This window comes from Mya arenaria, chromosome 10 (assembly GCF_026914265.1).
Source record: "Mya arenaria isolate MELC-2E11 chromosome 10, ASM2691426v1".
NCBI lineage: Eukaryota > Metazoa > Mollusca > Bivalvia > Myida > Myidae > Mya > Mya arenaria.
The window spans coordinates 44337959-44474269 of NC_069131.1; the positions used below are offsets into that span (position 1 = coordinate 44337959).

At 36.0% G+C, this 136311-nt stretch overlaps 5 protein-coding genes and 1 long non-coding RNA gene across 8 annotated transcripts; 3 read left to right on the plus strand and 3 right to left on the minus strand.

Annotated features, from left to right (window-relative positions):
* Window positions 1–361: 361 nt before the first annotated feature.
* On the plus strand, window positions 362–22394 carry LOC128204046 (androgen-induced gene 1 protein-like). Of its 2 annotated transcripts, none has more exons than XM_052905376.1 (6): window positions 362–520; window positions 2050–2193; window positions 11115–11216; window positions 12932–13047; window positions 16194–16345; window positions 19597–22394. In XM_052905376.1, exons 1-6 carry the CDS (start codon window positions 377–379, stop codon window positions 19662–19664), a joined length of 726 nt encoding a protein of 241 aa, XP_052761336.1. In that variant the 5' UTR covers window positions 362–376; the 3' UTR covers window positions 19665–22394. The 2 variants fall into 2 exon arrangements, with proteins under 2 accessions (XP_052761336.1, XP_052761334.1); XM_052905374.1 differs by lacking the exon at window positions 362–520 and adding an exon at window positions 792–959.
* A 1006-nt stretch (window positions 22395–23400) lies between these two features.
* Window positions 23401–68665, minus strand: LOC128204045 (uncharacterized). The gene is made up of 15 exons (XM_052905373.1): window positions 68458–68665; window positions 59660–59725; window positions 59017–59097; window positions 57601–57818; window positions 57196–57348; window positions 44974–45036; window positions 38753–44088; window positions 38222–38470; window positions 37483–37523; window positions 36283–36351; window positions 35445–35491; window positions 30836–30894; window positions 27492–28884; window positions 25943–26050; window positions 23401–25405 (listed from the first exon to the last, which is right to left on the minus strand). Exons 1-15 carry the CDS (start codon window positions 68495–68497, stop codon window positions 24593–24595), a joined length of 8736 nt encoding a protein of 2911 aa, XP_052761333.1. The 5' UTR covers window positions 68498–68665; the 3' UTR covers window positions 23401–24592.
* Window positions 49133–50920, plus strand: LOC128204047 (uncharacterized). Its single transcript, XR_008256078.1, has 4 exons — window positions 49133–49397; window positions 49666–49843; window positions 50151–50217; window positions 50439–50920. It is a non-coding gene; the product is annotated as an uncharacterized LOC128204047 (long non-coding RNA).
* A 5951-nt stretch (window positions 68666–74616) lies between the features above and the next one.
* LOC128206859 (uncharacterized) lies at window positions 74617–80502 on the minus strand. 2 transcript variants are annotated; one of them, XM_052909556.1, is made up of 6 exons: window positions 80389–80502; window positions 79944–79974; window positions 78784–78877; window positions 78117–78256; window positions 77625–77739; window positions 74617–76148 (listed from the first exon to the last, which is right to left on the minus strand). In XM_052909556.1, the coding sequence occupies exons 3-6, from the start codon at window positions 78867–78869 to the stop codon at window positions 75983–75985; spliced, it is 507 nt and encodes a 168-aa protein (XP_052765516.1). In that variant the 5' UTR covers window positions 78870–78877; window positions 79944–79974; window positions 80389–80502; the 3' UTR covers window positions 74617–75982. The 2 variants fall into 2 exon arrangements, with proteins under 2 accessions (XP_052765516.1, XP_052765515.1); XM_052909555.1 differs by lacking the exon at window positions 80389–80502 and adding an exon at window positions 80228–80380.
* Window positions 80503–89591: 9089 nt separating this feature from the next.
* Window positions 89592–105379, minus strand: LOC128206978 (NAD(P) transhydrogenase, mitochondrial-like). The gene is made up of 17 exons (XM_052909743.1): window positions 105278–105379; window positions 103835–104479; window positions 101558–101745; window positions 101121–101285; window positions 100253–100457; window positions 99290–99357; window positions 97058–97286; window positions 96648–96758; window positions 96274–96393; window positions 94714–94890; window positions 94369–94476; window positions 93308–93553; window positions 92807–92995; window positions 92145–92296; window positions 91480–91750; window positions 90771–90982; window positions 89592–90485 (listed from the first exon to the last, which is right to left on the minus strand). Exons 2-17 carry the CDS (start codon window positions 104451–104453, stop codon window positions 90336–90338), a joined length of 3210 nt encoding a protein of 1069 aa, XP_052765703.1. The 5' UTR covers window positions 104454–104479; window positions 105278–105379; the 3' UTR covers window positions 89592–90335.
* A 252-nt stretch (window positions 105380–105631) lies between these two features.
* Window positions 105632–136047, plus strand: LOC128206979 (isocitrate dehydrogenase [NADP], mitochondrial-like). The gene is made up of 10 exons (XM_052909745.1): window positions 105632–105790; window positions 113931–114025; window positions 114449–114614; window positions 114967–115127; window positions 122203–122346; window positions 122659–122792; window positions 124105–124259; window positions 124666–124778; window positions 133798–133988; window positions 135073–136047. Exons 1-10 carry the CDS (start codon window positions 105685–105687, stop codon window positions 135146–135148), a joined length of 1341 nt encoding a protein of 446 aa, XP_052765705.1. The 5' UTR covers window positions 105632–105684; the 3' UTR covers window positions 135149–136047.
* The last annotated feature ends 264 nt before the right edge of the window (window positions 136048–136311 follow it).

Sequence of the window (136311 nt, forward strand, 5' to 3'; positions counted from 1 at the left end):
TTATATCTTAAACGCTACAAGATTTTGAACACATTCTAGTTAGATACCGAACAGACATTTATAAGTTTCAATAGCGATGCATGCTTTGTCTTTGATTGTACTCAATTGAACCAAATTATCGTGTGTGTATGTTTTATTTGTAAATTTTAATATCAATTTAAATAACAATGCATCCGGATTCCCGAATTTAACAATCAGATGCCTAATATCGATAACTAATGTTATAAAAATGCGTTGACTTTGCCTCGTGTACATACGTCATTCATTTTTTTTCATACATAAATCTTGAGTTTCAGTGGTACGGAAAGAACGGCGAATAGAAAAACTATATCAATAACGGCCATGAAACTAAGGGAAACAACTCAATTTTAGAACAATGGGCGTGCAGGTCAAAACATTCGTTGTGCACATTGTTTTATTTTTAGTTTATTTGTATTCTTTAGTCATCGATGTGCGTGATATCGAAGTGGGATATCATGGCTATGGATGGAGGTTCAAATATCTGACGTTTATAAACCTGGTAAGAACAAATAGACCATTGAATGAAAACTTGGAAGTGATTTTTCTCTATCTTAAGTTATACTACTGAGAGAAAAAAATCACTTCCAAGTAGTATAAAGCATTATAAGGTTATGTATGACATAGACCACGGACCTTTAAAAAGCGTGGATAGACTAAAGTGAGTATGTTAAACTTCTTGGATCGATTTAAATGTTACCAAAACGTTTTGCTGGGTTCGAATGACTAGGGTACGGATTGTTTGGCTTCGTACCCGGAAGTTTCACACCAACATGGTTGACAACGTGAGAGTGATTGTACACATTGTTGCATTTATCACCTATATTTACTCGTTGTATTACAGTCTTAGATATATAGGCCAGGGTGATGAACATTATGTGTATTTGTTCACTTACAGAGGCTTTGGTGGGAAGTTTAAGTTTCTCACATTCCTAAATGTGGTAAGTGTATAATGCACCAGTCAATTGTAGTCCACCTAAATGGCCGTCAACGAGTCTTTTGACGATTTGTTTAACCACTGCCCCCCCAGGTCCGGGGGTATACCGGGGATAGCTGAGGAAATGGGCTGTGTTTTTACCTTTCAGGTGGCCCCGCAGTGCCGGGTAAATGCTGTGGTTTTGTCTTTGCTTTAAATATAGCGGGAAATGGGCCTTACCTATGGTCCCTGGGGTGCGGGGGAATTTGGCGGGGATTTTACTGTCTGTTCATCCCTTCAGGGCGGGGATTTTTGCTGGGGTTGGCTAGGCCGAAAGTCAAAGTTCCCGCTATTCCTAGGACCTGGGGGGGGGGGGGGGGGGGGGGCAAGGTTACAAATTACTGGCGCATTAGAAGATTAGGCTTAATACACTTACCAAAACATGTTAGTGTAACGATCCACTGGCGGCGCATGCCTTCATAGTATAACATTCCATTATAAACAGAAGTATGTTCATAGTACGTATGTTTACTTGGTTGGTAATATGCCAATTATCAAAACATGGGCTTTGTGTTGATTGAGAGTTTACTGTATATAAATACCAGTGTACCCTTCAGGGTCAAGCATGTTTTTCTCCGAAGGGATCTTTTGCGTCTTTGATGTCTCACGTTACATATAGTTTGTAACGCTTAGATCATTCTTAAATGTAGAATATATGACATGTGACATGAGTATCTTGATATAGCATTAAATGTGATTTAAAATATGTGAATATGAATCGCACAGGTGTGGGGGATTTGTATTGCTGTTGTCTGTTTGCTGTCCCCTCCCCTCTTACTAAATTTCTCAATTTATTATGCAAAAGTTCCATACAAAAGCTGTCCTTTCCCTCATGCAATATGTCCCTGCCCAAATACAGGCTGTCCCCTCCCTCATCCAAGCTGTTCAACCCCTCATACAAGCTGTCCCGCCTACATACAAGCTGTCCCGCCCACATACAAGCTGTTCTGCCCCTCATACGAGCAGTTCTGCCCCTCATACAATCTTTCCTTTTCCCTTATACAATGTGATACATGTACAAATCTGTAACCACCAGGTCTCTGAATATATTTCAGCTCATGCAGACAGTGTACTTTGGGCTAAGTATCATGAATGACTTGAAGGGTTCTCATGCGAAGCCCTCTGATGGTGGTCAGAAATCCAAACTGCAGTCCTTCCTGGATGTCTACCTAGCTGCTCTTGTATACCCAGTTGGAGTGGTATGGTTTTGTTAAATAAAAATTATGCTTTATGGAAATAGAGTTAAAGTATTCAATGTAATTTATGTTACAAGTTCAGAATACATTTATAAGGATGCTGCTAGTCCAGGGATCGAACCTTGGAACAGGATAACTCATATTCCAACTTTCTGATTTGTGCAAGGTACTACTGTGACATTCAGAACATTTTGTAGTGAATATTTTTTTTGGTTATGCTTTTAATCTGTCATCAAAGGCTGTATCCATCAATGGATATAACCTGCGACCAAGGGACATAATTTGCCATCAAGGGATATAATCTGCCATCATGAGTCAAAGACATAAAAATATATATAAATTGCTATCAAGGAATATAATCCATAAAGGGATATAACATGCGATCAAGTGATAAATTCTGCCATCATCAGATACAAAAAAGAGATCCATCAAGGCAAATAATCTATAACGGTATATTACCTGCAATCAAGGGATGTAACCTGCTACCAAGGGATAAAGTCTATAAAGGTATATTACCTGCAATCAAGGGATGTAACCTGCTACCAAGGGATAAAGTCTATGAAGGTATATTACCTGCAATCAAGGGATGTAACCTGCTACCAAGGGATAAAGTCTATAAAGGTATATTACCTGCAATCAAGGGATGTAACCTGCTACCAAGGGATAAAGTCTATAAAGGTATATTACCTGCAATCAAGGGATGTAACCTGCTACCAAGGGATAAAGTCTATGAAGGTATATTACCTGCAATCAAGGGATGTAACCTGCTACCAAGGGATATAATCTATAATGGTATATAACCTGCAATCAAGGGATGTAACCTGCTATCAAGGGCTGTAATCTGCTATCAAGAGATACAATCTATAAAGGTATATAACTTGCAGTCAAGGGATATAATCTATAAAGGTGTGTTACCAGCTATCAAGGGATATAATCTATAAAGGTATATTACCAGCTATCAAGGGATATAATCTATAAAGGTGTATTACCTGCTATCAAGGGACATAATCTATAAAGGTATATTACCAGCTATCAAGGGACATAATCTATAAAGGTATATTACCTGCTATCAAGGGATATAATCTATAAAGGTATATTACCAGCTATCAAGGGACATAATCTATAAAGGTATATTACCTGCTATCAATGGATATAATCTATAAAGGTGTATTACCTGCTATCAAGGGATACAATCTATAAAGGTGTATTACCTGCTTTCAATATATATAATCTATGAAGATGTATTACCTGCTATCAAGGGATACAATCTATAAAGGTGTATTACCTGCTATCAAGGGATACAATCTATAAAGGTGTATTACCTGCAATCAAGGGATATAATCTATAAAGGTGTATTACCTGCAATCAAGGGATATAATCTATAAAGGTGTATTACCTGCAATCAAGGGATATAATCTATAAAGGTGTGTTACCAGCTATCAAGGAATATAATCTATAAAGGTGTATTACCTGCTATCAAGGGATACAATCTATAAAGGTGTATTACCTGCTATCAAGGGATATAATCTATAAAGGTGTATTACCTGCTATCAAGGGATACAATCTATAAAGGTGTATTACCTGCTATCAAGGGATACAATCTATAAAGGTGTATTACCTGCTATCAAGGGATATAATCTATAAAGGTGTATTACCAGCTATCAAGGGATATAATCTATAAAGGTGTATTACCTGCAATCAAGGGATATAATCTATAAAGGTGTATTACCTGCAATCAAGGGATATAATCTATAAAGGTGTGTTACCAGCTATCAAGGGATATAATCTATAAAGTTGTGTTACCAGCTATCAAGGGATATAATCTATAAAGGTGTATTACCAGCTATCAAGGGATATAATCTATAAAGGTATAATACCTGCAATCAAGGGATATAATCTATAAAGGTGTATTACCAGCTATCAAGGGATATAATCTATAAAGGTATATTACCTGCAATCAAGGGATATAATCTATAAAGGTGTGTTACCAGCTATCAATGGATAGAATCTATAAAGGTATATTACCTGCAATCAAGGGATATAATCTAAAAAGGTGTGTTACCAGCTATCAAGGGATATAATCTATAAAGGTATATTACCAGCTATCAAGGGATATAATCTATAAAGGTGTGTTACCAGCTATCAAGGGATAGAATCTATAAAGGTATATTACCTGCCATCAAGGGATATAATCTGCCATCATGAGTCAAAGACATAAAAATATATATAAATTGCTATCAAGGAATATAATCCATAAAGGGATATAACATGCGATCAAGTGATAAATTCTGCCATCATCAGATACAAAAAAGAGATCCATCAAGGCAAATAATCTATAACGGTATATTACCTGCAATCAAGGGATGTAACCTGCTACCAAGGGATAAAGTCTATAAAGGTATATTACCTGCAATCAAGGGATGTAACCTGCTACCAAGGGATAAAGTCTATGAAGGTATATTACCTGCAATCAAGGGATGTAACCTGCTACCAAGGGATAAAGTCTATAAAGGTATATTACCTGCAATCAAGGGATGTAACCTGCTACCAAGGGATAAAGTCTATAAAGGTATATTACCTGCAATCAAGGGATGTAACCTGCTACCAAGGGATAAAGTCTATGAAGGTATATTACCTGCAATCAAGGGATGTAACCTGCTACCAAGGGATATAATCTATAATGGTATATAACCTGCAATCAAGGGATGTAACCTGCTATCAAGGGCTGTAATCTGCTATCAAGAGATACAATCTATAAAGGTATATAACTTGCAGTCAAGGGATATAATCTATAAAGGTGTGTTACCAGCTATCAAGGGATATAATCTATAAAGGTATATTACCTGCAATCAAGGGACATAATCTATAAAGGTGTATTACCTGCTATCAAGGGACATAATCTATAAAGGTATATTACCAGCTATCAAGGGACATAATCTATAAAGGTATATTACCTGCTATCAAGGGACATAATCTATAAAGGTATATTACCAGCTATCAAGGGACATAATCTATAAAGGTATATTACCTGCTATCAATGGATATAATCTATAAAGGTGTATTACCTGCTATCAAGGGATACAATCTATAAAGGTGTATTACCTGCTTTCAATATATATAATCTATGAAGATGTATTACCTGCTATCAAGGGATACAATCTATAAAGGTATATTACCTGCTATCAATGGATACAATCTATAAAGGTGTATTACCTGCAATCAAGGGATATAATCTATAAAGGTGTATTACCTGCAATCAAGGGATATAATCTATAAAGGTGTATTACCTGCAATCAAGGGATATAATCTATAAAGGTGTGTTACCAGCTATCAAGGGATATAATCTATAAAGGTATATTACCTGCTATCAAGGGATACAATCTATAAAGGTGTATTACCTGCTATCAAGGGATATAATCTATGAAGGTGTATTACCTGCTATCAAGGAATATAATCTATAAAGGTGTATTACCTGCTATCAAGGGATACAATCTATAAAGGTGTATTACCTGCTATCAAGGGATACAATCTATAAAGGTGTATTACCTGCAATCAAGGGATATAATCTATAAAGGTGTATTACCTGCTATCAAGGGATATAATCTATAAAGGTGTATTACCTGCAATCAAGGGATATAATCTATAAAGGTGTGTTACCAGCTATCAAGGGATATAATCTATAAAGTTGTGTTACCAGCTATCAAGGGATATAATCTATAAAGGTGTATTACCAGCTATCAAGGGATATAATCTATAAAGGTATAATACCTGCAATCAAGGGATATAATCTATAAAGGTGTATTACCAGCTATCAAGGGATATAATCTATAAAGGTATATTACCTGCAATCAAGGGATATAATCTATAAAGGTGTGTTACCAGCTATCAATGGATAGAATCTATAAAGGTATATTACCTGCTATCAATGGATATAATCTATAAAGGTGTATTACCTGCTATCAAGGGATACAATCTATAAAGGTGTATTACCTGCTTTCAATATATATAATCTATGAAGATGTATTACCTGCTATCAAGGGATACAATCTATAAAGGTATATTACCTGCTATCAATGGATACAATCTATAAAGGTGTATTACCTGCAATCAAGGGATATAATCTATAAAGGTATATTACCTGCAATCAAGGGATATAATCTATAAAGGTGTATTACCTGCAATCAAGGGATATAATCTATAAAGGTGTGTTACCAGCTATCAAGGGATATAATCTATAAAGGTGTATTACCTGCTATCAAGGGATACAATCTATAAAGGTGTATTACCTGCTATCAAGGGATATAATCTATGAAGGTGTATTACCTGCTATCAAGGAATATAATCTATAAAGGTGTATTACCTGCTATCAAGGGATACAATCTATAAAGGTGTATTACCTGCTATCAAGGGATACAATCTATAAAGGTGTATTACCTGCAATCAAGGGATATAATCTATAAAGGTGTATTACCTGCAATCAAGGGATATAATCTATAAAGGTGTATTACCTGCAATCAAGGGATATAATCTATAAAGGTGTGTTACCAGCTATCAAGGGATATAATCTATAAAGGTGTGTTACCAGCTATCAAGGGATATAATCTATAAAGGTGTATTACCAGCTATCAAGGGATATAATCTATAAAGGTATAATACCTGCAATCAAGGGATATAATCTATAAAGGTGTATTACCAGCTATCAAGGGATATAATCTATAAAGGTATATTACCTGCAATCAAGGGATATAATCTATAAAGGTGTGTTACCAGCTATCAATGGATAGAATCTATAAAGGTATATTACCTGCAATCAAGGGATATAATCTATAAAGGTGTGTTACCAGCTATCAAGGGATATAATCTATAAAGGTATATTACCAGCTATCAAGGGATATAATCTATAAAGGTGTGTTACCAGCTATCAAGGGATAGAATCTATAAAGGTATATTACCTGCAATCAAGGGATATAATCTAAAAAGGTGTGTTACCAGCTATCAAGGGATATAATCTATAAAGGTGTGTTACCAGCTATCAAGGGATATAATCTATAAAGGTGTATTACCAGCTATCAAGGGATATAATCTAAAAAGGTATAATACCTGCAATCAAGGGATATAATCTATAAAGGTGTGTTACCAGCTATCAAGGGATAGAATCTATAAAGGTGTATTACCAGCTATCAAGGGATATAATCTATAAAGGTGTATTACCAGCTATCAAGGGATATAATCTATAAAGGTATATTACCTGCAATCAAGGGATATAATCTATAAAGGTGTGTTACCAGCTATCAAGGGATATAATCTATAAAGGTATATTACCTGCAATCAAGGGATATAATCTATAAAGGTGTATTACCTGCAATCAAGGGATATAATCTATAAAGGTGTGTTACCAGCTATCAAGGGATATAATCTATAAAGTTGTGTTACCAGCTATCAAGGGATATAATCTATAAAGGTGTATTACCAGCTATCAAGGGATATAATCTATAAAGGTATAATACCTGCAATCAAGGGATATAATCTATAAAGGTGTATTACCAGCTATCAAGGGATATAATCTATAAAGGTATATTACCTGCAATCAAGGGATATAATCTATAAAGGTGTGTTACCAGCTATCAATGGATAGAATCTATAAAGGTATATTACCTGCAATCAAGGGATATAATCTAAAAAGGTGTGTTACCAGCTATCAAGGGATATAATCTATAAAGGTATATTACCAGCTATCAAGGGATATAATCTATAAAGGTGTGTTACCAGCTATCAAGGGATAGAATCTATAAAGGTATATTACCTGCAATCAAGGGATATAATCTATAAAGGTGTGTTACCAGCTATCAAGGGATATAATCTATAAAGGTGTGTTACCAGCTATCAAGGGATATAATCTATAAAGGTGTATTACCAGCTATCAAGGGATATAATCTAAAAAGGTATAATACCTGCAATCAAGGGATATAATCTATAAAGGTGTGTTACCAGCTATCAAGGGATAGAATCTATAAAGGTGTGTTACCAGCTATCAAGGGATATAATCTATAAAGGTGTATTACCAGCTATCAAGGGATATAATCTATAAAGGTATATTACCTGCAATCAAGGGATATAATCTATAAAGGTGTGTTACCAGCTATCAAGGGATAGAATCTATAAAGGTATATTACCTGCAATCAAGGGATATAATCTAAAAAGGTGTGTTACCAGCTATCAAGGGATATAATCTATAAAGGTGTATTACCTGCAATCAAGGGATATAATCTATAAAGGTATATTACCTGCTATCAAGGAATATAATCTATAAAGATATATAACCTGCTATCAAGGGATATAATCTATAAAGGTATATAACCTGCTATCAAGGGATATAATCTATAAAGGTATATAACCTGCTATCAAGGGACATAATCTATAAAGGTATATTACCAGCTATCAAGGGATATAATCTATAAAGGTATATTACCTGCTATCAAGGGATATAATCTATAAAGGTATATAACCTGCAATCAAGGGATATAATCTATAAAGGTATATTACCAGCTATCAAGGGATATAATCTATAAAGGTATATAACCTGCAATCAAGGGATATAATCTATAAAGGTATATTACCTGCTATCAAGGGATATAATCTATAAAGGTATATTACCAGCTATCAAGGGATATAATCTATAAAGGTGTATTACCTGCTATCAAGGGATATAATCTATAAAGGTATATAACCTGCTATCAAGGGACATAATCTATAAAGGTATATTACCAGCTATCAAGGGACATAATCTATAAAGGTGTATTACCTGCAATCAGGGTAATGTAACCTGCTATCAAGGGATATAATCTATAAAGGTGTATTACCAGCTATCAAGGGATATAATCTATAAAGGTGTATTACCTGCAATCAAGGGATATAATCTTTAAAGGTATATTACCTGCAATCAGGGGATGTAACCTGCTATCAAGGGATATAATCTATAAAGGTATATTACCAGCTATCAAGGGATATAATCTATAAAGGTATATTACCTGCTATCAATGGATATAATCTATAAAGGTGTTTTACCTGCTATCAAGGGATATAATCTATAAAGATATATAACCTGCTATCAAGGGATATAATCTATAAAGGTATATTACCAGCTATCAAGGGACATAATCTATAAAGGTGTATTACCTGCAATCAAGGGATATAATCTTTAAAGGTATATTACCTGCAATCAGGGGATGTAACCTGCTATCAAGGGATATTATCTATAAAGGTATATTACCTGCAATCAAGGTATGTAATCTGTATCAAGGGATACAATCTATAAAGGTATATTACCTGCAATCAAGGTATGCAATCTGTATCAAGGGATATTATCTATAAAAGTATTTTACCTGCAATAAAGGTATGCAATCTGTATCAAGGGATTCAATCTATAATGGTTTATTACCTGCAATCAAGGTATGCAATCTGTATCAAGGGATACAACCTATAAAGGTATATTACCTGCAATCAAGGTATGTAATCTGTATCAAGGGATGTGTCTCTATAAAGGTTTGTAACTTGCAAAGGATCAAGGGATGCACTCTGCTTTCAAGGGGTGCAATCTCCCATCAAGTAGGGTTTAAGCCAGTCTTTATTTAAAAAGGACAGAGTGCTGTAGAAGAGGGACAGGGTGCTGCAGAAGAGGGATGGTGCTGAGAAGAGGGACAGAGTGCTGCAGAAGAGGGACAGGGTGCTGCAGAAGAGGGATTGAGTGCTGCAGAAGAGGGACAGGGTGCTGCAGAAGAGGGACAGGGTGCTGCAGAAGAGGGATAGGGTGCTGCAGAAGAGGGACAGGGTGCTGCAGAAGAGGGATAAAGTGCTGCAGAAGAGGGACAGGGTGCTGCTGAGGAGGGACAGATTGCTGCAGAAGAGGGACAGGGTGCTGCAGAAGAGGGACAGGGTTCTGCAGAAGAGGGGTAGAGTGCTGCAGAAGAGGGATAGAGTGCTGCAGAAGAGGGATAGAGTGCTACAGAAGAGGGATAGAGTGCTGCAGAAGAGGGACAGGGTGCTGCAGAAGAGGGATAGAGTGCTGCAGAAGAGGGACAGGGTTCTGCAGAAGAGGGGTAGAGTGCTGCAGAAGAGGGATAGAGTGCTGCAGAAGAGGAATAGAGTGCTGCAGAAGAGGGACAGGGTGCTGCAGAAGAGGGATAGAGTGCTGCAGAAGAGGGACAGGGTGCTGCAGAAGAGAGATAGAATGCTGCAGAAGGGGGACAGGGTGCTTAGGGTTCTCAGGGCACCATGTATCGGGGTGTGAAGGACTTGAACATAATGAAGTTTACAAAAAATGTTAGGAATTGTGTTTTATTGTAAATTTTAGGTTTAAACCACATAATTAAAATTGTGAGACTAATATTTAGTCTTAAAAATTCAATTCTATGAAGGCAGAAGGGAGCCCATGCATAGTGGTGCTACCAAAAAGGACAGGGTGCAGCACCCTTCAATAACTCTTAAACCCTACATCAAGGATCATTGTATATAACCTGTGATAGAAGGGATATAATCTGCCGCCATGAGATGTAAAGTGGAAATATAATCTACCATCAAGGGATATAATCTGCCATCAATAGTTATAAAGTAGGGATTCACTCTGCCAGCAAGGAATATAATCTAAGATCAACAGATGTAATCTAAGATCAAGGGATATAACCTGCTATCAAGCTGAAGGGATATATTCGGCCATAAAGGGAAATAATCTGCCATCAAGGGACATAACCTGCCATCAAGGGATATAAAATGCTTTCAAGGGATATTACATGTCATCAAGGGATATAACCTGCCATCAAGGGATAAAACAGAATCCCTTAGTTCTACACAAATTTTTCATTCACATTCTAGGGTTATGCATGCTATTTTCCTATTTATTTATTGTTATTAATTTGTTTATATTTCAGTTTGTAGTGATGACATTCTGGGGTATCTATGCTGTGGACAGGGAGCTGGTTTATCCCAAGAAACTAGATGAACTTATACCTCAGTGGCTAAACCACACCATGGTAGGTTCATCTAGAAAACTATTCATACACTAACTATACACAGATTAAAAGATAATATGCCAAAGTTATAAAAAGTCTGTAATGGTAATTTTATAGCAATCTGATATTATAATAAGTGTGATGTGATATCTGTGAACTTTCAACATAAATTGAGCAAAAACTGGAGTTATGCTCCTTTTCAACAAAATTGTTCACCATCCCTGTATCCAGGTGGTGCGTGGGTGTAATTTTCACCCCTGTTACAGCTCTTGTTGAATGTAATAAAATTGACCATAACTGGGCTCATAATTTTTTTTCTCAATATCAGTGCTTTTTCATTATATACTAAAATCAAGCTATTAGCGTTACCTTCTGGTAGTGTTGTATTCATACATGTTTCAATATAGCGTACACTATATTGTGATAAAAAAGTTTTTAATGTACTGAGATTTGTTCCAACTCAACTTAAGCTGTTGTCTAATAAAACAAGAGGCCCACAATAGCCAACACTTTACTGGCAATCACATACAATGGGGAGAAATCAGTGAGCAATAGGTTTCACATAGGGCAAGAACCATACTTTAATGATACACAACTTTCTGTAAAAAGAAGTCTTATTTAGCAAATACTTATGCAAGGCAGCATTTCAAGCAAAGAGTAATAACTACTACAAGAATACACAACTCGCTGTACCGAAAGTTACTTTAAGTATAATCTAAATTTAGCGCACACAATGTCATAACCAAATTTTGCATATCATGTGACTTTCTGAATTACTAAAATTCTATGTTGCTTTTTATTCTAATGATATTTTGCATAAAAACTAAAAAACAACAAAAAGTTATAGTATGCAAAAAGTATGTTGGTTTTCGTGGTGTGCGAACCCACGCCGGTAAAGTCAAGAACAATAACCTTAGTTAATCAACACCTGAAACACTAGAACACCAGGACTTCCATAATAGAAGTAGAAATTTTAACATGTTAACCATACACAGATAACATCATGTGATAATGTCAATTAACCAATTACCGAACAACAGAGCTGTTTACGCTTATAAATATGAAAATTTTAGTCTTCAAAAACAATATTTGAGCAAATATCAACATTTGCTGAAGGGTTCAAGCTTTTGGTATCTTAGTTTTAACACTCCTAATGATTTGTCACTTTTAATTTTGTCATACAGCAAAAAAGTGCATCTGCCATTTCACCAATTCACTTTAATAACAACATTGATAATTTTTTATTCGAAAACACTTGCATCACATCTATTTAAGAAACAGGAGCTTAATTTCATTTGAAAAAGTTCAACATTTCTCTAGTTATTTCTCCTGTCTATAATGGCAACTGCTCAGGTACGTTTTGCAAAGCACAATGTTCCACCTGCTCACTAGCAAATAGTTAGTCAGTGATCCAGTTTGGAATTTCATTGGTATTTTCCAAACATTTCTTTTTACTTAAGCAGTGTGGACCTTGGGAATTATTCAGACACTTTTTTTCCCCTAATTATTAAATCCTAAGTGACACGGAGGCTTTAAAGAATACATGCAAGCAAAAAACTGTTAATTCAGTTGAAAAAATATCTATTATATTAAAGTAACATTTGTATTCATTCAAAATCCTATATTTATACATAAAATAATTATAATGTACCCTCTATACTTGTAATAAACATGGTGTTATTCTTTCATATTTCTTGAATAGAAATTGTGATGGTGAAATGTTATTTCTTTTTCAGCACTCAACAGTTTTACCTTTCCTATTGATAGAGAAAATTGTGGTTTACCACGAGTATCCTACTAGAAGGAGGGGGATGTCCATACTGTTGGCATTTGCTTTGCTTTACCTCTGCTGGTAGGTCTTGTGTTACCTTTGCTGGTATATCTTGTATAACCTATGCTGGTATATCTTGTATTACCTGTGCTGGTAGGCCTTGTGTTACCTATGCTGGTAGATCTTTGTATTACCTATGCTGGTAGGTATTGTATTACCTATGCTGGTAGGTCTTGTATTCCCTCTGCTGGTAGGTCTTGTATTACCTCTGCTGGTAGGTATTGTATTACATATGCTGGTAGATATTGTATTACCTCTGCTGGTAGGTATTGTATTACCTATGCTGGAAGGTCTTGTATTGCCTATACTTTTAGGTCTTGTATTGCCTATGTTGTTAGGTCTTGTATTACCTCTGCTGTTAGGTCTTGATTAACCTCTGCTGGTAGGTCTTATATTACCTTTGCTGGTAGGTCTTGCATTACCTTTGCTGGAAGATCTTGTATTACCTATGCTGATAGATCTTGTATAACCTATGATGGTAGGTCTTGTATTACCTATGCTGGTAGTATTACCAATGCTGGTATATCTTGTATCACCTATGCTTGTAGGTTTTGTATTACCTATGGTGGTATGTCTTGTATTACCTATGCTGGTAGTATTACCAATGCTGGTATGTCTTGTATCACCTATGCTGGTAGGTCTTGTGTTACCTATTACCTATGCTGGTAGTATTACCTATGCTGGTAGGCCTTGTATAACCTATGCTGGTATATATTGTATTACCTTTGCTGATAGGTCTTGTATTACCTTTGCTGGTATATATTGTATCACCTATGCTGGTAGGTCTTGTGTTACCTATTACCTATGCTGGTATATCTTGTATCACCTATGCTGGTAGGTCTTGTGTTACCAATGCTGGTATATATTGTATCACCTTTGCTGATAGGTCTTGTATTACCAATGCTGGTATATATTGTATCACCTATGCTGGTAGGTCTTGTGTTACCAATGCTGGTATATATTGTATCACCTATGCTGGTAGGTCTTGTGTTACCTATTACCTATGCTGGTATATCTTGTATCACCTATGCTGGTAGGTCTTGTGTTACCAATGCTGGTATATCTTGTATCACCTTTGCTGATAGGTCTTGTATTACCTATGCTGGTATATATTGTATCACCTATGCTGGTAGGTCTTGTGTTACCTATTACCTATGCTGGTATATCTTGTATCACCTTTGCTGATAGGTTTTGTATTACCTATGCTGGTAGGTCTTGTATTACCTATGCTGGTAGTATTACCAATGCTGGTATATCTTGTATCACCTATGCTGGTAGGTCTTGTGTTACCTATTACCTATGCTGGTAGTATTACCTATGCTGGTAGGCCTTGTAAAACCTATGCTGGTATATCTTGTATTACCTTTGCTGATAGGTCTTGTATTACCTATGCTGGTAGGTCTTGTATTACCTTTGCTGGTATATATTGTATTACCTGTGCTGGTAAATCTTAAATTACCTCTGCTGGTAGAGCTTGTATTCACAAGAGTAGCTTAGAATATTTGAGACTGAGAGTGTGTTTTCATACAAACTAATACCAACAGACACTCAATAAGTGTTGTTATGAAAATGGATTGTAATAGAAAATCTATGAAAAAGGTGAACATAAGGGGCTATTGATAGTGACCATGCACCCTGTCCCTGTGTGTAATAGTACCCCAATAAAATGTATAGCTGTCATCAGTCATATCAAATTCCTAATCTAGTTTTTTGTGTCTGTGTAATTACTGTGTTTGATTTTGGTCAAATTATAATATGGAGTACACAGATTGCCCAGGCAAGCTGCAGGGAGGCATAAACTATGTGGCTAGGGATTACATTCATGATGCATTTATTAGCTCGACTATTCGAAGAATAAGGAGAGCTATACTACTCACCCTGGCGTCGGCGTCACACCTTGGTTAAGGTTTTGCATGTAAGCACCTTTAAGTCATTATCTCAGTAAATACACCAGTTATTGCATTGAAACTTTGGATATGTATTCCCAACTATCTTTTATACTAAATTAATGAAGTAAGGTAACACTTAATTGAATATAATGCAAATAATAGGCCTTTATTATTCAACTTAGAAATCCTGGTTGAGGTTTTGCGTGTAAGCACACATAGGTTAATATCTCAGCAACTACTTGGAAGTATTGCATTGATACTTGATACAATGGTACTCAACCATCCAGCCTACTAAATTAACCAAGTTAGATAACTCTAGTTTGCATTTAATGCAAATAATTGCCCTTTATCATTTGACTTAGAAATTCTGGTTAAGGTTTTGCGTGTAAGCATACATAGGTTAATATCTCAGCAACTACTTGAGGTATTGCATTGAGACTTTATACAATGGTAGTAAACCATCCTACCTACTTAATTAACCAAGTTAGATAACTCTAGTTTGCATTTAATGCAAAATAATTGCCCTTTATTATTCGACTTAGAAATTCTGGTTAAGATTTTGCATGCAACCACATTTAAGTCAATATCTCAGCAAATATATCATGTATTGCATTGAAACATTAGATATGTATTCCCAGATAACACTTTTTTGAATATAATGCAAATTATAGGCCTGTATTATTTGACTTAGACATTCTGGTTAAGGTTTTGCATGTAAGCACACATAGGTTAATATCTCAGCAATTACTTGATGGATTGCATTGAGACTTTATACAATGGTACTCAACCATCCAATCTACTTAAATAACCAAGTAAGATAACTCCAGTTTGCATTAAATTCAAATAATGGCCCCTTTTTTATTCAACATAGAAATTCTGGTTAAGGTTTTGCATGTAACCACTTTTAACTCAATACCTCAGCGAATACATCATGTATTGCATTGAAACTTCACACACAGACTCCCATCTATTTAACCTTCTTATTTAATCAAGTAAGATAACTCTATCTTTTATAATATATATTTTTTGCCCCTTTATTATTAGTCTTAGAAATTCTCGTTAAAATTTTGCATGTAACCAGATTTATGTCAATATCTCAGCACACCATGTATTGCATTGAAATCTAATCTAACATGATCCATGCATGTTTCGCCAAAACGTTTCAATCCTTACATTGAAAAGCGGTGGAATAGTCGAGTGCGCTGTCTCTGTGACAGCTCTTGTTAGGTGCTATGATAATGCTTTAATATGATATCCATGGAAATATTTATATTACAGGATCTTGTGGATAGCTTACTATGCCAACATCTGGGTGTATCCGGTGCTAGCAGTTATGGAGGTCCACCAGAGGGCCATATTTATCGGCATTCTTTGTGTCTTCTTTCTCACTATATACATGGTCGGCGAGTCTCTGAATAAAGCGATCTGGAGTAAGTACTGCTTAACATTTAAGGCAGGAAGTTTTTAAGTCAAAGGATTTTTTTTTAAATAATTTAACTTGAACACTTGAGAACTGAGTACCACAAAATCAAATGATCATTTCAGTAACCTGAAAATACATCTTTTATATAAATGTTTTAAATGCATTTTAGTCTAGTCCTTCCATTTTGCGCTGTATATAAATAATGTTAAAATGAATGGCACTATTGCAAACAAGGACTATCATAGCAAAAAATATTTCACTTTGGTTTAATAGTGAACAATAGTAGATCATACTGCAATAACATAATTCTCAAACAAAAGGCTCATGAGGGCCTATGCTGTTCTGGCATGGTCGTTTTCAATCCAACGCATGTATGTATGGGAAATAGGCAACATACTTATGGTTCACTTGGAACGTTTTGTGTTTGGGTTAGCTGACAACATTGCATGTTCAACATGCAGGGACAGAAAATGTAGAAAGCAGATAAGTAGGATGAGTGCTCAAGGTGAGCTATTGTGATCGGTCTTTGTCCGGCGTCCGTCAGTCAGTCCGTCCGTCCGTAATTGCTTAAAAAACTTCTCTGAAACTACCTAGCCAAATTCAATGAAACTTCACAAGAAGCTTTCTTGGGTGACCATCTACAAAAATACAACAAGAGGTCACGATTGATCAACAACAACAACAACAACAACAAAATGGCCGACTTCCTGTTTTGCTTTAAAAAACATCTCCTCTGAAACTACCAGTTCAAATTTAATGAAACTTCACAGGAAGCTTCCTTGGGTGACCATCTACAAAAATACAACAAGGAGTCACGATAGATCAACAACAACAGCAACAACATCAAAATGGCTGATTTCCTGTTTTGCTTTAAAAAACATCTCCACTGAAACTACTGCTCTACATTCAATGAATCTTTGCAGGAAGCTGCTTATGGTGACCCTCTACAAAAATACAACAAGGGGTCACGATTGATCAACAATAACAACAACAGCAACAACAACAAAACGGCCAACTTCCTATTTTGCTTTAAAAAAACATCTCCTCTAAAACTACCAGTACAAATTCAATTAAACTTTACAGAAAGCTTCATTGGGTGACCCTCTACAAAAATACATGATTGATTAACAACAACAACAACAAAATGTTAAAATCTGATAGTTATGTAAAGTTTATTTCTGAAGTAAGCGCAGCAATTCTTGCTATATGGTCTCCCTTTTTGTTGGTGATTCCACTACTTTCTATTTTTAGTAACAAGGGAATAGATTTTAAATCTTATTAAGTTTTCAACATAGTCACTTAAAGGTAATTATTGTTCTTTTTTTTTAGGTTCATAGATTAAAATAATTATTATACACTTAATTCTTTAGAAGAAATTTCATTTTTACTTAATGATAAATTTAAAAATCAGACTTTTCCATTGAACTTCATGTAGATTATTCTAAGCTACAATCTGATCTTCTGTGTGGACATCGAATATGGCTTAATGATCTTTAAGTAAATTTTGATTTTGAACAGTGGTGGAAGGTGATGTTTACTTAGATGGAAGAAGCAATGATATTAGTGGAAGGTGCTGAATGTGTTCAGATATTTGATTTTTAGAGCTTAAGGCAGTTTATTGATTTTACTGGATGGTTCACTGTTTGTTGTTTGTGTATCTATACTAAAAGTTCTTTCAGTGTGCAAGCAATTTTACATAGTTTTGTCAGTGTGCAGGCAATTGAACGAAGTCCTCTGTGTGTGTGTGTGTGTGTGTGTGTGCGTGTGCGTGTGCGTGTGCGTGTGTGTGTGCTAGCAATTGAACTAAGTCCTGTCAGTGTGCAGGCAACTGAAAAAAGTCCTGTCAGTGTGCAGGTATCTGTACCAAGTCCTGTCAGTGTGCAGTCAATTATCAAGTCCTGTTAGTGTGCAGCCAACTGAACAGAATCCTGTCAGTGTGCAGGTATGATATTCAAATTCTGTCAGTGTGCAGTCAATCATCAAGTCCTGTCAGTGTACAGGCAACTGAACAAAATCCTATCAGTGTGCAGGCAACTGAACAAAATCCTGTCAGTGTGCAGGAAACTGTGACAAGTCCTGTCAGTGTGCAGGCAACTGTGACAAGTCCTGTCAGTGATTATCCAGGCAACAAGTTTGTTCAGTATGTTTTTCAATATTCTTTGAGAACAAATATCAAGCCATATTGATTACAAAGGTTAAACTCTTTTACTCAGGTGAGCCATTTAGGGCCATTATGGCCCTCTTGTTTAAATAAGTGTCTGTGACAATAGTTCATACCCAAAGCATGTACTAGTAACAGCACACATTCAAAGTGAACCATGTTTTAATGGCAAAGGGAGACAAACACTACAATAATACACAACTATCTGTAAAAGTTGTCTCCCTTAGAGTCTACTCTGATAGGGCTTCATAATTTCAAGGGCCATGACTTGCTCATGAGTGGATCTGGCTGGTTTCAAAAGGTACAGAGCTCTCATGGATATCAAACTGCTGTATATGTTTCATTGAAAAACAATAACGAGAGGGATATGATACCCCTTAATCGTGAAAAAAGTGAGTTTTAAACAATTTTTGACCACTGTTCACATTGTCTAAAGTTAATTGCTGTAGCTCCAAAAATAATATTGTAGGTCAAAAGGTCACATTCAAGCACAACATTGACATTTGTTTTCAAAACTGTCCACATGGTCCAAATGTTATTGCTGTAGCTTTAAAAATAAGAAAGTAGGTCAAAAGGTAACCTGTACATGTCAATATTGATATGTGTTAGCAAAACATGGTCCAAACTACAATGCAGTAGCTTCGAAAATAGAAAATAGGTCAAAAGGTTGCAGTCAAGGTAATCCTAGTGTAAATTTGACATTTGTTTTTCAAAACTGTACACTTGGTCCAATTTTCAATGTAGTAACTTCAAAATTGGAAGTACATGATTGTCAAAAGGTCACAAGCAAGGTTTTGATCCAAGGAGGCATGGTTGTCTCTTTGTAATTTTAGACTTGGCTAAATTTCTGGATAATTTCAAGGGCCATAATACAGTCATGCATGGACAGATCTGGCTGATTTTCAAAAGGAAACAAGCTCTCATGGATATCTACTGTACAAGTCTCATTGAGATACAATAAAAACTGAATACTGTATCATGTTAACAGCTGACATACACCTCACCATGGCATACGCTCTTTTAGCCTTTTGCTAGTAGAGCAAAATACATGCAAATTTTGTAAAAAAATTTAACCATGCACATGATATTTTTTTCAGGGAAAGAGCTTGCTGTGAAAAGAAATCAGGGTGTACAACAGAGAAAGAAAAGCAAGAAGGTCTCTTGAAACATGTGTTTAATAGGTCACTTGTTTCTTTTTGTATAACTTTTGTATTTAAAACTGAAATATCAATGATTGTATTTCTATAATCTTAAACTTAAGTTAAACAGAGCTGCTGAGTCCATGTTACAGAAGCATTTTAGGATTTTTTTAACATATTTTAACTATAGTGTAATATTTGGAATTGTTATATTTCTTCAAAAAACTAATTGTTTAAAATGAAATTCTCATTTTAAAAAAAACACTATATAGTCCATATTTTAATTGCAGTATCAACACTAAGCATACTACTTTCTACCTGTGTAATAAAACAGTTAATGAAAATGTTGAATTTAAGGAAAAGGTAAAATTTTAACTTAATATGCTTCTGTAATATGGCCACGGGCCTGTAATCTAAAAACATCAAGCCATTTCCTAACATTTTCATAGTCAAAGAAATATACATTTATGAGTGTTTTTATGTAAATGGAAAAGGATTTAAGTTTGGAAATGTTAAGATGTTTTATAAATACTGGCACAGGTGCTAGTTTCTGGAAATATATATCTACACATAACAGGTTTAAGAATCATATTTGAATTAGGAAAATTGCTTGCTTAAATTTTATTTTAAAAACCAAAACATATATTATCATAATTATCTTTTTAACTTATTTCCTGGATAAGACTCCAAACACTTGAACAGTTTTAAGTCTCACAATTTCTGCTTTCGTTTATATTGTTGTTGTTTTCTCCTTTTAAAGAAATTGTGGCCAGTTTCTTGTGTGATCAGAGGGACTTGGGAACCTTCTTGAATTTGAAATGAAATGAATTTGATGCAGATATCTGGTTGCCATGATGACCGAAAGGAAAAAAGTTAGACATCTTCTTGACAAAAACCATGAGGCCTAGAGCTTAGATATTTTTGTGTGTTACATTGTCTACCAAGTTTGTTCAAATAATTCACCTGGCCCAACACAAGGGGTGACAGGTTCCTTTCATACTTATATAGGGAAATCTTTGAAAATCAAGTCTGAAATTGCTAGACCCAGACTGTTTTTATTCTCATCTGAGGTGTACGACTCAGGGCCATCATGGCCCTCTTGTTAAGATTTTTTACTTGATATTTTAAACAGTCAAATATTATATAACTAGTACCCAGAAAGGTTTTTGCTTGTAGATAGGAAACAATGTTGAACATTTTTTAATATAGAATATTTCATTTGTATATCCTATTTAATTGTCATCATGATCCAGGATATCATTGTGTGGAAAGTTATGTCATTTATTCACTTGGAGATTGAAAGATTGTCCTTTATGAACTCTTTTTTATCCAATGTTTGACATTAACCAATATTTGGTCGACCATTTATACTTTGTTAAAAAAATGTGGTAAAAACAAATTGTTAAATAACATAAAACATATTAATTGTTGAAGGCTGTAAAATTGACCTAAAAAAATATATTGTGTAATAATTATAACAATTTATATTTTTATATGCTTGCCAAAGAAGCATTAAAAAAAACAAAGGATTTTTTAATGATTTTATTAAGAGCATAAATTGCATTTTATAAAAGTATATCCATAAGTGCTTATTCGAAGATATGATATGCTTATAGTATGTCTTTGTATTTCTTTGTGTTATGCACATACTGTATGAAGTGTTGTTTTTATCAAGAAATGAACAGATTGTCAGTGTTTGGCAATTCCAAAAAGAACAACTGATTTTTCATAATGAACTATTGTACTTGTATAATGGACTTGAAAACAATCAAATGATGAATGCTCTTAATCAAATAGTAAACCTAAATGTTAGAGTTGTAAGTTGTAGATAGTTAAGCCTTAAAGTTGTAGATTATAATGGATGTCAATGTGTTTTCTTTTTTTGGACTATATTGTTTTGCTATTGTTCGTTATGTTTTGCTTTTTGACATGTATATACAATTGTGTGATATCCCAGGTATTACCAGTGTATGTATGTTCACAAATGACCCCACACCAAAAGAACTTTAAAGAAAATTTAGAGTTGATAATGATATAAGGTGATAAGATAAGAACTACAAAAGCATTGCTAAAACATTTACAGAAATGCATTGTACTTGAAATAATTGCATGCCTTCAACATACTTTCCTTTTTGTGTCCTATATTGTAATTTTGCCCGTTTGATTCAAGCTGATAGACATATACATTTTATATCTTTAATATTTGATCTTGGATGTGGTCGAGGAACTATCAGAGCCTTGGTATCGTCATTATTGTACAGAAACTGAACTTGGCCATAACTCAAATAATGTTCGCGATATTCTCTTTGAACTCAGTACACAACACCACTGACATTATGCACATGCATATCAAGGCCCATATCTCTTGGTTTTCATGATAGAGGTATACCCTTCTTTAACAGACAAGCGTAAAGTCGATGATAATACAGGTCAATGAACATTCATAGGGGTGCACTCGCAACATGTGTCTCAATCAGTTTAGTACTGCAAGAGTTATAGGCCTTCAATAGTTCAATATATATCGACAAATACAGGTAACTGGACGTATCTGTTGAAGTTTGATGTTAAATGTTTACATTTCTATCTATACTTCACTTATTGTACAGTAACTTAACTGGTATCAAGTTAACTAGGCTTGATAAATCTGTGTAATCCATAACACTTATTTAATCCATGTCTCTAAGCTTTAATTCTTACCATGTTTCTTGTATGTATTTGTAACAGAAATCAGAAGTGGAAATAAAATTATGTGTGTTGTTCTGTTTAAGGTATTGATCCGGCTTATATTAAATGTGGTACTAAATCTTTAGACAGGGCTCATTAATTCCATTCAGTGTATTTAAAAGTTCAATGAAAACAACCATGATTTCTGTACTTAGATCAATCTAAGGCTTACATTTAACACGGCCCCTGTATTTCTTGTATGTTCTGAGAAACAGAACAACTCAATCATACCCACCAAAATGGTTGTTTGGGAAGTCGAGTTCTATTACCTGGCGTACAGTGAGCAATTGCCATGTCATTTGTGATACTACAATATACAATATAATACTATAAAGGACTATTACTTTCTCAACACCATACTATATTGGTGAAAATGAGTTTATTTATAGCTAGGCTAGGCGCAATTCTGTCATACTATTATTTTTCATAACCTAGGTCCATGGCCAACCTCCATACCAAGTTCCAGGGCATTAAGCATATTCTAGATATCTGATAGGCTTTTTTTAAATTATTATTAAGGTCACCATGACCTATTCATGGTATTGACCTCAAAATCAATCGGGGTCACCTGCTTGTCATGACCAACCTTATTACCAAGTCTGATGACCTTAGTAGAAGTGTTTTCTTTAGTTATCGATCCAAAAAGGTTTGATCTACCAGCTGAGGGCAAGACACATGTGCAAGGCGAAAGTTTCAACCAAAAACAATATTTCAGTCTTTCAGGGCCTTTAAAGACTAGGATATTTTACATCCAATTTAAGCTGAAATAAAGAATTAATAAAAACTGCAAAAGCTTGATCTGCAGTGTGCTTCAGGCAATAACTGTCAATATTAATAGTAACCAGCAAGCGATACTGTTTCTTATTGTACCAAATTATATTTGAAATTAACTATCGTCAATGGCTCGGTGAAATGACAAAATATCCGATACTTGAACTGTGTCAAATTTTTAACTAATATTGAATTGATCCAACAGTTCAGAACCAGAATCTTGACATCCATGCAGTACTCCCAAGTCATGTACAACAGACAATTAAGTGTATTAGCAGTTATTTATGCAACTATACAGTTGAATTGGCATTCAAGCATATACAGTCAACTAGAAAAACACTAATATTTCATTGTCTTCAATTTTGTTAAAGAGATTCATATAAGGTCAACATACAAAAATAAATAAAGTAAAACAAGCTTAAATGTTTCTTTCATTACATTAATGGCGATTTATGAGAACGAATGTGTTTAACTTCAAACCTTTCACAAATGAATTTGTAGAAAATAGCCGAAAATGTAAACCAGCTGAAAGCAGCAGTTTAAAATAAACTTGCAATATTGCAACAAAATACTAAGTAAGTTTTTAAACATTTGTGCAAAAACTAAACACAGCTACTTTAATAGGTCATATATTTCCTTTGGCCCAAAATTATCTTGTTTGAAATGACTGCATGGTGTTATGACCTCATTGTTTATTTTACTTCTGCACTCTGATTGGAAAAGCATGATGTCAGTTAACCAATGGGAAATGCTTAATGACTTTCATTCAAAATATTTAAAACAGACAGATAAAATGTAAATATGTAAGAATTGATACATATTTTTTGAGCACTTAGGTGCAATCTTGCTCAATCCCCCTGCAGCGGGCTTCAAGAAGCACTAGCACACTTCATTGATTTGAAACTGCATGAACACACAAAAAATAGGACATGACCTCACATAATCATAGAGTATCGCGGTGCTTACAAAGATAACAAACATGAAATGTTATAAGTAACAGAATGTCAAGAAATAGCACTCAATCTGCATGCAAGAATTATTCACGGTGTGCATGAAAATTAACTTTAAAAAATAACAATATTTCAATACCTATTAAAATTGATTTCATGTTAAATATGTCATAATGATAACTTGTAACAACGTCATCCATGTAACAATGTTATTCCTAAATCAAAAGCCTCCATTAAGAAATTTGAAGAAAAACATTTGTGCTTCAAATGAATTGAACCAATATATTGTCAATAAAAAACTCATTTTACCCAAATAAAATTAAAATTGCGCCAAAGATGCTGTCAGAGTTGAGACATAAATAAAGGCCTTGTATTAATACTATCATTAATATATGTTTTGTTCTTCTTTTAAGCACATATATGTGTTTTGTTAACCAGAAAACAAATTTGAAACAGTTCATTGTTGGCAATCATGATTTTGTTCAACTGTCATGGGTAGTCTCTACATCTCATTCATTTTCCACCACAGTAAAATCTGTGTTAATAACATTTACAGTGATTTCTTCATGTTGGTTGTTTTTGCTAGTGAAAACTTTATTAGTGAGGCTTTCTTCTTCTGTAGGTACAGTAACACCGATACTAACACTCTCCATATGTTCGACTTCCTTCTCAGAACCATGTTCTGTTATAACATTGGATTTTGAAATGTCTTTGTCAGTGTTAAATTGCTCTTGTTCGGTTTGGTTTGCAATGTCAGTAGCTGCATAAAAGTAACCTGATGTCACCGCAATCTCTTTATTGACATATTGACCAGGTTCTGTTGAAAAGCAAATGTTTACATTGTCACCCAAACAGGTATCAGCTGTTTTCACTTCACAATCAGTGCAAGGTACAGTTAACATATCACTGTTTGCACTATGTGCCACATTAGCTTCAGATGTAAATTGTGGTTGTTGCAGGCTTTTTGTAAATTGCTGGCTATTGTTACAGGCTGGTGCGTGGTTGCTGTTTGCACGAGATACTGAATTGATGCTACAGGAAGGTGCCTGGTTGCTATTACTAACAGATGCAAATGCTTGATTTCCTTTTTCAGTCATTGCAGGCAACTGGTTGGGAGCACCTGCAGACGATTGCTCGTCACTACAAGAAGTTGCAGTTCTAAGATTTTTGCTAGTCGTAGTAGTATATGGCTGGTTGTCTCTAACTGCAGGAGGCTGAACCGCAGGTGGATTGTCTATATCATGCAGGGTCTGACAGTGTTCCACAAGCTGTGTGGGGTTGGAAAAAAGGTCGCCACACCTTCCACACACATATGGGTATTCCTAAAACAGACACAATTCAAATGTACATGTAAATTTAAACATCAGGGATTCTGGAATAATCCTAAAATCAGGATTAAGAGTTTTTATTTTCATATTGCAACGATGTAAGATTGTATTTTGGTTGGACATTTGCAAATTGTACCTTGAAATGAATATAAATGACTTTGTAATCAATTTGAAAAGGAGTCAAAACCTCTTTTCTTTGCTTTGGGCATGCATCCCACAAACTCCAGCGGATCCTAAGATCAGTGCTATCTTCCAGTCCCATGATTTCAGTGATTACAACAGTAGAACTATATATGTACAATGCAGTTACATTTGAGAAAAATAATCAAGGATCAAGTCAATTCAACAAACCTTTTAAGAGGAACACTTAAATTGTATTTAAAGTTTAAATCAAGCTGACTCTTCTTTACCATTAGTTTGATAAATAGAATTGTATTAACAGTATTGAGGATAGCTGAATTGTTTCTTTTTTGTTTTCATAGTTTGAAAATTAAGAATTATGCTTTTTGAATTTGATTGTTCACCCATTACCTTGCCATGTGACCAGAGATGGTTTTTAAGAGCCTCCTCATTGGTAAAACCTGCATCACAAATCTTACAGATGAAGGTCTGGACCACAGAGTGGGTCAGTAGATGGCCCTGAAAAAGGGTTGAGACCACTATCATTATCAGGTAGATGCATAATTAACTAAATGTAAATACATGGCAATTAATGTAAACAATTGTGGAAAGAATGTTTGATAAAAATAACATCAGTGAGTCATAATCAAAATCTGCAGTTTATGTAAAAAATGTTAAATATAAATATATATAAATATAGGGAAGACATATTATGTATTGTATGTCAGTTTATCTGTTCTCACTCCAAAGTGATACAATCCCACAGTTCAACAGACTAAAATAATATATATATCTTTTGTTTCATACCTATTTTAAATATTAATAAAGTTTTCCTTACAAACAAAAAACCACATTTATATTTCACCAACAAACATCCTATTTCATTGTGCAGTATTGTGGATGATATGAAATCAGGAAACACCATTTGTAATACTGAAATTCTGTCCAGGTGTCCATAATTTATCTTCAAATCAGAATTATTAATGCAATATTTAGACAGATATGCAACAAGAGGCCACGAGGGCCTATGCTCTACTGGCATGACTTTAAGTATTTTTTAATTCAAAGCTAGTACAGTTGAACTTTGTTAATCCGAAATCGGAGGAACCCAAAAAATAATTTCGAAAAAGCGATATTTCGGATTAAGAATTTCAGAAAATGACAGTGTTTGCGAATTATAGATGACTTGAAATATTAAGTTGTGAAGATTGCAATGTGGGTAACACATTACCAATATGATACATTTGGTTTGATTGATCTTTCGTATGTTTGTTGAATTATTGTTAAATAAATGACATTTAATTTGTTAGTATACTTATTTATTAAAACAACAGTAAAAATTTAAAACAAAATGACAGCACATGTATGCATTCCGAACATAGCACAGTTTATAAAAAGCCTTTCTCCGGATTGTTTGGTAGCGGGTCTGGTGAGCAAGCAAGTGCTAATTATGCTCCATGGTCAACTCAAGACGGCGCCCAAGTGCAATATCAGAATGGTGTGAAAAACTATGAGACAATGGAGTTTGAAATAAGGATTGATAAATAGGTGTGAAATGCCAAAAAGGGACCGTAATCTTTACTTCGAATTAGCGATTTTTTCAGAAAAGCGATTTCGGATTGTAGATAAGAAATATAGAAGGAATAAAATCAGGACCGAAAAATAATTTTGAAATAGCGATAATTTCGGATAAACATTGTTTGGAATAGCGGTGTTCAACTGTACATACTATAGGCAATATACTGAACCCCATTTAAAGGGAAACAATTAGACAGTGAACCATCTTTCACAGAGCAAAGGGAGAGAATCAGTACAATAATACACAGCTTTCTGTACAATTTGTCGCCCTTAAGAGCATTTTAAGGGCCAGGTTGTCTCTTTTAACTGTAATTTTCACCACAAAGGCACTGATTTTAATTATTTTAAATCACTAAAATGGACACAGATATTACCCAATTACCTTAAGCAAAACTTCATCTATGAATGTAATGCCACATATTTTGCAGCGATGTTCAGAATGGCCTTTTACTGCTGTGATCTTTTCATAATTTGTTTTCTCCAATGATCTTCCTTCATCCAAATATTTTGTGAGTTGTGTTCCTTGTTCCTCTTGGAAAGTGCTACCCTCCACTAAAGGAGGTGTTTCCATGACAACGTTTGGAAGGTTGTACGGAGAAATCTTACTGTCTGTACTGAAATACTCCTGTGGGATATTTTCTACCACAACTTTCTGCTTCAACTGCATCTCTTTCTCTACCTCACCCAGCAATGCCTTCACAGTTTCCATAAATGTTCCTTCACTAGTGGTGTCAAGCTTATGTAAATGGTCCTTAAGTTTTTCCCATGTTCCGTTTTCAAGAATACCATTCATTTCCAGGTTTGTAAAATGAAACTTTGACCTCCAGTGTTTACAAAGATGACCTTTTGACCTGTACGCAATGTCACATTGTACACATAAATAGGGTCGCGGATTAGTGACGTCAAGGTCACTTTCATCTGCTTTATCCATACTAGAGTGGACATTCTTTACATGTGTCTCATATGAGGCATGCGATCTGAACTTTAAACTGCACTTCTCACATTTAATTCTACTGCTTTGTAATAGGTGAACATTACCATGCAATATGAGCTGATGACTTTCAGGAAATGTTGCACTACAGATAGAGCATGAAAACTTCCCCAACTTCTCAGGTATAGAAACTGGAACTGAACATTTTCCTACAAGATGACATTCATTCCATGTCTCACTTGGAGCGACAACGATTTGAACAGAACCACTTTCATCTAGATTAGACTGCTCTCTGGAAAACACAGCAGGATCAATGTCTACAATTTCAGCCTGTACTGTCCTGTGCTGTGTTTCTCCACTTCCTAAATCCATTACCACAGAATCTTTCTCAGATTCTAGAACTATTTCTTGTGTCCAAGTTGTTCCAGACTGCTCTGAGACAGTGTCATGTGACTTCTTCGAAATATCTTTACTCAGTTCAACAGGAACTACTTTTTCACTTGTAATTACTCTTGTAGTCATATTTACTGAACAGCTTGAGTTATCTAGGGAAATTTCTTCAACTTGACCGTTTCCTTCACCTTGATCAATGTCTTCCTTAAGAGTTAACATAGAAGTTTCTGCATTCTGATCACCCCGGAACGGGTGCTGGAAATGGAAGGGTACAAAACCAGCTTCACTCTGTACGTTGCTCTTTGTCCTACAACTGCTAGAGTCAATCTCTTGGTGGGTCATGTGCTTCAGGATTTGGCCAATGATAGGTCCATTTTCAGGGACAGGATTTGTGATCTCAAGGCCGGATGCCAGACTCAGGAATGTTGGGATTAACCTATCTGGACTGGGCCTGTAATGTAATGAAAACTATAGAAATTCTTACTATTCATACAATTAAACTACACATGTGCATGTTGCTCATCATAATCAAGGCATATATTGGCATACATATTTTGTGTGTAGAGACAGAGTTATCTAGAAATTGAGAAAAAAAACCTAAATCTTGACAAGCCTTCCCTTACTTGACGTATCAACCATGCATACATTTATCCTGTTTCGTAAGTTTCAATTCAGAACAAACATTAGAGAAAAGAAGAACACCATGAAGGAAACAGCAACAACTGTCTGTTGATTTTTGGTGGAATCATTATTGAAGCCAGAGTTATGGGCCTTGAGTGCAATATTATATCTGGCAATATTTGTACCAAGTTTAATTATCTTAAAGCATATGTTTTTAAGATCTGCAGGCTTTCAAGTGGGCACTTCTTTTCCTATTTTTCCTGCTTTTCCCTACTTTTTTGTAAGGCTCCTACTTTTCCCTACTTTTTCTTCAAAAAGCCCTTCTATCCCTACTTTTTTGTAAAAATAGTTTGAGAAATTATAGAAAAGTTTCAACCAAATGCATTAATTGGAATAATCTATATCTTGATTTTAATAAGAAGCCATTTCTAGTATTTTTGAAAGATAAATTAGATGCAGTAGATCTCCGGTGCTGTAAGAGGATTTCTATGATCAGAAGGAGTGGTGCATGTTGACAAGTCAGAGACACCCATTTAGGTTCATCTCCTCATCCTGTGCCCAAATCCCTCTTTATGCACAGGTTTCTAATAAAAAATAACTACATCAACATCACAATTAATGAATATGCTTAGATGTCATTTCTTTGCTTCCCAGAAGGTAAGTAAAGAGCCCTCTTATCCCTACTTTTTGCTCTTAATATCCCTATTTTTCCCTACTTTTTCAAAAATATCCTCCTACTTTTATCCCTACTTTTTTGTTATTGGTCACTTGAAAGCCTGGATATGCGTTACAGCCACAGTTAAAAAATTTGAATGCAGACCCCAAGGCTAAATCAATGTTACAAATAACCAATATGACAAAAAATGAAGCCGATATTATTATTTGATGATGCAATTTTGAAAACCTAGTGACTCAGTTTTTTTAATCCTGAACACCCATATTTATACTTATCAGAGATATCATTCATACAGAAAACCTGATCAAATTTCATGAAGATAAAAAAAAATTTTATTCCATTTGTGTGAGGAAAATTTTCCATTTGTTTAAGGAAAATTTAACATTTTATAAATACATCAACTTTTCCTAAAAGATGAGTCTGTGAGACCTAGTTTTTGACCCCAGATAGTACACTCTATCATCTAAGATTTTATGCAAACACATATTTTTAAAAAGGTTATTAAAATTAAAATTTAACTCTAGAACAGGGAATAAAGTTTCCAAACATTTTACCTAATGACTCAGTTTTTTGCCAAAGATGACTTATATTCACGATAGCACAAAATACAATGCAGACAAATTTTCAGAACAAGTTTTATAAAGATTTGATAAAAAATCTTGTAATTTGTGACAGGGGAAAATGATTTCCTATGATTTGACCAAATGACCTAGTATTTTTACCTGAGGTGACCCATATTCATAAATGTTCAAGACAACATGTAGACAAGTAAAGTAAAAACTATTGACTTTGTGGAAACAAATGAATTTATGACATGGGTTAATTCTTTACTAAAATTTGACCTAGTTTTTGACCTATGAAGTGACCCATATTATAAATGTTCAGGGCAGCATGTAGACAAGAATTCAGACAAAGATTTATAACAATTGAATGTAAATTATTGACTTAATGACATGGAATAAAACTTAAACGCAGAATTGTTAACGCCTGCCCGCCCAAACCCCATCCACCAAGTTTTTGCCAATCTATAATGTGTACTATTTCGCTAAAAATAGTATTTCTTCAAAATCTGGATAATTGCAGAAACTTGAGACATAGTTTTTACCTGGTACTTGAATTAACTGGTGTACTTTTATAAGCTGCCGAAGTAATATTTTGCACTTCCTGAAAAAAAGTGTATGACATTTACAACAAATCATTTCACATTTGGAGAGGTAAAATAATTGGCAACATAATATGGTAAATCCATTACAGTTTACTGACTTACATCCTTCATATTCCATGGAAATCTGTGCATCCGCAGACAAATCACATCTCAGAGGTTCAATAACCACTTTACATTTCACTTATTTCGAAGATAATAATGAAAGTGTTTTCATTGGAATGTAAAAATAACTTGCAAATGGACTGAATGGAATCACTGAGGTGTGTCTAAAGACGAGGATTAGAATGATATATTGCACAGCCCCTGAACATGTAAATATAAGTAAGGAGATCTAGGCTCTAAAAGATGCACTCTTACTCCCAAATAAGATTTACCACAATTAATACAATTGTTTTAATATATCAAAAAGGATGAATAAATGTCGAGAACAATGGTTCTTATGAAGGATACCGTGTTAAATTTGAAAGAAATGTGAATAAAACACAGTATTTCTACATTTTGAAACGATAATTGATCACAGTAAATCTTTAAGCATTTTACCAAATAATTTAATATATTTGCGTTTTCAGCTATAAAATACACGGATACAGTCTTGTTATCGGTAATTAATATTTTCCATAAATGCATTATTTAGTAAGTAAAATTTATGTTTGTTATACATGTGTATTTATTGATTTTGAATAAGAGTGTCACTTTAATCAAAACAGATCTCAAATCGATCATTTAGTCAAGTAAAAAGAGATGTTTGTCAAACTTAACCCCAGCAATCAATATTTCAGTTAAGTAACAAGAAATGTTTTGTCAAACATAATGCCTCCATGAGCGCCACCTTGGCAGGACATATGGAGGATTGAATAAAGGTTTTTAAAGAAGCATTGCAGGAGTTCCAACAACGGATAATTGTCAATCCTGAGAAATGGCCAGAGGTGTCTTCCAGTTCAAGAGATTCATGCTAAAACCAAGGAAAAGTGGCATAGACCCTGTTTGAACTAGTTTCCAAAGTCATTTATACTCATTTTAAGGTATTTCCTACTGGTTTTGATGCAAAAGTGTGAGCAATAAATCAATCTTCACAACTGTACAATAGTCTAAAGTGTAAAAGTCTCAATCCAGATTTCAGGATTAATCTTTATCTTAAGAATCCTTTGCATTGATTATTAATGGTTGCAAAAGGTCAATATACAAACTGACTTTTGAACTATTTGAACTTGTTAAGACTGTTGCCTTTGGCCTCAACCATTCATCTAATTACCTAAAAGCAATAGGAGTCATCAACTGTTCATGGGGTTACCAACCAGTTACGGTTTTTTTATTCTAAATCAAACTGTGCTTGACAAAGTGGACCTTGACTATAAAAAAAACATTAATGCCACCTAAAACTAGAGGCGCTGCAATGCGACGAAACCAGGTTTTTGTTATGGGCAATCAGAAATTATAGCCAATTAATTTGTTGTATGAGCAAGTTCAATCTGCAGTTTCATATAAGCTATATCCACACTAAGATTCATCACTATCCATCAATTCTAACTAAGTTGTTGGGCAGAAAAACATTTTTCTATTTTTAGGAACAGTGACCTTGACCACTCCTCCCAAGCTAGCTCTTTACATAAGCTACCTTCGCTCTAAGTTTCATCAATATCTATCAATGCTAACTAAAGTTATTGGGCAGAAACCATTTTTCTATTTTTAGCAACAGTGACCTTGACCTCCCCCCACTCAAAAGAAATTCCAAGCTTGGTCTTCACATAAGCTACCAGTACCTACACACAAAATTTCGTCAATATCTATCAATCCTAACTAAAGTTATTGGGCAGAAACCATTTTTCTATTTTTAGTAACAGTGACCTTGACCTTAGCTCCACCCCCCCTCAAAAGCAATCCCAAGCTAGCTCTGTACATAAGCTACCTACACACCAAGTTTTATCAATATCTATCAATGCTAACTAAAGTTATTGGGCGGACACCATTTTTAATTTTTTAGTAACAGTGACCTTGACCTTAGCCCCACCCCCCTCAAAAGCAACCCCAAGCTAGCTCTTAACATAAGCTACCCACACACCAAGTTTAATCAATATCTATCAATGCTATCAAAAGTTATTTGGCAAAAAACATTTTTCTGTTTCAAGTAACAGTGACATTGACCGTAGCCCCTCCCCACTCAAAAGCAATCCCAAGCTAGCTTTTCACATGCTACCTACACACCAAGTTTCATCAATATCTGTCAATCCTAACTAAAGTTATTGGGTGGAAACCATTTTTCTATTTTTAGTAATAGTGACCTTGACCTTTGCCCCTCCCCACTCAAAAGCAATTCCAAGCTAGCTCTTCACATAAGCTACCTACACACCAAGTTTCATCAATATCTGTCAATGCTAACTAAAGTTATTGGGCAGAAACCATTTATCTATTTCAAGTAACAAGCGACCCTGACCTTAGCCCCACCCACCTCAAAAGCAATCCCAAGCTAGCTCTTCACATAAGCTACCTACACACCAAGTTTCATCAATATCTGTCAATGCTAACTAAAGTTATCGGGCAGAAACCATTTTTCTATTTTTAGTAACAGTGACCTTGACCATTTTTCTATTTTAAGTAATAGTGACCTTGACCATAGCCCCTCCCCACTCAAAAGCAATCCCAAGCTAGCTCTTCACATAAGCAACTTACACACCAAGTTTCATCAATATCTATCAATGCTAACTAAAGTTATTGGGCAGAAACCATTTTTCTATTTTTAGCAACAGTGACCTTGACCCCCCCCCACTCAAAAGAAATTCCAAGCTTGGTCTTCACATAAGCTACCAGTACCTACACACAAAATTTCGTCAATATCTATCAATCCTAACTAAAGTTATTGGGCAGAAACCATTTTTCTATTTTTAGTAACAGTGACCTTGACCTTAGCTCCACCCCCCCCCTCAAAAGCAATCCCAAGCTAGCTCTGTACATAAGCTACCTACACACCAAGTTTTATCAATATCTATCAATGCTAACTAAAGTTATTGGGCGGACACCATTTTTATTTTTTTAGTAACAGTGACCTTGACCTTAGCCCCACCCCCCTCAAAAGCAATCCCAAGCTAGCTCTTAACATAAGCTACCCACACACCAAGTTTAATCAATATCTATCAATGCTATCAAAAGTTATTTGGCAAAAAACATTTTTCTGTTTCAAGTAACAGTGACATTGACCGTAGCCCCTCCCCACTCAAAAGCAATCCCAAGCTAGCTTTTCACATGCTACCTACACACCAAGTTTCATCAATATCTGTCCATCCTAACTAAAGTTATTGGGTGGAAACCATTTTTCTATTTTTAGTAATAGTGACCTTGACCTTTGCCCCTCCCCACTCAAAAGCAATTCCAAGCTAGCTCTTCACATAAGCTTCCTACACACCAAGTTTCATCAATATCTGTCAATGCTAACTAAAGTTATTGGGCAGAAACCATTTTTCTATTTCAAGTAACAAGCGACCCTGACCTTAGCCCCACCCACCTCAAAAGCAATCCCAAGCTAGCTCTTCACATAAGCTACCTACACACCAAGTTTCATCAATATCTGTCAATGCTAACTAAAGTTATCGGGCAGAAACCATTTTTCTATTTTTAGTAACAGTGACCTTGACCATTTTTCTATTTTAAGTAATAGTGACCTTGACCATAGCCCCTCCCCACTCAAAAGCAATCCCAAGCTAGCTCTTCACATAAGCAACTTACACACCAAGTTTCGTCAATATCTATCAATGCATACTAAAGTTATTGGGCAGAAACCATTTTTCTATTTTTAGTAACAGTGACCTTGACCTTAGCCCCACCCCCCTCAAAAGCAATCCCAAGCTAGCTCTTCCCATAAGCTACCTACACACCAAGTTTCATCAATATCTATCAATGCTAACTTAAGTTATTGAACAGAAACCAATGTTTGACGCCCGCCCGCCCAACGACAACCTCATTCTATTAACCCAGTTTTCGTTGAAAACCTGGTTAAAAATGGTCAAGAGCAACCTACCACTGAAGTTTTAAGGTCCTAGGTCAACGCTTCTAAGTTAATGTTTGGATAATGAAAACTGTTGAATTTTGACCACAAAAGCTGAAGGGGATATACTGGTCATGGACAAACAACCTCTGAAGTTTTATGGTCCTTAGAGTTGACAGTGACCTTTGACCTACTTACTGACTCCCAAAACAATAGGAGTCATTTATTTGTCAAGGGCAGACTACAACTTAAGTTTCATAGTCACTGTTCTTCAGCTATTGTGTGGACAAGACATGGTCTACTGACTGACCTACCGACCAGCATTTGCGAACCTATATGCACCTTTTTAAAGAGGGTATATAAAGAGCTGCTATCACCAGAGTGATTTCAGACTCACAAGGATGCTGATTGTATGTTACATATTTTTTTTATCCAACAAAAATCTTTCCATGGAAATTCTAGAAATGCTGTTAAACCAACAAGTACACATACACAACTCAGAACAGAAGCAAAAATGTCGCAGATTTTCATATTTCAAATTGAATGACACATTTTCCAAACTGAAGTACATACCTCCAAAACATTTCCCCCTTTAGTTTCTGTCTGGTTAGCTGTACCACCTGAAATAAGGAACATATATTCCCAAGGATTGTCTTCCCAAATACACTCATTCTCAATGCGCCCAACTCCTTCCCCACATAGTACTATCTCTAAATGTTGAACTTCCAAGCATTTTAAAAAAAATCCCAAAAGCATATATATCTATAATCATGGAATAAAATATGCTTCAAATAGTCTTTTATAAGCAATAGGCCACAGGTCTACAGACTGAAGTACCAGAAATTGAAATCAGGTATTGTCAGATCTACTTTTTTGACATGGCATGTTTAATTAATGAGCCAGGGTTACAAAATGGAACGTATGGTGTTATTGCAACGTTAATGTGAATTTGAAAGCAAGCCGAAGGATCTTGGTGGACGAACTGAGGGGAATAGGTGATTTTAGATAATTAAGCAGAAAATGTTAACTACAAGACTTTGCCTTACTTAACCTACAACAAATAGTCAAAACATTCTCAGACTTAACTTTACACTTGCAATAAAACTTGCGAGATGAAAGCAATGTTCATATATCCTAGAAATATAGGTTGATCAGTTACTGTAATGAAACTAGCCAACTGAATTAAAAAATCAATTTACCTACAGTTTGAAGCCCCTCAAAATAGTTTTTGATTCGATTATCATTGCCTGTGAACAGAACTGTAAAAGTTAATCAGGCTTGTTGTGCCTACACTACAGCCTTTCAATCTTTTTTAGCACTTTCATTGTACATGTAGTAATGTGTAATATAACAAAAAACTTTCATCCGAGGATTTTAAAATCAATTAGTAAAGAATGGGATGTTTTCCAACCTGTGACTTGCGCAGTGTGATCGGACAGTGTAAGCAGGCCCCAGATTACATCACTGTTCTTTGCTGCATCTGTATAACAAACAATCTTTGCTATAAAAAAGTACTCTGCTACACAACAACCAATAAGAGAAGAATAATGAAATCATGAGTCTACATTGGAAATTCCATTTTTTTCTATTGATGTATGTAGTAATCATATTCTATTTCAATCATTTCGAATCATTGTTCAATTGTCTACCCAAGAAGTTAATTTTTTATTTTGTATTTCAAATTGGCAGCCAACTGTAAAAAGACTTTATGCAGTATTACCCCAGCGTGCCTGTATTAGTCTCGTTAGAGTCACTTGGCCTGCAGCGTGCCTGTATTAGTCTCTTTAGAGTCACTTGGCCTGCAGCGTGCCTGTATTAGTCTCGTTAGAGTCACTTGGCCTGCAGCGTGCCTGTATTAGTCTCGTTAGAGTCACTTGGCCTGCAGCGTGCCTGTATTAGTCTCGTTAGAGTCACTTGGCCTGCAGCGTGCCTGTATTAGTCTCATTAGAGACACTTGGCCTGCAGCGTGCCTGTATTAGTCTCATTAGAGACACTTGGCCTGCAGCGTGCCTGTATTAGTCTCATTAGAGACACTTGGCCTGCAGCGTGCCTGTATTAGTTCTCATTTAAGGCATGCTGCAGCTGTTAAATAGTTGGGATAAATTTAAAAGCAAGCCAATCAGTGATGTGTTAATGGATGTCATTGAATTTGATTTAATCATCAATGTTTGAAGGCAATTAAACCAGCATTGGGTTTGTGCAGAATTAACAAATTATATTTTTCTGCAAGTCAAGCTGACTGGTTTGTGCAGATTTAATGAATTATACTTTTCTTTAAACACCAACCGACTGGTTTAAAAAAAATGTGGTAAATCAAAAAGAGGTTCAAGTCTTTGTAAAATGGCAATGATTGGATATAAGACAGTGGGATGTTTTATATAAAGGAGTCAGTTATCTAGATGCCAAATCAGGAAGTCCAAAACATGAAGTCTCTGACCACCAAACACTTCTTTTCTTTGCTGAATGGCTTCATTGACGAATAAAGTAAGAACAATTCATAACAAAAGGGAGTGGACACTCCTCCCCTCCATAGAAACTCCTGATTAAAATCCACAAAAACATTTTGTTTAAATATTTAAATGACATCAAAATCACGTCATTTCATACTCACCATCTTCTCCTTGATCCAGATTTCCATAGATTGTCATCAAACTGAAAATGAATCATTGCATATATTCAAATATTACATAGTTTTTGTCTTTATTTAATAACAAGAGCTACCACAGTAAGTGACCAATGGCCCCTAAATACCATCCAGTTCATTAGACTATGCAATTACAAGTATGTCTATATTCAGATAGCCATCATAAACTGTAAGCATGTGATGCATGTTGCACGCGAATTGTCATCTTTATTTACCTAACTAATGTGCCAAGTAATTGTTTATTCCAGTTTCAAGTTTGATGCTAACTGGTGAAATGGGTTATGATAGTTAATAGGTTTTGCCATGTCCACAGAAGGTCAAGCACCAGTCCAGTATTTAGGGACACTCTCAAAGATTTAACATTGGCAACAATTTTATAAACCTTATTGAAAATAAGTCGTATCACTTTTATGAACTTACACAGATTGAGAAATACTCATGTGAGCAGAATTTTGTGAAACCCAGCTTTTATAATGCTATTTATTAACAACTCTTTTGGCTTAACAGACTGAGCATCTTCTATCACAAGTAATAATTAACAAGAGAGCTCTTATTTAAATTGTGGATGATGTCAGTGTTTCAAGCATTTTGTTCAAACACACATTTTTTTCGATGTTTGACCATATAAAATGTGTAGAAGTCCATTTACTTCCTTGGCAAAGATTTTTGAGATCCGTAAATGGATGTGTATTCGTATGGCAAATACCTTGAATCAGTGGGGTGCTGGGTAACAGACGCAGAGAACAACGTGCTGGACCCTGTGAATGATGACATTGTGCTAGCCCCAGGATAAACTGTCATAGTGCTGGGCCCAGAATAATCCGCCATCGAGCTAGGCCCAAGATTAGGCAGGGTCCCAGGAGCAGAGCTGATGGATGGGTTCCCTGTAGACATTATTGGTTCCCCTTCTGCACCACTGGGCGGGAATCCTGAAGTACTGCCATCCTTGTGTGAGCTGAAGATGGAATTTGCTGTTACTTAAAATTCATGTAAATCCAAGCACACTCAAACACAAGCACAAAATGAAAAGTGTGTCATCTAACTTTTTAGTTAACAGTTATTACAATCATTATTTGCATTATTGTCATGATTATGATAATTATTTTCAGAATCATTATTTCAAAAAAACTAAGACTATAAGCCAAGTATTTTACTTCTGAAACCACAGAATTAATGAGAACTAACTGCTGCACTTAAGAAAAGAAAAAAGATAAAATTTACTATCATAGGCACCAACCTGTCCACATCCATGACATCTCCACTGTCTTCATGTCCGTCCTCCCCAATTCCTCCATCTTCACTCCCAATCTGGGAGTTATCCCCCCTGTCATCCATTTCACCATCATCACCATCATCACTCCCGCCATCATCCAAATCATCAACATCATCTTCAACAACTTCAATTCCATCCTCTTCCAGGTCGAGAGATTTCTGTTGACTAGTGTTGTCCACTATTTTTGCTTGTTTTGAGAGTGAACACTGTGCCTTCAAGGCACCTTCATCAATGTGAGTGTCATCCACTTCCATGGGTATAGGATAGATACCAAGTTCCATGCATTTCTTTACATGAGATTTTGACTTCATATGCTTAGTTAGGTTTCCCTTTGTCTTAAATGAGAAGTTACATTGCTTACATTTATAGGGTCTCAGATTCGTATGGCTTCGAATATGCTTCTTTAACATGCTTGGTTTCTTACATCGAATTCCACAAGTTTCGCAGACATATCTTCCCCTACCTCGACCGCGAACATACACATAAGCTTCTGCGCTCTTAAACCCACCTTGAAGCAGTTTTCCCTTTTCAGGCTTTTTCAGAATCTCCTCAGGAATTATCATCTGTTTATCAAGTTCCACTTCTCCCTGTTTGTGTTTCCAATAACTACTGTGCGTGATCAAACTTTTTCTAGGATCATCCCCACAATTTGTAAGCCAAACTGGATTTGTAGTGTAGCGAGAATTGTATAAAGACAGCAAGGTCTTAGTTGCTAGTCCTAACGGATTAGGGTTTTGTGGAGCAACTCGCCAGTCTGAGTACATTGAGACTTTCTTGCTTGCTTTAACATAGCTGGGTTGCAGTCTATCCTTGGTACAGAAGCTTAGGTGAGTCATGCTTCGCATTGATGGGTAAGTGTGTCCAACCAGTGAATATTGATGCAGAAAAGGTGTTTTCTTCAATGTGGAACCAGAATCTGGCATTTGAACTTTAGGACTCTTTGACTGGATTTGCAGATTACTTTCACCATTCACATCTGATTGTTCAACTTTAACTTCATCTTCATCAACAGATTGATGTTTTTCAGCGTCAGTTTTTGCAATGAGTTTCAGACTCTTTGCGTCAAATATGAAGATTTTCTTAACTTTATCTATCTCCATCAAATCAGGCCTTGGTGTAAGAGTAGCTGATGGCAGAAACTGTAGAGGGGTTCCCATCCCTGCAAAAGCTTTCATCTTAAAATTTTGTTGATAAATTGGTCTAATAGCATATTGTGCAAGTGGTGAATCTTCAGCTTTCATTAATGGTATCTTCACATCTATCAGTTTCCAGTCATCTTTTGGCCTTGTATGCATAATAACTTCTTTACTGACAGGTTCCTCTCTTTCCTCTTCTTCCTCATGCATGTCTTTAGAAATATCTGGCACTGATTCAGATCTTTTGAACACAGGACGCCGTATTCTGATTCCGCCTGCTACTGAATCATCAAAAGACCTTACTAATCTTGCATGCTTTTGGGGAATAGGACTTTTGTACAAGTTTTCATTATCAAATCTAGACTTCAGACCAATTTTGTTCGATATTTGATTCTTCTTTCCACCATCAAAACTCATTGATCGGTTCAGCATAAACTTTAACCTTCGCTTGAGTATCTGACCTTTTAATTTTGACTGCCAAGAATCTTTTTCTTTCATTGGCGATTTTTGAATTGGAACATCAACAGTTTTTGCTTTCATTGTCTTTAATCTTACACACTTACTTACGGACGAAGTGGATGCCTTTACATTCCAATCTGATAAAGACTGTACTTTTGCTGCCTCACTTACTTCCATCTTGGTTTCTTCAGTTTTTACAGGGGCTGATTGAGTAAAGAGTCTTGCCACCAAGTCTTTATTGATATCCTCATTTTGCCCCATGGCTGATGAAATTTTGAACTCACTCTCTCTTCTCTTCTTACAATAACACATCATATGCAGTTCAAGAGTAGCAGGTTTCTTGAATGAAACATTACAATAAGGACACTTCATTAAGCTACTTTCCTCTTCCTGACTGGTTGTAGATTTTCCTTGCAGAACATACACACAAACTGGTGGATGGGTAGAACCAGTCTGATTGGAAGCAATGGCCTCCATTTGTTGACCTTCAATTTGAGACTGTGGCAATGATTTTATGACTTGTGCGAAAGAAACAGTTGGAGTACCAGGGGCTAGTTTTCTGGACTCAGCTCTGATTGGTGCTAGTCCAATTGGTGAGTCAAGTCTTAGAGGCACACTTGGAGATTTCATAGCTGGTGTCTCGAACCTAAAAGCCACAGTCGGAGTCTTCTTTGGCTCCACTAAGGTAGCTGAAAGTGGAGACGGAGAAGCAAGGAAAGGAACAGTAGCAAAAGAAACTGAGTCTTGCCTTTGAAGAATTTTTGGGCGTATAGATCTTTGCCCTAATACTGTTGCTGAGGACATTGTTGATGAAACAACACTAGTTTGTGTTTTAGCAACTAGACCAGGTGTAGACGTTTTAAGAACTTGTGTTGCTGATGCAAGATGTGGTGATTTCGATACCACCACCTGGCTGGCAGATATTTTGGGGGGCTGCTGAGGGGGGAATTTAATTTGTATCTTGATTTCTTTCATGTCTTCTTTCCCTACGGGACTGTCAAGTTTCTGCTTACTGACTGTGTCAGACACAATTTTAGACAGAATCTTCATAGGGTCAGTCGACTGAGGAACTCTAGGGTCATGCATTGTGTGAGACGACACATTTTGGATCAGTTTGGATTTAGATGAGCTCTGACTTGTTGATTTAGATTTATGTACAACCAATCTGTTCCCTTCGTCTTCAAACTGAACCGGACTGATTGCTTGAAAGTTTTCACCCATTACTTGTGTTTGGGTTTGAACAGGAGTCTGCATAAATCCCACACTAGAGCTTCTTGACAGCTGTGGTGTTTGTGGTGACTGCATTATTACCGTGGGTTGTTGAATTATGGCTTGAGCTTGCACAGTTTGGGGTTCCTGCATGACAAAAACTGGCATTGTTGATCCAGGTAGTAACACTTGAGCCATGGGGATTGAAGGTGTAGAGACCTGTACAGGCATTTGTAAAACATACTGAGGTTGAACCACCCCAGGACTGGACTGTACCATTATTTGCTGTAATTGATTGGGCTGAACAGCAATTTCCTGAACTTGGCTTGGGTGAACAGCTAAATGTTGGAAGTGACTAGCCTGAATAGGAATTTGTTGAACAACACTAGGTGACTGTTGAACAAAGCTGAAACTCGCCTGAGGAATGCTAACCATTTGATGTGGAGTACTCTGCTGAACAACTTTGAAACTTCTCTCACCACTTAAACTTGGAGTTAATGGACCCGGGGTAGCTTGAAGACTAGACAGACTCTTTGATCTCATCTGCAGATTTTTCAAGGCCATTTTGCCGACCTGTCCAGGCACATGTGAACCAGATGGAGTGGCTGGTGTTATTGGAGTTTTAATGGACATACCTGAAGAAGGCATAGGGGACATTATAACTGAAGTTACACTTGGACTCGCTATTGCCGAAACTGTGTGGGTTCTATTTAGATGAGAGGCAAGAATGGGGTTCTTGGTGCGTGGAAGAAATGTGGTAGTCAATGGTAACTCCAGACAGGAACGTAATTTCAGGCCAAGAGCTCCTTTACCAGAGGTGGCAGTAACATTTCCGACAGATTGTAGTGAGTTGTAACTTGACAATGTCGCTGATTTACCAGCAGTTGAACCTATACTGGTATCAGTTAAATAAATAATGTTACTCATCTTATTTGGAGTAGACAACATACATTCATCAATTCTCTGTACATTTTTTGTGGCCAATGGTCCTTCCATCACAGTCATTTGTTCTTGACTGGGGGCTTTCTCTACAATGACACTTTTTGACCTATTGTTGCTTTGGTTTGTTTGAGTAATTCTCCCACTTGTTACACTGAAAGATCCTTGTGAAGCATAAGAACATACTGGCCCAGATGGAGGCAGTAATAGAGAAATTGATGTCTCCATGTCCATCTTCATTTCACTGTCTTGCCTTGACAAGTTTCTCTTCAAACATTTAGCCCTTGGTGGTTCAACTTTCGGGGTATCAATTATTGCCTCATTTGCTGAGATTATCTGCTGTATCCTTTCTTTCAACACTGAGGACAAGGCCGTTTTGGCTACTGATGTCGTAGGAGCAGCAGCTAGTATATCTGTCAGTGACTTTTCCGCTTGTCTTTGCTCTGTCATAGAAACGCCAGAATCCTCAGTTTCTACTAACTGCATAACAACCTGCACTCTCTTATCCGGCAGAGTTCTTACAGATGTTGACAACTGCACACCATCTTTCTGACACTTTGAATATTTTTCGCTCAAAGCTTCTAGATCTCTCAATGCTTTTGTAGCAGTAACAGGATCACTGTCAGGATCTGGTAAATTCACAATCTCAATTTTATTCAAGAAAACATTATCTGATTTTTCAGCACTCAAGTCTTCATGACTAGTTAAAAATTCCTCCGGTGCTTGCACTGCAATAGGAACATGTATGGTCTGCTGGAGAGAAGGATTCACTGGAGTACTGGCCATCACAACGGACCCCATATTTCCTACAAAACCTGTCTGATACCCTGCTAGATCAAAGGTCTGTAAAGCTCCTATAGGTGGCTGTGGTGTCACATGCTCAACTAAAACTGGAAGCTGCTTCGAACTACTGGACATGATTGGTAAACTATACTGTCTCTGAATCTTCAATCCGCTTTTCTTTTCTTGCACAGACTTAAGCCTTTCCAATTTAGCTCTCTGTTTCTCATTCTGTACCTCACAAGGCCTTTCACCTTTGTCTTTTTCTAAATATTTAAGCACTTCTTGAATTACATGTCTCTGAACCGGCTCTTTTTGACAGCCCCTCTTACTAAGATCATATTCAGGAAAGAGGTCAGGGTTATTGACGCCCCTATGTGCAAGAATGTCACCACTTGTCTCACCTTCCGCCTTGCCTTCAGAAGACACCAACCCAGCAGAGTTTTCCTGCTGCAGTTTATGTTTCTTCAGCTCCAAGTTTCTCTTCAACACATGTGCTCTGGATTTACAATGTTTGTACAAATTACTCTTTGTCTTAAATGAAAATCCACAGACAAGACAAGGATAAGGTCGCTCGCCAGTGTGTGCGCGGATGTGTTTTTCCAACACACTAGGTTTGGAGCATGTCCGCTGGCAATACGGACAGATGTGCTTTCCAGGTCGCGTCAGATTCATCCAGCCCTTAGACTTAGTGTCTATACCTGCCTTGTTCAAAATCCTTTCGATGTTTGCATACTGACGAGAGTTGGAATGTTTCTCATGCTCAGCACAGGCATCCTAGAATAAAAAAATAAGGTTTTACTTTATTTACTTCATGCTTTTCGGTGGTCTATTGAAAACATAATGGTAAACAAATTAACTGTTTGAAACAGTGATCTTATCGAAACAAAATTTTAATGCATCTCTCATTTAAGCCTGTATCACTGTAATAAAATGAAAATAAATGCAAACAGTGCAAAGACGAACAATCAATATCATCATTTCTGGCATGATGTCATATTTATATTATTTGACGCGATTGACGCGATTTTTAAAATAAATATTTATTTACTATTATTTTTGATGCATATAAAGCAAAATAATCATGACAAAATTGAGATGGAAGGTTTGAAGCTTACATTAAGTCTCATTTCTTATTATGACATTTGACACACAAAGTTTAATTTAAGTTGTGGGTTCCCCCTGGGTTCTAAAAAGTTGTCGCCACTTTTGGGGGGGGTTAAGGGGACCACAAAAAACAACAGATCTATGATACACAAAATTGGACAACCAAAGTGAATGGTACATATGACTATTTTTTGTGGATAAGAGAATGAGTGAATAAATGTATGCAAGACAAACACCACAGAAATTTATCACTTAAAGATCCATATAAACTTGTAATTATGATTTACAAATTACTCAACTGTTTTTATTAAGACATTTATTTCACTAAGGAAGTTTTTAAGCCAAAGTGTTTCAAGACTGTTAAGTTCCAATAAGGCACTCTCCCACATATTTCATGTAATATTTTTGACAATTTAATGAAATTGAGCCAATTAAAAAACCAAAAATTTGACCAACAATGACTCTTTTCCACAAATTTGCAGCCACATTTTCAAATAGCAATGATCAATGGATCTTTAAATCTTAACTTCAATGACCCCCTTTTCTAAATAATACCTGATCATCTCCATCTTCAACATCAGAATCTGTCTCTGAATTTTCTTCCTTGACTTCTTCCTCCTGAAGATAAACAGAACATAAACATAACAAATTAAACATTTTCCAAGCTTGTGTTTGTAATTTCCATTTAGCTATTAACTACATTGTAGCTAGTTTTGTGAGTAAATTCTTAGTGCACTGCAATGCTGACGATCTCTTCTAAGCCTGTATGCACATTAAATGCATAACAAGAGTATTGAAACCTGTAATGGATGAAACAGAGATACAGTGGCAACAAAGCGATTTACCAATCTAAATTGTATTCTGCCATTTACATGCATAACAATTGTTGCATACAACTGGTCACTGAAACATCTTAAAACAGCCAATGAAAAGAACTGTTTTAAACATAATACTGAGTATTAACTAATCATTCTCTCCTCTATTGAAATAAGCCATCTATAACTATCAACTCCTGTGATTGGTTCCTGATATGTCACCAACCATTCATGGACCAATGGAAAAAGCTGTTACACATCACCAAGCATATCCTCCATCTCATAAATACTACTATAAACCTCAGGGTTTATCAAGTGCATAAACCTGTTTTTATTTCAACAATGCTCTATCTGAGGCTGCAGATAATTTTAGCTACCTTAGTGTGATGTTCAATTAAAATAGTAAATTTGACAAAACTAGGAAACATTTGCTAGATCAAGCAAGTAAAACTTTTTAACCACTCAAGTTAAGAAAAGCTTGTTTACCTGGCAATATTCAATGACATTTTTTGATAGTATGTTAAGCCCTATTTTATTATATGGTTTTGAGGTTTGGGGTTATGAGAATATTGCTATTAGTTCGACAAATATATTTTTTATCTTAAGTAGGCCACAAAGAAATAACATATACCCCGGTATTCCAGTATGTTAAATTGTTGGGGTTGACATGTCTGTGGTAAACTGAATCAAATAAGTTAAATTTAATATTGAACTATGTATAATTTACATGGTATTTTAATTGTGAAGGGGTTGCCAAAATAAAGAATAGTCATCCTAATAAATTATGTGAGGTAAAGTTTTTTTTATAATTGAATTCGGAAATCATTGATTTTCATCATATTCAGAGATCAGTATGAAATATTATCTGTCATGATTTATTGCAATAGATATTTACGCCCTAAGGATTGATATTTTTTGAGTCTTTTAAAGGGAAATTAAACTAATATTAAATCATTTCCTAATTTGCAGGAGACTAGACAGCTTTTTCTTTTAACTGTAAAATTTCCCAATTTCGACATTTTCATTACACAAAATTTCCCAAAATGTCTAGAGTCTTTTTCCCAAAATGGGCAGAAAAAGCCCTGCAATGATAAAAGATTGCTGACAAAAGATCAGATCCCAGATTTTCATATTTCTGTTAAAAAAATAATGTTTTTATGGCTTAAACCTTTACTAACAGTTTAAGAAAAATGCATAAAAAATCAATTTATGTACTTAAATATAAAAATCTGCGATCTAATTTTTTGTCAGCAGTTGTATATAACTGGTTTCCATGCATTTTTGCAAAAATTGGCTCGTTCCAAGACAAAAAATCAAAAAGTTGTCAGAGCATTCAATCTGTTAGAGTGCAGCTTTAAGAACAAGGTCATCATCACTGTATGATCAGAATCTCCAAAATTGGAATAACAATGTTTATGTTTCTTCAAAATGTTTGAACCATAGATTTTATAAAACTGAACCGAAACTAGAAAATTATCTACTATGTTTATCGAAAAACTGGGCTATTACTCTTTATTTAATGCCTTATTTTAATTTACCAGTAGAAAAGGGTCACCTTTAGAGCATTAAAAGAGAAAAAAGACTGTACAATGTGAAATAGTCAAGAAATAAGCAGTTACATGATCTTTTTGATTACAATCAATTTATAAATGTTAAACAGAAATATGTTCATCGTAAACGTTATCCCTATCCAAACATTTTGAACTTTCTGCATGCCAAACTAGAGCTATCACTGAAGGTGATTAATACCACCGAACGCCACCCTGATATGAAATTGCAGTCAAGTATTTGGAAAGCCAACCTATAAATGACAACTTCATTTTATGGACTATCATCAGTCATTCATTTTTTATTATGTTTTTAAGTTAGAACAAGAGCTGTCACAGTATGTGACGAATGCCCCCGAATGTGACATTGACTTATGAACAAGGTCAGTGCATCTTGCCTTTACATGTCAAATACATATGGCAAGTCATTTTAAATTGCCTCTGAACATAAAAAATACCACCCATATTTGACAACCTACACTCTTATGACCTTATATTCAGCATTTTATTGTGAATAAACACTAATTGTATCTATCACCTTAGAGGTAGGGACATGGGTCTTGCACGCGACATCAAATTAAAATCTGTCCATACAAGAGAAAGTAACAGCCCGGACACGACAACCTACACTCTATGTCCTTATATATGCAGCATTCCATTGTGAATAACACAAAGTGTGACCTTAGAGGTAAGGACACGGGTCTTGCACGCGACACGTCCTCTTGATATGTTGAACACATGTGGCAAGTTATTTTGAAATATGTCCATACAAGAGAAAGTTACAGCCCGGACACGAAAACCTATGCTCTATGTCCATATACCCAGCATTTCATTGTGAATAAACAACTAAGTGTGAACTTGACCTTAGAGGGAGGGACACGGGTCTTGCAAGCGACACGTCATCTTGGTATGTCAAACACATGTGGCAAGTTATTTTAGAATATGTCCATACAAGAGAAAGTTACAGCCCGGGCACGACAACCTATACTCTATGTCCATATACCCAGCATTTCATTGTGAATAAACACCTAAGTGTGAGCTTGACCTTAGAGGGAGGACACAGGTCTTGCACGCAACACGTCGTCTTGGTATGTGGAACACATGTGGCAAGTTATTTTAAAATCTGTCCATACAAGAGAAAGTTACAGCCCGGACGCGACAACCTATACTCCAAATCCTTATATGCAGCAATCCATTGTGAATAAACACCTAAGTGTGACCTTGACATTAGAGGTAGGAACACGGGTCTTTCCCGCGACACGTTGTCTTGGTATGTGGAACACATGTAGCAAGTTATTTTAAAATCTGTCCATACAAGGGAAAGTTACAGCCCGGACACGACAACCTATACTCTATGTCCTTATATGCAGCACTCCATTGTGAATAAACACTTACGTGTGACCTTGACCTTTGAGTAAGGGAGACGGGTCTTGCAGGCGACAGGTCATCTTGGTATGTGGAACACATGTGGCAAGTTATTTTAAAATCTGTCCATACAAGGGAAAGTTACAGCCCGGACACGACAACCTATGCTCTATGTCCTTATATGCAGCACTCCATTGTAAATAAACACTTACGTGTGACCTTGACCTTAGAGGTAGGAACACGGGTCTTGCACGCGACACGTCGTCTTGGTATGTGGAACACATGTGGCACGTTATTTTACAATCTGTCCATACAAGGGAAAGTTATAGCCCGGACACGACAACCTATGCTCCACTGTGAATAAACACTAAGTGTGACCTTGACCTTAGAGGTATGAACATGGGTCTTGCACGTGACATGTCGTCTTGGTATGTGGAACACATGTGGCAAGTTATTTTAAAATCTGTCCATACAAGGGAAAGTTACAGCCCGGACACGAGTTATTGAGGCGGACACACGGACTGACGCACGGTGCCATTTTAATATGCCCACCTTTGGGGGCATAAAAAAGGCTTTAAACAATATCAGTGATGCTAATACTGAGATGTTAAAACTGATATATTTGATGTTCTAAAGCACAGAATATACGATTGCCTACGACCATCTATAAATGAGTTAAGTTACTTTTTTACCAGTAGTTTAAAAGTAATGGTTTATATATGGATGGGGTTATTTTTGTTTTGTACAATTTCCGATTGTTATTGTTAAAATTAGAAAATAACACTTTTATAATAGTTTTCAAGTTATGCTCCGGACAAGAAAATGTAACAAAGGGCAGTAACTCTGTAATTATCTGAAACATAATTGCGGTTCCTGTGCACTGCACTTTCTCGCATACATCGATCCGACCTGTCAATCAAACTAATCATTATTGACCAATGAGAAAGCTGCAAATTATTCACTGAGTCCCGTCCGTCATCTTTACCCACACACACAGCAGCGATAACTGTTTACAACCGGACATTTTATTGAAGTTTTAAGACTTATTTGTGAAAATGGTTAAACGATGCGGATGGGGAAAATGTTATGCGGATGAAAGGTATCCGGAGGGACTAAATGGAGGCCGATTTAAACGATTTCCGACCTATAAGCCGACATTTAGAAATGCAAATGCTGGATTAAAGCCTGTGGACGGCCACACGATAAACTGAATGTTAACAGGAGAAAACAGCACGAAGATGTCTGCTCGAAGGTTAGTAAATTAAATTTGGTTTTATCGTAAAACGATCTAAAAACAAACATTTCAATTATAATTCTGAATTCTGCAAATGTTTATTTTGCTTACTTTCTTGTGTCCTAAATATTGACCTCCATGATCATGCTAGTTGAAACCTTGAACAGTTTCCATCAGGTTATGAATGTGTCAAGTTAAAACTACTGTTTTATTGTATAATATGTTACTGACTGACATTGTGGAGTCTTGTCACACTAATTATATTTTACTATTATGCATATTTAAGCACTTTCATGGAGGATATGGACCATCTAAAGAGTATCCTGACCCATTATCAGCTGATGGCTGGAGAATAACATCTTCAAGAAAACTCCCCACAAAGCGGTCACTTGGAAAGGAAACTTATGGCAGCATTTATACACAAAATGCAAGTGTATGCATTTAATACAAGATATCACATGCCTGTACGTTAGAGTTTTATTTATCTTTATTGAGTGCGCGAAAGACTTGAATAACATGTACCATGTAGGATAAATTGCAAAACTGACTGTATTATTTTGTAGACTTCTACTTATTTTTAAAATGCCACTGTTCCATTTTCAATACAAAACAACAGCATTATAGTTACATATATTTTAATACAAGTATTTTGCATGTTACAGAACAGAACACTCAAAAGAACTGAAGAGAACATTATTACACGGAAATTATACAGTTTTTTTTGTGTAAATTTGCATATAAATATATCAACATTACAACAATTTCTTTCAGAGAAAAGCTGGTCCAGGATCCTGCAGACACTGTACCAGGAGTAGAAACACAGACCGAATGTCCATGTGTAAGTGAAACCAACACTCTAACAATGCCTGTGATCTTGTTGTCAGTTCTGTTTTTCTTGGTCTTCACAGGATGTGTGGTAATTTAATGGTGTGAACTCTTTCGGTAAATCAATTGGTGCTGCATTTAAAACAGAGATATTCCCACACTCTTGAGAAATGGTAGGAGTCAGTTTTAAACATCTTGTCTTAAATGTAAAATTTATTATGCATTTATTTTCAGGGACATCACCTTTGGATATGTTTGCACTTATCGCTCAGAATGCTTCCCTAAAAGAACAGTTGTCACAAAAAGAAGTCCAAGTTGAAGAATTACAGTTTGCACTTTCATCAAAGTGTTGTGAAATTCAGATTTTAAAGCAACTGGTGGGAATATAAACAAACTGTAAATGTCGATATAGTTCTGCTCAAAGAAGCAAGAGTTAAAATTTGTTTACATATTATACAGCAATCATATGATTTTATTTCTGCTTCTTTGATATAATTGAATAACTGTTAGTTTATTCATGTTTGGAATAAAGCATTGTAAAGTGAATTGTGTGTTTGTAGTTCATTTATCTAATTAAATTTAAAATTTGTAAACTTGGTCTGTGTATCTATCTGGCAAAAGACAGGTTTCTTATTCTGACTGTGCTACTATGACTTGGTTCACTGGAACTGGCTTGATCTTTAATCCCTTTGGCACATTCCATTGTTGGGGAATACTTGCAACCACCTGTGAACAATGACCGCTCAATCTATAAAAAAATGAAAACAGAGATTGTTGACAGAAGTTATCAAAACAAAATCATGATATCATGCTGTAAAATTGGCATGTGTTTATCCTACACTGACCCGTGAAGTATCATTTGACTTTCCAGATGTTAAATGTCTAAAACGAGGCAGTAACTAGATATATGAAAACCAATAAATTGAAATACAACACACAGTATATTACTTCTTTCTCTACTTGACGACTTGCAATTATTTTTTTCGCATTCCGTATTACGGCATGAAATGTAAAAGACATGGCGATCCAAAATTGCTTATATTACACAATGTATATTTAAGAATAAAGCTACTAGTATAATAAAATGTGTTAAATACAATTGGAAATCCACATACCCTGCCTTTCATGAGCAATACATATATCGTATGGAATCCCTCTCCACATCAACACTTAACATATGAGGCTTGTCGTTTTTTCTCATTGAAGGCCAGCATCTTGCGGTTACATGGCAGACACTTTCCTCTTCCAAAACTTTAATGTCATGAACATAACCTTGTAGAAAGTAATTTAATCCCTTATTAACAACCTTTCCCGATAATTTGGCCTAATTTGGTAAATATTTAATTGATATATTGTCCGGAATCTTCGCAAGAGAACCGGATTCTGATGCTTTCGTAGCAGCGAGAGCCGCCATTTTGAATTTACGCTTGCGGCGCGTAGTAACAATATCTAAGGGGGCGGAGCTTATCTTGGCATCTCGGATCGATGTATTATATGATCTATCACTGTATGAAGCTTTATTAAATTCCATCCAATAGTTTTCAAGTTATGCCCGGGACAAGAAAAAGTATTAAAGGCCATAACTCTTTTATTAGGTAAAATAGAGTTATGGTTCTTTTGCACTGCACTTCCTCTCATTGTGCTTTACCATTGTTATAAAGTTTCAATAAATACCATCTAATAGTTTGCAAGTTAATGTCTGGAGAAAAAATTGACAGCAAAAAACAAATAAAGGGCAATAACTCAGTAATTAGGTAAAGTAAAGTTATGGTTCTTGAACACTGCACTTCCTCTCATTATGCTTTACCATTGTATGAAGTTCCAATGAATTCCATCCAGTACTTTTCAAGTAATACTCCGGACAAAAAAAGTAACAAAGGGCAATAACTCAGTAATAAGCAAGAATAGAGTTATGGTTATTGTACACTGCACTTCCTCTCATTATGCTCTACCATTGTATGAAGTTTAATCCAATTCCATCCAGTAGTTTTTAAGTTATGCTCCGGATAAGGTAAATTGCAACGGACCGACCGACAAACCGACCGACTGACCACAGAGTGACTCCAATATACCCCCTTCAAACTTCTTTTGTCACGGGTATAATTAATAATGCTGAACGAGTCATCTTTCTTATATACATTCTAAAATTAAGAATTAAGGGGTTAAATGTTTTACTGGAATATCCCTAAGATTGCTTGTGTTTAAATTCCTGTTAATCTGTTGTCGGATATAAAGTGCGCATGCGCAGGAATGGCGCATATTTTGAATATCTGGTAAAAATTAGTGGAAAAAATGGATTTTAACAGGATAAGAGAGGATTACTTGTGATAATTTTGTGGTGAATTGTTGCCATGGATACTTACGTGATTATGTGTTCGTTCATTGAGTGATTAGTGATACGGATTACCATACTAACTGAGTTTATGGGGAAGCGGAAGAAAAGTAAAGGATCGCAGATACACCAAAGAGGCCAAATATGGCACAGAATAGCCCTTCTGTTTTCTCGAGTGGACAATCTTATCAAAACGGACAAGCATATTTCGTCCAACTATGGTCAATATCATACGAACATGAATATGAATATGAATGGACATTCACCTGGGACAGGTCAGACTATGGGACAGGTACCATGCACACCGATTACACAGCAAGGTCAGGTGACCATAGATCCCTTTTCAATCCTTATACAACGTCTAGACAGGCTCGACAGCAGATTAGGGCAATTAGATACAATCCAGTCAGCGGTAAACACGATCATTAAACGATTAGATAGTGCAGACCTTAAAATGAAAGACATTTAAACTAGACTATCAGATGTTGAAAAAAGTCGCCAGTTCGATACAAAAACAGTAGACTCAATAGCCACAAAACAACAAGAAATAGAACAGCTTACAAATAGATTAAAGCATCTGGAGTCAGAAAAGGTCACGAATGAAGAACTTATGCACAAACTGAAAAGTGATGAACTTAAGAACAATCTTTTGTTTTTTCGGGTGGAAGACTCAAGTACAGAGTCAGATACTGACTGTACAAATAACATTTTAACCATTGTAGAGGAAACTATGCAAATAGAGGGCGCAAAGCAGAACATGCCACTCAAAACCGAACGGATGGGGCGGTACAAGGCCGGAAGTACTAGACCAGTTCTCGTGAAATTCGACAAATACGAAGACCGAGAAAAAGTACGCCGGGCATGTCCGAAGTTAAAGAACACTGCAGTAGGTGTGAGCCAACATCTACCTAAAGACATCATCGACAAGAGGAGGCCACTTATGGGTGTGTTCAAAAAGGCCAAATCTGAGAAGAAAAAGGTGTTTTTCAAATACGACAAATTATTCATTTATGACCAGGAGTTCGTTCCCAGTACACATTCTAGCAATGATGCCGAATAGGGGTGCTTAGAGAGTAATATTAGCTTTTTACCATGGAATGTTGAAGGCTTAACTGAAGCGAAAAAGACATGTGACAATTTTTCGAACTTTATTTCCAAATATGATATTGTATGTCTATCAGAAACGTGGACTAACAGTAAATCTTGCATTGACCTTAAAGGATATAAAGCTATTCATTCATACCGTAAATTCCAGCACCGCCGCGCGAAAAGATCCAGTGGGGGTGTTATCATTTACGTCAAGGATCAACTACCAAAAGGCATAACTGTAGAAAGGAACAGAGTAGATAGTATTGTGTGGTTAAAACTGTGCAAAGATTATTTTATAACCAAAGACGATTGTTGCAGTTTCCTATATCCCGCCGGAAAACTCGCCAGTACATAATTTGTACGATACAGACCTTTTTACAGAAATTGAAAACGATTTGGAACTTTTTGCACAACGTGGCCAAACGATATGGCTCGGCGATTTCAACAGTAGAGTAGGTCAAAAGTGTGATTTTATAGAGCACGAGCAGATTACTGATCTTGATCTTAATGACTTACTGAACGACCCGCCACCACGACGAATGTCAATGGACCATACAAGCAACAGATTTGGAGAAAATCTGATTGATATTTGCAAATCAATTAACCTTTGTATTATGAATGGCAGGTCTGGTGAAAACAACGATAACGGCAGCTTTACTTGTTATACGCATAACGGAGAAAGTCAGGTAGACTATGTACTAACAAGGTACAATACCTTAAATACTTCAGAGATTTTAAAGTTCATCCATATAACGAACATTCCAACCACACCCCTATCACGTTTAAACTTATAGTTGGAAATGCTAAGCAGGATGAAAAACGAGAATATGCAGAGTTTTATAAATGGAATGACAATGATAAAATACAGTTCTTGTGGGACATAAAGACCGATATCAATCAATTAACCGAGTCACTTCTCAACACGATGGGACATACACAACATAGTATTGAGAACTCAGTTTCTTTATTTACTGAGTATTTAACGTCTCGTGCCAACAAATACTTTAAAAGGTCTGTGCGTGTGAAACGTGGTTACTTCATGAACCATTCACATACGGAGAAGAAGGCATGGTTCAATAGAGAATGTAAAGATAAGCACTTGAAGTATAAGGAAGCGCTCGCAAGACTGAAATGCAACAGATCACCAGCAAATTTTGAAAATATGTAGCGCTGCAAAAAAGATTACAAATATACTGTACGTAGAGCGAAGCGTAATCACAAACTATTGATAGGCAAACAAATGCATGAGTCAAGACAAGAAAGGCCAAGGGAATTTTGGAAACGATTTAAGAAATCGAGAACACAGGCCGACCCCACTATATCACTGAAAGACTTCTATGAGCATTTCAAAGATTTAGCCGATAATTCAGAGGACGGCCCGGATATAGAGATAGAGACATTTTTAAATGATTTTGATATTAATGAACCGGACCGTAATGTAATGTTTGAAGAGCTTGATGATAGAATCACAGCAAATGAAATCACAAAGGGATTAAAAAGCTTAAACGAAATAAGGCTACAGGAAGTGACAATATTTTAAACGAATATTTCATTGAAAGTGCCGATATATTGATCGAGCCCATTTGCATCCTCTTCAATAACATTCTCGACTCTGGAGTTTTCCCCCCAAGTTGGTCCCAGGGAGTGATTGTGCCGGTATTGAAAAAGGAACCAAAAGCTGAAGTAAATAACTACAGGGGGATAACCCTGATTAGTTGTTTTGGGAAATTATTTACTAATGTCATAAACGAGAGACTCAAAACATGGTCAGTAAAATATGACAAAATCACGGACGCGCAGTTCGGTTTCAAGTCTAACCACAGTACAACGGATGCAGTGTTCATTCTTCAAAACCTTATTGAATTATATCTTATCAAGCGGAAGAGAGTATATGCTGCTTACGTGGACTATTCGAAGTGTTTCGATAGGATATATAGAAACGGGCTGTGGTTTAAGCTAATCAAAGAGGGAATAGACGGTAAACTATTACAAATCGTACGTTCTATGTACAAAAACGTCCAGTCATGTGTGAAACACTGTAATAACTTGTCTCAATTCTTCGATAGCGGTATAGGCCTCTTCCAGGGGGAGATAACCTCGCCGATAATGTTTTGCCTCTTCGTGAATGATATTGAACTCCATATGCATCAAAATATTAATGCAGGACTTACCTTGGACCAATTAACAATATTCCTTATTATGTTTGCCGACGATTGTGTACTATTAAGTGAGACCGCCGAGGGATTACAAAAACATTTAGACTGTTTAAGGGATTACTGTGATCAATGGCGTATGCAAGTGAATGTGGACAAGACGAAAATAATGATTTTTAAACGGGGTGGTCGAGGAAGGATTGACGACGTATTTATATATAACGGCAAACAGATTGAAATTGTGAACACTTTTTGCTATTTAGGGTTAGTCATAAGTTCAAACGGTTCTTTTTTGAACTTTGATTTATTTGACGCGTATGTGCTCCCTGTGCTCGAATACTGCTCAGAGTTATGGGGCTCTGCTGCAGCTGAAAATCTGGAACGACTACACAAAAAATTCCTTAAACAGATTTTAAATGTCAAAATAACAACTAATAATTTGTCGTTATATGGAGAAACGGGACGCTTTCCATTAATAATAAACAGAAAAGTGAAAATAGTCAAATATTGGTTTAAACTCATGAACAGTTTTAATTCAAATTGTATATTGTATGAGACTTATCGTATGCTTTTAGACGAATGTGAAAAAGGCCATATAAATTGGTTAACCAAAGTAAAACTATTATTACAATCAGCCGGTTTTAATGAAATTTGGCTGTTTAGAGACTCAGTGCTTAATATACCATGTTTTATAAGCCAGTTAAAATTAAGACTGAAAGATACCTATATAACACAATGGAATGAAGGTGTTAATAGCTCAACAAGTCTTACTCTATTTCGTGCAGCGAAATCCACTTTTGAAATGTCTTGCTACCTGAACATTGTTGACAATGTTAAACACAGACATGCCTTAAGCAAATTAAGATTATCCTCTCACAGGCTTAAAATAGAAGAAGGCCGTTATAGGAACATTCCCCGACATGAAAGGAGATGTGATGTATGTTCATCGAATGACATTGAAGATGAATATCATTTTGTACTGATATGTGATAGATATAAACACTTAAGAGATCATTATATACCTAGTTATTATAGACACCACCTTGTATGTTAAAATTTATTACTCTTCTTAACCCTAAGAAGAAGTCGTTGTTACACAAACTGGCTATATTTACTATTAAGGCAAATCAGATCAGAGACAATATAATTAATATTACAGCGTAACTCAAACTGGATGTTATTGCTCTCTTCTTGTTGTTTCTTTTTGTTTGAATTCATGTTAATTTTTATATCCTGTTGTGCATGCTATGATAATTGTTTTGATGATCATAAGCTGTATATGCTTGTATCTAAATAAATGTTCTGTTCTGTTCTGTTGTCTAACTATTTTAGTTTTGTTGCTAATTCATGTCTTGGTCACCCAAATGAACCACAACAGGTTAATTAACCAATGAAAACAGTTGTTACATACAGTTACCTCATATTCACCAATCATCTCCTCCCTCTCCTGAATGCTGTTATCTATTACTATCACAGCCTGTGCTTGGTCACCAACATGAACCACTACAGGTAAATGCTGGCTGTCTCCAGGGGGTTGCTGGGCAATGGCCTGTAGCTCATTGTCTGTGACCTGTAAAATAGATTTAATTAATGTCATCTAATTTAAGTGGCATTTGTTATGCATGAGCAGCTTGATATAAGGCGTGTGAGCAGAAAACAACTAAACACTTTTCTTTTATTTGATTCCAACTTTTGTCTTATCCTAAGCATATGGCTTAATGCAGAATAGTAAATGTACAAAAGTGGTATCCAGCACATGGGGAAATTGGTTAAATTCCACCAGCATAAATACCATGTAACTTGTTTGATAACTAAGACAAACCTTAAACAATGCTTCAAGTGATCTATTCCTCTGTTCTGGAGTTGAAGATGTGGAAAGAGTTCTTTCCCTTCTCTCTGGCTCTTCCCCAGTCTCGACATAATTGCCACCCTTTTTTCCAGAAATGCCATGTACTTCAATGGAGCCACTAGCTTCATGGTAAACAGAGATTGGGGCCGCAAAAAGCTGTTCTGATGCAGCATAATTCTCAATTTCTGTAACTGAAATATTATGTGAAAAAATCTTTTCCACTGTTCGACAGTCAGGCATGCACAACAATGTATAACATATAGGTTGTAAGGTTTTGCAGTACTGTTAGAATATTAGTTAGAGCACACTCTTCTAACAAATGTGGCCTGGATTCCATTCCCCGGCTGGGAGCATGTAGGTTTTGTTGGTAGTCAGTGGTCACCAAGCTGTTACAGGTGCACAGTTCCATCATTTTAAAGTAAACACATTTAAACTAATGTTACAATGTTCACCAGTCAAATTGAAGGTACACATATTTTTTTTATAACTTGGTGTTGTACAGTGTGCGAAATTAACTGTAGCCCCTAGTTCGAGGCGACAAAAAAAGACCGAGGCAACGAATTTTTTTCTTTAAGATAGCTCCTCTGCACTATGAAATCAAAAGGTATTAATGCACGTTAAGGGAACTTTATTAACATTGGGACATTCATTATGTTCTCCTTAACACCACAAGTCAACCAATTCATACCAATGTACAATATATTCTTCGGTTCTTACTCTCGTCTTCTTCGTGTAGTCGCCAAAACAAAAATTGTCAATGACTCTAAAGCGGCTGTTTATATGGACTTACGTTTACCTTTACACCGTTTACCGACAATAATTTCTCATTGGTACGGATGTTTTCTGATGCAGTGATCTCCCTAGTTGAGCAATACTATACTGTTTAAAAATAATTATTTTTATGGAAATCATATTTCAGACTGTCAATACCCAACACCCCCACCTGCTTACAACACGGGTTGACAGAACCAGCTATGTTCCCTATGCTTACAAGATTAAAATTTTCCCAATTTGACTTATAATTAAAGTTTTTTTCTCTTGCAGATGCATTGAATATCAAGTCCATGATGAACATTATGCTTTCAAACATCTGAAGGGCATGGGTCATTAACGTCATATCAAACATCTGAAGGGCATGGGTCATTAACGTCATATCAAACATCTGAAGGGCATGGGTCATTACGTCATATCAAACATCTGAAGGGCATGGGTCATTCACGTCATATCAAACATCTGAAGGGCATGGGTCATTCACGTCATATCAAACATCTGAAGGGCATGGGTCATTAACGTCATATCAAAATCAATATAAAGAGCAGGGAATAAAATGATTAACATATGTTGACCAACAGGAACCTACAAACTAAAACGAAAATTGATTTTACCTACCAGTCGTGGGTATTACATTTACATATACTGGAATGACTGTCCCCTCACTCTGTTGGTTGGCACCTCCAGTCTTGGCCAAATCTGCAAACATATATGAAAATTATGAAATTATTTAAAATTAATAACAGATTTGTCAAAGGATAATTTGTGTTCCTACTTCTGAATCTTTACAGATAAGTTGCAACAGTGGACATGAATTTTCTTTTGGGCCCTAGCTTGTCTGAAATGTTAATTAAGAGTTTACAAAGTGGCATCAAAATGATTATACCAGGTGGTATAAAAGCTATATATTGAAAAAAACAACAACATATATAAATGTGGATGATGTTGGGAACCGCTTGGCCTCGGTAGCCTAGTGGTTAAGTGGTTAAGTTTCAGCTTCAATGGAAAGTGTTCAGTCTCAATCCCTGGCCGCATTAAACTAAAAATTAAAATGGTACCGGCAGCTCCCTTGTCTGTCACCTGGCATATGAGGAAAGCATCGAAAAATTGGGAGAACATTGTACTGTTCAAACCAAAAAAAATCTCCCATGTATGGCCCGGTGCTTTCCAACAGTTTCTTCAACTCTGCTCTCCCATCAGTGAGTATCTACATCTTCATGAGGGGTTTGACATTAGAGGAAGATAGATAAAAAATATTTACCTGATGTCCTGGCCCTTTTACTGACTTGATCTTCGGCGGATTCACCATCTTCCTTTTCTAGTTGCCCTAAAATAACAATGGAGTAAGCTGACTGTCAATGACAAACATGTATATGCTACATCAGCATGTAACAAACTGCACTAATGTGCAATTGAATGGCAACCAATTGTACAACCTATCACAACACTTCTAAAGCTAGCTCAATACTAGACTGTATATAATATAAGTGCCATTATTCAGGGTGTACATGGTTACACTTCCTCTGTTCATTTTGAAACTCATCCTCGAATTTCAGAGACTAAGATCAGGTTTCAATGCTTGTATTTAGAGTGTTTTTATGGCACCGAATTAAATGGATTGCACCAATTGAATTGCAATGTGAATATGGTAGGAATCAAACCCATGACCACTCGCATTGCAGGCTAAAAGCTAGTCCAGTTGGCGAGACAGTTTAATGCTGCTATAATAAGAAGTATATAAATTAAGGTAGACTCTAGTACACTTAAAATTAGCAAGTAGACTTATTTAGACTTAAGCAGCTAATTAGAAAAGTATTGTTTAAGAATATTTCATTCTCCATTTTAGTTTTTTCATCATATGTTTGCATTGAAGATCAATAGATTAAATTTAATTTACAGTAAGCCTTGGTGTCGGTGGGATTCGAGTGGAGTTGTCATAGTGCAAGACTTGACCAGAACCTTGTTGACAACTAAAAAATCTCTCAAGATAATCTGTCAACTGCTAGTTGGTACACATGTAGTAAAAGAGAACAGGTTATTTATCACATGTATTGCAAGGGTCTTCTTCTGTTCAGTGTCTTTTTTGCTTTTCGGTGTCTTTGTTAAATGTTTACCTACTGGGCTTGTCCCTGTAGTTTGCAGTATATTCTCAATAATTGCTGAATTATGCCCCTTGCTTGTTGGCATTTGATTCACAGCGCTCTTGTTCTAACACACTATGATAAAGAAAAATGTGAACACTCAGGCCTGAAATATCAAGACATTGCCAGTGAAATGATTAAATCACATTCTCATTATGACCTTTGATCCTAACAATGACCTTAACCTCGAATGTAATTAACAAGACGCCCATGAAGACCTTTGCTTTACTGGCATGGCTTGTTCAAGGTCATTTTCTATCAAGAGCATGTTCATATGGGTAAAAGGCAAAATACTGATAGGTCACTTGGAAAATCTGGTGTTAATAGGTGCCACCATTACAGTATTGTAACATATAACATGAAATGTGAATATAGGGGCTCTATTGATTACAGAAATGTTGTCACCTTGAATTACGTCCGTAATGGACCATGGACATTACAGACCAGACAAAACGGACCATATTTTGGGACATTACAGACCATCTCGAGAAACATAACGGACCATGATCTATAATGTTATCAACGTTTTTTTTTTATTTATTCACCCCATCTTCTTTATTCTTTAATAAGTACTTCTATATGAGTGCCTTTTTGGATATGACACCTGCCAAATGACTTCCAACTAACTGTGAAAAAAATAATGTGAAATTCAATTAGACAAATGTGGTAAACGGACATTTGCCCCCCCGGACATTTGCCCCCCTGGATGTTTGCCCCCCTTTTGGACCATGGCGGACATTTGCCCCCCCGCCGTTTTCGAGGGGGCGGACATTTGCCCCCCCTCAATGTTCGAGGGGGCGGACATTTGCCCCCCCTCCATTTTCGATGGGGCGGACATTTGCGATAACTTTAATAATCTTACAAACTATCAACACCAAACATGTGTTTGTATTAAAGTGCGATCCAACACTACAATTAAAGCAATCCCGATCGCGCTAATTACCTATGTGTGCATGATAGGCCATTGGGGGTCACATATGACTGCGTTAGGACTGAACATCTGTAATGTACCTGTAATATGATATGATGAATGTGCTAAAATGAATGTGCTATTTTGATCTTGATTAGTGAATTACTTATCATACCATTCAGAGAACAGAAACGTATTTTTTGCTGTATATACTTGTATATATGAGTGCTATAAATGTGCTATATGACTTCTGATTTGAAATAAAAATATTATAAAAGGATTTACATTGTTGTCTTACCTAAGCCTACATCGTCACATGTGTGACCTGAACGGTGTAATCTGTATTTATATGTAATTAGTGACAAACATACAAACTGGTGTAAATCGGTTGGCAGTTTGCACGTAAATTGAACAAATAGTTAACGAAAAAAATGTTCATTTTTTTTATAAATTAATATATTTTTAATATCTTGGTATAAACTTATAAAACCGGGGGGGGGGGGGGGCAAATGTCCGCCCCCTCGAAAACGGCGGGGGGGCAAATGTCCGCCCCTCGAAAACGGCGGGGGGGGGGGGCAAATGTCCGCGATGGTCCAAAAGGGGGGCAAACATCCGGGGGGGGGGGGGGCAAACATCCGGGGGGGCAAATGTCCTAGAATCGACAAATGTTTATAATGTGACCATTGTAAACTACCTGTGAAATTTCATAAGGTGTAAAAGACATGTGTCCACCTACAGTAAATAAGTCTATAGTAAATTTATTTTTAATAAAATAATATGTAAAATAATTATGTCCATGGTGAAAGTGAATTCAAGATCAGTACCATCTAGGTTCGTGGCATCATTCACTGCTATAAACTTTGTAAGTTTAAAGCCAAAATAAATGTATTGTATTTAAAGAAAGATGTTCGTTTGTTGCAAACTGATGGTTAAAGATGCACTCCTACTGCCAGATAAGATTTACCAAAATAAATGTTATTCTTTAATAATTCCCAAAAGGCTAAATAATGTCAAAATTAATGGTTTTTATGAAGTAGTATAGTAGACCGTAGTAAATCTTTTAGCATTCATCAATCATTTAATATTTTTGCGCTTAGTGCTATAAAATACACGTGTACAATCTTTTTATCAGTAATTAATATTATCCATAAATGCATTATTTAGTAAGTAGTTAAAGCTAGGTTGATCACTCAAAATTGATATTTTTTAGGCATGTATATGTATTGATTTTGAATAAGAGTGTCACTTTAACCCTTGCAGGAAAGGGGTTGCGATCACTGCACTCACTTATGGGGCTGGTTCGTAATATTCAAGTTCCAATTAATATCATGTTTAATCTCTTTGACTCATATGTGTTATCTGTTTTAAACTATGGTTCTGAAGTGTGGGGTTTTATGAATGCGGAAGTCTCAGAGAGAGTGCATAAGAAATTTTGTAAATGGGTTTTAAATGTTAAACAATCCACTAACACTTTGGCCTTGTATGGAGAGTTGGGTAGATTCCCATTGCACATTGAACGCCTAATTAGAATGGTGAAATACCTTTTTAAAGCTCCTCTCAGTAAAGCAAGAACACTGTATTTTAAATGCTATATTACTTGATGAAATTTATACGGTAATGTAGATAACAATGTGTCAACCAAGAACTGGGTGTCAAGAGTTCGTGAGATCCTTCAATCATCTGATCTCAACGAAGTATGGCTTTATCCGGGTTTTGTGAAAACTGAATGTTTTGTGCCTGTTCTTCAGAGTAGACTTCGAGATATTTTTATAAGTAATTGGAGATCTGGGTTAGATTTATCCTCTGCTCTAGATGTACTTTCCGTGAAATTAAAACTAGTTTTGAACAATCAGCGTATCTCAGTCTGGTAGAAAATACAAAATATAGAAATGTTCTGGCTAAATTACGTTTTCCTTCGCATAAATTAAATATAGAGATAGGTCAACATAATAAAATTCCTAGACATGAAAGAAAATGTCCATTGTGTTTTTTAAATGATATTGAGGATGAATTCAATTTTGTTCTTAAATGCCCTGTGTATGCAGACCTTAGACGCCAGTATATTCCTGAGTACTTTATACCCATAGTTTGATGAAATATATTTTATTGATGCAAAGTAGTAATAAAATACTCAATAGAAAATTAGCAATGTATTGTGATAAGGCGTTCAAACTTCGTGATTCGTTGTTATAATTTATGTGTCATGGATGTTTTCTATCTCTATCTTATTTTGATAGGGTAGAAACACATATATTGTGTTGGTTGTATTTTCCCTTTGTTTTGTTATATTGGTACATGTTTGCATCATTTTCCTTGTGCTTACGATGTAATCTAATGCACTTTCATTACCCATTATACGCAGTCATAAATGGTTATATACATAACCAATACATGATTACTGTTTGATCAATCTTAAATAATGTCCGATTGTATGTAATATTCAATTAAAAATATATGATATAATATAAATTCATTTTCACCATTTATATCCCAGAAACAATAAAATCAAATGAATTTAACGTATAATATGCTATTTGTTAAAATTGTTCCATGCCATATATATATATATATATGTTTTTTTGTATGGATATGTGTTATTATGATGATAAGCTTGTTATGCTTAAGTCCAATAAATATTCTGTTCTGTTCTGTTTAAAACTGGTAAATTTGGTTGCATTTAATCAGTGTAAATTCAGGGCTCTCGCGAGGGGGCGACTTGGGCGAAGTGGTCGCCTAAAATTCCCAGACTTCGCCCATTTGTATCATCAAAGCGACATTGACTTCGCCGAAAATTTTAGCACATTGTAAATCTGTCAATCAGCGAGTATTTGGCCAATGTCCCATTAGTCAAAACATCCCAATAAGCCATTCATACAAATTGGTAATCTCCTAATCTGATAATTGGGCCGTGTCATCCAATTACCAAAGCATCGCCAGTAGGCGGAGCTATTAAAAGTTAACCAATCAGAATGTACATTTAGAAGACCCTGATCAAATGATAAAAGTTCGTTAAAATGAGATAGAATTGGAGACATAATTATGAAAAATCGTGTCAAGCATTAATTTAAGTTAAAAAGTAATAAATATATGTATTGAACAAACAATGCAAGACATTTAAACATTGTTGCTTTTGAAGCAGACGGTCATAGCCATCTCGGGCCATCGGCAAGTAGGCGCTAAGAAAATCAATAACATGACGTATCACCAAATATTTTATTGATTTTAGTGAAATGTTCATGTAAAAAATGATTTGTAAACACCAAAAAATATTTATTTTTTTTGCTTTATGTAGAGTTTACTTACAGTAATTTTCTCCTGTCACAGTTACGATGTCAAAAAAAAAATCGGCGAGATCGCCATTTTGTCAGAACATTTTCCGAGTTAATTTTTCAACTTCCCATTATGTATTGGTAAATTTTTCATCAAGGACACTGATTTAAATGTCATTTGGTTCTTAAATGTCAGCATATTTAAAGTTATTTAGCCAGAGACAAGTAAATAACAGCACAGCTGAATGTGACATTCGTACCCTATCCCGAACGTACCAAAACAAGATTCGTCCCCCTACTATATTGACAGTTCATTTATGAGGTCATTATGATTAGTTCAAATCCTTAGATGTATTTTTTGGTTCATTTTAGATGCTATTTGGAGATAAACTATGTGACATTGACTAATATACTTTTGCTGAGCCAAAAAAGATACATTATTTTATGAACATTTTATATAGTTATAGCAATCAATTTGAATGTGAATATAAACTGAGGTGTGTGGTATGGCATAGTTTTTGTATCAGGTGTTATGAAAAGTATCACTTCTCCCTAAAGTCTCCCCACTTCTCCCTAAATTGACTGAAGGGAGAAGTCACTTCTCCCAAAATTTTCAGCCTAGTGAGAGCCCTGAAATTATTTGTAATTATAGCCGGTAATTATCAGCGGTAATTTATCAAAGAAATAAACATTATACTGACAACCTTTAATTGGCAATCATAAAAGTGTGAAAACCCATCTTGATGTGGCACTCTCACAGAACCATTCAATTAAAACAGTTGTAACGGAAAAACACATATATGACATCCAAAGTTTTTTCAGAAAGCAATCGAGCACCTATAAGTACGAGGGGTGTCCCAGAAGTTCGCGGAATAACGTCATCATTCGCAAACGCAAATAGGTATTATCTTGACATTTATTGAGAATGTATTTTAAAATAATTGGTGTTTAGCGCTGGTATTTTTAATTTCCCTTTTCTTCTTAATCTTGACATACTTGGTATCCATAGCAACTAACCTACCCTTACCCGGAGCAAGCAAAGATATTAGTAAAACTTTGTTATTTTATATCACTTAAAGGTGAGTTAATATTCCGCAAAATGAAGTGACGTTAACAGCATGTATGGACGTCATTTCCTGAAAACGTCAACGTTATTGCTGTTTCCATTTCAATTTTGTTGCAACTTGAGTAGCATCACAGTTTCAAAAGCAACGTCGGCATGACGTCAACAGATGATGTCGAGTTACGGAGTGCTTTGAAAATGTCTGTAGGCCTTCAGATGTCGCCAGCAGAAACCCTAATATTGATAAGAAGGTCGACAACACTTTAACCGTTCAGAAAACTGTCCCTTTAAAAGTGGCATGAGCGATTCTGCAATGGTAGTTTGTCTATAAAAAATGACACCAGGGCCGGCCGGCCAGTGCAAGTGAATTCGAACAATGATCAGGTTATAGACCATATCTTCAGTCGACATCTGACTTTATGCAAATGACACAAAGGATTGTTTTGACCCTTGACAAAGAGTGGACGTCGAGACAGTGCAGAAATTGATCAGCAGATACCGGAAATGTGTGAACGCGCACGGAGATTACATCGAAAAAATTAACAAAGAACTCGTATTGTGACGTCCGCTGATGTTCACGACGTCGTTTGTGCTCCGGGTGTTGCGTGATGGGTGGTTTCCGAATATCCGATAGTGGATTTATGTATATTGTAAGCTTTTGATATCTATACAATAATGTTTCGAAATATTAAATATTGTCTTGCTGATTTTTTTGTTCAAAATAACCAGTATTGCAAAAGTTATTATACAATTCCGCGAACTTCTGGGACACCCCTCCAACATATAAATTAAAAATCATTGTCCGCAAATATGGTATGTTATAAAGTTCAAACAAACTGTGAGTAAAATTATATATCATGGTCCGTAATGTCCTGAAATGTGGTCTGAAATGTCCCCAAATCTGGTCCGTTATGTCTGGTCCGTAATGTCCATGGTCCGTAATGTCTGTGACCCGTCACTTTCAATGGCCATAATCCAGTGGGATGATCTGGCTTCTTTTCAAAAGGCACTGAGGCCTCATGATTTCTAACTACTGCCATTTTTTTTGAAGATTAAATTAAAACTTGAGGCTCTGGTCTGTTCACAAGCACAATTATAGCAATTTTGGTCATTTACAAAGGACCATAACCCAGTCATGCATGGGGCAAAGCTGGTTGGTTTTTGAAAAGGAGTGATTAAGTCAACACTTAACTTTTGAAAAAGATTATTAGTCATTGGATAATAAATGGAGGCTTTATTGTTCACAAGCTAAATTGTAGCAAATTAAACTAGAAATGTGTCCATAGGACACGGATGCCCCCACTTCGTTTTTTTTGTCACAGAAAATAAGCCATAATGATTTTTGAAGTATTTTTGGCAAAAAAGGGCCGTAACTCCTAAATGACTAAAGCGATTTCCATGACTATCGAACTTGATCAAGATATTATGGTCACAAACATGTGTTTAAAGTTTGGTGAGGATTGGACAAACAGTTTTCAAGAATTAGATCGGAAACAATCTTCGGGACGTATTTTTCAAGTCTTTTTTTGCAAATAAAGGGCCGTAACTCCTAAATGACAAAAGCGATTTCCATGGCTATCGAACTTGATCAAGATATTATGGTCACAATCATGTATGTAAAGTTTGGTGAGGATTGGACACATACTTTTCAAGAATTAGATTGGAAACATATATTTTTGAAGTATTTTTGGCAAAAAAGGGCCGTAACTCCTAAATGACTAAAGCGATTTCCATGACTATCGAACTTGATCAAGATATTATGGTCACAAACATGTGTTTAAAGTTTGGTGAGGATTGGACAAACGTTTTTCAAGAATTAGATCGGAAACAATCTTCGGGATGTACGTACGTATGGACAGACGTACGTACGGACAGACGTACGTACGGACAAGGGCAACCCTATATGCCGCCACTTTGTGGGGGCATAAAAATTTCAAGGGTCATAATCAAGTCATGCATGGGCGGATCTGACAGGTTTTCGAAGGAACCGAGGCAAATCAATATTTATGTTAACTACTGTCTGATGGAAGATGGGTAAGAAACAGAGGCTCTACTGTGTTCTTAAGTTGTTTTTTAGCAATTTTGAAGATGGCCACCACACCCACGCATAAGCTCTTCTGGCCAATGCTAAAAACTGTGACCTTGATCTGTTTGTTATAATTAGGCAAGACATTTTGTTAAACATTCCTGCAAAAACTTATCAAAAGCTATGCAATAGTTGACATATTTATCATGTCCAGGTTATCATATGTTAATATGGTATAAATAACTCATAAAATCTAGTGTCGCCAACATAGGCTACCTTCCCTAAAATATTTAGTAGACTGGCCTACACTGGGGCTTGCCCGATTTTTAAAGTGTGATCATTATAAAATATTGCATTCAATGTTAAATTATCACAATTTGTACCAGTTAAAAACTGTGCATGTAATAAAGATGATATAAAACTGCTTATCGCGAAAGTTAGAGTCTTAATTTTCCCCGGCTTACTAAACCGAAGGCTGGGATTTACCATAACCCGGGAAAACCCTTCCTCGAAAATGGGTTCTTCCGATTTCTGGGTATGTCATTCAACATACTAGCTACAAATAACAGTGTCAGTTACACCTTAATGTATTTTAATTACTTGAAAAAAGATTGTTGAAACACCACCTTATCAAATCCAGTATCACTTACTCTTCTGAGGAGAAATATCGTCCCCTTCTTGACGTGGCATTCCCAAATGGCTGACCGAGAAGTTTTGCACCGCGTAACGAAATGATTTCCCTCAGATTGTGAAGAAATCCATTAGAGTGTTCATGATTGATTGGTGTTATAATGTTCTGCGTGTAATTCCCTCTCTAACTGCAAGTTTTGTTAGTTGAATCACATCGGGGTTCCCATAAAAAAGGTGAAAAAATACCAGGGTTTCTCGGCTGCGCGGATAAGTAGGTCAATGACGTCAAACATCTTGTTTTATTCCAGCACGAAAACGAGGCGGAACTCCCGCCAAATATAGGCTACATTCCACCATTATGTAAATAATCGCGAATTTCACTTAGCAAAATATTATAAAGCATGGTTTATTCAGAATCATTCGTAATATGTATGCTAAGGAAAAATCATGTGTTAAGGTGAATAATACATTGTCTAACTTCTTTAGTAGTCATACTGGAGTACGCCAGGGTGAGAATTTGTCTCCAATTTTGTTCTCTATATTTTTGGCTTCCTAGTAAAATAGCCCCCATTTTGGTCAAATAGCCCCCACTCACATTTTAAAATTGGGCAAATAGCCCCCCCCCAAAACGCCCCCACTTTTTTATTTTTTCTATATGTATGTATGCATACTTATTTTATTCCAAAACATTTTAAAACCTTTATTTTACAAAATGAAGTGCAATTAACATTATTTGTATACTGTATTAATAAATCTGATTTTAATTAATCAATTTTACCAAGTAAGAATATCAAACGTTTTAAAATATTACTTATAAATAATATATTAATACATCAAATCTACATTTTAACTGCCATAAGTTTTTTGTGTTTTTCTTTATTTTAAAATTTGATTACGCATCGAAATTAAGTAACAACAGGAAATTATATAATTTAACTTTTTTTAATTTCGAAATGATTTACATTTTATTCACCTCTATGAATCAAAGTTTCCTCTTCAGACAAACAGAATGTACATAATCTATCATAAACAATATTCATTCTAAACAAAAGTGAGTTTAGCTAAAATCCTATGTATAGTTCTTGTTTAAAACCATTGGATACACTGGGTGAGTACCTAAATCGGAACAGTACCTTATTATGGAACATTCATTATAAAAGTGTTTTTTTCCGATCAAGATCAGTTTATTTACGAGTTCAATCAAGACGCTTGCCTTAGATACAAGTTCCAAAGAAAACAATTATCCGGTAAGTATTTCAAATACTGCTATCATTTAAAGTTTTTCATGTTCAAATATCAAAACATGGCACGTGCTTGAAAGACTTCATGCTTGCCACAATCACACCATACTGGTACAGCCTGTATTTTACTGCACTCATCAAATTTTACTCACAAAAATGACAAAAACAACAACAAGCAAACTGGAAATAACAATTATTTATTTACTTTAAAAAGAACATGGTGCAATAATTTTAAAAGAATACATAAAAAAGAATTAAACTGTTCCATATTTAGGTACTCCAAGGACGAAAATGGCAGTCCTTGATTGTGCGGATAATAAAATAGTTTTCATGCAGATTGGTAGTATCTTGAAAAATGCCATTTATATCAACCAATTGGTCTTGAATCCTAGTATGCTGATGGAAAATTTTGTAGTTGTGGTGCAGGTCTAACTAAAAATATTTAAAAAATAGTGCCGAAAGTGTTCCGATTTACATGTAGGTACTCACCCAGTATGTATCTCTTGTAATACTCAATACCAATCCATAGATCTTTTTCCAATTGACATCCTGGAAAACAATGTTCCATTCGGCCTAACAGGTTGGAGTATCCTTATTTTTTATCAATTCATTATAAACTTTTAACTTCCTTTGGTTTCAAGCAAAATATCCTAATTTGAACATTGGAATTGTATCAAAATGTTACTATTTACATTGTTTTATGCTACAGGCTAAGAGAGGTGAACAACAACTAACAATTACATACTGATCGCCATGAAACACAGTATATATTGTCACTTTGGTGCCATCTCCCCCACTCCATGCTGCCCCGCACCTTTTTCACAATCTACACAAGGATAATCCATTTTGCAACCAAACACTCACAATTAATAAATATGACTTAATAAAAATGAAAAATCCAATATACACTTAAAAAATTGTCAATACGACTTAACAAACATGAATAATCCAATATACACTTTAAAAATTGTCATCCAGCACCACATTCATGAACTCATTTCTACAATGAAAGCTTTGCTAACAATCATTTCAAACTAAATCTAAATTGTAATTAAAAATATCAAAGAGAAGGTGTGCAAACTAAATTATTTGAAGTCAGTTATTAAGCTAAGTGTGAACCGACATAAATATTGTGCAAACTAAATTATTTGAAGTCAGTTATAAAACTAAGTGTGAACCCACTTTAATCTTTCTTCCAAAGATTATTGCACAATGTGATAATTTAGGAGCCCTATCTCCTCTAATTAATAAGTCTTTAATATGTGCAAATTATTTTTTATATTTTAAAACATTTTAATTATCAACAAATGCTTTGATTAGCAATTATGTAAATGCAATATATCTTAAAAATATTATAACTTACCTTCAAATATACATTCATTATGATTCAAATATCTTAAAAATATTACAACTTACATTCAAATATCTTAAAATATTACAATTTACCTTCAAAAATAATTTCAAATAAAAAAAGGAGTGGGGGCTATTTGACCAAAATGGGGGCGTTTTGACCATTTTTTCCCCAAGTGGGGGCTATTTGACTTGGGGGCTATTTGACAAGGTTTCCATATTTTTGAATGATTTATCCCAATTTAAGTCTACAAAGTTTGAAGGATTGGCCACTATGTCTAAGGTTACTTTTGAATGCCTTAGTGATGATGATGTTGAAGTTTATCTTAGAGTTTTTATATTGTTATATGCAGATGACACGGTATTATTTGCTGAAAGTAATCATGACTTACAAAATGCTTTAAATGCTATGTTTGATTACTGTACGTTATGGGATTTGCAAGTCAATGAGGAAAAAACAAAAGTTGTTCTGTTTAGTAAATCAAGAGTTAAAAATAATGTAGTATTTTTCTATAACAATAAAATACTACAGTGTGTTGAAGAATTCTCTTATCTGGGAATACTTTTAATTATAATGGCAGTGTAAAGCTAAGAAAAGATAAGTTGAACAAGCTAGAAGAGCTATGTTCTCACTTATTCAAAAGTCCCGAAAACTCAATCTTCCCATTTCAGTTCAGTTACATTTGTTTGATTCTATGATTGCTCCAATTTTGTTATACTCTTGCGAAGTATGGGGTTTTGAAAATATCAAAATAATTGAACAGTTTCAGCTGAAATATTGCAAATTAATACTCAATCTCAAGGCTTTCACCCCTAACTGCATGGTGTATAGTGAACTTGGTGTAAAACCCATAGCTTTACAAATTAAATCGAGAGTTTAATGTTATTGGAGAAAGATAGTGAACGAAAAAGATTGTAAAATATCTCAGTTACTATATAATACGGTTCAAAAACTACATAATAGTAATGTTATTGTTTCTCCATGGTCATCTTTCGTTAACAATACCTTAAACGAACTTGGTTTGTCTGATTATTTTAGAAGTCAAACAGTCATTAGTCCTGTTAATTTTAAGTCAATTCTTACAAAACTGGACTAGAACTGTTGATAGCTCTTCCAAATGTCTTGTGTATATAATGTTTAAATTAACTTTAAAAGTAATCATTTCCAAGTTTGTGTGCTTGTATTTTCATTATGTTTGCTTTAATATTTGGACATTCTCAGGTTAAATACTTAGGACGAGTGATTTAATGGCCAGTGTTTGCGTATCATCATCATCATCATCATCATCATCATCATCATCACCACCAACACCAACACCAACAACATCACCATCATCATCGTCATCATCATCATCATCATTATCTGTGTTTCTATCACCATGTTTTCCTGTTGTCGCATTATTTCAAACAACTTATTCAGACATATGACAACCATTTTCGGAAAAGTTGTCATTTCCATAGGACAGATGTAACAAATTAAAACATCCACCTTTGACGCGATGTTGACTTTTAAATATTATTTTGTGTTTTGGGGTCAAAAGTTATATGATGTTTTAAGTAAATCATTTATTCACATTTTTTTTGAAGTGAGAGTTTGTCGAATCATTAATTGCTTCTTATCTAACAAATAGCAGTCTAAAATGAGTTCTTATATTCTAGAAACACGTCTATTTGAAATTAAAACTGCATATATAACTAAATATATGAATAAGTTGGCTGAAATGACATTTTTTATAATTCTGTGTAATCGAGCGTGGAACATTAACAGTTTTTTTACAATATTTCAGAGGAATAAATTATGTTCAAAAACTAATCTAGGCACTTTATCAAAAACATACCAGTCTACTAGTATTTCTTTACAGGAAACACTTCAAATGACACCAATAATACACGGATCAAGTCCGTAGATCCTGTTTAGAGGCTAATATATACACCAAACGAGAAACACACCGTTATAAAGCAATATACTACACATGCATGCATCCAACAATCTTTATTACATATTAATGTTGAAGTTACCACGTGAAACAATCAGCGAATCAGGAGATCACTGGTGTTAATTTAGTGTTTGAGTACTCGACCTTACACAAACTTGATGTCATAAAGGGATCTTGATGACGGTTGGGTTATCTTTTTCGGGATTAGATTAGACTCATTTTCTAGTGAACTATTATCAAAAGTACACAATGAATGACATATTTAATTATCATTAGTTTACTTATATATATACAATTTGATAACTTGTTACTTTTGTTTTATCCAAGATTTTCTTGGTTTTGATTAATCAGTGAGTTGGCAGGTTTGCCTTCCAGGCGAAGTTTTGATTGTATTTGTGAGCATAATATAGTTTGATTTTGATTACTTCTAGGATCAGCTTTATGATTATTACGGTCACTAGTTTAACCAAAGAGTTTTAAGGAGTTGTCAGTCACCTTCCATGCCTCGATCAACATTAAGTGAAACACCTACTCATATGGTGTTGCTTGAATACTCGAATACATCAAATAAACGTTGGCGCATTATTTTCATAACCTAAGACGTTCGCGCCAGTTTTGAAAACATATCATATGTCGTAACCTGAGGGTTTGGCAAAAATACCAACATTTGCAGGAGTGTTTCCACAACTGGATTGTGCTTAGTAATATAGTTTGTGTTCCCTGGATGATCATACGTTGAAGGACAAGAAAATAAACCTTACAAGATGCAACTCTCCTTTGTATGCGTTACGTGTATAATTAATATAGAAAATGAAATTAAATGGCAATGTGTCAAAAACGTTTTATGGTCAGAGGAAATTAATAAGCTGCCAGGTCGCAGCAAAGTTTAAGAGGTCACGTGAACTACCATACTAAATAACACAAGACTAATTTTGATCCTAAGCTTCAAAGACGCCGCGAATGTTTTTGAAACATGATTTAAAAGAAGCAGATGCAGTTAACGCATACCAAGTTTGAAGTACCTGGATACAAGCATTCTTCAGTTATTGAACGAAATCGGATTTTCAGCTCAAGGTCAACACGACCTTGACCTATGACAAATTGCACGACGTCGATAGTTTGGAAACTGGTCATGTTTGAGAGTGAGGCGTCTAGGCTTAAACGTATTTCAATTATTAATAGGAAACTGCGTATTTTGAGCTTACGGCCACAACGACCTTGACCTTTGACCCACTGACATAAAAAACAATTGGTTCATCTGCTGGTCATGGCGTTCTTCAGATATTGATCGGAAACCGATTTTCAGCTTAAGATTACCACCAATTTGACCCTTGATCGACTGATCTCAAAATTGAAATAGTTCATCTGTTGGTCATGACCAATCATACTACCAAGTTTAAGGTCTCTGAGCCAAAGAGTTATTCAGATATTGAATGTAAACCGTGGGGACGCAAAGACAATCAATCAGATAACTTTATGCCACCCTTTGGGGCATAACAATCCGAGGTGCTGTATTATAGACATACTAACAAGTATAAACTTAAAAAGGTTTAATGTTTTTAGTTATAAGTAAAGTGTGACACAAGCCTTTGATGAATAAATGAAACATTTTACTCTTCCAGTATATAAGGGTTATGATAACAAAACAGGAGCATATATGAGACATTTATTCAAAGTCATTTTAACGAGTTAAATTTTATTTATTTTCAAAATAAGCATTTCTGATATTTAAAATGAATCTTATATGATTGTATACTCAACAATTAGCAAGAATACAATGGTCTTAATAAACAAATTGTTCTGTATTGAGAGAAATGCAAGAAGTACTTATTACAGCAGCATCCTAAGTAAATTTTAGATATTTTCAATTAGTTATAAAGAAAAAAAATGATATCTTTCCGAAATCATATACGAACTTCAAAATGTTTTCACTGCTTCAGCATAGAAATAAAAGTAGATGTGATATTATTTTTTTTATCTACATTTAACCACAACTATTCTATATGTTTTAAGTCCAATCCCAGTATATTTTAGTAATGAAAACTCATCGACATGTATGTATATCAAAATGACTTCCCTAACCTTTTTGACGTTTTTAAACCCCACGTGTAACAAAAAAAGTGCATTTATCGCAAAAACAAACCGAAAGTATAGTCTAATTTAGTCAACGTCAATACGAAATTTGCATATCACGCGTCTTTCTCAATGCAAAAAAAATATAATTTAATTAAGAAGTAATTTGTTTAGATATGTTTTAAACAAAATAATCAGACAGTAAATTTTATAAAATATTCAATTGAAGGCCGACATTAATTTGAAAAAAGAGGGTAATTAGACAACGATACGGCCATGCTTATTGCAAAGCTGGGCTCCGTACAGTTACCACTTTTAATCATTTATTTTATTATATTTTATGATTTTTCAAGTTTCCCTATTTATTAGGAATCAGATTATTTTAAATAAGCAAAACATCCTCAGAAACTTTTTATCTAAGCTTTGATGAATCGGGTCCTAAGGCTGGTAGCTCAAGCTATAATAAAACTCGAAGCCTACGAGTTTGGGGACAAATTATTAAACACCCATAAATGTGCCCATATGTTTTTAATAACGGTATAAATTAAGACACACCCGGTACGTTTTTTGCATCTTAATGTTTCTTCTTTTCTTTAATCAGATTATACAATTGATGGTTCATACAGTTTTTTTTATCAGACATATTTTATAGTTTATTTTACAATAATAATGTTGGCTGGTCCATTTTGATCACGTGATCCTCAAAGGTACAACTTTGAAATTATTCCAAATTAATGACCCGATTCCACGCGACGTCATTAATATTAATGATAACTGGTTAATCCAGTCAGATCAGCTTAGACATACAAAATAAGTAGATGGGCAACACAATAAGAAATAAAAGGTTAAGAGAAACAATGAACTTACTGGTAAAAGTAAACTACTCTGCGTATATTCTTTATGGATTTCACATGTCAACACCAACAATTCAAACTCAAAAATCTTTAGTTACAAGACGATGAAACAAAGGGGATTAACGCGGCGTTGTACATTCGTAGCCAATTCTGACCAGCAGTGGATCGTATTGCGCCACCAATGACGTCACTTGTGCAATTTGATCCCAGCATGTTCACATGCGTTCCGATGCAATCGACCAATAGACCAATGTGTCTGTAAAAGAACGCACACATATATATGGAGAGAGGATCTATATAGAAAATAGGCATTTGTAAATAAAATTGTCTTTTATTTGGTTCAAATTATTAAAGTAAGGTTAATTAACGTAAACATTCTGCTGTAAAAGTAGTGGGTTTATGATTACCCGAACATTTCGAGAAAACGGGGTCTATCTTACCCACGCTTTTCAACAAATTTAACCAAACGATAAGGACAGAAAACCAAAACAACCGCATGCAGACGACTCTTAGACTTCCGATTAATCCGATAGAACCTACAGCTAATGCCGATCAGCTCCAGTAGTGGTATTCTGATTTGTTTAATTAGTAGTACTATGTACTTGGGGTATGATTTTTAACGGTTTTTTTTATATTTAATGTAACTTATTAACTCCCTTACACAGTAAAATTCACTTCTTCGTTTATATTTAGGTTATCATCGTCAACAGGTTCTATTTGACCTTGTGTTCAGTGATATTTGTTTGCAACAAATCAGGTGTGTTAAGTTTCCTGCCCATCTTATTTGCTTGAAACCAATCAGATGTGTAAAGTTTCCCTTCATTTTCTATCAATCATGTGACTGCTCACAACTTGCTGCAATTGAACAACTGAACAACTTTTCCAATTGGTCAGTTTTAAAATTTCAGTATATTTAAAGATAAAGATGAAGCTCATTAAAATCAAATCGACCTCAATGATGAAGATGGCATACCGTTTTTATAATGAGTTAAAACCCCTGTACACAACATGATTTCAAGTCCCTTTCTTCAAATTACAACATGTAATACAATTCAGCTTTCAATCGAAATATTTCATGAAAATAATAATATGATAAGTATGATTATTCTCTTTCAAAAATATTTAAATGAATTACTTCTTAGTTAAAATACGAAAACTATTAGTCTATAAAAGCAATATGGTATTATTTGGGTGAGAAAGTCACGTGATATGCAAATTTCGAAGAGACTTTTGCTCGCTTACTTTAGACAATGATTTCGGGTTAATGGCATGTTATTCATTGCGATAAATGCAATTTGTTTTATCAAAGACGTTAAAAATGTCAAAAAGGTTAAGAGAAGTCATTTCGGTATACATAGATTTCATAACTAAAAGAAACTGGGAAATGGCAAAAATATTCAACATGACGGAATTTTGTAGAACGATGCAATGCTGAAATTTTGGCCAAGGATTGCATCATTAAAATACAAGCATACCTAAAATACAAAAACAAATATTTTCTGTCCAAAAAGTTATTTAGAAAATAACGTCACTTTCTTGATTGTTTACATCGATTGTGACCAATGGTGACCCATGTGAGAATCCCTTTAAGTCACGTGATTCCTCACCCAGTACTATGTTAAGTTACAGTTGTTAGGGCTTTGTCGCTTTATACTACATTCAACATTAGTTTGCTTCTTCAATGAATCAACACAGTCGCAGTAAGTATATTAATGAATATTTAAACACTTACATGCAGACGTAATCGATGGGGACATGTTCCAATATGTCAATGTATGGACTGCACGTGGTGAAGCCAAACGCGCTCAGCCTGGTGTCGTCATTGCAGATGTCCGGTTCCTCGTGCACTGTAACAATACATCCATTAGGCATTTAAAGGAAATATAACGATTTAGTACGGAATCCAGTAAGGGCTAACGCGATTCTCGGCTCTAGAAAAGGGCAATAGCAAAACATTCACTTTTAAACTAATGCTTCCACATTGATGTGCGGGCGCTTTGTTTACCATAGCAAACGAGAACGTAACGAGAACGTAACAAAGCACGCATTTTTTTCTTACATGTATTCAAACTGCGATAGGCCAGTGAGATTGCGGTTTCCCAATTAGATTCCGTAGTAGTTGTTCTGTACACATGAGTGTAAAACAATCATTATTCTGTTAAAAGTGTTTTTATAAAGGGGTTGCTTTTAATCGAATAAACAATTAGGTTGCACATCAATTTACCCGTGCAGTTATCAAGAACAATGGCGGGAACCAGCGACTCCATAAAATACCGGGAAGTAGACATGACATCATCAATACTACATTGGGTTTTCTGTTTATCGGCAGCTTTCTTCAGACAGTTGGCAGACTCGGACACTAGTCTACAAGGTAAAGGTAACGTACAGCCGGTGACAAATGTACGTTTGCATTGGTTGTGGTGCTTAGGTTTACCCTGATTATCTGTTGGCAACCAATGTTTGATAATTGTGTGTCGGGCTTGAAATTGTTAACATCTTCATGGGGGACTAAACCCAACTCATTTTACGCCATATACATTTCGGTTTTGAGGGAGGGGCGCACGTCAAAAGGTTGCGCCCCTAAGTTACGCCCCCTCTAAGGTCAATTCCTGGATCCGCCTCTGATGCCAGGTATGGTTAGATATCTATGTTATATAATAAAAAATAGAACATTCATTTTAACAATAGTAGTTCGAGATCTTTGTTTGTAGGTGTGATACTTAATTATTTTTAATGATAAATTGAATAATTTTACAGTGGTAGTAAAAACTATGAAAACATGAATGTATTGTGAAACTTTGCTCTTAAGATTAATAATACAAGCCCGTAGTGCTTTTTAAGGTTTATTTTTGCACAAATAAGGACGGAGAGAAATGTGTCACGTAACATACCTGCATGTTGCAGTGTCTTCGGATGTTCTCCCCACGAAGCCAAGAACGGACAAACAGTTGATGGCGTTAGAATCAAGGGCGGTCATAGAGCATTCTAATGAGGAATGAGTAGATATTTTAAAAAAGAACGAATACATAGAAAAGAACTTATACACGTATAGGTTTGCATGCTATTATCTATAAAGCCCAGTAGGGACAGACAGTTTGAGGCGTCAAACCCGATATACTGAAGGTGGTCATGGGAAAGCCTGGGCTGACAGACAGTGGGTGGCGTCAGACCCGATTGACGGAGGTTGGTCATGGGGCAGTCTGCGGGAGACAAGACAGTGGGTGGCCTCAGACCCGATTAACGGAGGTTGGTCATGGCGCAGTCTGTGGGAGACAAGACAGTGGGTGGCGTCAGTCCCGATTGACGGAGGTTGGTCATGGGGCAGTCTGGGGGAGACAAGACAGTGGGTGGCGTCAGACCCGATTGACGGAGGTTGGCCATGTGGCAGTCTGCGGGAGACAAGACAGTGAGTGGCGTCAGACCCGATTGACGAAGGTTGGCCATGGTGCATTCTGGGGGAGACAAGACAGTTGGTGGCGTCAGACCCGATTGACGAGGGTTGGGCATTGGGCAATATGGAGGAGACAGACAGTAGATGGCGTCAAACTTTATTTGACTGAGGTTAGTCATTGGGCAGTCAGGAGAGATAGACTGTTGGTGGCGTCAGACCCGATGTGGCCGAGGTTGGTGATTGGGCAGTCAGGGTACACAGACAGTTGATTGCGTAAGACCCGATCTAACTGAGGTTGGTCATGGGGCAGTCAGGAGACACAGACAATTGGTTGCATAAGACCCGATGGGACTGAGGTTGGTCATTGGGCAGTCCGGGGACACAGACAGCTGGTGGCGTCAGGCCCGACCTGACTAAGGTTGGTCATTGGGCAGTCCGGGGACACAGACAGCTGGTGGCGTCAGACCCGATCTGACTAAGGTTGGTCATTGGGCAGTCCGGGGACACAGACAGTTGGTGGCGTCAGGCCCGACCTGACCGAGGTTGAATGCCACAGCCATAATAAACATATGTCTCCAATTACCATATAGGTAAAAAAAACACACAATCAAAATCAATGTTTGGAGTACATGCACATATATGGGTGAAACATACACTTACCTTGATTCGGTATAACGAAACTCCATGATACCTGAAAATAGTGATACACTTTGAAAACAAATATTAAAAATAAACTTGAAACAGAGGAATATTGTTTGTACAAACACATTATCATGTAACATTGTTTTACATTGATTTAAACGTTTATTAAACGAATATGATGTAAATCAAAACGTCGAAAGATACTCAAAACGTGTACAAAATTAATATAAATAATCGAAAAATATAATAACTACAAAATGACTCGCTAATATTAAACAACTTATAAGCATAATAAACATTACCTGTACAATAGCAATCAAAAATACAACCGTCACTTTCATAATGTAAATTATAATAATGACAAAACGTATAGAATAAATCTAGTTAGTTATAGAAGTATTTCAGTTCAAGTTACTTTCTTGTTTCAGAAATAATTTCAAGTTTTCTGTACTTGTTTAAATACCTTTTAATACGGATGTTTTTCATGTTTCCTCTAATACCTATCCTGGATTACAAAATGTTTACCATATCCGCGATAAGCCGCACTGACGTACGTGCATTTCGAAAGTGTTTACTTCAAGTGTTTATTTGATATTGTTATAAACAACATATGCATTTAATTGTAGCTATACAAAAGCTATCACAAGAAAGCGATAAGTGTCCCCGTTAAAACTTTATTAAGTGCATACTAGCTCATCAAAATGATCAAAAATAACGTATTCGAGCACCGCTTTGTCATAAACGTGTGCTAAGTTGTATTAACATACGTTAGATCTTTGTTCATTTTTGAGCTATTGCCTTTTGTTCTTTTATACTCTATTTTTGTCCGGAACATGACTTAAACTGTTTTTAGGTATTTATTTTATATATATATATATATATTTTAGGTATTTATTTTATATATATATATATATATATATATATATATATATATATATATATATATATATATATATATATATATATATATATATATGATATTGCGGCTAAGTGCACGATACATTTGCAACAACTCTGGCTACTATAGTTGGTAACTGGACAATTCGGCACCAAACGAATTCGGCACAGTCAATTTGGCACCAATACATTCGGCACCCAGTCGACTCGGCACCATAAAGCATAGTCAATTCGGCACATAATTCAAATTATCTTTAACTCATTTTTTATCACTTTAATTCGTTATATGGTTCGTTTATATCAATTAAACTACCTTTTAAAAAAGATTCGATCATCCAATATGAGTATCATGTATCGTTTTTTTAGTAATAACAGATGGCTCAAGATTATGAACATCTGGGTTTTTTTGTTATACAGTGTATTTGTTGTGTTTTCTATATCTTTCTTTACGTCTAAAATTTCAGCGGTTCTTCTTTTAACAGCGTACGCATACATTTGTTTATTGGAGGATATTTTGCTTCTTATTTTTTGAACTATAATTAAAGTCAGTAAAACTCGTGCGCTGCGGGTAAGTAATGTTTACAAGAAACGTTCATTTTCAAAAATGTAATTCCAAATTACATAACAATTCATAAATTATCATAAATAGTCATTTGCAATTACAATTTTTAGTTAATAATTGAATATACGTGAAATTTTGCAAAGATTGGATCTTGAGCTGATCTTCCCTCGAGGAGTAAGTTCTTCGTGTAGCTAAAACGTAACACCAAATGGATGGGTAAAAACATGAAACAATGTTAAACCTATTTTCTCCATTTCGATATCTTACATTGGTTTGGATTTTTAGAGAATTAGAACAGATGTAAACGAACATTTGGCTCTTTAAAACCTAGGAGGCATACTGAAATGCTATTTTGTAGTATTCAAAATGAATGCATATTTTCTTATTTTAAAACAAATTATTTAATATATAGCTTTTGTCTAAAAAAAACAGAGATAAAAAGTACACGTTGGTTTATTACTTAAAGTTCACTTGTTTGTTTTTGTGACAATTATAATGTACTTTGATTCTTGTTAGTACATAAAGAGTGATACTCCACTGTGCATTTTCAAATGGGTCGATACATTGCCCCAATTGACTTAAGAAAGGCTGAAGCGCTAATTTCCCCGTCGTCAAAAGAAGTCCATAGGTCTTGCAGCTTCACGTCTAATTCCCTGTACACTGTCCGGTTATGGCGGGACAATGTGCTCGAACAAAAGCTGTATTTGGCGGCCAACTGTCTCGGCCTCACGCTGCAGCAATGGCACAAGAACGTAAAACTGCAAATTGCTGCGACCCGCTTTACTGTTGATCCGTCTATGCCATCCTTAAATTGTATATATTGGTATTAAACTATTTATCAAAATTTATGGCACGCGATCGGTAGTTTGTTTTATCTTTAACTTTAATGTTATGTTATGGCACTACATCAATTGTTCATTATAATTGCACATAATGTTAAGTCGGTGCAGCTGAAAGATAATGCTACTAGAATATAATGCTTTATTTAACAAGTTGGGATTTAGATTTTTGCTTACCTACGCAGTCATTGTTTGTCCTGACAGAATGACGATAGCAAGACTAATCGCGCACCGTCCAGCAAGGGTTGGACATCCACTGGTCGTCTATGTAGTCACAGAGAATCTCGAGTTTGGGGGATGAAAAAGACAACTTAAACTTACACTAATTTCCAAAAGAGGGGGTTCGTCAATGATATCGTCGGCATTTATACATGATTCCCTTTCCGAAATATTTTCTCCGCATGGCCCACACACAAAAGAACGTGTCTCAGCTCCATCTGTAGTTTAAGGCAGATAAAACATAATTATTTTTATGTATTTCTATATAGTATAACATATGTGTATGTAGAAAAGAAAACACATGAATAACAAGTACGTAAACTAAAACAATCACTTATTATACTAACAAAATACCCATTGGAAGTTTTTATGCAACAATATAATAATTAAAAAACAACTAACTTTCATTTTACATATAAAAAGAAAGATTTTACCTTCAAGGCACTGTTCATGTTGTTTTTTCCACATGATATACATGTCCTTCCCTTTTGCCTAGGCCTCACAAGACGGCGACACTTTATGCATACATCGTCGATCATTGTTTAATCCAATACAGTTTTCCAACAGCTAATCAGAACGTTTAACAGTTAAATAGAAAAATTCTACAACTACAACTGAAAATCAGTCTGACTGAATATATAAGCACACAAAAATCATTCAAAAAGTTGCCACGCGACCCCCCTGTACTCAATTAAACCATATGGTTATCAATAAACAATGGTATGTTAAAAAAATAATTTTCACACCAGGGGTTGAACGGATAGGGTTGATTAACGAGACACATGCCGACACACAATGACATGTGTTTCTACAGAAAATAATCTCATCACACAACAAATAACTCTGTAATAAATTTAAAGTCGTCTGTTTATTTTAATTATGTTTTAGTAGTTCATGAAGATATTCGATTTAAGTATTCTACGGAATAAGAAAGCAATTTGTCAATAAAATGATTTAAGTTTAAATAATAATTATATTCCTATCCGTGTAAATGAATTGACGTTTAAAATCAACTTTAGCGAGTTCATTTTTATAAAAATCAAATTAAATTGGGTATAGCATCTTTATTTCATTTTTGCAAAATACTTTCATATGTTTATTTTTTATAAAAAAAATTTAACAACGAAAGTTTCAGCATAAAGTTTTAATGTTAACATTTTTATTATGTCGCGTATATTGTTTGTTATCTCGACCATTCCTTTTGAATTCAGTGTAACAAAAAAACGGATTTAAATGCTTTTAAAATATTTGTACCAGTACTTAAAATTAAGAATACGGTACGGTATATCAATGACAATGAATACAGAAATAAGAATTGAAAACAAAGTAAAAAATAAAGTAGCTCTATAAATATTTTGGGGAATAATTATTTTTCTTGAAAAACAATTAAACCCTTAATGCTTAAATACATGAGCAAAACATAAAATAAAACGGTGCCGAATTATCTGGTATCCAGTCGGATGGTGCCAAATTGGCGGTGCCGAATTAACTTAATGCCAAAAAGGTATGAAAGGTATGTATGCCGAATTCGTTTGGTGCCGAATTGTCCGGAAACCCTATAGTTTTGGAGTTATTGACGTTTGTTCATTTGCATTCTTTAATATTGTCCGGTGTGTAACAAAAGCCTTTGGGTATTGACTTCAAACTTCATACTCAGAGAGATCATATTGAGAGGACGTGCGGTAAACAGGAACTATAACTCTATGGGCAGTATTTCTTGAGTTGTTACCGATTGTTTATACTTGAGGATTAGTGCAGTGCACATGAAGCGTAACTCTTGCTACTGTTTTCTTTAGTTATTGGCCCTTGTTCATTTCCATACTTTAATTGTGTCCGAAACATTACTCCCGAGGTCTTTGAGGTAATAATATTCAGATATATATAATTGAGAAGATGTGGGGTGCTCAGGATCGATAACTCAAGTTCTTGATTTGTTAGTTATTGCTTAATGGTTGTGTTCATACCAATAGGCACATTGGCAGACAAACACATAACTAGTATTAAAATAAAACCCAAAACTCAAGCATCTGCATATTGAAATTAACGCTCGAACCAGAAGGCAGTCTGTGACTGCTTTTGCATTGGCAATAACGTCAAAACATCGTTCACTTTGAAATGTTCTTGATTGGTTTTTGTTTTAACAAAAGATGTATTACCATTATAATCATATGAATTAATACAAGATCATGTATGATTATGAACGCCAGCTTAATTAGGCTATAATTTAACCATAGATCATATATAATAGATAACGTTCATGTTATATAGAATCTCTAGTTTAACTCAAGCAGCTTACGGTGTAAGTTCTCGTCAGTCTTAGTTTAATAGTTATATATTTTTAATTAATAGTTAGAATCGACTGGTAAAGAACAACTTATCATTGATGTTACAAGTATTTTCAAACCTGTAAATCTGTAGACAAATCGTAACAAATCGCCCATCTCCGGCAAGCTTCGAGATATACTGACCTGATACTTGCTGGTCGGCCACACCGTTCACTGTCCTTGATAGCCGATGCTACTAGAATACTAGTTCTCCGCTGTATTTTCTTCCTGTTTGAGTCAAAGTTGATGTGTTTATGTTGGTGATTTTCCAAGCTGCACACAAAATTATAGAAGTACAAACTCCCAACTTTTTCAAACATTATCATCTTTATACATGTAGGCATGATCTCAAACTTCCAGCACTATGTATACATGCAGTCATGATCTCAGACATCATAATCTGTATACATGAAGTCATGACCTCAAACACAACCATCTGTGTACATGTATAGTCATGATCTCAGACATCACCATCTGTATACATGTAGACATGATCTCAGACATCATCGGTAAACATGTAGTCATGATCTCAGACATCATCATCTGTGTACATGTAGGCATGATCTCAGGCATGATCATCGGTATACATGTAGTCATGATCTCAGACATCATCGGTATACATGTAGTCATAATCCCAGACAACATCATTTGTATAAATGTAGGCATAATCTCAGACACCATCATATGTATATATGTAGGCATGATCTCAGACATCATCTGTATACATGTAAGCATGATCTCAGACATCATCTGTACACATGTAGACATGATCTCAGACATCATCTGTATACATGTAGACATGATCTCAGACATCATCATTTGTATTCATGAATGCATGATCTCAGACATCATCTGTGTACATGTAGACATGATCTCAGACATCATCATCTGTATACATGAATGCAAGATCTCAGACATAATCGGTATACATGTAGACATGATCTTAGACACCATCATCTGTGTACATGTAGTCATGATCTCAGACATCATCAGTGTACATATAGACATGATCTCAGACATCTTCGGTATACATGTAGACATGATCTCAGACACCATCATATGCATACATGTAGTCATGATCTCAGACATCATCTGTGTACATGTAGACATGATCTCAGACATCATCGGTATACATGTAGACATGATCTCAGACACCATCATCTGTATACATGTAGGCATCATCTCAGACATCACCAATTGTATACGTGTAGCCATGATCTCAGACATTACCATCTGTACACATGTAGTCATGATCTCAGACACCATCTGTATACATATAGTCATGATCTCAGACATCACCATCTGTATAAATGTAGACATGATCTCAGACATCATCTGTAAACATGTAGTCATGATCTCAGACACCATCATCTGTTTACATGTAGACAAGATCTCAGACATCATCTGTATACATGCAGGCATGCTCTCAGACACCATAATCTGTATACATGTAGACATGATCTCAGACATCATCTGTATACATGTAGTCATGATCCCAGACACCATCATCTGTATAAATGTAGGCATGATCTAAGACATCATCATCTGTATACATGAATGCATGATCTCAGACACCATCTGTATACATGTAGGCATGATCTCAGACATCATCTGTATACATGTAATCATGATCTCAGACATCATCATTTGTATGCATGAATGCATGATCTCAGACATCATCTGTATACATGTAGGCATGATCTCAGACATCATCATCTGTATACATGTAGTCATGATCTCAGACATCACCATCTGTGTACATGTAGGCATGATCTCAGACACGATTATCTGTATACATGTAGTCATGATCTCAGACATCATCATCTGTATACATGTAGTCATGATCTCAGACACCATCATCTGTATACATGTAGAAATGATCTCAGACACCATCATTATCTGTATACATGTTGGTATGATCTCAGATACCATCATCTGTATACATGTAGGTATGATCTCAGACACCATCATCTGTATACATGTAGGTATGATCTCAGACACCATCATCTGTATACATGTAGGTATGATCTCAGACACCATCATCTGTATACATGTAGTCGTGATCTCAGACACCATCATCTGTATACATGTAGACATGATCTCGGACACCATTATCTGTATACATGTAGTCATGATCTCAGACATCATCTGTATACATGTAGTCATGATCTCAGACAACATCATCAGTATACATGAAGTCATGATCTCGGACATCACCATCTGTATACATGAAGTCATGTAGGCATGCTCTCGGACACCATCATCTGTATACATGTAGTCATGATCTCAGACATCATCTGTATACAAGTAGGCATGATCTCAGACATAATCATCTGTAAACATGTAGTCATGATCTCAGACATCATCTGTATACATGTAGTCATGATCTCAGACATCATCATCTGTATACATGCATGCAATATTTCAGACACCACTATCTGTATACATGCATGCAATATTTCAGACACCACCATCTGTATACATATAGGCATGATCTCGGACACCATCATATGTATACATGTAGGCATGATCTCAGACATCATCATATGTATACATGTAGGCATGATCTCCGACACCACCATCTGTATACATGTGAGCATAATCTCAGACATCATCATATGTATACATGTAGGCATGAGCTCAGACATCATCATCTGTATACATGCATGCAATATTTCAGACACCACCATCTTTATACATATAGGCATGATCTCGGACACCATCATCTGTATACATGTAGGCATAATCTCAGACACCATCATATGTATACATGTAGGCATGATCTCAGACATCATCATCTGTATACATGTAGGCATGATCTCAGACACCATCATCTGTATACATGTAGGCATACTCTCAGACACCATCATATGTATACATGTAGGCATAATCTCAGACATCATCATCTGTATACATGTAGTCATTATCCCAGACATCATCATCTGTATACATGTAGTCATGATCTCAGACACCATCATCTGTATACATGTAGGTATGATCTCAGACACCATCATCTGTATACATGTAGGTATGATCTCAGACACCATCATCTGTATACATGTAGGTATGATCTCAGACACCATCATCTGTATACATGATCTCAGACATCATCATCTGTATACATGTAAGTATGATCTCAGACACCATCATCACCTGTATACATGTATGTATGATCTCAGACACCATCATCTGTATACATAATCTCAGACACCATCATATGTATACATGTAGGCATGATCTCAGACATCATCATCTGTATACATGTAGGTATGATCTCAGACACCATCATCTGTATACATGTAGGCATACTCTCAGACACCATCATATGTATACATGTAGGCATAATCTCAGACATCATCATCTGTATACATGTAGTCATTATCCCAGACATCATCATCTGTATACATGTAGTCATGATCTCAGACACCATCATCTGTATACATGTAGGTATGATCTCAGACACCATCATCTGTATACATGTAGGTATGATCTCAGACACCATCATCTGTATACATGTAGGTATGATCTCAGACACCATCATCTGTATACATGATCTCAGACATCATCATCTGTATACATGTAAGTATGATCTCAGACACCATCATCACCTGTATACATGTATGTATGATCTCAGACACCATCATCTGTATACATGATCTCAGACACCATCATCTGTATACATGTAGGTATGATCTCTGACACCATCATTATCTGTATACATGTAGGTATGATCTCAGACACCATCTGTATACATGTAGGCATGATCTCAGACACCATCATCTGTATACATGTAGGTATGATCTCAAACACCATCATCTGTATACATGTAGGTATGATCTCAGACACCATCATCTGTATACATGTAGGTATGATCTCAGACACCATCATCTGTATACATGATCTCAGACACCATCATCTGTATACATGTAAGTATGATCTCAGACACCATCATCATCTGTATACATGTATGTATGATCTCAGACACCATCATCTGTATACATGATCTCAGACACCATCATCTGTATACATGTAGGTATGATCTCTGACACCATCATTATCTGTATACATGTAGGTATGATCTCACACACCATCTGTATACATGTAGGCATGATCTCAGACACCATCATCTGTATACATATAGGCATGATTTTAGACAAGATCATCTGTGTACATGTAGGCATGATCTCAGACATGATCATCTGTATACATGTAGACATGATCTTAGACATTATCTGTATACATGTAGTCATGATCTCAGTCACCATCATCTGTATACATGTAGGCATGATCATAGACATGACCATCTGTATACATGTAGTCATGCTCTCAGACACCATCATCTGTATACATGTAGGTATGATCTCAGACACCATCATCTGTATACATGTAGGTATGATCTCAGACACCATCATCTGTATACATGTAGGTATGATCTCAGACACCATCATCTGTATACATGTAGGTATGATCTCAGACTTCATCATCTGTAAACATGTAGGTATGATCTCAGACACCATCATCTGTATACATGTAGGTATCTCAGACACCATCATCTGTATACATGTAGGTATGATCTTAAACTTCTAGCATACGTTTACAATGTCAGTTACACCAACAAAAAAGTAGTTTTCAGTTTAAAAAAGATTTTCAAAATATTCGTGGGCTTGGCCAGCTTCGACTACAGGTACAGTATTTTTTTGGTAAAGGGTCATCACACGAGACTACGAAGTACAAATCAAATCTCAAAGGTATGGGAAGTGCGGTTCAGAGTAGATATCCCAGGAGTTGTGACTACATAAATTTAATGAAAAATGCAACAAAACAGTTTTATTCTATAACTTTTTTATTCAATTCGGCAGCACATCAAAACTGTGAAAACCAAAGACAAATTCTCAAGTTTCACTACAGTGTACACAGATTTTATGCAAAATGCTTTTTTATTAGTAACTGTTAATGTCATCAATAACTGGAATTGCCTAGAATGCCTAGAAAGATCCTAGCACATAAATACACACTTGTTGTGAGCACATGATTACAGTTTATCACAATAGTTAAGCATTGTTAACAAAGCTAGTAAAAATTTAACTGTCATTGTATTTACAATATAGGGATCTACCCTATTACATGTTATTCATGTTTTCCAGATAAACAACCAAACTCCTCAAGATTATATATCAGTATGAGCTACAACATGTTTCTCACTTTGTAAATGCTTAGCAAATAAGGCAAACATCAACTTCATCAAATCTATTTAATCTTTTTCCACAAGTTAAAAAAAATAAATATTCTGCAAGCTTATGAAAATAGACACACAAATTGTTCACAAAAAATCATGATTAAGATAAACAGTACAAATTGTAAGCTAAGACACCAAAAGAGTGTTTAATAAATGACTTAAATAGAAATTTAAATACACATATTTACTACTATAAATAGATGACTGATGTTAATACTTGAAAAATATAAAGTCAAATAAAATCATCTTCCCTATTCATCCATAGCTGTCAATTGCCATAAGTCAGTTCAGAAACTAGCTTGTAAGCGAATTTTGTCCTAATTACTCTAGTTGTTAATCTCCATAGTAAGTCCGGACGTTGGTCAAAAGGGCGTCGCACGTCTTCTTTGCGTCACCTAGCAACATGTTTGTGTTGTCCTTGAAGAAGATTGGGTTGTCAACAGCAGCGTAGCCTACACCAAGTGATCTTTTCATGACTACAACCTGTAAAACATTTAATATGTGCAATCATTTTTTGGGAACATTTTGTTACCGGATTTGACTAGTATCGTACTTGGAGCACTTGTCTTTTATGCGATTGTGAACAAAATACCAGATATTCTTTTGAATTATCACTTAGAAATGTTAGAAACTTAAAGGGCCAACTTCAAGAAAAAAAAATACAATGATGAAAACAACATAAACTAAGGTGTATTTTTATTCATTAAACTAATATAAAGGCCTTTCAATAGTACATAGTTGCCCGCTTTGAGTTCAGTTAATAGTTACCTGTTTGGAGTTCCAGACACGGAGGACGGGCATGCCGGCGATGATTGAGTTGGGGTCTTCCTCGGCAGCTGAGTTTACAGTGTCATTAGCGCCGATAACCAGGACAAGGTCGGTCTCGGGGAAATCATCATTCAGTTCGTCCATTTCTAGTACAACATCATAGGGTACTCCAGCCTCAGCCAGTAGCACGTTCAGTTGACCAGGCATACGCCCTGCGAGGAGGAAACATGTGAATTATTTAATTGTTATGAAGTAATTATAAAACATGTATGTATATTACTATGTCAAAATCAATGAAGTCTTGAAAAAATGTAGAACTCACTCGGTGTCTAACAAATATGGTGCCAAGAATATTTCTCCAACACTTTGTTAAAAATAATAATGTATTTTTCAATGTATAAAAAAATGCACACATTTATTTGAAATAATATCATATGTGATGCAAGCATGCAAAAAAGTTGTAACATGAGGAATCACCACTTATCAACACGCTGATTTTTTAAGCGAAACATTGATTTTATTTTTACTGTATCTTTGTTAATTGACATAAAAAATAAACCAATGTGGTTAAACAACATTACTGAACATCTTGATATCATTTTTGGATGAATGTCCTTTATTTTAATAGCCTGCAGGCCATACAGTAGCTTTTCTCATCTGCTACACTTAAGCACTTAAGCATTAGAAATTTGAGACAACAGATATTCACCAGCAACAGGGTGGATGCCAAATCGGACATTCTTCCCCTTCTTTCTCAGGTAATCCACCATCTCTGCAATTGGGTACTGAGCTTTCGCCACACACAGACCATAGCCTGGTACGATGATGATGTTTTTTGCGTTGGCAATGTAATCGGTGCAGCCAGCAACGTCAGTTTCTGTGTGGGTGCCTGTAATTTCCATTGGCTTGCCACCAGCGTGAGACTTTGTGCCGATGTTTGTACCTCCAAGAATGACATTGGCAAGGGACCTGTTCATTGCCTATGGAAAACAAATAACCAACTATGAGAAATTGCGATGTAATTTTGACATTTCCATGGAAATAAACACCTAAAACAGGCACTCTACAGGAAACAATAAATTGTTCAACTTGTTACACAAATAAGGTGGGACACATAATAAACGCTGAAAGGATATCATAATCTTGTTGATTTAGAGGCTTCAAAGAACTGTATTTCTTTTGTTGTCTTAAATCTGATAATTTCATATTTTTGGCATACTGTTTTATAATAACATGTATATAACCAGTATTATCTCATAAGTTAGTAGTTTTTCTGCAAAATCCAGAATTTCATATAAAGCGATTAATTGTGCAAAATTGCAGGGTTCAATCTTTACTTAGATTTCAGGGTCAGTACTTATTTCTGTAATTTACCTTGCACATGATATAGGAGAGGATAGCTCCAGATGAGCCAATCAGAGCTCCTACTACTGTCATGAGATTGTTGTTCAACATAAAGCCCTCGGCACACAGCGCCCAGCCAGAGTAACTGTTCAGTACAGTGATCACGACAGGCATGTCCGCACCTACAATTGTCAAAACAAATAAATATCTAAATAGAGGCTAAGGCAAATTTAACAGTAATTACATTTATTGCTATTAATAATCTAATTTTAGTCATTGTGCATCTTGGACATCACCTTGAAATTGTCGGAAGAAGGCGCGATGCCATCAATTGGATTCTTGTATAAGCGGGTCAAGGCTACCAAAATACGCAAAAACATTTTCTATAAACTGCCAAACAAGGTTCGCCCATCTTATCTGTGTTCTCCAACTTATTTGCTAACATTTCTTGTCAAATTTATATTAAGTTTTAACAGGATGATACAATGTGCCCTTTTCTACCTTACTGTCCCTTTCCTGCAGCACCCTTCCCTTTTCAAAAACTGGCTTAAACCTGAATTTAATCTTATTAAATTCTCAACGTTCAGAAAATCATAATTTCATGACTTAGTGCAAAAACCTTTTTTACATAATAAAACAAACCTTTTGGTAACATAAATTAACCATTTTTTTCAAAGCATACATAAACCCACCTCCGATGGCCATGGTAAGGGTTACGCCCATCACACTAGACAGTGTTGTGGTAGTTGCGAGCGCTGCGAGCCCAGCAGAGTAGGCACTGTCCATCATAAAGTAGCCATACGCTCCGATGTTGGTGGCCATCATACCCCCATTCATCAAGTGACGACCGGGCAGAATAGTGGGGTTAGATTTCAACACACCTGCAAGAAACAGAAGACTTTTAAAATAGTAAGTACATGGCGTTGCAGAATAAAAAAGAATACTTGGGAGAAGAACTCGAAAATAATCCCAATTTTGAGCTTTTGGGATACATTTTCTTTACATCAATTTATATCAAGAAATCACGAGTTGATAGAATATTCTTGCCATTTTTAATGTCTCGATTGATCCCTGCCATTTCCAAACCACATCCTTTTCATATGAGTGAAACTAATCAATACGTTCCAAAATGGCTATAAAAGTAGGTTCCCAAAATTTTGAATGCACATCAAAATCCATTAAACATTTCCTACCCTGCAGTTTTCCAAAGGCAACTAGTGAGCCAGTGAAAGTGACGCCACCAATGTATGTTCCCAGGTACAGCGCTGTCTTCATGACTCCAGCTGCAGGGTCGGTGGCCATATGGGCGTGCTCAGCCATGAAGTTTGCAATACAGGTGACAACCGCAGCAGCACCAACCAGGCTGTGGAACAGGGCAACCATCTGGGGCAGATCTGTGACCTCCACCTTCTTACCGCCCACAACACCAATTAAAGCACCTGAAATGTAGTTTATACACTTAAGTAGGCATACTTCTCAATTGTGACAATAGTGGATAGCTTACAGCATCACACTCAAGTCTATGTCCTTCGTAGAAACCAATACTGGTGTTCACTTTGAGAGGTCAAGAAAGTTCTCTTGATGGGGATTCAACCTGAGAAGCAGTCATCTATACCACTAAACCACTATCACCTTCGATATCTTTTCAAAGAAAAATAAAAGACAAGAAACGCCGCAATGCGATGAAACCAGGTTTTCAATGATTGACAGAAGAACTTCAGCCTGTGTTGTGAGAATTATAATTAAGATGAATTGTTGTGTGTTGTGTGTATGTATAAGAACATGTCAAATTGGTTAGAGGATATACACAGAAGACAGGAAGCATGCATAAGAGTGGAAATAAATATTAAAGGGAAAGGTAAATCAATAAATAAATATGATTATGTTACTTTGTCATGGCACATATAGATATTGTTATCATCGGTGATTATAGTAAATCATCAAACTCTGGTGCTGGAAAATGAAAATGATTTTAAAGGAACTTCTAATTCTATGTGAAAACCTGGTTAAAAACCACCAGTTAACATTAGTTGTAGGGACCTGGAATTTGTCAGTTGTGACATTAGTTTAAAAGCTTTTATTTTATCAACTATATACACAAAAAATAAAACGCAGAATATCATGAATTTCATATGTAAATACAGCAAATACACTTGATGGTTAATTATACTTAGAAATAGCAAAAGCATCTCCTTATTGTTATATTGGCAAGTGAAAGAAGTCAAAAAACAAAGATTATCAACAAATGTCATACCTGTGCCCACACAGGCAGCCATCTGGGCGAAGGATTCAGCAGTTGGAGCCAGAATGCCAATGGTGGCTGCCAGGCCTGATGATACTCCTATCATACCCAATGCATTTCCTGAAATAAACATTTATTATTTGACACCAAATATACCAGTTTAAACATTGATAGCACTAAGAACAGGTGAACAAACTGATATTAAAGATTTAAGTGTGAAGAACTTTCAGCATTTTTTTCTAACATAGTAACATAGCAAGTGCCCCAACCCAGCACAGGGGTCTGCTAGGTACGTGTTCTGGGTTCTGACCTGATACTGCTAATAATATCCCAGCCCCTGTAAACTATTGTCCATACCTAGTCTACATGTTTTCTGTGATGAGAGACCAGTCAGTGCCCCAACACAGCACAGGGAGGCAGCTAGGTACGTCATCTGGTGAATATCTGGGTACTGTCCTGTTGCTGCTAGTCCTCCGTACCCTGCCAGGAAAGCCCCGGCCGGTATACCATATAAATAGTTGTACTCTGTGTCACCTGAGAGGGAAACAAAGGCTTTACATGAGGCTGATTGTTCAGAACTTTGTTACATTTAACAACAATGGCCTGATTGTTCAGAACATTTTTAACAGTAAACATAATGGGGCGGATTGTTTAGAACATTTTTAACAGTAAACATAATGGGGCTGATTGTTCAGAACATTTTTACCAGTAAACATAATGGGGCTGATTGTTCAGAACTTTTTTAACAGTAAACATAATGGGCCTGATTGTTCAGAACATTTTTAACAGTAAACATAATGGGGCGGATTGTTCAGAACATTTTTAACAGTAAACATAATGGGCCTGATTGTTCAGAACATTTTTAACAGTAAACATAATGGGGCTGATTGTTCAGAACATTTTTAACAGTAAACATAATGGGCCTGATTGTTCAGAACATTTTTAACAGTAAACATAATGGGGCGGATTGTTCAGAACATTTTTAACAGTAAACATAATGGGGCAGATTGTTCAGAACATTTTTAACAGTAAACATAATGGGGCGGATTGTTCAGAACTTTGTTACAGTTAACAACATGGAGCTTATTGTTAAGAATTTTGTTTACATGGGGCTGATTGTTCAGAAATTTGTAACAGATAACCATGTTAACTGCATCTTTCTCAACTTTTCAAGGCAAAGCATTTTTAATGTCCCGATTAAATACAAGAAGCACAGCTAAAACAGTTGATAGTTGTCTCGATATTTGAAGAAGTACTGAACATAAAATATGGGCAGTGGAACTTCCAGAGTAGTAATATTTGAACGTTGTACAACTTGTTTAATTTTAACCAAGTCCTAAACAATTGGTCCATAACCTTTATATTATAAATGTATCTAAAGAAGCAAAATTTCTCAATCATGTTTGTAAGGATTCATAATTCACTTCTCAGAAGCCATATACCGCTAGTGTTTTCACTAGGTGTTGTGAGCTCAGTGATCTTCATATCTATGTTTTACTTTAAGCACTTTTTTTAAAAAGCAAACAAATAGTTTTATGCTAGCTTCGAAAGTCTGACAGATATTGGTGTTAAAAACAAACTATTTCAGCCAAAAATTATATACAGGTATTAGATTGAATTCAAACCCGTGCCTAATATCATAGTTTATCAGCATTTCAATAAAGAAGTCAAACAAGTGCCGGCAATAATTCAAATTCAATTCAGTAGCTGGTAATCCAAACATCAAGCAAATCAGTACTGCAGGATTTTCTTCTATAATTGTCATGCATATAACCTATATAGCTGGTCAAAGATTGTCTTCATGACGGTAAATCTAAGACTAATAATGACGCATATGAAACCAGCAAAGATGCCAACTAATTGAATTAGGTGATATGTAACCCGCAAATCAGTAGAGTAAAACTTATGACTATGTACCTGGCCTCCTAAACATGTCCAACATTCTCTGTGTGACTGTAAAGCCTCCGCCAATGTTGATACTAGAGATGAAACAAGCGAGGGCTGCCAATGACTCCACAGTGTTTGTTGGGTAGTAACCTAAAACAGAATTAACATGTTGCATGTTTCATGGAAGACCACTTTGATCTGTAATAACATCCTAGTCAATAGCATCAGCTCAAACAATCATTGGAACATTGGAAAACCACCAATGTAAGTACCTTTGTCTTTAATCCATTAATATTGCTCAACACTTTGAAAATATAAGAGATGAAAAAGAATAAGAGAATAACAAGTCCAAACACCGACACACTCACACACATGTATACTTCACTAGAACACCGCTCATTTACCTTTGGACATGAGCAGCATACCACCTACGGCTGTGATACCGGAGATGGCATTGGTGACAGACATCAGGGGTGAGTGAAGGGCGGGCGTTACATTCCATACAGTGTAGTATCCTGGAGAAGTATAAAGATGTTGAACAAAGCTTGTTTTCAATATCCCTCCTGTGTTATACATATCATAAAAGTTTACATACTAAAACAAGAATTTATCTCTCTCAAGATTAAAAAAAATAAACATAGTAAAGATATGAAATATAATTTCAAATTAACTATTTAGACATTCCTTGGAGTTTATAATTTCCATGAGATAACCACATAGACCTATTGTCTGAATACAACATTTAAGCAACCATTCATCTTTTGAAGTGTCATTTATTTCAGTTTTAAGCATTTTTCACACAATGTTAACTTACCAACAATGCCAGCCAGGCCAAATGTGGTCACCATGGTTGTAAAGGCGGGGTTAGGCGACACTACCCCTAGACCAAGCATTGTTCCCAGCCCTGCGGTATATCGCAGGGAGGTATTGAAGGTTTGGGTTTTCGGGTCTACTGGTACTGGGGGTGTGATTCCAACAGCCTTGGGCTTAGCCTCGACGGCGGCATCTAGCTGCGGGGGTGGGGCAGGAGGCAGGATCTCACCCTTGATAAAGAGATAGAAACTAGAGATTGATTTTTTGAAAAAGCGCTCGTCTCCCCCATTGTGTGGTCGTAGGTGAGAAATAATCAATGATGGACATGAAATTTGTACTTTTGGACTGGAGACGAACAAACATAGGGGTCATCTACTGGTCAGTACCAACCTGCATACAAAGTATGAAGTTCCTGGGTCCAAGCGTTCATTAGTTATTGAGCCGAAAGAAGTGTGACGTACGGACTGGTGACCAACAAATTGTTTTTTACCTGAAGGTCACTTTGGCCTTGACCTACTAACCTCAAAATCAATAGGGGTCATCTAATAATCAAGATCAACTAGCAAACCAAGGATGAAGTTCCTGGACCAAAGTTGTGTTTAATAAATCAGCGGAAACTGTTATTTTACCTCAAGGTCACCTTGACCTGAAAATCAATAGAGGTCATCTACTAGTCATGACCAACTGGCATACCAGGTATGAAGTTCCTGGGTGCAAGCATTCTTTAGTTTTTGAGCGGAAACCGTTTTTTACCTCACAGTATTGCAACCTTGATCTTTGACCTTCTGATCCCAAAATCAATAGGGGTCATCAACTAGTCATGACTAACTGGCATACCAAGTATGAAGTGCCTGGGTGTAAGCATTCTTTAGTTATTGAGCGGAAACCGTTTCTTCACCTCAAGGTCACAGTGACCTTGACCTACTGATCGCAAAATCAATAGGAGTTATCTACTAGTCATGACCAACTAGCATACCAAGTATGAAGTTCCTGGGTGCAAGTGTTCTTTAGTTATTGAGCGGAAACCATTTCTTCACCTCGGTGACCTTGATTGACCTACTGATCTCAAAATCAATAGAAGTCATCTACTAGTCATGACCAACTAGCATACCAAGTATGAAGTTCCTGGACCTAAAGGATCTTTAGTTATTGAGCGGAAACTGTTTCTTCACCTCAAGGTCACGGTGACCTTGATCTTTGACCCCAAAATCAATAGGGGTCATCTTCTAGTCATGACCAACTAGCATACCAAGTATGAAGTTCCTGGGTGCAAGCGTTCTTTAGTTACTGAGCGGGAACCGTTTCTTCACCTCAAGGTCACAGTGACCTTGACCTTTGACCTACTGATCTCAAAATCAATAGGAATCATCTACTAGTCATGACCAACTAGCATACCAAGTATGAAGTTCCTGAGTACAAGCATTCTTTAGTTATTGAGCAGAAACCATTTTTAAGCTAAAGGTCACTGCCAACATATCTTTTTTTACCTGAAGGTTACCTTGACCTTTTGATCTCAAAATCAATAGGGTTTATCTAATAGTCATGAACAACAAGCATTTCAAGTATGAAGTTCCTTGGTCTAAGCGTTCTATAGTTATTGAGCGGAAACGAAGTGTGACGTAGTGACGGACTGACTGACTGACGGACAGGGCAAAAACAATATGTCTCCCCATGAATGGGGGAGACATAATTTCATTGTATGTTTGAATAACTGTCTAGTTTTAACTTAAGGTTGAAAAACTTAGACAGAATGATTTTGCTATGAACTGAATGCTAGAAAAATATTTGGTATTATTTCCCAGTTGTTGTCCATCTTTAAAGTGACTTTTATTCAAAATTATTACATAAACATGTATAACAAACATAAATTTTGAGTGATAAACCTTTAACTACTTTACTAAATTATGCATTGATGGAATATATTAATTACTGATAACAAGATTGTAATGTGTATTTAATAGCTGAAAACCCAAAAATAGTAATGATTGGTGAGTGCTAAAAGATTTACTGTGATCTACTATCGTTTCATAAGGTAGAAATACCGTGTTTTCTGCACCTTTCTTTCAAATTAAACTCGGTATCCATCATAAGGATCATTGTTTTTGACATTTATTCATTCTTTTTGGTATTTTAAAACAATTGAATTAATTGTGGTAAATCTTATTTGGGAGTAAGAGTGCATCTATAATATTGCTTACAATCTGAGATATGTCCTTTAAAAATATGTACTTACATTGTGGGTGACAATACTTCCACGGACAACCTCATCTTCAAGATTTATGTTGAAATGATCCTTCTCACCTACATTGAAAAATGTTCAATTATTTATTTATTTTAACAATTGACTTCTTAACAGTAAATTTATCCAATGTTCATTGAGAATCAGAATACAGAGTGACTGGCACATTCCAAAATCTATGTAGGTTTCTAGTTACAATCAGTTGAAGAAACAAAATGAGATCTGGTTGCCATACTTAGCTTATTATGTATGTACAAAAGATAAATTTCATGATGAAAACTTCAAATATCTCCATTGTTTATTTTAGACCCGAGGGCTCTAACTAGGCTGAAATTTTTGGGAGAAGTCACTTCTCCCTCAAGACAAATTAGGGAGAAGAGGGGAGACTTTGAGGAGAAGTGATACTTATCCTAACACCTGATACAAATACTCGCTCAAAAAATCACTGATACATAAATTAATGCTTGACAACATTTTACATAATTCCTTTGCTTTTTCTATCGCATTTTAAGGAACTTTTATCATTTGATCAGGGTCTTCAATGTACATTCTGATTGGTTGACATTCAATAGCTCCGCCTACTGGCGATGTTTTGATATTTGGATGATACACAACCCAATTATCGGATTAGGAGATTACTGATTATAAATGGTTAATATCAATGGTTTGACTGCTGGGCAGTGGCTAAATACTAATATGCTAAAAATTGTCAGCAAAGTCCAATGTCACTTTGATGTTACAAATGGGCGAAGTCTGGAAATTTAAGGTGACCACTTCGCCCTAGTCACCCCCTCGCAAGAGCCATGGGCCCCCATCCCCCAGATCCATCCACCAAAATGGCATAGAATTAGAAATAAGTCTACTAGGGGTAAAAAAGAATGGTTGTATCTTATATAATGCCACTCAGAACCTGATCATGTCAACCTGACAATTTGATCTCAAAAGAAGTACACATACCCATAGACAGAAGCAGCTTGGTGATGTTGTTTCCATACAGTGTAGATGACTGCGTGGGAAGACGGGAGGGCAGGTCAGAGTATCCGATGTGGACCACGTCCTTGTAACGATACAGCTCTCCCGGCTTGGTTGTCTCTATATTTCCACCTGCCTCTGCGGCAAGGTCCACCAGCACCGAGCCTGGCTTCATCGTCTCCACCATTTCCTGCAGGAAATAAGTTATGATTTAACCCACAATTACTAAAGAACAATGTCTTATCCTATGCAGATAAAATAATATTTTCCCCTACAATCATAGAATTGTGTGTTCTCAGATCATTGTCCATTTTTTTAATTTAAAGATTATAAGAATCATGCAACTTTGAGAAAAACAAATAGTGTTTGCATTACGCTGAAAACACTCTATATAGATAAATACTGGGTACATACATGTATTCACTTACGTCTTAAGTCCAAGTTTTAGACAAAAAATGTTTTTTTTCATTTTATTGTGCACTTTTTATAAGAGTAATAATGGTACAACTGGCAATAAATGTTGCAAATAAAATGTTGAATATTTTTTTTCACATTTTCTGTCAAAAAATAGCTACATTAAAGATTATTTAACTTTTCTGCGTCTCAAATGTTAGTACATACAGACCCAGGTCCTGAGACAAAGATTAAGGAGCAAAAACTTCAGTCTTTCAGAAAAAAATCTCAAAAGGCTGTCCTCAAAACAATTTGTATTCTTTACATTGGTAAGTAAGGGTCTTTCCAACGAGTTGTAAATGAACAAAGTTTTTGGTAAGAATTTTCCACTAAAACATAAGAACATTTATGAGGTTTCTCACTGACCAAACAAGCCTATATAAAAAAAACTGCCGCATACCTTAGTGATAAGGATGGGTGCCTTTTTGCCGGGAATGAGTGCGGTAGTGATGATGATGTCCACCTCTTCACACTGTTTGGCGTAGAGAGCCTTCACAGCATCCTGGAACTCTGAAGACATCTCCTTGATGTCCTTAGCATAGCCACCCGCTGCTGCACCAGATTCCTGAAGATTCAATATAGAATCATGCAAAATATCCTTGTACTTTAAAAGAAATAGTTGATTGTCTTTTTATCATAAATTTCAGGGGTTTTTTAAGTTTTTTTTTTAATTTCCCAAAAAAGCAGCCCAATTGAAATTTTATGTGTTTTGTGACTTTTTTTATTTTATTTTAGAGACGTTCAACAAATCAAAATAGCAAACAAATATTGTTTATTATTCCAGAATCAACTTTTCCAACAAGCCAGAACAAGCTTTACACAACTACATGTGTTTACCTTGACAGAAACTTCCAAAAACTCTGCGCCAAGAGATTCAGCCTGCTCCTTCACTGCGGGTCTAACATCATACAGGCGTGTTATGGCCCCTAGATTCTTGGCAGCCCCAGCAGCAGCTAGACCGGCTACGCCTCCACCGATGATAAATACCTTTGCAGGCGGGACTTTGCCAGCAGCTGTGATCTGACCTGCAGACAGCAAGACACAATTGTACTTATTTAAGGTCTCTACAGTTTTGGGACATGCTAAAAGTTATTCTTATCGAACATTGAAAAAAAGTTTTGAATTGAATAAACCAATTTCTTGGAATCAATTGTAACAACAGCTGTCAAAGAGACAACTTTTGAAAGCTCGCTCGACTCTTACGCTGCTTTTAAGTTTAAGGATTGCAAAGTTTGTGTGAAACATGCATGGATCACTGTAAAATAAGATTTCATAGAAAACCTTGACAAGAATTTCTATGTAAAAAATAAAGAATAATAAAGGAACTATATTTGCATAAAAGGCAAGATAGAGAAATCCTACCTGATTACATAAAGTTTCCATGCAATACATCAAGAAGTTGGCGAGTTATTGACTTAAATCTTCTTACATGCAAAACCTTTACCAGAATTTCTAAGTAAAATAATAAAGGGCCAAAATTTATATTAGATGCAAGATAGAGTAATCTAACTTGATTAATTAAGAAGGTTAGGTGGTTGTGAGCCCTTATTTAAAGGGGATGATGTATTTGCTGAGATATCAACTTAAATGTTGTTACATGCTGCAAAACCTTCACCAGAATTTTTAAGTTGAATAAAAAAAGGCCATTTGCATTATATGAAAAATACAGAAATCTTACTTGGTTATTCAAGTAGGTTACATTGTAGATGGTTGAGGACCATTGAACAAAGTATCAATGTAATACATCAGGTAGTGGTGGTGGTGGTGTTAGTGGTTTATACTCAGGGTCCCGGCATGAGCACATGAAGGGTCCCAGAGTGACAGTTCAACCACCGCAGACCTATCCTGGACAGACTATCAGGCGGTTAACCAGTACTAGGTGCCTTCACCTTTGCAAGGAACTGACAACTTCTGTACATGCCAGGGGCAGTGGTACAGTGCGAATGGTCGTAGAAAGGATTTCATAACCAATCACAACAAAAGTGACCTAGTCCGCCCAGGAATCGAACCAGGGTTGTCCGATTCACAATCCAACACCCTACCGATAGAGCTAACCGGGGGCCTTTCAAGTAGTTGCTGAGAAGATTACCTTTGTGTGCTTACAGGCAAAACCTTAACCAGATTTTCTAATTTGCATAGTTAAGGGCAATAATTTGCATTATATGCAAGATAGAGTTATCAAACTTGATGAATCAAGTAGGCTGTATGATTGGGAACACATGTCTTAAGTTTTAATGCAATACAAGTTGCATTTGCAGATATGGACTTAAATGTGGTTACATGCAATAATTTAACTCAAATTTCTATGTCAAATAAGGGCCATAATTTGCATTTTATGGAAAACAGAGTTATATAACTTGGTTATTTAAGTAGGTTGGATGGCATAAAGTCTCAATGCAATAGGAGAAGTTTAGCTTTGTCAGGATATGTGTGCTTACATGCATACCTTAAAGGCGCACTATATAGTTTGATGTATTTTTCTTAATGCAGTGTCATGATGAACTCCTTTACTTTTAATGATAAAACAAAAAGCGCACTATTTCGGTACAGATGAAAAATAAAAGCTATATTTTGGCACATTTATAAGCTATACTGGAGAATTTGTGGCAATATAGCTATTAATCAACAACAACATTTATAAAGGTTAATATTTTTTATCTATATTTAAATCATATCCTTTTTTTGTTTTTATCAATAAAGTAAAAAATGATAATGCATTAAAATATTATTTTTTGCATCAACCTATATCTTGTGCCTTTAAGTTCTATGTTAATAAATAATAATAAAGGCCCATCAACATATTCAAAATATTGTTACCCAACATCAATGAAATAAGATAGGTGAGAACACATATCTAAAGGTTCAATGCAATACATGATATTCTTGCCGAGATAATGACTTCAAGGTGCTAAGAAGGTATGACCCCGGTGCAAGGGTAAGTAGTATAGCTCTGCTTATTCTTTGAATAGTCAAGCTAAAAATTTAATATTTTTTTATACTTTAAATATGATCCCTACAGTCAATCTGAATCTTTTTAATTTCTGTAAACAAATCGGAACTTTTTTTTACATATATATAGCTTTCAAGAATATATGCAATTTCACAATTTTGTACCTCCAAGGAATCTTCCATAATTGTTGGCTGCCTCAATCACCGCCTTGTAACCGGAGATGTTGGCCATAGAGGACAAGGCATCAAATACTTGGGCTCTAGAGATACGTGGCACTTTGTCCATTGCAAATGATGTCAGCTTTTGATCAGCAAGCTTTTTAACTAAATCTGGGTTCTGCTGAGGGTACAGAAAACTGATCAGTGTTCCATTTTGCCTAAACTGGGGAATTTCTGCCTCTAGCGGTGGCCTAACCTTGAGAATAATGTCAGAGTGAAATGTATCTTTCATTGAAGTGATTTTCGCTCCAGCGTCCTCAAAGTTCTTGTTGGTAAACTTGGACTCAACACCAGCTCCATCCTCAATATTCACGTTCCATCCTTTCTTCACCAGTGTCTGTACTGCAGCAGGCGAAATGGCAACCCTGCGCTCATTGGGAAAGGTTTCTTTTGGCACACCAACTGTCAGTTTGTTGTAGGGAGTTCCAGAGACAACTTTCTCTTCAGCTTTGGCACAGAAGTTCCTTGCAGGTTGTTTGAAGCCCCGGCTGCATCTTACAGACAATTTCTGCACATGACAGCCAAGGTCGACCAAGATGGCCACAGATTGGATTCTGGGGAGCATGGCTGACAATTTGCCACTTTATTCACCTTAAGTTAAAAAAAAGATTTTCAACATTTTATACACCAAATTAATAAGTTAAGTTTATACATGGCAGTGCTAATCTGCTTTTCTAAGCTGATGAAAGGCAATCAGGCAAAGTTATCTTTCTTTTGTTTTCACTCATCTAAATATCAATTGAAGGCTAAGCATGTTCAACTGCGTGCTAGATTTTAGACCTTTTTAATCAGCTGATAAACAGTGGAAAGTAGACCTATTTGTTATCATCCTTCCTTGAGATTTGTAGATCACCGTATTATTTTCTCAACAACCTTTACAGTAGGAGAAAGCAAGGCATACTGCAAAATTAAAATAGATCTACAAACATCTCAATGGAGATCGATTAGAAGCATATTCAATATGTTATTGCGTGAAATGTGGAGTTGGATGTTGTTAAGGAATTGGTGCATTAATGTGAACAATGAAAAAGAAGAAAGTGAAAACAAGTGTCTTATACAGTATAGCAGTGTTGTTTCTGAAATTTGGCTGATAAGCATAAACGTGAAAAAGGCTAATTGGAGACGACTGCAGACACAAGAACATACTTATTCTTAAAATGACATTTAAAGATAACAAAATTGTAATTGCAATTAATATACTAGCATGGAAAACATAACTGTCAAAATAATTGTCTTTAATTAGCCGGTGAAGGTCAGTATGGCTGCGACAAAGAATGGCAATCACAGTGCAAGCGCGAAAACTTCAATAAAATGCACCAAAATCGCAAGCGTGGTTGATCGATTGATAAATTCTGCATCTAACTACACACATGTCACACATGTACGTACCGTAATAAAGCCGCATGCGGCAAAAAAACTTCGGGTTCCCCTGATTTCCTTGAAGGTCTTGCCACGGAAACGAAGGCCTTCGCGCGAGAAGAGACTTCGAGTGACCAATCAGGGATCGTCTTTCCTTGATGTCATTTCCATGTTGGATTGGACCATTTTTTCGTAGGGAGATAAAATAACTGAACACTGTGGAAACTTGCATCATTTTTCATGACCCTTAATTTATTTTCACAGAAATACTAAACAAAAATGATAAATAGGAATGCTGTTTACAAATATAACACTTTAGGCACTAAATTTAAAAAATAGAGCCGCACCGGAAGTGCCATTAAAATGCTGTGGCAACGACTATTGGACTGAGTCCTTCCAGTTTCCTGTGCCGGTATTCTACACACAAGGGCGAAAAGATGGCAAGTTCGGTGGCGAAAATTGTGAAAGCAGTCAGCAGAAAAAACTGTCAGCTGCAGAATTTTGTTGCACCGGCAAGTCTGGGTGTCCAGCAAAAAAGACAATGTAAGTTGTGTTTGCAGTTCTGTAAAATTAATGTCAAAAGTTTGAAGTCACCTTCACCGGGCACCTGCTGAACTTGAATCATAATTTCCAATTTCTTATTTTCTTTCATATAGCATTTAAAAACCAAATTGAATTCATTTTTGCGTGTATAACTCTATTAGTTCATACATAATAATATTGTTATGCACCCAATACTCAGCACAGGCATCTGAATCATTGTTTGTCACTAAAATGTTGTTTAAAACCATTTTGGGTACATACAATGAGATAAACAACACATCTGAAGAGATTTAGTGTCTTTGATATACAAAACAAGAAACAAGGTATGTAACTCAAACTTACCCGATTTCACGGTGGAGTCCAGTTTTATGCTAATTTCTCAACCAACATATAAACAATCCATTTTTAAATAAGTGACATGGAAAGAAGAGTCAATTACCTTTAAAATGGTGTGCGATATGTTGGTATAACTATAGTGTCTTTAGACAAACAAGCATAATACAATGTCCAATTCTCGTGTTTTTCTTTAGTCGGAGAGTACAGCAAATTCAAATCTTCAATTTTACCCCGTGTAAACAGTACTAAACACAGACCTATTGAAGTTATTTTATGCTTCAGTGTACAGAAAAATCAACTCATTGCTTGAACATCTGTCCGTACCACCCTTTTATGATATTATGAACAACTGTTCTTTTTAGCTGAACGGATTCGTCAATTTCCCTCTCTGTCCTCCGCCAGTCTTCTTGTAACATGTCCTGCACTGAATTTACGTCAATTTCACTCACGACTGACGGTCTGCCGCTCCGCTTCTAATCGCACACATTTCCATGCTCGTCACTGAAACGTCCATACCAGCGAAATACCAAAGCCCTTGAACATGCTGGCTTTGATTTATCCTGTGTTAGAAACGTATAGGTATTTGTAGGAGTTATTCCGCTGCGAACACAGTGTTTGATCATAGCGCGCTGCTCCGTGCGTGACGTTAACGTTGGGTATTTTCCAACATCTTCGAAATACCTCTCTACTTCCGCTGATCGTTACAACCATGTCTACTGTTAGATTGCGTCAATAATTTGCTTAGTGATGCAGCTGACGTCATTCTGTCGTCATATGTTTTGAGGTGACGTTTTGGCGTCTATTATTCAGACGGAGTAGTATATATGAATTGTGAACAATTTTCAGAAAACGTCAATTTCAAAGTGCTCCGTGAAGCGCTAGATGGGTTGTCTTGACAACCATTTCCTTCCTTAATTTGAGATTATTTATTTTTATTTTTCAAAAGGAAACTCGTGAATAGTCTATATACACAGCTGTTTATTGTTTGTTGATTTATATTAAAAACATTTTGAAATGTAGACACAGCCTCAAAACTTTCCGGACAACCCTCGTATTAGCATCTCGAGCAGATAGAAATTGACGCCATAGTGGGAAATTGTTTTTTTTATGAGTTTAAATGAATTGCCTCTCGTAAATTGTCCCTTACCGCTATAAGCAGTGTTGACCCTTATCATACCGATCGCGACCATAGTAATTTTAAAGTTAACCAGCTTGGACGAACTAACTCGGCGTCTGATCTGGATCCAAGCTGTTTTACACTCAGTCAACTGTTTTACCAGTTTTCAGATGGACCAAACAAGTTTAAATGACCAAACACATGATAATTCAGCGGACTATTTCTTTGAAGGCAGGATGAGGGTTAAACCATTACAGTTTGGAAGCTATGGAAACCGGAATGGGATCTGAATCGAGCACAAAAAAACGACATTACCGTGTTCAGGCTTTAAATCTAACGGCATATCTCTTCGAGCACATGAGCACATCCTTTGAAAATAGCAGTCGAATCAGTTCCAATTCCCAACTGTTTTCCATAGTCTACATCGAAAAGTGTCGCCTGCTCAAAATACATGTTTCCTTTTTTAGCTCACCTGTCACATGGTGACAAGGTGAGCTTTTGTGATCACAATTTGTCCGGCATCCGTCCGTAAACTTTTACTTTAAACGACATCTCCTCATAAACCGCTTAGCCAATTTAACCCAAACTTCACAGGAATGTTCCTTGGGTGGTCCCCTTTGAAAATTGTTCAAAGAATTGAATTCCATGCAGAACTCTGATTGCCATGGCAATGGAAAGGAAAAACTTTAAAAATCTTCTTCTCCCAAACCACAAGGCTTAGGCCGTTGATATATGGTAGGTAGGATCACCAAATGGTCCTCTACCAAGATTGTTCAAATTATGGCCCTTGGGACAAAATTGGCCCCGCCCCGGGGGGTCATGGGTTTTCTCTATATGTTTATAGTGAAAACTTAAAAAATCTTCTCCTCTGAACTTACTTGGCCTAGAGCTGAGATATTTGTCATGATTCATCGTCTAGTGGACCTCTACAAAGTTTGTTCAAATTATGGCCCTGGGGTCAAAATGGGCCCCGCCCCGGGGGGTCATGGGTATGCTCTAAATGTTTATAGTTAAAACTTCAAAAATCTTCTCTTCTGAACTTACTTGGACTAGAGCTTAGATATTTGGCATGATTCATCGTCTAGTGGACCTTTACAAAGATTGTTCAAATTATGGCCTTGGGGTCAAAATTGGCCCGCCCCGTGGGGGTCATGGGTTTTTTCTATATGTTTGTAGTGAAAACTTAAAAAATCTTCTCCTTTGAACTTACTTGGACTAGAGCTTAGATATTTGGCATGATTCATCGTCTAGTGGACCTCTACAAAGATTGGGTAAATTATGGCCCTGTGGTCAAAATTGGCCACACCCTGGGGCTGATGGGTTTTCTCTATATGTGTTATAGTGAAAACTTAAAAAATCTTCTCCAAACTCACAAAGACAAGCAACGTCTTAATTTAAACTGGATAACATATTTAGTACACATACCAATTTTCAATATGGGCCACATACAACAATTAATAACAAATATACATATGGCAGATTTCACGTTTTGGTGACCAAAAAGTTACCGGCGAATATTGATTTTTAAAATTTATTGCAGATTTGTGATTTCAACATAATCTTTTACAGCAATTTCTTATCTATCATATTTTAGAATATTTGCAATGATTTATTCATGCATTTTTATAAAAAAAAGAATTTTGTATCACCATACCATTTGTGCTAGTGTTACAATATTGCCGGTAAAAACTTTTTTTTTTTTTTAATATTTTGATCCAAAGAAGTATTTTGTCTTGCACTATCTATAAAACAGATTGTACAGACAAAAAATAAAGATTGTTTCGTTTTTCTCAAATAAATTTATTGAAACAAACCCTAATTGGACAACAAGACAGAAAATGTTTTCTGCAAACATAGGTTTTCTTTTTATATCAGATCAGATAAGCTATAAACATAAATGTTTTGTTGTGGTAATATAAATGTCTCTAGTATGGTGCAATTATCATTACCTTTGATATTAAACATATATATTATAAATTGCTAATTGCGAGTATGTGCTAGTGTTACCACAAAACAGAATGAGTAACATTAGCAGTATGTCACATTAGCAGTTGGACAGAATGTTTCACAACAAATTAAATACAGACCTACCACAGACTGTTTGAGCTTGATACAGTATAAAACAAACTATATAAATGATTGATAAACACGGTCAATTGATAATCACAAAAATTCTTAATTCTGTCCAATAAATTACGATATCAAACACAAAAGCGGTATGAATTCAATATAAACTACGTACCTAATGAATGAATACTTACAAACGATAGTTTACAGACGACATTGTTATGTTCGAATAATTAACTCTGGGAAAGTCATCAAATTTCAACGATTTTCTTGCTTTATTAAGCGCTTGTCTTTATGCTAGCGTGACATAATGTTAACGTTACATCGAAGGACAGAATAAGCCAAACTTGGATTAAGTTTTTATCAACGGTATTCACCACTATTTTTATCATTTCAATGTCAACTGTGAACCAGTCCAATATAAAAGTAATCGCTACCCGGATGTTAACCCTCAGTCGGTGTAAATTATTCACGAATAGAAAAGGTGCTATCGTCATGCTAAAATGGGACAGAATCGATTTTGAGTAACATTAACACATTTTTAGACCTAAAAAACTTTATGATCGGGAATGACCAATTTCTTGTTACATGCAATACTGTTTTTATCCGACACGTAGTCTTTGTTTTCAGTGATTTAATAAAGGTGTGTTTAGGCTTAAAACAGTTAGCAGTGGATCATGTCTGCTAATGTTACACAACAATTCGAGGACAGATTACCGTAACGTTATCACCATGCGCAATTACCGAAAATTTAAGTATATTACGAACGAAATGCAATCATTTTAGATATATTATTGTTTTAATTAACATTTCTTGCAAACATTATTCAACAGACAAGAATAAAATACTTACCAGATGTTACTGAAAAGCATCCTCAAAAAAGTGGTATATTGGTACCGGGAAGATTTTCTGTCTTTTTTGTCCTAAATATCGGCATATTTTTACATTTTTATGCCCCCTTTTGAAAAAAGTGGGGTATATTGTTTTGCACATGTCGGTCGGTCGGTCGGTCGGTCTGTCTGTCTGTCGGTCGGTCGGTCGGTCGGAATACCAAATGGTTTCCGATCAATAACTTGAGAACGCTTTGACCGAGGGACCTCATACTTGGTATGTGTATTGGTCATCACCAGCAGATGAACCCTATTGATTTTGAGGTCAGTGGGTCAAAGGTCAAGGTCAGTGTGACCTTTACATGAAAAACGGTTTCCGATCAATAACTTGAGAACGCTTTGACCCAGGAACCTCATACTTGGTAGGTGTATTGGTCATGACCAGCAGATGAACCCTATTGATTTTGAGGTCAGTGGGTCAAAGGTCAAGGTCAGTGTGACCTTAACATGAAAAACGGTTTCCGATCAATAACTTGAGAACGCTTTGACCCAGGGACCTCATACTAGGTAGGCTTATTGGTCATGACCAGCAGATGAACCCTATTGATTTTGAGGTCAGTGGGTCAAAGGTCAAGGTCAGTGTGACCTTTTCATGAAAAACGGTTTCCGATCAATAACTTGAGAACGCTTTGACCCAGGAACCTCATACTTGGTAGGTGTATTGGTCATGACCAGCAGATGAACCCTATTGATTTTGAGGTCAAAGGTCAAGGTCAGTGTGACCTTAACATGAAAAACGGTTTCCGATCAATAACTTGAGAACGCTTTGACCCAGGGACCTCATACTAGGTAGGCTTATTGGTCATGACCAGCAGATGAACCCTATTGATTTTGAGGTCAGTGGGTCAAAGGTCAAGGTCAGTGTGACTGTAAGCTGAAAAAAGGTTTTCTGATTGTCCATATTTTATTTTCTTATATAGTAGACAGTAGAAATTTATATGTCACTAAATGCATGAGTTGAAGTATCAGTTTTCAGTGAACATCTAGTTTAATTATGCCCCCCTTCGAAGCAGAGGGGTTATATAATTGCTTTGCACATATCGGTCGGTCTGTTGGAAGACCAAAGCTTGTCCGAGTGATAACTCAACAATTCCTGGACCTATGGTCATCAAACTTGACATGAAGATTAGGTATGACCAGTAGATGACCTGCCTCATATGCATCCAATGACAAATCAGCTGTCATTTCAGTCCATGCATATTTCATTCAATTGTCCAAATATTTCTGGCAACTTGGCGCTCAGGGGGCATAATGTTTGACAAACATCTCTTGTTTTACCTTATTTAACACAATATTTTCATTATTTTAATACAAATCACTTCTATTAGGTGTTCTTATTGGGTTGGGAAAGGCAATTGCTGTATACATGACGTTGACATGCAATAACAATAAATGAAAGCAAATGGGCCAAATAATTGCCTTTTTTGTGAAATCTGCCATATATAGATACACACGTAAAATCAAGTAGTGACAACAGCTTAAATATTTGGCATGATATATCATCTAGCTGACTTGTACCAATATTGTTCAATCTTTGGCCCTGGGGTCAAAAAATGGCCCCACCCGGGCGGTCATGGGTTTCCTTATATATGTATATGATGAAAACTTATAAAATCTTCTTCTCCGAAACCAAAAGGCGAAGGCCTTAGATATTTGGTATGAAGCATTGTTTATCGGACCACTATTAAGATTGTTCAGACTTTAGCCCTGGGGTCAAAATTGGCCACGCCCCGTGTTCATATGCTTAGGTTTTCAATATTTTTTATATAGTCTTATATAATAAAACTTCTCTTCTCCAAAATATAAGACCTAGAGCTTTCATATTTGGTATATAGTGTTACCTAGTGGACCTACACCAAAGGTATTCAAATTATTGTCCCGGGGTCAAATTGGCCTTGCTCAGGGGTCATTTGTTTTTACATTGTCTTGTCACTTAAACATCTTTTCCTCTGAAAGTAAAGGTCAGAATGACTCCATACTTGATATGTAGCATCCTTACATGGTCCTCTCTCAACTTTGTTCAAATGGTTTTGTTTGGCCCCTTTTAGGGGTCACCATAGCAAAAAATAGAAAAACCTTTAAACAACTTGATCTTATTAACTGCTTGATGGATCTTCAAGTCTGAAGCATCCTAGCATGGGCCTCTGTCAGGTATTATCAAATAATTTTGTTTTGCCCCTTTTAAGGGCCACCAGAGCTAAAATTAGTAAAAAAAAACTTAACATTTTCTTCGCATGAACCCCTTGATAGATCTTCAGCAAATTTGGTTTGGAGTGTCCTTGCATGGACCTCTCTTAAATTTGTTCACATAATTTTGTTTGGCCCGGTTGCCATGGCAACCTAAAGGAAAATGTCAATAATTGGTTATAATCATCTTCTTCTCCTAAACCGCTTTGACAATTTTGATGAAACATCATAGGAATGATCCTTGGTTGGTGTTTTTTCAAAATTGTTCAAAGAAATTAATTCCATGTAGAACTCTGGTTGACATGGCAACCTAAAGGAAAAGTGTCAACAATTAGTTACAATCATCTTCTTCTCCTAAACCGCTTGGACAATTTTGATGAAACTTCATAGGAATGATCCTTGGTTGGTGCTTTTTCAAAATTGTTCAAAAAAATTAATTCCATGCAGAACTCTGGTTGCCATGGCAACCTGAAGGAAAATATAGGCTGTCGTGTCCGCGCTGTGACTTACTCTTATATGGACAGATTTTAAAATGACTTGCCATATGTTTTTGACATACCAAGACAACGTGTCGTGTGCAAGACCCATGTCCCTACCTCTAAGGTGAAAGATACACTAAGTGTTTATTCACAATGGAATGCTGAATATGAGGACATAAAGAGTGTTGGCTGTCATTTAGTATGATTGTTTGTTTTTTTTATGCTCAGAGGCAATTTAATATAACTTGCAATATGTATTTGACACATAAAGGCAAGATCAACTTTTTATGTACTTGTTCATAGATCAATGTCACATTGGGGGGCATTTGTCACATACTTTAACAGCTCTTGTTCAATATTCTTTGAGAAACAAGCTATATTAATAACAAAGGTTAAACTCTTTTACTCAGGTGAGCGATTTAGGGCCATCATGGCCCTCTTGTTTAAATTTTCATGTAGTTTGAGTGTTAAAAGCTTGGATCCAAATCAAGTACATAGTTATTTGTATAGATAACATAATCATGAAAAATCCCACCTTGATTATTCGAATGGAAAATTTTAGGGGGGGGGGGCGCACGCGCCGGGTCCACCCCCCCCCCCCCCCTGGATCTGCCTATGATACTGTAAGGCTAATCAAAAGTTGAAAAGTTGAAAACAGTCTTAGTACACCGATAGATGATACACACAGGCTATACAGGGACCGTTTTCATTAAAGGATTCTAGTCAGAAATTATGATTTATCGTCACAAACGGCAAGACACTGATTTCTTTCATTTTTTAAACCTAGTGATAATTTTTTGTCCAAGTGATATCTCAACAATGCCTAGACCTATGGTCCTCAAATTGACTTTGACGTTGGGTATGACCAGTGAATGACCGTTAATAATTTTTAGGCCATCGGTCAAAGTGACCGTGAAAGCGAAAAGCTTGTCTGAGTGATAACTCAACCATGCCTGCACCCATGGCCCTCAAACTTGACACGAAGGTTGTGGGTGTGACCAGTAGGTGATCCCAATTGATTTTGAGACAAAGGTCAAAGCAATTATAGTGTAATTTCTGTGTAGATGGAGACCATAAACGCATCAAGGTGGCCAATCCAGTTGTAGAGCTTGATGGAGATGAGATGACCCGCATCATCTGGGAGAAGATCAAGGAAAAGGTATACATGGTCATTATAAACAAGAATTCAACAACAATGGGATCAGGTGGTCTGACAATATTTTAAACACAATTATGTAAAAACTTATCAAGCATAGCATGTAAAAAGCATGGGTGAAAGTTTTTAGTATTGATACTGAATTCAGTTTTTTGGAAAATATTTATCCTATATAATGTATTGTAAAAATGGCATTTCCCTATGTACCTAAACACCAGTAAACACTATTTTCAATATTTTGAAAAATTCAAACTTTCACCCATGAAAAAGTCACAGGAGGCATTGGTGCTATTTATTACAAAATATGTTTATGAAATAGCCTCCAGCAAGATTCACTAACTTTTCCATATTCCATTTTCCATATCATTGTTTACTAAAATAAATGTAGTCATCATGGTTATTGCATAATGCTCATGTGTTTATCAGTTGATCTTTCCGTACCTTGATGTTGACTGCAAGTACTACGATCTGGGTCTTCCATACCGTGATGCCACAGACGACCAAGTGACCATCGACTCTGCCGAAGCCATCAAGAAGTACAATGTGGGCATCAAATGTGCCACCATCACCCCTGATGAGGCCCGTGTTGAAGGTGAGAGAAGTTGGGCTATCATAGGATATTGTGCAGTCATATTTGTTGTTTGTCATACATGTGTCACTTCTTGTTCAATAATACCTAAAACAGTTTCGATCATCATGTCTCCGATTCCATCAATAGGCAAGTATTGGAGTGGTCACTTTAGTGAAAGGGTGAACATTTAAATGAGAACAAGAAATAATCTACTTGCACAATACTTTAAACAGCTGTTTCAAGGACCGATTTTGTCTGAACTATCAAAATACTAGACTAACTGATTTGTTAGTGTCGATGGGATCTTAAATTAAGATGTAATAGCAGTTGAAGGGTACAGATATACTAATCTCATTGTCCCCTATTTCACCAGAGTTCAAGTTAAAGAAGATGTGGTTGTCCCCTAATGGCACAATCAGGAACATCCTGGGCGGCACAGTGTTCCGGGAGCCAATCATCTGTGAGAAAATTCCCAAGCTGGTTCCCGGCTGGACCGAAGCCATTGTGATTGGCAGACATGCCTTTGGTGATCAGGTAATGAATCTTGTGCTTGTATTTAATTGCACATTAGATTTTAAAATTAATCAATCAATTGTGATGTACCAGTCAAGCATTTTCTACATATAGTTTGACCTTGGCAAATCAAGGTCTATCTAAATTTGAAAACAATTTTGATAAATTATTGTTCATTTGGTCTTGTTAATTAAGCATTGATAAATGTTTGGACAAGTGTGAGGTTATTTACACATAATTATACCCCCCAAAACAAAGTTTGGGGGGGTATACTGGAATCGGGTTGTCCGTCCGTCTGTCTGTCCATCTGTCCGTCCGTTTTTTTTTGTCCGGGATTCATCTTTGTCGTTATTGAACAAATCTTTTTCAAACTTTCAGATATTAATGGCCATGATGTAAACTTGCGCCTCTGTGAAATTGGTACGGGTCATATGACCCTGACCAGAGTTATCTCCCCTTGATGTGTTAAAGTAGGCAAAATAAGCCCTGTCCGGGATTCATCTTTGTTATTATTCAACAAATCTTTATCAAACTTTCAGAAATTAATGGCCATGTTGTAAACTTTCGCCTCTGTGAATTTGGTACAGGTCACATGACCCTGACTGGAGTTATCTCCCCTTGATGTGTTAAAGTAGGCAAAATAAGCCCTGTCCGGGATTCATCTTTGTTATTATTCAACAAATCTTTATCAAACTTTCAGAAATTAATGGCCATGTTGTAAACTTTCGCCTCTGTGAATTTGGTACAGGTCACATGACCCTGACTGGAGTTATCTCCCCTTGTAGGCAAAATTAGCTTTGTCCGGCCTAACTCCAGGGCAAACAACCTAGACATGGAGGGGTGGGGGGTATTCGTTAGCCTATGGCTTACAGTTCTAGTTATAAACTAGTTTAAACCCCCATTAAACTTGTGATCCAGTTAACTGCCCCAATTTCTCAAAACTTCTTAAGTTTGACTCTCTTATAACAGGATTAAGCTAAGCTCACTATTTCTGTTGTGCTATAAAATGTGTTATATTTGTTTCTTAAAGATTTTTATGCCCCCGAAGGTGGGCTTATTAAAATCGCACCGTCCGTCCATCTGTCCGTCCGTCCGTGTGTCCGGCTCAATAACTTGTGTCCAGGCTGTAACTTTCCTTGTATGGACAGATTTTAAAATAACTTGCCACATGTGTTCGGCATACCAAGACGACGTGTCGCATGCAAGAACCGTGTCCCTTCCTCTAAGGTCAAGGTCACACTTAGGTGTTTATTCACAATGGAATGATGCTGTATATAAGGACACAGAGTATAGGTTGTCATGTCCGGACTGTAACTTTCCCTTGTATTCACAGATTTTAGAATTACTTGCCACATGTGATCGGCATACCAAGACGACGTGTCGCGTGCAAGACCCGTGTCCCTACCTCTAAGGTCAAGGTCACACTTAGTGTTTATTCACAATGGAATGCTGCATATAAGGACATAGAGTATAGGTCCGGGCTGTAACTTTCCCTTGTATGGACAGAAATTAAAATAACTTGCCACATGATGTGTTCAACATACCAAGACGACGTGTCGTGTGCAAGAACGGTGTCCCTACCTCTAAGGTCAAGGTCACACTTTGGTGTTTATTCACAATGGAGTGCTGCAGATAAGGATACAGAGTATTGGTTGTTATGTCCCGGCTGTAACTTTTTATACGCCCGAAGGGTCGTATTATGTTATGGCCTCCATCGTCTGTCCGTCTGTCTGTCCGTCTGTCCGTCCGTTAGCAATTCCGTGTCCGGGCCACATCTTGGTAACTAATAAAGCGATTTTCAAATAACTTTATACAAATCATCACTACATTAAAAGGATGTGTCGCGCGCAATTTCCAGGTCCATACCTCAAAGACTAGAATCACCATGGGGGTGCGTTAGCAATTCCGTGTCCGGGCCACAACTTTGTCACTAATAAAGTCATTTTCAAATGATTTTAAACAAAGCATCATAACATTAAAAGGATGTGTCGCGCGCAATTTCCAGGTCCATACCTCAAAGACTAGAATCACCATGGGGGGGCGTTACAACTTTATCACTAATAAAGTCATTTTCAAATAACTTTATACAAAGCATCATTACATTAAAAGGATGTGTCGCGCGCAATTTCCAGGTCCATACCTCAAAGACTAGAATCACCATGGGGGGGGCATTAGCAATTCTGTTTCTGGGCCACATCTTAGTTACTAATAAAGTGATTTTCAAATAACTTTATACAAATCATCACTACATTAAAAGGATGTGTCACATGCAATTTCCAGGTCCATACCTCAAAGTCTAGAATCACCATTGGGGGGACGTTAGCAATTCCATGTCCAGGCCATAACTCAAAGACTAGAATCACCAATGGGGGGTGTTAGCAATTCTGTGTCCGGGCCACATCTTTGTAACTCGTCCATTAGCAATTCTGTGTCCGGGCCATAACTTGGTAACTAATAAAGCGATTTTCAAATAACTTTATACAAATCATCACTACATTAAAAGGATGTGTCACGCACAATTTCCAGGTCCATACCTCAAAGACTAGAATCACCATGGGGGGGCGTTAGCAATTCTGTGTCCGGGCCACATCTTTGTAACTCGTCCGTTAGCAATTCCGTGTCCGGGCCATAACTTGGTAACTAATAAAGCGATTTTCAAATTACTTTATACAAATCATCACTACATTAAAAGGATGTGTCGCGCGCAATTTCCAGGTCCATACCTCAAAGACTAGAATCACCATGGGGGTGCGTTAGCAAATCTGTGTCCGGGCCACAACTTGGTAACTAATAAAGTCATTTTCAAATAACTTTATACAAAGCATCATTACATTAAATGGATGTGTCGCGCACAATTTCCAGGTTTTCACCTCAAAGACTAGAATCACCATGGGGGGGCGTTAGCAAATTCTGTGTCTGGGCCACATCTTTGTTACTAATAAAGTGATTTTCAAATAACTTTATACAAATCATCACTACATTAAAAGGATGTTTCACATGCAATTTCCAGGTCCATACCTCAAAGTCTAGAATCACCATGGGGGGACGTTAGCAATTCCATGTCCAGGCCATAACTCAAAGACTAGAATCACCATGGGGGGGGCGTTAGCAATTCTGTGTCCGGGCCACATCTTTGTAACTCGTCCGTTAGCAATTCCGTGTCTGGGCCATAACTTGGTAACTAATAAAGCGTTTTTCAAATAACTTTATACAAATCATCACTAGATTAAAAGGATGTGTCGCACACAATTTCCAGGTCCATACCTCAAAGACTAGAATCACCATGGGGGGGCATTAGCAATTCTGTGTCCGGGCCACATCTTTGTTACTCGTCCATAAGCAATTCCGTGTCCGGGCCATAACTTGGTAACTAATAAAGCGATTTTCAAATAACTTTATACAAATCATCACTACATTAAAAGGACCTCAAGCCGAATCTTCTTCGGGCGTATAATGCTCCGTTTAGCGGTGCTCTTGTTCTTTTATGGACAGATTTTAAAATAACTTGCCACATGTGTTCGACATACCAAGACGACGTGTCACATGCAAGACCCATGTCCCTACCTCTAAGGTGAAAGATACACTTAGTGTTTATTCACAATGGAATGCTGAATATAAGGACATAAGAATGTAGGTTGTCAAGTATGGGTGTTTTTTTTTATGTTCAGAGGCAATTTAAAATAACTTGCCATATGTTTTTGTTTGATCTTCAACTTTTCATGTACTGACCTTGTTCATAGGTCAATGTCACATTTGGGGGCATTTGTCACATACTGTGACAGCTCTTGTTTAGATTTAAAATAGGAATCATCTTTATGATAATTACAATAAACCATTTTTCATGTATCAAAATCAAATTTAAGTATGTATTTTAGCTTATTGAAACAAGCTACTTAAGCCTGTTAACCTTAAGAAGTTTCGGGAAATTGGCGCCTGGTGTTAAGCTGACTGTTCCATTTTGGAAATCCCATCATTTATTGATCAAAGCATTTTTGATGCGTGTGTGGTCTGTTTGTAATATTTGTGTCTCTTCTTCAGGGTCGTTTGTGTCTTACTTTGTTCCACTAAACCAGGTTTATACTTGAACTGTTGTAATTCTATTATTGATTAAAAGTAAAATAAGATAAAAACATGATTGGGTGTGTTTCTTGGTAAGAAGGAAGTTTTTAAAGTAGGGATGCAAACAAATCTTTAAATATTCAACTATTGGATAAAACGTTTGGTATTCAAATGTCAAAATCGGTATTTGAACAGACAATGCGAAAACTTTTTCTCCTTCACAGGACATTGCGACAGGTAAACACTTAAAGTTTACCTGTCGCAACAAATTTTTACCTGTCGCAATGTTACAAACAGTATTCCGTTACATCAGCCTTAACCTTGATTTTAAGCCTCTTTTTTAATTTAGTAATTCCCCATTGTTACAGGTTTAGATCTTTTTGGTTAGATTTGTCCTACAGTACTATAATAAATTACAAAAAAAGCTAAACATTATGTAAAAAAAAATTAATATTTGAATCTTATGTCATAATTTTTTTCTTCCCTTGCCTCCCCAAAAAAACTCATATCTGGTTCGCCTACCCATGGAACAGCTAGATCTAACTCTTTTTTTATTCATCTTTAAATTAAAGATACAGTACAGTTATAAAATGTAACAAATTGTACTACAAGTCAAACTCAGGCACAACATTTATGCAAAAACGAAAGTAGATTTCTTGTTATTGGCAATGTTAAACAGAGCGGAAAGAAAGTCAGCTTGGTATATTAATCATCATATTTAAATTAACACGATTGGCGGGAACCACTTCGCCGAAAATAAATACATACGGAATTTTGTAATTTCCGAACATTTCCGTAAAATTAAAGTATTATAGTACGAGCTGAGATCGGAACCTTACGCGTTTTATCGGCTTTTACGGAAACGGGGTTTACAAATAGTGATACACGGATTAACACGCTGAATAATCATGATATAATTGTTAAAAATAACTCTGAACATTTATTTAGAAACTGAAAGTAAATTTTCCGAAAATTAAATGGTGCTGACTGTAATTTTTCACAGGACATTGTGACCGACCAAAACAAAAGTTCGTCGGTCAAAATGGAAATCTACCGGACTGTCCGACGGACATTCACATTGTCTGTTTGAATATTCATTGTTTTTCTTGTAGAATAAATAAAAAAAAACTTATGTCTGCAACTGTGTTGTTGTGTATTTAGTTCTTTTGTCCAGTTTCAATGTTTGGAACCTTGAGAAAGGCTTAAACCACAGTTACTTGGTATTTGGACTGCATTTTTGGCCATTCGAGCTACCTTATTCGAGCGATTGGTCCCTAGGGTGATCTCTTGGACTGAGAATCATAAAAAAACGTGTTCAAATACTCTTATGATACACATAATAAACAAATAATTCACTTTTGGTCGTTTATTTTTACATATTAAATATTTTAAAATTTCATACAATCTTTATCATTCACAAGTTATGAAGGTTAGCGGATTTCGGATTGAGACATATGTATGGAAACGAGCTCAGATCTACAAGATTTTTTCAATAAAGCAAATGTATACGTCGCATGCATGTTCAGAAGGAAGGTATCTCCATGGTGCAATCGCTCTACAAGCACAAACTAATAGCGTTTTCGCAAATTTCTTTGATAACTCTCCCAAGAATACTGTTTATTTACCGACTCACAGATCTTAGCCAGTAATTTTGACCATGCACACCGGCCGGACCCGGCATGCGCTTTTCAAGTTTACGCGCGAACGGGAACCGGGGATATGTTTACCTCGTGACTGGTACCCGTCCGCGGGTAGAGCCAAAAAGTGCATGCCGGGTTCGGCCCTTGTGCATACTCAAAATTACTGGCGAAGATCTGTGAGTCGGTATATAAACAGTATTCTTGGCAGAGTTATTAAAGAAAATTGCGAACACGCGTCTAGTTTGTGCTTTTTGAACGATTGCACCTTGGAGATAACTTTCTTCTGAACATGCATGCGACGTATACATTTGTTTTATTGAAAAAATCTTGTAGATCTGAGATCGTTTCCATACATATGTCTCAATCCGAAATCCGCTAACCTTCATAACTTGTGAATGATAAAAATTGTATGAAATTTTAAAATATTTAATATGTATAAATAAACGACCAAAAGTGGATTATTTGTTTATTATGTGTATCATAGAGTACTAAAACACATTTTTTTATGATTCTCAGTCCAAGAGATCACCCTAGGGACTAAATCGCTCGAATCAGGTAGCTGGACTGGCCAAAAATGCTGTCCAAATACCAAGTAACTGTGGCTTAAACAGGATAACAATGCACTGAACATGCTTTATTATATTGTCCCCGTATTTCTACAATACTAGCATTTGGCTTTAAGACCAGTGACATCAAACAAGTTTATAAATGATTTTCGGTACATTTAAACTGTCATGCCAATTTATCATTTGAGGAAAAATTCACACCAAATTGGCATCTTGCCTGCCAATTAAGCTATACAATTTTGCTTCAATCGCTGTGATGATATATAACAAGCTGACTAAGTTCCTCTTAATTCCTTTTATCTCCTATCTACTCTCGAAACATTTAAAGATTTAGTAACAAAATCTATATTTTATTGATTGCTTAACAATGTTGAAAATGACAATTGTAGCAAACAAACTCGGACAGATAATCTTGTCTGCAAACATTGAAGTGCTTGACTATTAACTTGTAACCTGTATAAGCGTCTGTCGACTCATTTTTTGGAAATTCCAATGGTCTATTTTTAGACTTGTGCGAAGATGACAAACAATATAAATATGTTTACTTGATACTTGTATTCCGACAGCAGTAATAAGGAAATCATCGTTTATAGCATGTATAATAGTATTGATTTACTACAACTTCCATAATAATCATTTCGGTAATTTAGAATTTGATCGAAAAATGACTGAATATTCAAATATCAATTTTGCCATTCTTTTGCATCCCTAGTTCAGTTCACACACAAACCAGACTATTCCAAAGAATTTGTTGTTTGCTCTAGGAACACGAATGTGTTGTAAATATAAGTGCAAACTAAATTAATATGAACTCAATGTTTTGTGTTCTAGTACAAGGCAACAGACATGGTGTTTGATGGCCCCGGAAAGTTTGAGGTGGCCTGGACCCCGGTTGGCGGGAGTGAGACCAAGACCCAGGTGTTTGAGTTCAAGAATGGGGGTGGTTGTGGAATGGCCATGTACAACACTGACGAGGTACGTGTATCTGGATTATGTTTTGTGGAACATGATTATAAACACGTCGTATAGTGTTTTAACTCAAGTGATTTTCAAATATAATCCATTGTTATTTGAAATGGTCTAAAACTTCTCTGAAATATAACTCGAGAGAAAGGAAATATCATAATACATAATTTTACTGAATTATGTATAGCAGTCTGAACTGGTGATCGGTAAAACTTTCTTACTATTGAAGCTTTTTGTACAATAAAATTATAAACATATCTATCATTGCCTGTCACGTTGTATCCTACTTTCTGGATTTTATACGCTCTGCTTTCTTTTTAGTCAATCACAGGTTTCGCACACGCGTGTTTCCAGTATGCAATTATGAAGAAATGGCCACTGTACATGAGCACAAAGAACACAATTCTGAAGAGATATGATGGCAGATTTAAGGACATCTTTGAGGAAATCTACCAGTAAGTGCTTCAACAACAAATTTAGTATGTAAATTGATTTTAAAGCTGTGTGTGAAAGTTTGAATTAAATTTAGCTGCAGCCAATTGTATAAAGCTTGTTTATATTTTGGTTTCACGTTTATCCAAAATTGATTGGTCTTTTTGGAATACTAAGACATTATAATCATACTGTTCATGTTGCAAAAGTATATAACCTTTTTCATGTGTCACAGGCTATGTATAATTTTATGCCCCAACAATATGGAGGGGGGGGGGGGATATAAATTTGCCCTTGTCTGTCCATGCTTCTGTTGGTTCGGAAATTGTGTTGCCCAAAACTATTTCAGTTAGAGTCAAGAAACATTGGTGGAATTTCATTTTTGCAATTGGAGTTTTGTTTCCCGCTGCACTTTAAAAACACAAAGTAACGGCCCATGAAATAACAAAAATTGTTTTTCTGGACATGTGTCGCTCAAATCACCAAAACTATATTACCTAAAATCATAAAACCTTTGGGGAATGTAAACAAGGTGATGAAGATTTGAATATTTTTGGACATGTGTTGCTCATAAACTCCTAAACTTTATTACCCACAGTCATGAAACCTTAAGCGAATGTAAATAGGGTGAGAAAGCTTTGCACCTGAGGTTGCGTTTCCTGCTTCATTGAGTAAAATTAAAGTTATGCACATAAATGACCTAAAAACTAGCATTTCTGGACTAGACTCGCTCGAAACTCTTAAACTGTATAACCAAGTGTCATGAAAGCTTAAGCGAATGCTGTTAAGGTGATGTAAGTTGTTCACCTGGCCCCAATTTCTTGAAACTTCTTAAGCTTAACAGGCTTAAGTCGCTTATTTCAATTAGCCAAAATACATACTGAAAGTGGATTTTGATAAATGAAAAATGGTTTATTCTGATATCATACAGATTTTTCCTACATAATTTAAAAAATTATTAAAGAAGTAAATATAACACATTTTATAGAACAACAAAAATAGTGAGATTAGCTTAATCTTATAAGGGACTTAAGAAGTTTCGAGAAATCCGGACCTGGGATTTTGTTTCTCTCTGCGTTGACTAAAGTCCCAACATGTACCTGTATGCAGAAAATACTAAAATAGTATCCCTTCACTTGTGACCAAGTTGTCGAAATTTAATGATCCACGTTTATTGTTTTGAATCAGTTTCCCAGACAGAAAATAATATTTTAAAAGCATTTTTAGCAATATTTTACAATGTACAATATATATATATATATATGAATGCAATTACTGAGTATTTCATAATTACTTTTTGTAATTTGTAATACAGTTACCACTGTCTCTCCCCAGGGCCAAGTATGTTAAGGAGTTTGAGAAGCTTGGCATCTGGTACGAGCATCGCCTCATTGACGATATGGTCGCACAAGCTCTCAAGTCTAGTGGAGGGTTCGTGTGGGCTTGCAAGAACTATGATGGTGATGTGCAGTCAGATGTTGTTGCTCAGGGTAAGCTTGCAGATGGGAATCTTGTATGTGTGATGAAAATTCATATGATCATGACACTTGGTAAACTTTACTAAAGTGGTGCCATTCATATGTAGTGCACAGAATATTTCAGGCCCTTAATAATGAAATTTTGTCTTGTAGATTTTACAATGTCTGAATAAACATAGGCAATCTAAGTCGTAAATTGAAACTGTCTTAGTGTCAAGATTATTTTTGTCATTTTGCAATGTATTTGTGTTAAAATTAAACCAATATCGGAAGTTGTGAAGTTGCCTTAATAAAAACAGGCCCCCAGACACAAAGTAGATGTTTGTTTGAGCCATTAATGATGTTACAAAATCAAATGTGTATTTGGTTTAATATCTGTACATATATGGATCTAACAAAGTGGTCTGTTTCCCACCAGGATACGGATCTCTTGGTCTAATGACCAGCGTGTTGGTTTGTCCAGATGGTAAAACAATTGAGGCTGAGGCTGCCCATGGAACTGTCACCAGACATTACAGGGAACACCAGAAGGTAGGACTACATTTACCCTAGCAGTATCTAGATAAACCCTAGTTAGCTCCACTGGCCGAAGGCCATGGAGCTTATGTCGTCACAGATTGTCCGTCGTGAGTTCGTGCGTGCGTGCGTAAACTTTTACTTTAAACGACATCTCCTCTGAAACTGATAAGCGGATTTTGACAAAACTTCACAGGAATGTTCCTTTGGTGGTCCTTTACCGAAATTGCTCAAATGGTTCCGGTCCATTGCACAATATGGCCGCCAGAGCTAAAAATAGCAAAATCTTTAAACGACATCTCCTCTGAAACGGTTCGGCAGATTTTGATGAAACTTGACAGTAATGTTCCTTGGGTGGTCCTTTATTAAAATTGCTCAAATGGTTCTGGTCCATTGCACAATATGGCCGCCACAGCTAAAAATAGCAAAATCTTTAAACGACATCTCCTCTGAACCGGATAGGCAGATTTTGATGAAACTTGACAGAATTGTTCCTTGGGTGGTCCTTAACAAAATTGCTCAAATGGTTCCGGTCCGCTGCACAACATGGCTGCCAGGGCAAAAAAATAGAAAAACCTTTAAAGAACATCTTCTCAGAAACCGATGATCAGATTTTGATGAAACTTAACAGAAATGTTCCTTGGATGGTCCTTTATCAAATTTGCTTCAATGGTTTCGGTCCACTGCACAAGATGGCCCCCAGAGGTAAAAATAGAAAAACCTTTAAACGACTTCTCCTCAGAAACCGATGATCGTATTGCAATGAAACTTGACAGAAATGTTACTTGGGTAGTCCTTAACCAAAATAGCCCAAACAGTTCTGGTCTGCTGCACAACATGGGCACCAGAGCTAAGAATAGAAAAAAACGTTAAACTACATCTTCTCAGAAACCGATTATCAGATTTTGATGAAACTTTACATAAATGTTCATCGGGATGCCCTTTAACCAAAATTGCCCAAATGGTTCCGGTCCGCTGCACAACATGGCTGCGAGAGTTAAAAATAGAAAAACCTTTAAGGACTTCTCGTCCGCAGTCTTCACGAAAAACATTTTAACCTACTAGCCAGTTGGACTAGCATAATGGCATATTTTGCTAGTCCGAATGACAATCTAGTAGTCCGACTATTTTGCCACATTATAAAACTGTATGCTTGAGGTAAATACCTATTTCAATTGAGCAGCTTGCAGTTTGAGTAAACATTTCTTTATTATGATGCTCATGCAGTGATAGGGAGTGACATCCTTCTGTTGGGAATAGTGCTCCTTGTTTTTCAGAACCTATGGGTACTATGTAAAAACAAAAGGCATCTTGCTTGAATAGACTGTAATAATATCAACATGGTTAGAAAAGAAATGCCATGCTTTAATAGCTTTGATTACATTTTACTACTGAATTACCTCCCTTTAGTAGAAAAAAAATAATGTCTTAATTTTTCACGTATAGCATCTTTAAATAATTTTTAAACAATAATAATTTATGAGTAAACATATAAGCATAAATTTCTCACAAAAAGATCAATTTAAAAACCTTACATTTATACATAGGAAAGTATATATAGACTGAACATTAATTTTCGTTTAAGTGACATTCTGAAAGTTTATGAAACAGCTATTTTTAGTAACTTAAATGGCCGAAAAGTGTAAGTGAAACACCAAGTCGATTTTATCTCGTCAGTTCTTGTTCAGGTTAGATATTTGCTTCATAATCTATTCAGATTAAATGTTTATTAATTGTTTAACTTTTAAGCATTATTTTGGGTCGATATTTATAGTTTAAAGGAAAAACTTATATCTTAAACAGCGACAACGTGTCGCGAGTGGCAAAAGACCCGACATCACATCAGAAGTGAAAAAAAGATGGTCTTATGCAGGACTAAGTGGATGCGTGTTGAATGCTGCTTGTATAAATATATTTTGATAATCAGTAACTAGTGATTAAAATCGATATCACTTAAGTTAAAAACTAAAAAGACAGTAAATGCTTATATTACTTCAGGTTGAGGGTTCTTTTCTGTTGTTGTTGGTTCTTGTCGGTTTTTAGTGACAGCGATTATTTGGAACGTCTCGTCGATTTCCAGATAATTTCCCGCGGAAAAACAAGCATGGCTGCGAAAAGAAAACGTGAAAATGACTCAGTAACGGGTTATTTAAAAGACGTGTTGCCATTAAAAGTCGCAAAAAACAATAATAAACGTCTCCATTTCCATTTGGAAAACAATGATTTGTAATTTTTAGCTCGCCTGTCATATGACAAGACAAGATTACATGTTAGTCAATCGTCAGTCCACAAATTGCCTGCGTCACAATTTTGACATAATCTTTATGAGACTTAATAACAAGGGTCATCTCAACAAAATCTTTGACAAAATGGCCCAAATGGTTCCGTTCCGCTGCACAACATGGCAGCCAGAGCTAAAAATAGGAAAAACCTTTACACCACTTCTCCTCAGAATCCGATGATCAGATTTTGATGAAACTTGACAGAAATGTTCCTTTGGTGGTCATTAACCAAAATTTGTTAAATGGTTCCAGTCCACTGCACACCATGGCTGCCAGAGCTAAAAAATAAAAAAAACTTTATACGACTTGTCGTCGAAACCGATGACCTTTTTTCGATAAAACTTGACAGAAATGTTTGTTTGGTGCTCCTTTACTCAAATTGCCCAAATCATTTCGGTCCACTGTACAACATGGCAGCCAGAGCTATTAAAGTAAAAAATTTTTTTAAATAACTTCTCAAAAATTGATGATTGTATTTCTATGAAACTTGACGAAAATGTTCGTTAGGTGGTCTTTGCTTGAACCTTTTGGCCAGTGGAGCACAGGCACTGATGTGCCTCTTGTTTTATATTTTATTGGTGTTTTTTTCAAAAGTGGCTCTTTATCTTTTTTCCTTCTATTAGTCTTTGATTTGATTTTGCAGAGAAACAAGTTTTGATATTAAACATGATGATAAAATAAATCAAGTTCCGTTGTCCAGGATTTGCTTTCTTGTCTTCGAAAAACTTGCTCATTACAATATCAAGTTGTCTGAGGACTGTAATCATACATGTATGCAGTTGTCGTTGGTCGCCGTCATACAATGTATGCAGTTGTCGTTGGTCACCGTCATACAATGTATGCAGTTGTCGTTGGTCGCCGTCATACTATGTATGCAGTTGTCGTTGGTCGCTGTCATATAATGTATGCATTTGTTGATGGTTGCCTTCATACAATGTATGCAGTTGTCGTTGGTCACCGTCATACAATGTACGCAGTTGTTGATGGTTGTTGTCATACAATGTATGCAATTGTTGATGGTCGCCGTCATACAATGTATGCAGTTGTTGTTAATCGCTGTCATACAATGTATGCAGTTGTTGTTGGTCGCCGTCATACAATGTATGCAGTTGTTGATGGTTGCCGTCATACAATGTATGCAGTTGTTGATGGTTGCCGTCATACAATGTATGCAGTTGTTGTTGGTCGCAGTCATACAATGTATGCAGTTGTTGTTGGTCGCCGTCATACAATGTATGCAGTTGTCGTTGGTCGCCGTCCTACAGTGTATGCAGTTGTTGTTGGTCGCCGTCATACAATGTATGCAGTTGTTGTATGCAGGTGTTGTTGGTCACCGTCATTCAATGTATGCAGTTGTTGTTGGTCGCCGTCATACAATGTATGCAGTTGTTGTATGCAGTTGTCGTTGGTCGCCGTCCTGCAGTGTATGCAGTTGTCGTTGGTCGCCGTCCTGCAGTGTATGCAGTTGGCGTTGGTCGCCGTCCTGCAGTGTATGCAGTTGTCGTTGGTCGCCGTCCTGCAGCGTATGCAGTTGTCGTTGGTCGCCGTCCTCCAGCGTATGCAGTTGTCGTTGGTCGCCGTCCTCCAGCGTATGCAGTTGTCGTTGGTCGCCGTCCTCCAGCGTATGCAGTTGTCGTTGGTCGCCGTCCTCCAGCGTATGCAGTTGTCGTTGGTCGCCGTCCTCCAGCGTATGCAGTTGTCGTTGGTCGCCGTCCTCCAGCGTATGCAGTTGTCGTTGGTCGCCCTCCTCCAGCGTATGCAGTTGTCGTTGGTCGCCGTCCTACAGCGTATGCAGTTGTCGTTGGTCGCCCTCCTCCAGCGTATGCAGTTGTCGTTGGTCGCCGTCCTACAGCGTATGCAGTTGTCGTTGGTCGCCGTCCTACAGCGTATGCAGTTGTCGTTGGTCGCCGTCCTACAGCGTATGCAGTTGTCGTTGGTCGCCGTCATACAGCGTATGCAGTTGCCGTTGGTCGCCGTCATACAGCGTATGCAGTTGCCGTTGGTCGCCGTCATACAGCGTATGCAGTTGCCGTTGGTCGCCGTCATACAATGTATGCAGTTGCCGTTGGTCGCTGTCATACAGTGCATTGTTTGTTTGAAAGATGTTTTCATTTTGTTGAGCCTCTTTACTGATCATGCAGAGCAAGGGCCTGATTTTTTTTTATCTACCCCGCATACACTTGAATATTTTTTTTGCTTAGGTGAAATATTAAATTTGGGTATGATTAAACATTGTTAATGCTGTTTTGATAAACTTCAAACAGATGGTATGGTTTACTGACAACAGGGTCATGGTGTACAGTAGTTTGAATCAAATGTCTCTTGTGTCTTTATATTCTAGATTGAGGTCAGTGTCCCTATAAACTAGTTTAAGGTGAATGTCTCTATAAACTAGTTTAAGGTGAATGTCTCTATAAACAAGTTTGAGGTAAATGTCTCTATAAACTAGTTTGAGGTCAATGTCTCTGTAAACAAGTTTGAGGTCAATGTCTCTTTAAACTAGTTTGAGGTCAATGTCTCTGTAAACAAGTTTGAGGTGAATGTCTCTATAAACAAGTTTAAGGTCAATGTCTCTATAAACTAGTTTGAGGTCAATGTCTATAAACTAGTTTGAGGTCAATGTCTCTTTACACTAGTTTGAGGTCAATGTCTCTTTAAACTAGTTTGAGGTCAATGTCTCTGTAAACTAGTTTGAGGTCAATGTCTCTGTAAACAAGTTTGAGGTCAATGTCTCTATAAACAAGTTTAAGGTCAATGTCTCTATAAACTAGTTTGAGGTCAATGTCTATAAACTAGTTTGAGGTCAATGTCTCTGTAAACAAGTTTGAGGTCAATGTCTCTTTAAACTAGTTTGAGGTCAATGTCTCTGTAAACAAGTTTGAGGTGAATGTCTCTATAAACAAGTTTAAGGTCAATGTCTCTATAAACTAGTTTGAGGTCAATGTCTATAAACTAGTTTGAGGTCAATGTCTCTATACACTAGTTTGAGGTCAATGTCTCTGTAAACAAGTTTGAGGTCAATGTCTCTAGAAACTAGTTTGAGGTCAATGTCTCTATAAACTAGTTTAAGGTGAATGTCTCTGTAAACAAGTTTGAGGTCAATGTCTCTATAAACTAGTTTGAGGTCAATGTCTCTGTAAACAAGTTTGAGGTCAATGTCTCTATAAACTAGTTTGAGGTCAATGTCTCTGTAAACAAGTTTGAGGTCAATGTCTCTTTAAACTAGTTTGAGGTCAATGTCTCTGTAAACAAGTTTGAGGTCAATGTCTCTGTAAACAAGTTTGAGGTCAATGTCTCTTTAAACTAGTTTGAAGTCAATGTCTCGATAAGGAGTTTTTTTATCTTTAGATTTACGGGAGATTTTTCAAAAAGTTGGGTAAGGAGGAGGAAATAAAAATAAAAATAAATTGCATAAAATGTCCCGAAGGAGAATTAAATAAAAATAAAATAGATTTTTCTCCGATTTTTTTTATTTTTTAAACCTTCTTATATCATGAAGACAAAACACACCTAACTTGTGTCAGCTATTTCATAGACTGAACAAAGGGTGAAAGATCACCATAAAGTTTCAAAAGCATAATTAAAAGGTCCTTTTAAAGACTGAAAATATTGTCCTCAACACTGTCAGTTCGCTTATTGCAAACTAGTTGTATATATTTGTTCGAATGCATCTATGCATATGTGGTGCATATATTATCAACCCATAGATTTTATGAAACATGTCAGTGTAATAAAGAAGTTTAAATGGCCATTTCTAACCTTTTGCCCACAATATAAGCATATCCTTTCCATTGTGAAGTATTCAAACATTGAACAAAGTTTCAGACACGGTATTAAAGGAGGTCAAATGTGTTTTTCTGTCTTTAACGAAATAGCACCGTGACAATTTACCGTGATGTGGTTTTTATATAGAAAATATTACCAAATAAAGTCCAAGCTCTGATGGAAATTCCTCTTCACTTCAAAGTTTGACAGGGCTTACGGATACACAGACATTCAAAATCTACATTTATGTACTTCACCAAAGAAAATTCGGGAGCATTAAGATAAATTTGACAAGTGTTATATGTTTCAAAAAACCGGGTCTAAGAACTGATTTTAGAATCAGTCCTGAACAATATCCTTCCTATTCCAGCTATGCCCGTTGGCAATGAGCAACCGATCAGTATAACTTCTTGCACTGACTGCCAAATATCTTATGTTCAGATTTTTTTCTGTCTTATCGGAAACACACACTATGTTATTATTACATCATTTTCAGTATTCTTTAACGATTTAAATTGTAGATCATTATTAAACTAATTAACAACTACGAACGTATCACGATACCTTGTGTTTTTCTCTTCAAATACATATGTGATCGTGAAGTAGTGTGTTCAATGCTCCTCAGAGTCAAATTTAGAAAAAAATATCCATTTTGACTATGATGAACACGATATCATTTTGCAGTTTATGTTTGTCAGCAGCTATACATTTTTGCGCTGTAATCCAATTCATTCTTGTTAATATACGACGTGCGCCAATGACTTTTAATGGACAATACAACCCACGAATTTCTGTTTCCTTATTTTGCCCGGAAGTTGCGCAATCATTCCACGAATCGCGAACAACATACTGAATCTACAAAAAAAATCACAATAAACACGCTTTAAGTTCTCCCCGGTTTGATTTAAATAAAGAAACATAAACATCGGAACGTCTTTGTAGTAAAACCTTTCAATATAGCTGCAGAAATTGCGAGAAATAAGGGGTATGAAATCAATGTCTCTAGAAACCAGTTTGAAATCAATGTCTCTAGAAACCAGTTTGAAATCAATGTCTCTAGAAACCAGTTTGAAATCAATGTCTCTAGAAACCAGTTTGAAATCAATGTCTCTAGAAACCAGTTTGAAATCAATAGTTTGAAATCAATGTCTCTAGAAAGAAGTAGAGGTGAAAGGTCTCAGTTTAATTATGTTGATTTTTTTTTTATTAATATTAGGTATGCAAATAAATGGCAAAATTGATATTCAAATATTGGTAATTCTTTTGATCGAATATTCGATAACCAAAATGAATATTTAAGAAATGTAGTAAACTGCTGTTATTATTCGCTACAGTTATAGCCATGCCTTTGTAATAACTGGTACACGTGACGGAACCTGATTTTCACCAAAATTAGACTCTGAAATTCCCCATTTACAGAAAATAAATCCAACAAAAAAACAATAGATTTTGAACAAACAAAAACCCCAAATAATTTAAATTCCACAGCATTCATATTTGTAAACAAGGCCACGATCGTAAATTCCCGGTACAGTATGTATTTTTTTTTACTTTAATCATCAAATTTAACTGACAAAAATGACAAAAAACAATCTTGAAATAAAATAAATTATTAATTTACTAAAACATGTAGCAATAATTTTAAAAGGATACATAAAAATAAATAACAAATAAAAACTGTTCCAAGGACAAAAATGGCAGTCCTTGACTGTGCGGTTAATAAAGTACTTTTCATGCAGATAGGTAGTATCTTGAAAAATATCATTTATATCAACCAATTGGTCTTGAATCCTAGTATGCTGATGAAAAATTTGTAGTTGTGGTGCAAGTCTAACTAAAATACTAAATAGTGCCGAAAGTGTTTCGATTTAGGTACTCACCCAGTATAGTCCCGACAATTTGTCCCTAACTAACATAATCATGACACGTGTATAGTGTCATCACATTCACGCCTCTGGCATTAGTCGTTGTAAAAACAAGACAAGTGAATATACTGGCTAAGGTCACAAATCCGAACACTTTTTGAGGCTTTTCACAATTATCTTGGAGAGTTTTTGTTGTAGTAAGTTAAAATTGCGTATGAAACATCTTTGGTTAATTTGACAACATCTGTCAAAGTAAAGATTCACGATCTCATCAATTTTATGTCGAAAATCGTTCATTTTATAGACAGTAAATTACCCTTAAAATTATGCCATGGAGGGCACAAGTACCGAACACTTGAAAAGCGCAAATACATGGTCATACAATTATAATTAATAAGTATGTTATATTAAATAAACACTTAGCTGCAAAGTTATTTATTGTTTCCGATGTTTTTCAAAACATGCAATTCAAATGTAAAGCGTGATTTATATTTATAAATATCTTGAATGTAGGTCAGCATAACTGCAAAACCTAGAGATGGGCGTGCACCCTCTGACGTCATTCCCCATGTGCTACATTTTGATCTTTAAGCGTATAAACATTGAATGGCATTTTGTTTAGAAAATACTGTATTGATCTAGATCATCGAATAATCGATCTGTCAAACAAACGTGTGTTTTAGCTGGTGTTCGGGATTTGTGACCTGTTCGGAAATGTACCGTCAACCAGTATACAAGACAGTTGTAGTCAAAAAGTTTAAAAAATATCAAACAAAAAACATCGAATACCGATTTTGACATTTGAATACCAAACGTTCGATCGAATATACGAATATTCGTTTGCATCCCTAATTAATATATATCTTATTTGTAATAGTTTGTGCCCATTTAAAGCGTGTCACTTTTATGACGTACATGTATCATTATCTATTTTTCTTTTCAGTATTTTTTTGAAATGTCTGGTATGCAAGGATGATAGAACTTGCATAATTTTTAGGGCAAAACACTAGCTATGATCAGAAGGTGCCTACCAGAACTGTTTTGTGCAGTTTTTGTTTGAAAGATACTTATATTAATAAGTTGAATAGATATTGGATGTTACAAACATTTCATCATTTTCAGGGCAACCCAACCAGCACAAACCCGGTTGCCAGCATTTTCGCTTGGACAAGAGGTTTAGAGCACCGAGGCAAGCTGGACAACAACCCAGAACTCCAGCGCTGGGCATCACAACTTGAGAAGGCGTGCATTTCCACAGTTGACAGTGGAAAGATGACAAAGGATCTGGCAGGATGTATCTATGGCCTTAAGAAGTGAGTGACTCCTAGTCTACGATAATTAGACAAATTTCATAATACATAATAAAGTTGATAATTGAATTAGAAAAATAATCAAACATGTATCTCCATACTAATTATTGGTATCAAAATAAGAATTTTGCTTATTTCAACAACTTCCATGTCGTATGATATATTTAAAAAAGGCTATTTTGTTTAACAACAAATTATTTCTGTTCTTTTATAGAACTTATTTTGATTTATGATATGGCCCAACAAATAATTGTATACACCTCTTTATGTTTTTTTCAAGTACAATAATAAAGTTTGATAGGGGATCATAATAGATGATCACCAATGTTGGGCCACCATTAATCATTTAAAGTCCAAAAAGGGGTGGAATATAGAAATCATCCATCTGTCGGGGCTTCCATACTCACCGTTTCCAACCAATAACATGCAAATGCTTAGGTCCAGGAATCTAAAACTTGGTAAGCAGGTTGGCCATGACCAGAAGACAGTTCCTGAGGGTCAAAGGTCATGGTCAGACAATTACTGATAAGATGCTTGGGCCTAGGAACCCATACTTGGTAGGCTGTTTGAACACCTTATGCGCCTATTAATAATGGATACCAGGATTTAAATATTGCTATTTGCCTACATCATTCACTGATAAAATGTTAAACAGACCTAGTTATTTTAGGTCTGTTTGTTTCTTCACTCTCATTTACATGGAAGTTTTATTTTTTCATACCATTTATGATTCTAGGATTTCACTTAAAAAATGTATCTAACATAATGTAAAGTGTTCACATTTTGAGACATACTTATGCCCAACAATCTCATTGAAAAGCACAACAGACACGAGTTCACATCTTCTCCATCTTGCAGTAACTTGTTTTCTTTGGGATCATACTTTGCTCTTTAAAAATGTTAGCCATCAGTATTTGGAATGCATGAGAATGTCCTCATGACAATATGTTAGATACTAAAGGCTGTATTTGTGTGTAATTAATAAGGTTTGGAACAAAACAGGCATCCAAAATTCACATACTTATACATGTGGTATGTAATTTTGATCACAGGTACAAGAAACATAATGTGCTTGATGCATTTCCAGTGTGAAGCCAGAGCACTACCTGAACACCATGGATTTCCTGGATGCTATTGACGAAACCTTCCAGAAGATGCAGTAACAAGCTCATGACTGTGATACCAACTCAATTACATTCAACAGAACGAATAAGAATCGTATAGAAGTATTTGTGTTTTGATCTAATGCAACGATGTTTTGAATGAGTGAATACTTTTCAGGTGCAGCTTTATATTGAAATTGACAATGTTACTGTAATTGAATGGTAATTTATATGACTTTTACCTTCTTTTGGAGATTTTACCATTTTTGATGATTCTAAAGATATTGATACAGTATAAAATAACGCTGACATAACTAGAATACTGAAGAGTGTTATGTAAATAATATTTATTTTTGTCTACCCTACAATGCCAACGAGTTAAAAAAAATCAATCAATTACGAGGTGTTGGCTATATGTTTTTCCTGTGTTAAAATGGCATTTTGTTATTGTATATTTACAAGCATTAAAATGCTAGTCAAATAGATTTATGTGCTGTTTTTCTTATCAAACTCCACCTGCAGACCTGTATGCATTGATAAACCTTTCTGAAATTGATTTTTACCATTTTGTCTTTGGCAGCCAACTTTTCAGTATTTTTATCATTCATTAGTAGTGCCATTGTTCATTTTTTCTATTGATCTTTTTCTGCCCATATTAGCACCCTTTTGCTATTTTGAGACTTTAATTAATACCTTACGATGCAACTAGATTGTGATGCATCATGTGTTAAAGGCCATTAGAGAGAATACTACTGTTGGGTCAGGGGACCATTTGTTGACACTGTCTGCTGTGCTAACCCTTTGACTTTCTGCCTAGACATGAAATATTTAGTTGTGTTTTGGAAGTCTATGTAGAGTTGTCAGATGGAGGTGTCTTACTGCTGTATGCAAGTCTCACTTCGTTATTTGTGTGAAATTAACTAGGTTTGGAACAAAACTGAAATAAAAAGAAGAAAATACATGATCTTTTGGTTTCTGTTATTAAATCAACCCTGACAAGTCCTATCAAGAGCCACTTTCACTTGAACATTTAAACTTATAAATTATCCAAAACAAACGCAACTTGACTTGAAAATAGCAAATGATCTCATAATCTCCTGCCAAACTGAAGGTTACAGGGGAGGGGTATTGTTTTGGCATTGTCTGTCCATCCGTCCCGATTTTTCTGTCTAGAACCATATCTTGGTAGGGAGTGGTCAGATAATGTCCAAACTTGGGTCAGA

Bases quoted from the DNA above. Each gene is read 5' to 3' on its own strand.
- LOC128206978 (XM_052909743.1), bottom strand. From the start codon at position 104,453: ATGCTCCCCAGAATCCAATCTGTGGCCATCTTGGTCGACCTTGGCTGT. The intron at 101,746-103,834 runs GTACAAAATTGT...TGCTGTCTGCAG, and splicing joins TTATGGAAGATTCCTTGGAG to GTCAGATCACAGCTGCTGGC. The intron at 92,297-92,806 runs GTGGGTTTATGT...TGACAATTGTAG, and splicing joins CCTTACCATGGCCATCGGAG to GTGCGGACATGCCTGTCGTG.
- LOC128206859 (XM_052909555.1), bottom strand. From the start codon at position 80,266: ATGAAAGTGACGGTTGTATTTTTGATTGCTATTGTACAG. The intron at 79,975-80,227 runs GTAATGTTTATT...CACTATTTTCAG, and splicing joins TTTTGATTGCTATTGTACAG to GTATCATGGAGTTTCGTTAT. The intron at 78,878-79,943 runs GTAAGTGTATGT...ATTCCTCATTAG, and splicing joins TTTCGTTATACCGAATCAAG to AATGCTCTATGACCGCCCTT.
- LOC128204045 (XM_052905373.1), bottom strand. From the start codon at position 68,497: ATGCCACGTCAAGAAGGGGACGATATTTCTCCTCAGAAGA. The intron at 59,726-68,457 runs GTAAGTGATACT...TTGTTATTTTAG, and splicing joins CGATATTTCTCCTCAGAAGA to GGCAACTAGAAAAGGAAGAT. The intron at 37,524-38,221 runs GTATTTGCCATA...ATTCATTTTCAG, and splicing joins CAGCACCCCACTGATTCAAG to TTTGATGACAATCTATGGAA.
- LOC128204046 (XM_052905374.1), top strand. From the start codon at position 792: ATGGTTGACAACGTGAGAGTGATTGTACACATTGTTGCATTTATCACC. The intron at 960-2,049 runs GTAAGTGTATAA...AATATATTTCAG, and splicing joins TTCTCACATTCCTAAATGTG to CTCATGCAGACAGTGTACTT. The intron at 11,217-12,931 runs GTAGGTTCATCT...TTTCTTTTTCAG, and splicing joins AGTGGCTAAACCACACCATG to CACTCAACAGTTTTACCTTT.
- LOC128206979 (XM_052909745.1), top strand. From the start codon at position 105,685: ATGGCAAGTTCGGTGGCGAAAATTGTGAAAGCAGTCAGCAGAAAAAAC. The intron at 105,791-113,930 runs GTAAGTTGTGTT...ATTTCTGTGTAG, and splicing joins TGTCCAGCAAAAAAGACAAT to ATGGAGACCATAAACGCATC. The intron at 122,347-122,658 runs GTACGTGTATCT...CTTTCTTTTTAG, and splicing joins CCATGTACAACACTGACGAG to TCAATCACAGGTTTCGCACA.